Source organism: Durio zibethinus, chromosome 26 (assembly GCF_047325235.1).
Source record: "Durio zibethinus cultivar Kanyao isolate XHJ-2024 chromosome 26, ASM4732523v1, whole genome shotgun sequence".
Taxonomy (NCBI): Eukaryota; Viridiplantae; Streptophyta; class Magnoliopsida; order Malvales; family Malvaceae; genus Durio; species Durio zibethinus.
The window spans coordinates 9,859,107-9,998,004 of NC_143187.1; the positions used below are offsets into that span (position 1 = coordinate 9,859,107).

Sequence of the window (138,898 nt, forward strand, 5' to 3'; positions counted from 1 at the left end):
GTGCCAACTCCACATACGAAAGAGGCCATTACTTCAAGTTTGATGAAATGTTTCTTAGATTGGAATATTGATAGGAAACTTTCTTTTATTACAGTAGTAGATAATTGTAGTGTGAATGATGGTGTTATTGAGTTGTTAATTGATAAAATTAGTTATGATGCACTTTTGCTTAATAGGGCTTTTTTTATATGCGTTGTTGTGCACACATCTTACATTTAATTATAAAAGATGGATTAAATGTGATTAGAGATGAAATTGAAAGAATTCGTGATAGTTTCCTTTTTGGGGTGCTACACCAAATAGGTGAAAAAAATTTGAAGAGGCAACGCATCAATTGCGTATTCCAACTTTAAAAAAGTTGTGTGTTGATGTCAAAACATGATGAAACTCTACTTACTTGATGCTTCGAACAGCTTTGTTTTATAAAGATGTTTTTTCTCGTTGTGTGCAATTACATGATGATCCTTTATACAAATATTTGCCAACTAAAAATGATTTGATCATTGCAACTGAGATTTGTGAGAAGTTAAAATTATTTAAAGGGTTTTCTGGCACAAAATATGCTAATGGAAATCTTTATTTTCTTAATATTTACAAAATCATATTGGTATTGAATGAATGGATTATGCATACCAATAGAATTATTTCATGTATGACAATGAGCATGTTAGGCAAATTTGAAAAATATTGAAATGATGTGCATGGTATAATGGGTGTTGCTATAATTTTAGATCCAAGGTATAAAACAGAGTTGTTAGAGTATTACTTTAAAAAAATTATAAAAAAAATATTGAATTTGAAATTAAAAGGATTATGCAAATATGTTAGAATTTGCTTAAGGAGTATGAGGAGAAATTCGTTTTAAAAAGGAAAGAGGACCTTTTATTTCAAGCTTTTCATCCTTAGATGGTGTTGGTGTTACTGAATTGAGAAATTTGAAAGACTATGATGATTTTGCTTTAAGAAAAAAAAATAAAAAAAGAAATCAGAGTTAGATAATTACTTGGATAGAAAAGTCATACTAAAAAAATGGGATTTTGATATATTGAATTGGTGGAAACTAACTAGACCTCAATTTTCGACCTTACTACTTATTGTTAGAGATATTTATACCATACCAATTTTTACTATTGTTTCAGAGTCTACTTTTAGTATTGGAGGGAGGTTGGTGAGTGCGTAATGTAATAGACTTCATCCATCAACTATAGAAGCTTTAACATGTTGTCAAAATTGGTTATATGTTGAAGAAGAAGGTACAATAATACATATTATACAATTTTATTTTTTATTTTAGCATATTGTTAGTTATTATATTTTATTGTTATATATTATTTGTTAATATTTTATTATTTCATTTGTAGGGTTAATTTCATTAGGAGAAAAGTCTTTTTACGAAGATGTTGATGAGAGTGAGACTGAAAAAAAGATAACTAGTTTGGTAAATAATATTACCTTTTTTACTAATTTATTTTTTATATTATGGTTTTTAAATATATTATTTTATGAGATTTATTTATTCATCTTATTATTTTATTTTATAGAACTAGTGTGGTTAAAGGAGAATGAGGATATGAAGCTTAGTGATGATGAAATGATTTGTTGTGGTCTTGAAAGATTTTCACCATGTTGGATATAAGAATGTTCAAACAATTTAACTTTTTATTGTGGTGATTTAAGCTTTTGTTGTTCATCGTGTATCATGTACTATGTTTAAATTTTAGTTAATAACTTAGGTTTGTTTGATGTTTGAATTTTAGTTTACTAAGTTTTATATATTTCATAATTCTATCATCTATGGTTAGAATTTGTGAGTTTTAATTTACTAAGTTTTATGTATTTTACAATTCCATTATTTATGGTGCAAATTTGTGAGATTTTACTAGATAAAAAAAGTTGTATGTACCAAGTTTGAATTTGTGAGTGATTTAGTTAAATTTGTTAATGCTTATAATATATTTAGATTATGATTTGTTAAGTTTTCAGTAAATTTAAATTGGTAATAGATTGAATTCGGATCGGGTTGGATCAGATTTGAGAAAATAATATTCTTAGCGGGTTTGAGGTCAGGTTTTGTAACTAAAACCTTCGAGCAGTGGTGGGTCAGGTATCGAATAAAATTATTAAAGCTTCAAATCGAAGGTGGGGAAAGCAAAAATCTGACCTGCTTTGCCTCGTTGCTAACTCTATTCCTATCCTGATAGAATATATATGAATTGCATATCTAAAGTGCAAACACCAAGGACATTGGTAGCAATTTCATTTTTCCTAATTATGTATCTAGGCATGTTAATTGCATCTATATTAACTTTAATATGCATCCCATCTAAGGCACCCAAATAACCCTTGAATCATTGTCATCTATACTTTGTTAAATTATCCAGTATCGGTTTGGGTTTTTTAAACAACAGTATATGTAGCCTTAAAACAAAATTCAATGTAAAATAGAATTGCATACTAATCATCTTTTCAGATTTAGTTACTTACGCTTCATAATCCTATTTTTTGTATGATGAGCTATGATGTAGAGGAAGCTAATAACTAGTTCTTATATTGACATATGTCTAAATGCTTGTAATCCTTCTTATGTTTTAAGCTAATGACATAATTTTGTAAAAGCTCTCCTATCCATTCTAGTATTATCTACACATTATTTATTGCTTTCAAAAGCCATTGCATTTAAGTTTAACCTTATGATAAGTAGTCTATCATAAAAGGTTTCATCATAAGATAGTTTACATTATTTTTTAACATTTATATGTAATAAAGTCATAATAACAAAATATAACACATGCAACAAAGTTTTCATTTAGTTCAAATGCATCATAAGCAATGTAACAAATTGCATATTCGTTTTTAGTGATAAACCAACCATAACTGTTTAAAAAATAGAATTTCGATAAAGTTGAAACCATAAATGAAAAGCAAATCTTTGCATATGGTATATAGAATCTATTAAACATCAAAAAAGAAAATATAAATCAACAACAACACATTTTTTCTTGAAGAAGCTAAAACAATTAAACCATAAAACACATTTGATATATCAGAAACAAAAATCTAGATCTAAACAGCATCTAAAAATATTTTAAAAAAAGCAAAGATTAGAATGCAATAAATAATGGAAATAAGTAATTAGGTATAAGATAGTATACAAATTATTTTTTGTAAAAAATGAAAATAAACTTAACATGATAAAGATTAAATGAATGATGTTGAAACTAAAGTTGGTTCAAAAAGAAAAGTATTTGTTTTGAGCTGAGATATGTTGAAATAAAAATAAAAAACATTTTAGTTATTGAAACATGATGAAGACATCAATTAAGGCGTTTCTTATTCGATGTATAAAATATAGGTTCTTCTGATTTATGATTAGATATTACAACATTCATATTATTATAATACAATTTTCAAGAAAGAAAACAAACTTTTAATATGCGGCAATTATGATTTTTGTAAGAAGAAATGCCTTAATTAATAACCAATTAAGGATTTTTTTTTCCATTAAAACACTTTAATTGATGGCCACTTGAATATTTATCAAACTGTAATTGAAAATCATTTATGTCATAACACTCGAGATCAAAAGAAAATTTAATATCATACAATTAAGACGTTTCTTCTTTGAAACGCCTTAATTAATCATCAATTAAGACATTTTTTTTCATGAAATGTCTTAATTAATAATTTGTCAATTAAGACGTTTCAAGAAAGAAATGCCTTAGTTGCAATATAAATTTAAAAACAATTAAATTTTTCATAAAAAAGTTAAAACTGAGTTTCAGACTAAACTTTTTAAAAGGGTAATGAATATGTGATCAATTTTTTATTTAGGTCAAATTTAAAAATAAAGTAACTTTACCCCATAGAATCTTAGAATACCATGGGAAGATGTAGCTTTTTATTCTGAAACTTTGAGTATTATTAAAAATTTGATATTTTCCTCATAATCAATTACCCTAAACCAAACGTGATGAACAAATACTCACCATTAAAATTTCGAAAGAAAATTTATGGATTCCTCTGAACCAAAAGCACTCTAAAAGATTGAGGCTGCATTTGGTATATGGCCTCATTTGGTTCGTGAAATAAAATAAAAAATTAATATTTTGTAGGAATAAAAATAATAGAAATAAAATGGAATATGTATTATCAAATTTAGTTTATTAGAATAGAATAAACATTTAGTATTAATATATTTGGTTAGTTTTAAAAAATCAAAAAAATAAGTTCAAAAAATTATTTTGCCTTTATAATTTATTATAAAATTATTAATTAATAAAATTGAATAGTAATTAAAAATAATTTAATATAAAAATCAAATATTAATATTAAATTAATCATATTAAATATTATTTAAATAATATTAATTCCACACTATTAAATGTTAATTTGATAATATTAAATATTTATTAAATATTATTTAAAAATATTTAAATACTTTGAATAATACTAAATATTATTTAATTATATTTTAAATTCAACAAATAATATTGAATATCAGTTAACAAATTTACTATTATTTTAATACTATTTTATTATTGTTTTAATATTCAATATTAATTTAATAATATTTTAGTTTTTAATAATATTTTATTATTTAATTTAATAATATTTTAATATTAATTATTAATAATTTAATATATTATATTATTTTCGTAGTATTTTAATATTATTTTCCATCTTAAATATTTAATTAAAAAAATTCTAATATAGTGTATTGTTTATATATATATATATATATATAGATATATTATTTTAATAATATTTTGATATTATTCAATATTGAATATTAATTTAATATTATTTTATTATGTAAAAAGATTAAATATGAATATAATAATATAATAATATTTTAATATGATTTTAATATTGAATATTAATTTAGTATTATTTTAATATTGAATAATATTTTCATTTTTAAAAATATTTTAATATTTAATAATATTAATTATTAATTTATTAATATTTTAACAATTATTATTATTTTAGTAATTTTTTAATATGAAATATTTATTAAATAATTTAATATATTATACTATTTTCAAAATATTTTAATTTTAATTTTATTATTAAATATTTAATTTAATATTATTTAATTTTATTAAAATTAATATTAATTAATTATATAATTAAATATTGTAATTAATATTATTTAATTAATTATAATAAAATAATCATAATTAATCATAATAATTAGAATTAATTAAATACAAAAGGGTAAAATTGGAATTAATTAAATATATAAGGATAAAATTATCCAATAAATAATATTCTATGGAATTATTATTGTAATTTTTAAAGGAGAGTAGAGAATTGCTATTTATTATTTTTAAAGAATTGACATTCTAAAGAATTATTATTCCTTTGTTTTCTTTTAAATGAACCAAATAACGGAACAAAAAAGGTATAAGGAAAATGGTTAGAATGGAATCCCAATTCCGTCCAACCAAACATGGAGTTATTGTATCAAAAAATATATATGTTATTGAAATTTTAATTAACATTTGACGAATGAAATCTTTCATTTTTTGTAAAGATAAATGTACAGTAAACTTCTTTTTATAAAAATTTTAGTAAAAATTATTTTAAATTTAAATAAAATAATAATGTGATTACCTAAAAAAGAAATTATTTTAAATGGAACTTTTTAAATTTCACCATTTTTTGTCCATAAATAAAAAATAGAAAAATTTATCTCCTAATAGTGTAATTAATTACTCTTACATACATAAAGTAATGATTGATTAAAACTAATCAAACTAATAATTTAAAAACAATAAAAATTATGCAATCCTTAGAAAATTAAAACTATGAGCTTAAAATAATAAATAAAAAGATGACAAAAAAAGTATATGAATATCATATGTGCGATACATATTGCATAAATATTAAGTGAATAACATACAATCATATTATAGATCACATAATTCAAGTTTGGTAATTAATTTTAAATCATAAAATAATGTATAATCATAAAACAATTAATTTTAAAAAGGTTGTACATCATATAACCTATACTGTTAATAATAATAATAATAATAATAATAATAATAATAATAATAATAAATACCGGTTGTCTTAATACTTTTTTACTACTTGATGTGATAATAATTTATTAATTTAATTATAGCATTTTATATGAATTAATTAAATTTATTCAATAATAATATATTATGTAAAATAATATTAATGTCAAACAATAATTTTTAAAAAATATTATTTGTTTGGATACTATTATAATAGTTTTGGAGACAATTAAATGAATCTAAACACAAAAAGAATTATCACCAATTTTTATAATTAGGTACGACTGATTATTTATTAAATTTTATGTTATTAATAAAATATTAAAATTTATTAAAAATATAATTTTAAAGCCTGCGAAACAGTTTAAATTCAATAATTGATTACGCGTAAACGATTAGCATTATACAATATCCATTAAAAATAATACTAATTATATGGTATTCATTAATCTTGACAAAATTATCTTAAATTTTGTATTTAAAAAATAATTTCCTATATTTCCTTTATTTGTGATAATTTTGGTTTTTTCTTTTTTTTTTGTTCCATTTTATTTAAGAAAAATAAATTAAAACATTGTTACTGAAAAAAAAATTTTCATCTAAAGATTTTTTAGACATTGTTACTTGGATTATCTTAAAATCCTATTCTCAAAGACTTGTGTTTATTTTTTAAAAAAATCTAGTGACATGCATGCAATACAAATAATGAAATATTGATACACATATTTTATTTATCTTTTTTTTTTTTGGAAAATTTTGTTTATTTTATTTTTATTTATATAGTATTTATTTTTATTTTTCATATTTTTTAAAAGAAAAAAAAATTTATTATATTGAAAATCTTTTATAAATACTTCAATACAATACTAGTATTAAAAAAAAAATTTTCATCAAAAAATTGTATAAATATTATTACTCAGATTACTTTAAAATCTTAGTATAGGTTAAAAATTTTCTTTTCCTCATTTTTTATTATTTTTTAAAAAATGTTAGAAGTTCAAATTACCAAAAATTTAATTTTCATTTTCATTTTAAAAAATAATAAATATTTATTTTAGAAATTTGAAATTTCACCCATGCATAAATAAAAAATAAACTAAAAAATGAAATGAAGTAAATAAAATAAAATAAAAATACAAAAAAATGAATAAAAATGTGAACCGGTCAACGGCATAAGCTGTTCATTGATCCGATTCAGCGGTTCAGCTCAATCCAGACCGGTTCCGATGTGTAAGAGGGTTGGTGGTTCAGCGATTTGGCCGGTTTACAACCAATTCAGTTAGACCGGTCTAAAGCTGGCAGCAGAGGATTGAACACCGGGTCGGGCGCCAAAACCAGGTTGAATCCACCCGCAGGTCTCCTTTTTATTTTTTATTTTTTAAGTTTATAAAAGTCTTTTTTTTTCTTTTCAATTTTTCCTTCGTTCTCTTTTTAAGAACCAAAAGCCCCATTGCAAAATTCAAGGCCACCCAGAAACCGGGCCTTGAAGCCGGCATCAGGTTAAGCCCAGATTTTACCAACAAGCTGCAGCACCTGGTTAAGCCCAAATTTCACCAATAAGCTTCTTCCAACCTCCTCTTTCACCCTATCTAATTAGATTTCCCAAAACACTAACAGATTTTCCTAGATCTGACTTTGAATCCCACGGCTTCAAATCCCAAAACGGCCTCCACCGTCACTCCAAACTCCTCTTCCTTTTATTATATTTATCATCTAGCTCTAGCCTCTTTCCCTCCTAAAAACCTGGCCACGAATCCCCTTCAAAGCCACGAGACCGAAACCCTCTCTCTTTTCTTTTTTTTTTTTGTTGGCTTTTTGGTGCTGTTTCTCCCCATTCTAGGGGATGTGATCTTTTTTATTGTGTGTGACTTTTCTTTTTTTTTTTTTGTTTTGGTTGTTAGGCGAAGCGGGTGCTTGACTGGGGTTCTTTTGGTGGCTCAAAGGGGGTTTTTTGGTTGGGGAAGTAGGTTTAAGGTTGTTGATGGATGGTGGGTGTTGGGCGAATTAGATGGTTAAGAGGGTCGGTGATGGAGATGAGTTTTTGGTGCTTGGCTGGGGTGCGACAGAATGTTTTGGCATTGTTTTTGTTCAGATGGAAAATGGTTCAGGTTGAATTGGGATTTGGCAATGCTTGGTGCAAATTGGCTGTGATGGGTTTGGGTGTTAGGCCAGAGCTCTCTCCTTTGAAAATTGGCTTCCTTCCTCATCTGTGATTGGCTCATTTTTGTAAAGTAGATCTGGGATGAAAATCCCAGATTTTCAATAATTCAAATCCCTATTTTCGTTCGGCAGAGTGGCTGGTAGCTTGATTTCAACTGACACCCTCTGCTGTGTTGAAAAAAAAGATGACTTCCTGAGAAGGGATGGGGACATTTAATGTTTGTGTTGTTTTTCATCTCTAGTAGCCGAACGAAAAAGAAAAATGGATGTTTGGCCAACATTTAATGCCGGGATCCAATTTGATTTTTTTTAATCTTCATTATTTTCAGACAAAATTAAGTAATCAATCCATTTAAGTTTAAATTATTACTTAATTTGATTTTTTTAATCTTCATTATTTTGAAATTATTTAAATTTTGATTCAATTTAAGTTTGATTGTCTATCTTACAAAATAAATTTAAGAGTGCAATTTGATTTATTTAAATTCATACTTACTCATTAATAAATTTCATAAAAATGAACTTATAAAAAATCCTAAATGTTTTTTTCGTCATCACTTGCCATCTAAATTTGGATTTTAAAAATTTAAAGGTATAATTCAATGTACTAAACATTATTTATGTCAAAAGTTATACTGTAACATAGTAAATTTTTTTACATTTAAAATTATCAAAAATTGAATATTAATTAAAAAAATTAAGGGTTTTATAATTGATATAATTAAATAATTTTAAAAATAAAAGCAATGTAATCTCAAATATGAATACTCGTGATTTATTTATTTAAATGAGTCAAGTTCAATTTGAGTTTAATGAAAATTTAAATAAGCTTAAAATAAAAAGGCACTCCAATATTATTATTCTTATTATTGCTAGTATTTTTTTTGGGTACTCTGTATTTCTCTTTACCCAAAAAAAAATAGAAAATTAAAACCCCAATTGCATTTAGCTAAACCCTAGAGAGCCACCGCCTGAACTCATTAAACCCAAAAAAAGAAAAAAAAGCAGCCCCAAGTTTTCATGGCTCATCGACGGTGCCTCCAATCACTGGCCCGCCACGCCACGGCTCTCATTTCTCTTAAAAAGACGCCGCCTCTCTCCACTGTAGAAGTCCTAACCCAAAAACCAAATCAGGCAATAACCATTTCCAATTTGAAACCCTCATTTTTTGCCCTCTGGCCCCACTTTCGTCACTTTTCGTCCAGCAAAAGCGATGACAGCGAGAACGAAGTGGAAATGGAAGATTCCAGCGATGGAGACGTAGAGAACGACGAGGCGGCCTCGGATTTGGATAAGAATTACTCGCCTGAGGAGAAGGAAGCGGAGGCCTCGGCTATTGGGTACAAAATAGTGGGCCCGCTCCAGCAGTCCGACCGGGTATTCAAAGAGTATGAGCCAGTTTTCGCGGTGGTTCAGGTATTCATTTGTTGGTTTCGGTTTATTTCGTTTTGTTTTTGTTTTTAATCGAAAAATTGGAACATTAATTAATTAAATTTTATTTTTTAAAAAGATTGGATCGCATCAGTTTAAGGTAAGCAATAGGGATTCTATTTTCACGGAGAGGTTGAAATTCTGCGAAGTCAATGACAAGGTAATTTGTAGTTTCTTTGTGTTGCTTTTTGAAAATTTATAGTAACTGGATTTTGATTACACCTTTTTATTGTCTATTGATGCATTTTTTGGAGGATTTTAATGGTTCGATGACTTTTCCGCAAATGATTTATATATATCTATCATTATTATTTTGCTGTTTATCAAGCTAATACATTGAAGATTCTTTTCTAATTGAATTATGAGGAAGTATTTTGTCGAAGATAATCTTACTTATGGCATCGTACAGCTGATTTTGTTGAGTGAATTCCCTTTGTCTTATTTGTCAGCTGATGATGATTCTGAGTTTGAGTTTTTACTCATTTATACATAGTTTCTTGCATTAAAAGAAATTATCAACTTGTCAACTGCAATGGGTTAGTGTTGCATACTAGTTTTTTTCAAGTAGCAAAGTTGCTAGATTTTTTAATTGAACCTGCTTTGTGTTAATGACGTTTATCTCGTATAATTTTGGAAGAAGAGTTATTTCCAAGAAATCTTAAAGAGGGTTAGAGAGAAATATCAAATAGGTTGATACCTCTAGAAGTGAATGGATGATAGAGGGTGCAATTTTGTAAATGTTCGTTATCATTTCTTTATCATCATATTTATGTAAATTGAAGAGAACATTTTATATGAAAATTTTTGCTTAATGGTACAGAATGAGAGGTTGGTAAGAAGTTATCATCTTTATGAAATCTTTGACTGAATTGGCAGTTTTCATTGTCTCCCTACCTCCGGTGTCAGAAGTGATACTATTTGCCCTGAATTCTATTAGCCTCTAACAATTTGATTTTTTGTCGTATGTTTTGTGAAAAACTAAGTGCACTTATCAGTGTTTGTCTCTCTTCTTTTTTCCTATTTAATTGAATCCTCATTTTTCTATGGCTGTACATTGCAGTTGATATTGAACAAGGTTCTCTTGCTGGGCTCACCTACGCAAACAATTGTCGGTAGACCTATACTCCCAGATGCTTCTGTTCATGCTGTTGTGGAGGAGCATGTAAGCTTCACTCCGATCATTCTCTCACTGCACTCAATATTGCATTTTTAGTGACATCATGTTATCTAAAGTGCAAAAAACTTACTCTTATATGTCCTCGCGAGAAAGATATTTTCCTTTTTATGGGCCAAGAGGGGGGGGGGGGGGGAGAGGAGATAGACAAGTAAAGATATAGGACCACAATTTCAGCAGCCTCATTCTGTTCTGTTGATCATTCGTCTCTATAAACAATAAGCATTAGATGAAGACATGTGACAAACAATAACTGCAAGAGCATTTAATGGTTTAATGGTTGTTTTTTATGATTGACTCTTTAGGTCATGCACCTAAATTTAGTTGTTGTGTTTTATTCTTCTTCTGTTAGGCATTAGATGCCAAGGTGATTATTTTTAAGAAAAAGAGAAGGAAGAATTACCGTCGAACCAAAGGACATCGCCAGGTCTGTCAAGGACCATTTTGTCCTAACAATTGTAATTTGTTTGACCTGACTTCATTGGTGTTAATACTTCTTTATTGTTGTTGTCATGTTTCAGGAACTGACTAAGTTGAGAATAACTGATATACAAGGAATTGAAAAACCAGAAATCAAAACCGATGGGAAGCCATTAAAGGCAGCTGTTAGGAAGCCAGAGAAGATTGCTGCCCCTGCTTGAGAGGGATTTTCTCCCCATGTCTTTGTTTTGCGAATAATGGCTGCTCATGTTTCGAATCTCGAGGTTATACGATCTTTATACTAGTGGTGATTGTACTCACCTTCTTGATTTGCTCTATGTACATTTTGGATGTCCTGTGAAGCATTGGATTTGTTCGCCTTTGCTTTTCTGCACCGAGTGAGAAAAGAAACATGCCCCATGCTAAATTTTTGTGCTATTGTATTTCTTGTTCCTTTATTTGTAGTAATTAGCCAGTTCACTAACTTTTAATCGACACAATTTTTCGTTCCCGACTAATGATTAATTATTTCGAAGAGTTTTTTGCTTCTTTGAATCTTTTGGATTTACTTGAAACTGGGATATCAAAACATGAATTTATTTGACTTCTAACAAAAAAAGAATTCTATGAAGTACATTTGATTTCATAGCTTTCCAGCATTGAGAGCTGAGATTTACTCATAACGGGAACGTATATCTTTTGGAATTGCAAGGCAGACCAGTCATTTGCAATTACAGTTGTCAAATGGATTGGGTGAACCGTAGCACATACGATTCAAGATGGTGTGGATAGTGTTTGATATGGTCCATTGTTAAATAATTGAGTTGGATTAAAAACGATATATTTATGTGTCATGTTAGTCTTAAAGATTTTAAGCTCACAATTTTTACAATACGGTCCGTTAATATCAATACGTGACACGAGGATAAACATGGTAAGATACATAAATTCAAATGGTATATTAGTTAACACAATACGATACATAAATGCAAATAAGTTTTATTCATTTTTTTAACCTAATGATAAAATTATATTTGCTTTTGATATTGTGGTGATAATTTATAAAAATAAAATGATATTAAATAAATTTACTTAAATTATTGTTAGATGAACTTTTTATTTTGAATATAAATTTATGATATCTCACTTTTTATAAAAAGAAAACTTTTCATAAAAGCTACACTACTAATAAATTAATACTTATCGAAAAATAAACTATTAAAAGTTAAAAATAATTGTCACTTAATTTAATAGTAATAAAAGTAAAAATAGCTAAAATATATGGATCAAAATAAGAGTAGATACTTTTGAAATGTGCATATTACTTAAATATTGATTAAATAAAAAAGTCTGAACATAAGACAACACATACTGTAAATTGAATTTATCAAACATTGAAAATAAAAAAATAGAATAAGAGTCTTACATCTTATAATTTTTTTTGTATATTTAAAATATTAGTATTATAAATTTTAATATTTTTATTGATGGACTCTAGTATCTTTTTTTTTTTTTTTTGGATGTAAGCATTTTGCCAAATCACATAAATTATGTGTTATTTTATTTTATTTTATTTTTATTTATCTTATATTTTCTTTTTAATAATAGATGATGGATAACAAAATTTTTAAAAATAATAAAAAATAATAAATATATATTAATAAATTATGCTTGATACAACTCGACACAAAAAATAATCCCATGTCTGGCCCGACACAATGGTCTATTAACATGTGGGCTAACATTAGTACGACCAATTTGACACTTCAATTTGTAATGATACAATAAATCATGACTTACCTTGCATAGCAAGATGAGCCTTTGGCCCAATAGTTTTTGCTAGCAGATTGAACTATTGCCCAATAATTTTTCTGTTAGTAGATTGGGCTGTAGTTAAGATTCCTTCGATTTAAGGGCAAAAGCAGCTAGTAAAGAAGGCCGAAAAAATGAAAAAGAAAAAAAAAATCTTCTGCTAAAAAGCCCATGCTGTCAGGCCGGGTGCTGGGTCTAAATTCTATCAACAAAAAGCAGCATATCAACATGTAACGTAGAACTAAATGAACACTACTATTATAAAAAGAAAGAAAGATTAAAGAAAAGCGACATATCACATAAGATACCCAGTCCATGCCGCTGCTGCACCATAGAATAAAAGTCTGAACCATAGTAGTGGTTTATTTATGACAAAATAAAATATTTTAGTTCGTTAATGATGTTTCACAATTCTTATTGGCCATTAGTTGCTTGTTTTTGAGGGGCCTTTAGATATACTGAAGTTACGCTAAACATTATCAGGAGCAACAGTTCTCTGTGTAAAGCTTGGATAAGCTCTCATAAAGAGATTCTTTTTGATAAGGCAAATGGGGCAGGTGAAAAAGGTGAAGTTGATACAAAGAATTGAAAAGAATAAAATCACTCTTTTACCAATTAATTAGCGTTTAAATTTCTGTATTTATGTTCTACTCCTTTTTAGGATGACCTAACAAGAATTACAGTTCCATCCTAGTTACAGGTTTCCTTGGAAAGATCTACCTTAACTCCATTGTATTATTTCCTGTCTACTGAGCTTCTATGAAGGCTGAAAGAAAAATTACTTTTGCACTCTCTTTCTGTCATGCCTTGAATGAAAATTCATTAGATTTTTGGAGTTCATACAAGGTTAAAAGGATTGCTGGTTTTTTCTTCAAATAATGTTTTTTGGGTGTGAAGTGATAATGATGTATCACTTATACTTGAGAGGGTTTGGGACAAAAACAAAAAAAGAACATGCTTGGAACTTGAAGTTCAGCAAGTGTTTTGGGTAATTTAAAACTGTTTTGAAACATATGTATGGATAGAGACAATGACATAGCTTCCTGTCTCCATCATCCATAGTTGCCTCCATTGATTTTGAAAGAGTGGAGCAAGTTAATGGAACCAGACAACAACTGCATTCACATCCCTTTATGTGGTTGACTCCAGTTTTTTATTAGGATCATGAAAATCTTCACTTTCGCCAAATTCTCCAAAGCTAGTCCATTTCCTCTTTTGCTTGTTCTATTTTATCATTTTTTGGGGTGGGAAAATTTGTATTCTCACCCTGATTGTTTAAGACTCCATGACCCTCAAAACCGTCTAGGTTCAAAATCTGTGGTGCATTCCTGGTGTATGCTATAGACTTAGAATCCACTGCCCAAGTTTATATCATGCATGAAATAAATTATTGTATTTGTTTTCTCTCTCTCTCTCTCTCTCTCTCTCTATCTTGAATGAAAAAAATTATTGTATTTGCTTTCTCTCTCTCTCCCTCTCTACCTTTCAGTTCCCTAATGAGAGCAAGAACAATCTACAGTTGAAAATGCCAAGTAAATCAATAGATATGAAGAGATGATCGAAGATGATAATGCCTATAGACAGCTGGAACTTCTTGACAGGCCTAATAGGGAATGGCCCCAACACTTCCACCTTTATGGATTTTCTTTTCTTTTCTCCTGTTGTACTCCAATTGAAAGTCTAATCCTAATTTCTATGTTTTTTCTTTATTAGTGGTTGCAGGTGGCCATGGCATTTAATTTGTAATTTTTTGAGTGAAATCCCCTTCCATAAAACAAAGTGCCTCTAAGTGGCAACCCCTTTCTTTGCCAATTGCCTCCTATTATTCTACAAATTAATATATAAATAAAGACTTGGCATTGTCTAAAAGCACTTTGAGGTGTGTTCCCACTGCTCCCACTTTAGTTTAAATATGATTATGTTAATGGAATTCGTTGTCACAATAGTTACTCCACTTCATCACATTCTTGAACAGTTCTTGACCCTATGTAAATCTTCATTCCATTCATTCATTCATAATTATTACTAATTTAATTATTTATTTTCGGCTAATTTCTTTAATTTTACTTGGTTCATATAAATCATGGTAAGTAAATTCCAGCATCCTACTAATATTTTTAACATTTTAATTATATATTTTCCTCCTTTTAATTTTGATACAATAGATATTTTTTCCCTTATGAAATATACATATATTTTAAACCATTTTGCTGAAAATGCATAATGGGACTAAAAATGGTGGAGATTCAATCATTTCTATTAAAATATTTGAACCAGAAAGAGCAGTCAATCTTGTTTGTTGATCCCTTATATATATATATATATATATATATATATATATATATATATATATTGCTCCTATGAAATCTAAGTTCAATTTCTGGTCGGCTTTTTTTTCATGATTTTATTATTTGTTTAAACATACATAGCAATAAAAAAACTTGATTGTGGACATATATACGTGCTTTCCCTAGAAAGAGCAGTATTGTTTGAATTAATAATAACGCTGAGTTAAATAATCCACCATGTTTTCTGAGTTTCGTTGTGAGTTCCACAGCACCATAATCAAATCAGTGGTGGATGGTGAAAAAGAAAATGTGGTTGATTTGCAAGTTAGGTTTCCTCGAATGTTGGCCAACCTTGGTCAGCATGTTCTTGGCATTACTCAAAAGTGGATTTCCTCTCTCTCGTCTGTCTTTTTTTCCCCTAGGAGAAGAAGGATTTTCTCCATTTCAATATGCAATTCATGATGAATCCACTTCCTTTAGTTCATTGAAATACATAATAACTAATTCATATTCATGAATGCACACACATTAGCAGTAAAAGCAGAGAAGAGGATTTGGTATCTTTTCTTCTTCTTTTTTTAATAGGAAGTTACAGTTTAAAATAAAAAAAAAAAAAAGATTACAGATTGAGATTCGAACTTTACATCTATTGAATGTAATCTCTTAAGGTGTATTTTAATAAAGTACTTGAAAGAAAGATTTCATTTCAATCAAGGTTCCCTCAAAAGTACAAAAAATTTACTTGTTTAAATAAAAATAAAAAAAGATTTTCAAAATTTAAGTGGAATTTTAAACCTAAATAAATGGTTTTTTAAAATTCTTCCAAATCCTCCATTTTTTTACACTGCAGTGGCCCAATATAAATTACAAAACCAAAAATAAATAAACATTATTTTATTTAACTCTAATGTATATTTATTTTTTATATTATTAATAATTATATATTTTTAAAATCTAATGATAATCGTATTACATATTTTATTTATGCATATATATATTTTATCTTTATTGTCATTATTCTTCTTTTATAATTATTTTTTATCTCATTAAATTTTAATAAATTAAATTTTTTAAAGAAATATTTATCCAAATAAAATAATTATAAATGTTAGTATTTTGAAATGATGCATTTAAAACGCCTTCATTTTAAATTTTTTTTCAAAATTTTAAAATTCTTCACCCAAACACACTAATAAAAATAATTGTAATAAATCAACTGAGTTGAATTTTGATTTGAATTTGATATCTTTTTCATATTTGCTTCTGGTTCTTTTACAAGGTGCAGGCTTTGGTAATTGCTAGTAAGAACTCTGGACAAGTTCGGTAATGATGAGTAGCAATAGCACCTAAAACTAAATCCTTTTATTCCTCAAAAAGTCCTTTTTTGGAAAGAAATTAGGCTCAAAGTCCTTTAAGCTGAATTTCAGGTCTTTTCTTAAAGCAGTATTTAGCTTTTATACATAAACGGTTGTCGTGCCTCTAAGAGCTGATGCAATTAAGAGTTATGATCTAGCTAGCTAGCTTATATGCTGTAATTGTTACAGTTTAAAATATAATGCATTTTGTATTGAATAAAAAATTTTAATTATTGATAAATAAAATTAAATTTTGTATTAATTTTATTTAAATATAAATAATTATTATATGATAAATGCTCATAACTATTTAGTATAAATATATTATTATTAATAAAAATCATAATTATAAAAAATATCATAATCATTTAAATAAAAATTTATATCTGTTCATTCATCATAAATAAATTTTTTAATATAACCATTTTCACTATTTTTTATTGGAGAATTTAAGGTTTTATTATATTTTAAAAACATAATTACCTTTAAAAAAATATTTTTTACGCCTCAAAGCTAAAATTTTTTTATTATTTTTATTCTCTTATTTATTTTTTTTAACAATTTAAAGATAATTATGAAATTTTTATTTCACATTAAGAAGATACAAGGAAATTAATTGGCAAAGTTGACAAAATTGATTTTTGAAACAAATAAGAAAAACTTCAATTATCCAAATAGTTTTTTGGTGAAATAAAATACAATATAAGTTTTTTGTTATTATCTTTTTAGTTTTTATATTCTGTTAAACAATTGATAATTAATAATTCATAAGAGACTTTGAGTCTCATTGAAATTTTCTTTTTTTATTTACTATTCTTTTAATTTTTTGATTCTTAATTAAAATATTTAATTTATAATTTATGATTTTATAGTATGTTATATGTGGATTTTCTTAATGTTGGCATTGAATGGACATAGGTATAAAATGGACATAGAATACTTGCTAGCTTTGGTTATGAATATTTTATAACCTTGTTATATTTTGGTAAAACCATGGTTATCAAATTAAAATGATAAAATTATTGAGAATTATTTTAAGGCATAAAAAAATTGTGAATTCATAAATATTTTCAAAAAAGAAGCAAGTATATATATTCTTATCATAAAATCATATTTTATGGTCCTTATTCTGTGATTGTATTTTATGGACATGGGAATAATGCATGATTCATATTATTTGATTTATGTAATATTATTTTAACAAGAAATAAACATATTATTTACGATAATTTCAATTCAATTAGATAAATTGTATAATTATTTGTAACTAGTTAAAATGTTTGTATTTGTTAGGCGAAACAATTTCATGTATTTTATAATTTGGACACAAAATTTATAGTATTATGTGGTTGTATATGAAACTTTAACTATTTCTAATGACATAAACCGGGGTGATATGACTTTGTTGTTTATGATCAAATAATTTTTAAGTATCCAAGAATTAGAAGGAAAGTCTTAAAAGGAGACTATAGAAAGCATGAGTTTACTAAGTTTAAGAGTGATTATGTTTGAAATCATACTTATTGATGCATACTCTCGTATTGAGTTAAAACAAAAGTTTTGGAATTTTTATGAAAAAGAAATATTAAGATATAAAATATTTACTAGCTATATTTCACTAAGGGTGGATTCGAATATTACTACTTAAACAAAAACAACCATCAAATAGTGAAAAGATAAATAAAATGACAACTTAATTAAGTATATATGATATCTTGATTATTGAATAGGACATTCTTTAATAAAAGAATGCAAATTTGCACATGGTGAAAGTGATAAGAATCAAAAGAAATAAAAATTACTACCATAATGTTATAAGATTTTAGTATAATTTTATGAGCAAATTACTCAAGCTAATAAATTTAGTACAACTTATTAAAGTAAAATTATAAAAGGTCCTTAAATATCTTAAAAGGACTAAAATTATTTGGTTTTATTTATTAAGTTTATCCAATCGTACTAGAAGAATAATTATATTAAAATAGATAAAAGTGTAGAAATATAATTGTTGAATTTTTATATTAATAAATATAGAGTTGTGGCCATAACCAATTTCATCTATTTATTAAAACGACAAAAATGACACAATAATATCAGAGCATATAAATAATATGTAAAATAAAAAGTTTGGACATATTAGCATGAAGTGATTATATTAGAGATTCAATATCAAATAAAGATAATTACCATAAAAAAAAATTAAATTTCAAGATATTTTATTAGTAGTACTATAAGTAGAATAGATTTAAACCCTTATTATTAGACACCAATAATGGGAACCTAATTTTGAATTAGTAACATTTAATTACAAAGTTTAATGAGTAAAAATAAGTTATTGTTATGTGATTGTTATACACTAATAAAATCCATTCAAAATTTAGAAACTAGTGTGATTAATTACGTGAAGAAGATGAGTTTTTTATATTCTTAATGGAGTTTATTATTTAAATATTCAAAGACATAATGAAAACTCTACCTATATAAACATATAAGTAGTGCCGCTTCAACAAAAAAAATTAAGATTTTTCTTATAAATGTTTATAAATAGAACAACCATATGATCATAATAGTGCTAAAACAGTTATAAACCTCTGACAAAATAATAAATAAATATTAGGTATGTTATATTTTCAATTCTAACACTAGGAGTTAAGGTTTAATCTATGAACATCATCAATTTCGTTAGAATTCTAAGATATAAAAGCCAATTGAAAGTTTAAATTATGAGATTTTTTTTGTATTCATAATATTTATTTATATAAAAGGTTAAAGATTAAGCATTAATATTTCAAACTAGTGAGAGATTATTGGTAGTTTATAATATGGTGAATCTTTTATAAGATAAAAAGATTTAATTATTGATGAATAAAATTAATTTTTGTATTAATTTTATTCATATTTTAAATAATTATATTTGAACATAAACAATTATCATATGACAAATTGTTATAATTATTTGAATATAAATAGGTTATTATTCATAAAGGTCATTATTATACAAAAAATCATAACCGTTTGAATAAAAATTTATGTCTGATCATTAATTATAAATAACTCTTTCATTATAACTATTTTTACTATTTTTTATTAGAGATTTAAAGCTTTATTGTATTCGAGAGGTATAATTATCTTTAAAAATATATATTCTTCATGACTTAAAGTCAAAATATTTTTTTATTATTTTTATTCTCTTTTTTATTTTTTTTAACAGCAATATGATTCAAATTTCAGGAAATTTTGATCCCAATCTTTTGTATGACAAATGCTTGATTCCATTAGATGGTGTTTCAGTCAAGGGTCCCCATTCAACATCCCTTGATCCTTATATATCTTGAGAAGATCTTCGCGGTGAACATATATTTCATGAATTGCAACAAACATCTTAAGCTATGAAAGGATGACAGAGAAATCAAGATTAATGAATCTGAAAATGAAGAATCAAAATATACTTGCACGCTCTTGTATGCCTGCTAGCACCAGCAAATATCAAAGTTTCTATGAAAATAACATTTTGGTGCTGAATAACCTCTTTAAGTTTAGATTTGCCTCCTTCCAAGTGGAGGAACAACCAATTCTATAGTCGGCTGCATGAATTAAAACCATCCGTTGGAAGTGGAAGTAAAGTTGACTAAATAATGTTGATGCAATTTGACCTATGAAAAGAAATATTTAGGAGACATGATGAGCATCATTTCAAACAGCACTAGTACTTGGATATTATTGATAAAAGGTTAGGTATTAATATTTTGTCAGTCTATAACTTTCCAATCCAAGTTTGTGAGCCAATAGAGAGTGATTCTTCCACCATATTTGTCTTTCTTTGACAAATCTTCCAGGTCCAAAATCATCAGCTATTAACCACTTACTTGAAAACTGAAAGAGGAAGAAATGTAAAAGGAATGATCTTGTGAATATTCCGCCTGCTGTTCGCCAGTGGAATCCTTGTGCCGTACTAAAGCTTTTAAATTGTCAAAAAGCAACAATTTAAAAAAGTAAAACATGACGACAGTTAAAATGAGACAATTAGATTTGTATTATTTGGTCGTAACTAGTCCAATATTTGTGTTGCTCTGAGCATGCAATCCACTATGATCAATAATTCAGGTGACAAAATGTGTGTGTTTACATATGCATAAGACGGAGGAAAGAAAGAAAGGAAAAACCAATTTTTATCCTCAAGCCTTAAAAAAAAAAGATTAAGTTCTTTGGTTGGTCAGGGAATAAGTTCTCGCAGATTTGGTTTCGCCTTGCAGCCTTGAGAACGCAATGCCACTGACCATAGCTGGCTTTTCTGGATTAGAGGTAGCGGTAACTTCTGATATTTAAGAATTGAATGAGCCCTTAGTTGGAATTATTCAAAAGCTTGTATGGCAAATTGCGGGTACAAGCTCTGATAAATCCTCCAGCATTGCTCATTTACAGTAGCTTCTAAGGGCATTTAGTATATATCAGTTGAGTTCCAGATTCATTTATGAGCTTCAGATCATGCTTGGGCTTGGCCACGGCGAAATCATGCACAATTCAGCAATCTAGCTTGCTAACTTGACACTTGAACTAGCTTTTTTAAAGATCTCTTTCTTTTGCTGACACTCGTCCCAATCAAAAATATCTGTCAAGTATGGTCCCTTGTGATTATTAGAGGATCAAGAGGAATTTTGGATTGCATTTCAGGCCGGCCTACAAAGTGCAACAAACAAGAACTGAAAATTTGTTGTCCACCTAAAAAGAGAAAAAGAATTTATATAAAATATAGTAATGGAAAGAAACTATGATAATTTGAAGTGGAAAAGACAATTAGGAACTAGTCATTTTCAGCAAAATACATTTTTATTGTTATTTTTGCCTTTCCAACTAGACAATATAGTTAGTGCTTAAATCATTTCTCTCTAAAAAGTTTATTCCTACAAAAAGAACAAAGCTATTATTGCCCTTTCATTTTGGTTTATGGCTATTAGCAGAACAAACCCAATTGACTTCGCATCTGCTATTGGCCGCCAGTTTTGTCAAATGCATCATATACCCGATAAAAGAAAAGATTTCAAGATGTGGCTTTGTTTTCCTCTAAATAAACCTGCAACACTACTACTGTTTACTTATTTGTGTACTGATATAGTATAACAAAGGTATGGTCTGAGTGACCACAGTTTGTCAAACTACGTATGTTATAACTTATTTTCAACAATGTAAAATGGGTGATAAACTGAACTACCAAAGAATCTCCCTTGGACTAAGTAGCAGTTTTTCAGGCAAAAAGGATCTCTAACAAGCACTTGTTGAATCAAGCTAATTGTCATTTCGGTGCAGATTATCTATTTCAGGGCAATATCAAAGCACACAAGAAAATTTTATTGATTTTGATTGGATTTAATTCAACAGGATTAAACTTCTCTCTGCATGGCTTTCTAGCATCAATTTTCAGGTTTTTTGTCACTTCTTCATGAAAAGACAGATATGGCAATTTTGCCTTGCTTGATCCATGCAAGAATAATATGATGTGTACACATATACATGATTATATTGAAATCTTAATATCTAAGCATAGATCAGAATCACTGTCCCAAAACATAAAAGAAGAATCTCTCAATCAAATGACATAAGCACATAGCTATTATAAAAACATTTTTCACTACTTAAATTGAAGGCCGGTGGCAACAAAATAAACTTAATTATAAATTCTGACATGATGTTTCAATACCAAAAGCAGATTAAAGCGTATACGAAGTGCATTTCTTTTTTTTTTTTGCAGCAATGAATGTAATTGTTCTGCTTTTTTATTAGTGCTATAGAATCTTGTTAGTGACACTATATGCCCAGCATATTCTTATGCTATAATTGTACTAATGCGTATGATAAAAAGAAATATGAAATATATTTCTTGATTAAGCAAATACATGCATACCACCCAACTTCTTAGTGGAATGATTAAAAAATGAATTGTCATATTTTATAAGATTTAAGTTTGAGTTGAAGCAATTTTAACCCACTTTTAATATAAAAGCTAAAAAACAAACAAATGCACATCAATAACCACAACCTTAAATCCGCATAATTTCTTTGGTCAGAAAAAATCCCCATAATTTCTAGAGAAAAAAAAATCAAAATTTCACTGCTTTTAATGTTGTCTCACACATGGAAGAAAAAATAGGTTTAATTCCTCGTTTATGTGGGTTTGACTGTGAGAAGAGAAAAAATAAAAGGGGCAACGAGGTTTTATGGATACTAAGTTTCGTTATCAGTATAATTTAGATACCGTGTATATTCTTTTCTGTAAGCATTCCATAAATATGAATACAAATCCAATATTTTCCTATGTGAAACCAAAGCACCCAAAAAGATCACTCTAGCAACTCCCATACAAATCCAATATTTTCCCATGTGAAACCAAAGCACCCAAAAAGATCACTCTAGCAACTCCCTCTGTCAACGTTCAAACAGCTCTTTCCAACAAAAACCCAAGACTCGCATGCGAGAGAGAAAGAGAAAGGACCTGTTCTTCTTTGTTACTGTACTACAATGTTTTCAAGCTTTGTTAATGGCGTCGCGATTGTCGGGATTCTGGTAGGAACCCTACCTCTCTGAATTTCCGGTCCTCTTTTTCCTCTGTTTATATTGTTTGGACCTGTGGAAGAGAAAGAAACAGCAAGAATACAACGTCGGAGAGAAAATTATGAGTCGTTTTCTGGGTTGAGTTGGTTGGATCAGTTTATACGTACAGTTTCTGATTGGTCGCTTTACTTTCGTTTGGATTTATGGCTCTACTCGTATGTAGAAGCGGCAAATGGTAAACTTTTTTTTTTTTCGGTTTTTCTTTCCTTTGTAATGTTAACTCTTCCACTCTTCTGTTTCTTTGATTTTTTATCTTTTTCTCGAAGCATGAAAATCTCGTATAATTTTCTTTTCAGAATTGGAATTTTATTTATGGAATTCGAGGTTGTTCTTGTTCATGTTTACGTGCCTATTATGAAAAAAATTTTAAAAATAAGTTTATGGTTAATAAAATTTGCTTGTCTCTTATATTCTTAAATCTAGCTTTTTGTGTTGTGTTAAGATAAGCACCTTTATTTTTTCATGGAAAGAAAAGATGTGACTGTTAGAACTGCATTTTGCTGTTTTTACAATTCCTTTATGTTAAAGAATCTTAGGAGATATTGCTGGATGTTGCTGTTGTGCAGGTTTCGTGGAAATGTTAAATGGCTTAGTGAAGCACTATTGAGTTTCAGCAGGGAACAGCCATAGTTCTGACAGATTTCTTCAAGACATTATTTGATAGGCAGCATTCCACAGACAGCAAATAACAAGCTATTATTTCTGTTGGCTTGGTTGAACGTGGCTGATCTTTGTCCAATTTAATCGAACTCTTCATGAGACTGATCTGTTGTGTTGGAGGGAAAAAACAGAAACTTCAGCTTTACTCTGGGGCATATCTCCTTTGGCATCATAGCTCTTTTTAGAAGCAAACAATTCTTTTAGATTTTAGATACATATTTATTTGTGAAGTTTCAACTCTGCTGGGCAAATCTCCTTTGGCAAAAATTCCTACAATTTCCTTTGGTCGGGTGAATTTCTTAGGGAAGGTGTTTATTATCATCTTTTGCAGCTCTTTCTAGAGGGATCTCCTTTCATACAAGGAACTTCACTCTGACCTTCAAATAAGATACCTGGCAAGTTTACCCCCTTGTTACTTCTGTGGGAAATCTCCTTTGGAAGTTTCCTCCAGTGTAAACTTCAGTCCCATTTGGGCAAATCTCCTTTGGCATTTGGAGTCATTCGTTGGCTCCTTCGTCCCTTTAGGGCAAATCTCCTTTGGCATTAGAATCAAAATATCCTCTTCAGGATATTTTACTCACTATCTGTTTCAAACGGTTGAATCAACTGGAAGATACATATTCCACTATTCATAACAGATAAGTATAGTCATATCATTGGCTGTGTCCTCTTTAGATCTACTGAGAATTGAGAGCCTAAGATTGAGACTGGCATATCTTGGTTGCTACAGTTTGTTCAGACAGGAGTGAAATTACTGGTATGCCTTTGTGTTCCTCCCTTTTTCTATTTTGTTATAGCATTTGTATAGAAAAAAGAGACAGAAGTATAGATTAACAACTAACTGTTCAGTTGCAGTAATTAAGTGAAACACTTGATGATTGGTTTCATATTGCCATATATGTTTTAAAACTAAAGCTTCCATACATTTTCAGGTGCATACACGATCTTTTTTTTATATTTACTGTGTAGTAAAGATCCTGCTCTTAAGGTAGCAAAGTTTTGAAAGCAAAAGTTGCACCAGAAACTATAGTTTTTAGTTGCATCAGAAACTATAGTTTTTATTAGTGAGGTCACAATCTTGCCTGAAAGTCCTAAACTGCATTCTTTTTCTTGTTGCAAAAATATAACTTCTTCATATTTTATTTATGTTGAACTAAATTTAATATATATCTTCTCATAGGTGCTGAAAAATGGATGTGCTCCTCACTGATTCTGATTGGGAAAGTTTTAGTGAAAGTGGCACTAGCGAGGAACAGGAAGAAATTGAATTTCTGTATGGCGGCCAGGCTTGTACCATACTATCAAGTCTGCAGGAAAGTATTGGAAAAATTGATGACTTCCTCTCATTTGAGAGGGGATTCCGTCATGGGGACATTGTGCGCTTTGTAACAGACCCATGTGGACAGATGGGTAGAATAACCAAAATTAATATGTTTGTGGATCTTGAGAATGTTCATGGGAAAATCATAAAAAATATAAATTCAAAACAACTTTTGAAGATCCACTCCATTTCAGTTGGGGATTATGTGATTAATGCAACTTGGATTGGAAGGGTGGATAAAGTAGTTGACTGTGTCTCTGTTGTCTTTGATGATGGGTCTAAGTGTGAGGTCATTGCTATGGATAACAAGAAGCTTCTGCCTGTTTCTCCCAACATAATCGATGACTCACAATTTCCATATCATCCAGGACAGAGAGTACAGGTTGTGCCTTCAAATGTTTCTAGATCAACTAGATGGTTATGTGGTACCTGGAGGGAAAATCAGGATGAAGGCACTGTTTCTGGTGTAGATGCAGGTTTTGTCTATGTTGATTGGATTTCCTCTTCTTGCTTCGGTGGAGATTTGAGTGCCTCTCCTCCCTCTTGTTTGCAGGAGGCAAAGGACTTGACTTTGTTGTCATGTTTTCCTCATGCAAATTGGCAGCTTGGTGACTGGTGTATGCTTTCTTTTGCTGACCGCAAGGGGACTAATGAAGAGTTTCTGCATGCATCAACTCATGATATAATTAAAGGTAACTGGAAACTAGAAAAAGGATTTAAAAGAGGAAACCAGGATTCTAGATTGGAGGAGATCTTTGTTATTATCAAGACAAGGACCAAGGTTGATGTTGTGTGGCAGGATGGTACCTGCAGTTTGGGACTAGATTCACAGACTTTACTTCCTGTTGGCATTGCAAATGCACACGAATTTTGGCCTCATCAATTTGTCCTGGAAAAGGGAAATAGTGGCAATAGTCAAAGATGGGGTGTGGTGTGTAGCATGGATGCAAAAGAATTAACAGTTAAGGTACAGTGGAGAAATATGGCTGTGAATCAAGTAAATGGTTTTTCCCAGGAGGGGGTGGAGGAAACTGTTAGTGCTTATGAACTTGTTGAGCACCCTGACTACTCCTACTGTTATGGGGATATTGTGTTTAAGGTGGTTCAGAACCAGTTTGATGATCAACCTGATGAAGGTCATGTAATCTCAGAAAATGGTTTTGGCACAGAAGTTGTTTCAAAAGGCAAAAACTTGAATTTGGGTAGGAACAAGTATCCCAGTACATGTTGTCTATCCTGTATCGGCATTGTCATTGGTTTTAAAGACGGTGATGTGGAGGTGAAATGGGCTTCTGGTATTCCAACAAAGGTTTGAATCTTATTCATTCTTATTCCATGATACAAGTCATATGCATGTGAATTTGAATTAAGTTAATACTCCTAGGTTCTGGATTTAAATGCGGTTTGAGTTTAGCATTACATCCTTCAACAGAATCCATGAACTTGTAGCACTCATTTTTGGTTGACTATATTCCGTCTTTAGCTCGTCTATTAGCAGTCACAGATCTACCATCCTTTGAATTTATCATTAAACTTTGTCACAGGTTGCACCGTATGAAATTTACCATTTTGATAAATATGAAGACCCAGCCACAACTACTGCTCTCGATGAAGAAAATACCGAGGTTTTCAATCAAGAGGTGTTTGTGCATGAGACACAGTCTGATAGCCACAAAGGAAAGGTAAATCCAACTTTCTCTCCCTCTTTCTCGTTTGTATTTTTTGAGCACAAGTTTTCTGTCAATCTATATGTTCACATCTGGCTGTTTGCAGATGCACACCCAAATTTATGTCGAAATGATACTTTTAATATTAGAAAAAAGGTTATGGGGTGGGGAGGGGGTTCCAATAGCCTGTTGAAATCAACCAAAAGCCTGTGATTAAATTAGTCAAAATTCTTTGCAAAATATGCATGGAAAATGTAGAAAACTTATGAGGCTCATGCCCCTGAATGGTTAAAGAAATATAGAGTACCAGTTAGGACTTTTACTACGTAAGATACTTACAGTTTTCGTGAGATTTTGGTTTGATTGCCGATAACTTGCATGGAACTTGAATCATCATAGCAGCCTTGTAAACCCAAACTCTTATGAGGGCCAGTGAATCATGTCTTAAAATGAAACCACTTTTAAACTTCAGGAGTTTGACAACATGAAAAATCTTGTATTATGTGCCTCACTAAACTAAATAATGACTGTGATTCTATTCTCAGGAGTTGCTGAATTTTGATGGTGCTGATGAAATTGGCGAAAAATTCTCATGGGCGCCTACTTCCTTCTTCCGTCCTCAAGCTGCTATTGGATTTTTCTCCAGCATTGCTGCTAGTATCCTTGGATCCCTTGGTTCCAGATTACTGTTAAACCAAGAGTCATCTGGTCATAATTCTCATGATGCAAAAGAAAATGGCATTCTCTTTGAGAAAGAAGTGTTGAAAACTTGCAATCACTGGGCTGAGCAAGATCTGAGTGAATTGCCGATATTTGAAACAACAAACATAAAGCAGGATGTCAAAGAGATTGAAGAAAACAAAGGTAGTATGATGCCAAGGCCCGGTGAGACTTCAGATCAATTTAGGCAGTTTGATATGGATAGTGATTGCTCAGATCACCGCTTTCTTGGTGAAAGCAAGGTGTTGGCTGTCTCTCAGGTTAAAAACATGAGTTAATTGACTCTTAAAACTTACCATTTGAGTTGTTTAAACAGTCCAGATCATCATTTTAGTTTTTATCCCTGTTCCCACTTCTAGGTGAAAAGAAGTTGGATCAAGAAGGTTCAGCAAGAATGGAGTATTCTAGAGAAAAACCTTCCTGGTTAGCACTTTGTCTTACTCTTTATAATGATTTTATGTGTTACATGTATTGATGCATAGGTATTCGTTCTGTTGGATATGCTTATTCAACACTTAAATTTTAGAGCCAGTTACTTGCTATTTTTTCATGAGACTATTTTTGACCTAAGCAGAAACTATCTATGTCCGTGTATACGAGGAAAGGATGGATCTACTAAGAGCTGCCCTTGTTGGTGCTCCTGGAACACCCTACCATGATGGGCTGTTCTTTTTTGACATTTTTCTTCCTTCAGAGTATCCGTATGAACCACCTGTAAGTTATACTTCTAGCCTTGCTACTAATTATAGAATTGGCTTGAATAAGTAGTTGCTGCTTTTGGAATGCGTAACTCTATAATGCCAAGAGAATACTGACCTCTTTGATTCCTATCTCTTCATATACAATAAAGTTTTTATGCCTATTTGAATTTTTGATAACTGTATGTAAGGTTCCCTTTTAAGAAAAAGGATGGTCCCTGCACAAACTGATATCTGAATAAATTACAAGTTTTCATGTAAATCGTGAAAATGTTAATATATGTAAACAAATTCTCATGAAGTTTATGTTTGTCAAAATTTTGCAGTTGGTGCACTACCATTCACAGGGCCTCCGCCTCAATCCCAACTTGTATGAATCAGGGAAGGTTTGCTTAAGCCTTCTAAATACATGGACAGGTTCAGACACGGAGGTCTGGAATCCTGGAAAATCCACAATTCTTCAAGTTCTTCTATCCTTCCAGGCTCTTGTGCTTAATGAGAAACCTTATTTCAATGAGGCTGGATATGATAAACAGTTAGGAAGAGCTGAGGGGGAGACAAACTCAGTGAGCTACAATGAAAATGCTTTCCTTGTAACCTGCCAGTCTATGCTTTATATAATCCGCAAGCCACCCAAGGTAAAATTTCACTATTTAAACATCTTCCAGCTCCATCATTTGCATTTGTAGAAGTAATGGAGTTATGATAATTAGCTTTGAATATCACTTAAATGTTACATGAAATACTGATGCCATCTCTTGACTGATGAGTTTGAAAAATATTCTTTTGGAGTACTAATTGGTGCTAAAATGTTTATGTTTTTCCCTTTCAGAAAATGAAAAAAAATCCATTACTTTTCCCTTGCTATTTTGTAGCTTTCATGACTTAAGAAAACAATAGTCTATTTTCTTTGATACCATAGGTTTTCATATTGGCTTCGATCTCATTATATGTGTTAATATCAGATGAATCCACTCGAGTGGACTGACATGGAATGCCCAGAATCAATGTATTTTCCAAACAGTTCTAAAACATATTAAACCTTGGCAATGAATTGAAACTTAAAATGAATATGAAAATGCCACTCGTGTCTAAACTAGTTTTGGTTAAACCTTCAAATTGTTTACACTAATGTTTATTGCTCTGCTGGTGCAGCATTTTGAGGCACTTGTCAAGGAGCACTTTAGTCGACGTGCCGAAATTATTCTCTCGGCTTGCAATGCATACATGGAAGGTGTGCCTGTAGGATTTGCTCTTGAAAGTGGTGGAAATGGGCATGATGTAAACTTTAAAGGAAGTTCAACTGGCTTCAAAATCATGCTCGCTAAGCTTTACCCAAAGCTTGTGGAGGCATTTTCAGATCAGGGAATTGATTGCAGCCAATTCCGTGGGCTGGAGAAGTGAATTTGCTGCTGAGGCGATAGTGAACACAAGTGTACATCACCAAAATTGCTATCGTGTGAATAGCTTTGTATAATATTCCTCACCAGATTTCAAAAACAAAAGTCAGAACAAAGATTCCTCTAAGGAAAGCTCCGTATCATATCGGGGTGTGCTTTGCTGAAAGATTGCAATGTTTTCCTCTTGTCTATTACAGTCGGAAACCATTGTTAACAGGCTTGTGCTATGATTGTACGAAACTATTGTTTGCAGACAATTAAGATTGTGAAATAAGAAGTAATGGTTGGATTGGTGTGTTTTATGTGTCTGGCAATATTCTTTTGGAGTTTCCTCGGCACCTATTACGTATCAATTCTAATTGCTGATGTCGGACAAAACCTTTTCTAGATCATGCATTTGCTATGTCCTGTCGTGTTGATACTTGAAAGGATTAGAAAGACAAGCAATTTTATGTTGTCGTAGACAATAAAGGTCCCTCGGTGGGGGTGTGGCTGTGGGCACGTTTTTGTTGGCAGAGCCAACAGGCTGGCCATCAAGGGAGTTCCATAGTCAACATCATGTCCTATTATTTTGATTTCTTCTAATATTAATGGTGGTGGTGTGTAGCTAAACCAAACTTTCTAGAATTTTGTCATTAAACCTTGTGCTTTGTACATCAAATTAAATTCTATTTCTAGTTCCAACTATGGTAATTAACCATTAACTTATTAGTCGTGCTAATAATATCTTGGCAAACGTGCCCTTAAATACAGACACCTTTCAATACCTGACTGACACAGCTTCTTCTCTTCCCCGTTCTGAGGCATTTCCATTTCCAAACCACCCAGCAATGAAGCCGCCAAAACCTCCTCTCTCTCCTCCTCTTTTCTACCCAAAAAGCCTTTCCACAACACATAATTTCCCTCCAAGTCCCGGCCTCTTCTTCTTCACCTTCTTTTTCCTCCTTCAAATCCCTAAAACAACCTCTCTGATCCCTTCCCAAACCCCACCCGATTACTCCAAACACTGCAACGACGTCGTGCCAGAATCCCCAGTGGAGCCCACCGCTTTCTTTTCCAGCCCCACCTCCGCTAACCCCCTCGACTTTAAAATCGGTTATTTCACCGGCGGAGACTCCATTTTCTTCCAATCGAACCCGGCCACCTCCGATATGCCCAAATCCGCTGCTTTTTACGCTCAGTTTTCTCACAACACCCTCTATGATAATAAAACCCAAATTTATAAAATTCAAGGAAAGCTCGGTTTACAAATTCCCAGATCATTTTCCGTTTCTTATTCTAATGACGGTCACTTAAACCCTCGCCGTGGATTGCGCCGGAAGTTTCGGATCAGGGGACCGAGAATTCCAGTGATCGGAAGAGGAATGCCTAGTTTTTCCCTTAGTGGGTATTGGTCGGAATCGACTCGGAGGCTTTGTATGGTTGGATCAGGGATAAGTAACGGAAATGCAGGTAAATTTAAGACTTTTAATGTTGTTCTTAAGCTTAATTATTCGACTAATTTTAATGTTTTCGGAAGTTTAATCTCTGGGGTTTTGGAAAGTTTAGATTTTGAACATAGGTCAAGTTATTTTGAGCCAGTTTCCTTATTAGGAGTGAGGAGGAATGTTGGGAATTATCAGTTTAGTTTGGTTGAGAATGGAAAGGGAAGTTCTTGCTTAAGTGGGGTTGAGGGTGAGGGAGAGAATTTGGCTATTAGCGAAGCGAATGGAGGAGTTTGTTCAGTGATTGTTGAACGTACGATGAAGTTTGAGTTGGATTATGGGAAGGATTGTGATAAAGTTGGTTGTAGTTTCGTTATTAAGGATGTTAACTATAGTCCCAGTTTCATGTTCTTTAGAAAGATTAAATGTGTGGATGAAGGGAAAATGCAGATTTTGTTGGGGTTTTCGAACTACAGCAGAATCCGTACTTCTTTCCCTTTTGATCCTAATACAACATTGATCGGTGAAGGGGCATGGGATGAGAAGAAGAATAGGGTATGTGGTGTTGCTTGTCGAGTTTTGAATTTCAGGAATTCTTTGACTAGAGCATCTGTTGGCGACTGTTCTATTAAGTTTAGCTTGAGATACCCCAAGGTTTTGTCACTGAGAAATAGGGATTCACTTGTGGGGAAAATTTGGAGTGATAAAAGCGAGGATGATCCAAGTTACTTCGAGAAGGTTAAGTTCAGGAGTGTTTGGGAAGTATCACCTGGGTTAAAGGGTGTACCGGGCTTAAAATATGAGTATACAGAGGTTGATGGTGCTAGAAGATCTTGTGCGAATAAGAATATTGCTAAACACAAGGGAAAGACATATCCTGATGGCAACTCAATGGGCATGAGCTTTGAAATGTCGGTGATAGATGGTAAAGGAGAATCTGCATGGGGTAATGTGAATCCTCTGTTTGTGGGTGATCAGCCTTATGGTCTTTTGCCTGTATCAACTGAGTCAGCAGTTCATTTGAACAATAATGAGAGCAGGCTATTAAATATCAGCTATGAGATTAGCTACACATATCATTCAAGTAATGCTCCTTCTTTGTCCAGAGAAGTTGAAATTTCTGCTGAGGGAATATACAATAGACATTATGGTATTCTGTGCATGGTAGGATGTAAACATGTAAGAAACTATAATCAAAATTTGATAAAAGATGATTCACTGGACTGTGACATTGTGGTTACTGTACAATTTTCTCCAATAAATTCTGCAGAAAAATATCGTGTTAAGGGCACTATTGAAAGCACACGGACCAAGTCAGACCCTCTTTATTTTGGACCCATTAGTTTGTCTTCCAAATCATTCTATACTGAACAGGCTAAAGAATCCATTTGGAGAATGGATCTGGAGATTACCATGGTTCTGATTTCCAATACACTTGCATGTGTTTTTGTTGGATTGCAGCTTTTTTATGTGAAGAAACACCCAGAAGTGCTTCCTTTCATTTCTGTATTGATGCTCATTGTTCTTACCCTGGGGTACATGATTCCTCTGTTGTTGAACTTTGAGGCAATGTTTGTAACAAACCATAATCAACAGAATGCTTTTCTTGAGAGTGGTGGATGGCTTGAAGTAAATGAAATAATAGTGAGGGCAGTAACAATGGTTGCTTTCCTTTTGCAGTTTCGTCTTCTCCAGCTCACTTGGTCTGGAAGACAAGGTGATGAAAGCCAAAAGGGCTTATGGGATGCAGAGAAAAAGGTTTTATACATATCACTACCTTTATATGTAAGTGGTGGGTTGATTGCTTGGTTTGTGCACCAATGGAAGAATTCCCACCACAGCCCATTTCTACAACCACACCAGAAAGGTCTTCAAATGATCCCAGTCCAGCAGCATTTCTACCAGCTACGTTCTTTCTGGAGTGACCTTAAATCTTATGGTGGTTTGGTCCTTGATGGGTTTTTGCTTCCGCAGGTAGTGTTCAACATATTGTCTATATCAAATGAAAAGGCTCTTGCTACTTCATTTTACATTGGAAGCACCTTGGTCCGCTTGTTGCCTCATGCATATGATCTTTACAGAGCTCACAGTTCTTCAGGCTATCTTGATTTATCATATATATATGCAAACCATAAGATGGATTTTTATTCTACTGCTTGGGATATCATTATACCTTGTGCTGGAATGCTCTTTGCTATCGTCATTTTCTTGCAGCAGCGATTTGGCGGTCAGTTTATTCTACCGAAACGGTTTAGAAAGGATGCTGTATATGAAAAAGTGTGTGTAGATAACAGTGAGGAATTGCAAGGGGAATCAGTTCAGAAAAACTTTTATAGCTTATGATACTGTGATAGTGGAAAACTTTTTTCGGAATCAAATATAATTTTACACTTTTTAATCATCGTGTTCAATAGCTATGGGCTTATGTCCCATGTTCCTCTTGTATTCTTTTGCTTCCTGGTTTTGATACGTTGCTTCTAAAATTTGTGGAATCCAAGTTATGAAGGTGAAGGAGTGATAATGAAATATATGTCAAAATCAATATCTTTTGCATACGGTCAAATTTTCGCAAAGCTGATTCGTATGTCGTGAAGCTTTCTATTCGTGAAAGGACCAACAAAATCTCTGCAACAAGTCTTATTTTAACTGTTCCGCGAGCACATAGCTTGGAGCCTTGAATTTGCATGGAAGAATGTCAAAATCTTTATGAACTCAAACTCTTTACATGAAATAATACTGTATAAAATTTGTATCTTCATTTGACTTTTTTTCCCCCGATTACAATTGAACAAGGTCAGTAGGAAAGGTAAGATTAGAATATTGAATCGTAGTCCTCAGCTGCAAGGGTAATGACCACTTATCCTTCACTTGACACCAAAGCAGGAGTGAGAAGATTATTGCATGATTTGTGCAATTTCATTACTTTAGATCCAATCAAACTTCAAGCTCCTCTTTTTTCAGTAATGCCAATTGAATTTCCAGTCAGCAATTTTGCTTATCTCAAAAGCAGCCAAGGGCCCAAGAGACAGCTCAGAGTTCATAATTAGAAAATACTTCACAGCTCTGCACAACCACAGAATAAAATGGAGCTAATCAGATGAACAGAGAATAAACAAAAAAAAAAAAAGAAGGAAGATACATGCAAAACAAAAGCCAAAAAGAAAGCATCCACAGCAACAGACCCTTGTGTGTTAAATGAAAATATTTCAAAATGAAAGACAACTTTCTTTAGGAGGATAAGCCTCTTGATCTGGGAGTGAAAGAAAGTGATTAATCAACTCCCTTGTGCATCATGGAAATCTAACCTGTTCTGATGAGGAATTTTCTCAAAATTTTTCACAAAATGTGTCCTTCCTTGCGTAGAGAATAGAAAATTAATACACAATTTTGCTCGTCAATTACCTTTCAGATGCAATAGTAGCTATCTTGCATGCCATAGAAATCAGTTAAACACTGTATGTCATCTCATGCTCTTCAAATGCTGACAAGGCATCCTTATGATAGTGTTAAAAATGCCATTCCTGATTTCTCAAACATTCAATTATGCATAAATGTCAAATCAGCATTTTGCATTTGTCAAATTGTCATGGATGCTGGTGAATCTACATCTTGCGGGTTGTTAAACAATCCTGATTTCCAAAGAACTATTCAAACACGGTCTTGGATAAAAAAGAGAATCGCACAATGCCTAGATAACAAGCAAAGTCCATCACCAATAGTCTTGACAAGAACATGAGCCATCTTTAAAATGATGGAAACGAAGCCTATCTCGAATGTTAATCTCTCTATTAGAAACAACTGAGATATGTTTGATTGCTGTATGACAATCCTCACACATTCGAAGGTTCTTAACAATCCTGATAGCCACACCAGGGCTGGTTTTTAATAGCCCAAATGCTATTGCAAGCTTCTCACTGTGGTATCTGAGGGCATGTTCCTTCTCCTCTTCTTCCACTTCATGCATCACAGATTCGGAAGCTGGTACATAGCCAGCTTCCCTGCACCTACTCATCAACTCATCCAAATACAGATAAATTTCATTTGTCTCAGGATGGGACTTGTCACCCATGCTAAACAAATAAATCTTCTGATCAACATCTATGGTGCTATAGCCAACTTCTTTCTTCAAACGATTTCTTATCATTATGTTTCTGACCTTTTCCACTCTGTCCATCCTACCTGCCAATGCATATATATTTGAAAGCATTACATAATGGCCTGGATTTTCTGGCTGAATACTTAAAAGATGCTCTGCCACTTCAACTCCAAGATCAAAATCCTTATGCATCTTGCAAGCCCCAAGCATTGCAGTCCAGACTGCTGGAGCTGGCTCTTTAGATACCATGTCTCTGATAAATTGATACGCTTCATTCAAGTGTCCAGCACGCCCAAGCATATCCACCATACAAACCTGATGTTCCACTGATGGCTCCAATCCGTACTCCTGCCTCATGCTGGCAAATATCTGGCGCCCTTCACTAACAAGCCCTGCATGAGCACAAGCTGATAAGATGGCAACAAATGTAACGTTATTGGGTCGTGGACCAAGAACCCTCATTTCACTAAAGAGCTCAATTGCTTGGCTACCATGACCATGCATTCCATACCCCGAAATCATAGCAGTCCAAGCAACAATATTCTTTTCCTCCACTGAATCAAAAACTTCCCTTGCTTTGCTTACATTTCCACACCTCGAATACATATTAATCAATGCCGTACCAAGCACCACATTCAGATCAAAACAGTTTCTAACAATATACTCATGCACCCAACAGCCTAAACCAACTGCACCTAACTGAGCACAAGCTGATAACAAACTAACAAATGTTGTGGAATCCGGCTTAACTCCCAAATCTTGCATCAAATAAAACAATGCAATTGCTTCCTTGCCAAATCCATTCTGCTCGTATCCCGAAATCATTGAATTCCAAGCTACTACTGTTTTCTCAGGCATTTTATCAAAAACTTTACGGGCAATCCACAACTGACCCCATTTTGCATAGAAGCTCACAAGAGCAGCTTGAACATACGAATCCAAACCGTACCCACAAATCAAAACATGACAATGAATAGTCTCACCGGTATTAAAAGTCCTTAAATCAGCAGAAGATTTAATAACGGCCGAGAATGTGTAATTTGTAGATGAAATATTGGCTAATATCATCCGGCGATAGTAGAGAAGGGATTCTTGAGGGAAATTGAATTTAGAGGTTAATGTAATTAGAGAATGGAACAGAAAGGTATCTGGTTCCGGAATGGAAAGGAAAAGACGACGAGTGTAGGTAATGGGTGAAGTGGCGGCATAAGCAAAAGAGAGGAGTTTGGTGATGAGGGATCGGCTACGACCCAAGCCGGTGATGACGATTCGTGCGTGTACTTGTTGAAGAGGTTTGAGACGTGGGCCTGCTTGGAGAATTGCGTGGTAGATCGGTGAATGCGAGGATGCCGGTTGATGAAGTTGTTTGGCTTCCATGGAAATTTACCATGAATAGAGAGAAAACGGGAGAATAAGAGGGAATTTAGAGCATTAAATCAAAGCCTCTGTTATGAATTTCAGTGAAAGCAGCTGAAACGAATCGTTTTGCTATTTACGGGTCAAAAATGCAATTTCCTTCCTTTTTTCATATCTTCGTTTTTTTCTCAGTATGGTAGTTTTGAAAATGTTTGAGTTAAAAAAAAAAAAAACCAAAAACTTTGATTTTGGAAGCAAAGGATGGCCTAAATCGAATCAAACATGAGCTCACTACAATTTGATTTGGACAACAAGTGAACTCAGAGAAACCTTTTACTAGAATCAACCAGGTTAAGTCAAAAGTGAAAACAATGAGCCTTTGCTCTACTCGTCAAGAGTCTGTCATTATTATGGAACTGTGTCTGATATATGTTCTTGTGAACTGTCACAGCAAAATAGTTTGTCTCTTTTCTCACTATTAACAGCTATCACTTCAAGCAGTTTCAGGAAATATAAACGTGATCGCTATACATGTGGGCGGTCATATTCAAAGACTGGAGCATTGCTTCTCCTCTTTTGTTGAATTTAAATGTGGATATACCACCATTATTCACATCAACTGACCGAAACCTGAGGCATAAAGAGAAGGGTTAGAGCAAAACTAGAGCAGGAAAACAGCACTAATGTCCTACGATGTTTCTTGAGGAATCATTTATGAACCACAGGTGGTAAGGATCCCCGATGCATATTCTTTTACTCTGGTTACAGTAGCAGCAGACAATTTGAATTCGACAAGATGGCCAAGAGCACGTTGGGAAGAAGTGAAAATAATAAGTATACTACAAGAGATATAGTTTTCATGGTAAGATTAGAAAGGATATGGGGAAAAAGGGTGGAGTTGAGACATAAGATGGTGTTCACCAGGTTCGAAGAAATGAATCATAAACTGCTGCGGCTTACAAATTTAATTCTTATACAGTATCATGTAAGTTTGTAATAATAATCTAAAGATCCTTGCCATGGTAGTTGTAATAATGTTCAGAGAACATTACATACCTCTCAGGGGCTAGCCCTAAGGCTGTGCAGATCAGTGCCCTTAACATTGATTTGTGAGTGACAACTAGAAAATTTTCTCCCTGATGAACGATAAAGATTCTTATTCATCAATCAAATTAATTTGCAATGCAAGAGAAGGTAAAAATTTAAAAGAGAAAGAACACACAGGTGTGAGCAAGATTTCTCTCCAAGCCTCTCTAGCAGTTGCCCATAATTTCCGAACAGGGTAGACACCTTTCACGTAGAAATTCGCAGGATCCTCTCTCCATGTTACATACTCCTTTGGATATATCACCCTAGCATCCACTGCCTCCAATTTCTGAATATAATTTAGTCTAATACATGCAAAACTAAATAAATAATAAAATAGTATTTATTCTAAAGCAGAATGAGCTAATTGAGTTAACTGTGTTACATAACCAGCTATTGAGAAATAGACAACTTCTAAATAGGCCAAGTCAGTTTTGTACTTAGACAAGTTATAAACAAGTGAACAATTTACAGAATCAAATCACGGTTAATTCAGGCAGTTATATATATGAACAGACCATTTTTCATGCCTTCAAGGAAAAAAAGGTGGGCCTCCTTCAGTGAATCAAGGAAAACCAATGGCTCTTCTCTCCCTTTCCATAACGCTTCAGCAGTGGTCTGCATTGAAGAAAGATGGTTTAAAACCAAAGAGAATCCTATACATCCAACCTTAAAAATTTAACGCATCGGTGGTCATACCTTAGCGCGGGATATTGGACTCGAAAAACATTGATCAAAGTGCATATTTGCAAGGGCTTGCCTACATCTCTCAGCTTGCTTCACTCCAGTTTCTGTTAGAACAGATAAGTTTGAGCTTCCCTGCAACACAAACAGTAACAAAGTTAGCAGTTCATAATTCATGGAATTCTGAGACACATGGAAGAACTAGCTTCCTAAATGTTCATAATAACAGTGAATTGGAAACTCCTTAAAATTTAATGTTAATCCGTCAGATTCAAAGTCCTAATATTGACGTAAAGAACCTCCAGTTCTCGCATTAATATCTTAGACCCACACAAACAAGATCTTGTAACAGAAAATAACTAACAAGAGCAGAAGGCAACAAACCTGAACTCTGCCCTCTTCATTCCAAGAGCTGAGGCCATGCCTTACAAGTGTTACCATCTTTGAGGTCGATAAGGACTTACGAGTAAGTGATGTGGTAGCTCTTTCAAAGTCATAAGCAGAACCAGTCAGGGAATGATCACTTTCAAGTTTATCTGTCATATAAGCACAATGAAAATCAACTTTTAAGTTGCAAATAACATACAGAAGTAATTCATAAAAGCTGCATCAGTAGTAATAATAATAATGTGATATTTAATGACAGATAGTCAGGTCCATTATTGTGACACTCCAATCTCCTGTTGAGAGATTCTGAGAATCTATTTGATATATAAATAAAAGTTTAAACCCATAAGACGATTTTTATAAGATAAAATCGTGAAAATTTTGGATCAAAACGGATAATACTTCACAGATTTGATGCGAATCTCTACAAATGATATCAAAGCGATTACCAATTAGACAAGAACTAAGTGTTATACTGTAAGAGCCACTTTAAAAATCCTATGAGAATTAAGTGTTATATGGTGAGAGCTACTTCTAAAATCTCAACGTCTAATGTAATATTATAATCTGTACATATTTTATGTTAAGTTTGATAGGAACGTAAAGCTTTAATGAAAGAAATTCATAATACTCTAATTTTAAATTGGGCAATTCTACTATGATATATAAATAAAAGATTAAATCTAAATTTATAATGCTTTTTGTAAGATAAATTCATGAGATCGTGAGATCTCATAGGTTAAGTGTAAATCTCTACAATTACGTGGTATAATCAAAGTCATATAAAAAACTAACTTATTGGCCTTTGTTTCTTTGCAAATTAAGCAAAATCAATTTAAAGAAAAACTCCTGCAAGAGAACTCCTTATGAACAGTAGCTATTATTTCCACGAGAAAATGGAATATATCCAATCAAGACAAGTTGGGTAACTTTACAGGACAGGGCACTCACAAACTATTCTCTTCTAGCAGCTTCAATTTCAAACTTACAAAGGATTCTTGTCATCTTTTCAATCAATCACCATGTAATATCGGATCAAAAGTTCAAAAAGGGGAAATGAAAATGGAGAAAACATAGAACTTACCAACAGTGATAGGCAAATCTGCACTTGAACTCGAGCATCGAATTCTATGAGTAGAACGACAACGATCATAGTACTTACTAGCTCTTTTAGTATTATTGGAGGTTAAATTTGAAAACAAAGGGATGGTTAAGGACAGAGCTTCATAAACCATCTTGTTGAAAGATGGGGCGAAAAGATTTTGGTTTTATGCTTCTTTGCTATACATTTGGCCCTATGGAAACTAGCTGGTGGGTTTTCAGGAGTTAATAGCGTGGTGAAAGTGCATAAAGGATTTTGTACCATCAAATCTTTGATCCTCTGGAGTTAGGGACTGCAATCTAGTTTGAATGGTGGGGGTTTGTTTTCCTGAGATGAGCATTCTGGGTAAGTGATTCTTGTCCTGATGTTATTCTGATATCTGATACTTTTAAGATTCAGTTATGCCGTTTAGGTGATGTAACTTTCCTTTTGTCTTTTGTCATGTTTCCTGTTGCCTTATCATTACAAGTTATGTTCGGTAAATCACGCTGATAAAATTAAAGTTTCTGTGTTGGACAATGGATCATGGTTTGCTCCATTCCAATTTAGACTCGCAAAAGTTTAAGCCCATTAGGCCATTACGAAGTTTCCGAGCTGAATTTTAGAAATGGGTTGGCATCCATTGCAGATTAAATTGTCTTAGAATTACACATTCGTTTTACAAAATCGAGACAAAAGTAAGAAACAGTCCCTAAAAAAAGGAACGGATCTAGAAGCAACAGAACATGGCAGAAACGCTTAAACCCCATACTAGGATCTGTCTGCATAAGATTTTGCTGGAAATAAGGGACTGAGAACAGCATGAAGAGAAAAAAGATTGAGCACCAAGTAAACTATTGCTGCAACAAAACCGGCTATAAGGGCTCCAGTGACATGGTCGCAGAATTTTGGAACTTGTCCGCAAATGGGCAGCCAACCTGCATGACTGTTCCCTTTCTTACCTATCTGAGCTATTGCCAAGGCAGCTGAGATGCTCGAGGTTATTAGCATTGCTATGACCACATCTAGGATCACAATCAGGCGCCAAACTAAACTCTTTGAAGAGAGGAATAGAACTATAAGGCTGTAGCCGGTTGCAATTGCCTCAGCAATCACATAATACCTATGCCAAACATTTAACAACCAAGAAATATTAGGAAACTGATGATTAATATCTCAACAACCCCTTAGCAAAACTGTAAAATAAAAAATAAATATATGGAGAGAGTGAAAGAAGATGGTGAACATGAATCTTACTTGAATGTGGGGGAGTTGCTATATTTTGCTGAGAATTTTATGTTCAAAACGTCGGCAGAGTCATGGCTAGTAACCATGACAACTGTTGCAGAAAGAGTTGCACCCAAGGCTAGAAGCCTTAGGAGAATGGTGATGATTTTCCTAGTATTTGCCATGAAGATTGTCTTCGATTACTCAAGTGATAGGAGGGAATTCGGATAATTCTCTTGAAAAGCTTAAATGAAAACCATTTAATTGGACCTGACAAGTGGGGGAAAAAATAGATGCAGGTTCAGACAGATATAGGTGGTGATGCACTAGCTAGTTTCCTTAACATATATTTCAAGAGGAAAACAATGATTTGGTAACCTGCCAAAGCATGAGATTTATATGTATGTGACGAAATCAAAAAGAAGGAACTTAAAAACTATTGGGCAAAATTGCAGTTTCTTCAATTCTAAATGTACAAATTAAGACTACAAGCTTTAGAGTTGATTGCACGGATAAGCTTCCAGGGCATTTGCTCGATAGCGGAATTTGTTCAACTACCTCTCTGGAAGATGTCTTCCAGGGCCTAGTTTTTGTGTCGAGGTGGGCCTTAGCCTTCAATTAAGTTTATCTTCGGCTTATGTGGTAACTCGTAGCTCTTTGGCTAGATGGGCCGAGTAGATGGCGATAGGTGATATAGCAAACTTTATTTTCTCTAAAGCTCACTAATTTTCTTTAAAACATGTGTATTAACAATATTAGAATCATTCCACATTGGAAATTGAGTGCGGAACATGTTTAGAAACAAGGATGGCCCTAGGAGGATTGAAATTTTATTTTTGTCCATTTGGCCATGACCATCAATGCCTTTGTTTATTTACTCATAATTTTTATTTTATTTTACATATGATATTGAATTACATAATAAAAGATAGTTCTCTTTCAATCAGTAATCTTATCTCTCATTTATTCCAATGAAAAAATTTTAATTTCATAAATTCCATTCTTTTATTTTTAGAATTTGAATTCTTATAAAATGAAATGGTATCAAGTCACATTATTTTGATTTATGTAAAAATATTTTGTCATTTTGTTTAATATTGAAGTTATATTTTTTCATAAATCACAAATATATTGTCTTCAAATTGAAAGTTTGAAGTATTATATTGAATTTTCCAAGGCCTTTGATTGAGCAGAAAACTATTTTCTTTCGTTTCGTTTCGTTTTTCTGTTCTTTTGGACAGGGAAGATTTCATGTATAGGGCTTAAAATGGACCTACTTTCACACGAAGCCCTGTTTCTCATTTAATCCAATCTATATTTATATCTATACTATATATCTATATCTATATTTATACTATATATGAAAATAATCCCTTTAAGGGATTTCATGCCAACATGTGTCACTTATTTTTTGTCTAGTTTTTTAGTTTAACAACATTAAAAAAATAAAGCATGAAAAAAATCTATAATCATACTAATATATATTCTTATAGATTAATGTTATATTTGATACATAAAATTACTAATATAATAAAATGATAATCATCTTATTTTATATTTGGCTTGTGTCTAAAGAAAAAGATAAGATTATAAAAAAAATTAATATCTTCTTGACATAAGATTATTCAATCTTTTCAAAGTGAAGATGATTATTTTTAATCAATGAGATTAAATATATATGTCTTATTATACTTTTAAAAATTACACCAATAATTTAAATTATATAAATTTTTAAGATCGATAATTTTGATCACTAAATAAATTATCATTTTTTAATATTTACATATATCAAATACAAGATAACATAATATTATTTAATCTAATACTAATTATATTATAATTTTATGCTCCAAATACCTCTTAAAAAAATTACGTATAAATATTAGCTCGAGTGGTACAGAGAATATATTCCTTTATTTGTTGATTGGGTTGAAAGATGTACTAGACAAAACTCAGTAACTGTTTTTGCTAAAAAATATTCATAACGGATGAATGTTTGACACTTGTCTATATCATTTAAATTGGGTTTTTGGATTTGAGTTTTTAGCTGTATATAAGGTATTTAATATATGAGATTTCCAAATTATTTTATTGGATTGAATAAGTAACAATGATCTTTCTTAATCATACTTGGGTCTTTTTTTATATTCCATTCCAGCCAACTATGCCAATTTTCTCCCTTAATTAATAGAACAAAAAATTTGATTAGGTCTAAATAAGGTTGATGATTTATAGTAATGTTCAAGGATCAAGTAATATATATTTTTCTCAAAATAAAATAATTAATTTTTTAATTGTTTCATTTTATGATAATATTATTTTTTGTATTAGATGCTTTTTTTTTCATTGCTTTCCAAAATTCAAATAGTTATTTGACTTTTTAGTTTATTACTCATATATTTTTACATAAGTAGAGATCAACTTACATCAATTTAAAATTACAAAGGTTTACACATTTTTATAATCATTAATTTCAACAAATCTAAATAATGAAAAAGACAGAAAGAGAAAAAATAATTTAATCTCATACTTTAAATCTATTGAAATTAATTGTAAGAAAAAAGTTAATACAATATTTTTTTCACATATATATAAATAAATAGATTTTTAGTCATCAACTTTTATTAAAAATTTCACAATTACATATAAATTTGATTATAGCACCCAACGCGAAACGAGATTGCTAACTAATGTGTGTGTATATACATCATATCATTGGATCCAATCTAATCCATCTGGGTCACTCGTAATAGTTTCGTTAGTCGTTTTCTATAAAAATCTATCTACAAATAAAAAGATCATCGCATTCTTTTATCATTTTTTATTGCAATAACTCAATTCACTCACGTTTCTCTCACTTTAAGTTCGGGTTTTACTTCCAAATTTTTCCTCCAAGCAAGAAAACCCAATGCCAAACACTACCTTAAAAAAATCTAGCTATGGAAAACGATGGCAAATATGGTCCGCAACTAATCAATGATGAATAGATAAAGAGATCACATAAAAAAGATTTATGGGTGATTATCTTCGCTTACTTTGAAGAAAAAGGTTTGGTGCATCAATAGCTCGTTCAATGAGTTTATCCAAAACAAGATGTAAGAAATCATCGATGAATCGACAAAGATCAAGATCAGGCCTGAGTCACAGCATCATCCTAGTCACCAGTATTGACATTGCTAGTTATTTTTTGGCATTTTCTTTTTGAAAAAGGTAAAAAATTTTATTTTAGTAAATTTTTTTATTTCTAGTCGGAGTTTAATTGTAGGTTACTTGCTTTTTTAAAAGTATCTTTAAAAAAACGTAAAATACACAAATAGTCACTCAATTTTTAAGGTCTTTTTAAAATTGTCTCTTAAATATTAATTTTTTTTAATTTAATTACTTAAATTTAAAAAAATATTTTTTTTTATTACTCAATCATTAATGACTAATGGCGACGTGTTAACATGGAAATGCTACGTCATTTGTTAGATGCCATGTGATATTGTTACTTCTTCTAACAAGTTATTTGACAATGTTGACTTGATATTATAAAATTAAAAAAATAAATCAATTTTAGTCATTTAACTTTTTAAGAATTTCTATTTTGTTCGCTAAATTTTAAAAACTTACAATTTAATCAGTAACTAATAAGTCTTCAAATTTTATAAAAAATATAAATAAGTAATTGATATTTTTATTGCATAGAATTAAATTATAAATTTTTTATTTTATTGTAACTATACCATTTAAATTTAAAAAATTAAAGAATATTATCCCCTTGCAAAAATTACTAAAATAATGTTCCTTAACATGTTTTTCATTCAGCTCATCCATATAAACTCAATTAAGTATTTCATATTTCATAGTGTCAAGATTTAGTTTTAATTTCATGTAATAAAATATTAAAAGAAATTTAGATAACAAAATAAAATTATTTATTTATTAAATTTCACAAATCGTTCATGATTAAATGTTATAAAGTTATGTTGAAGGTGATATCTAAACATTAATAATTTCACAAACATTGATGATCAAAATGTAAAAATTTAAGATTTTTACTTGAATTTATTTGGATTAAGTGGACAACAAATATTTGAAATAATAACATTTTAATAAATTTGGCAATTGATTAATATTCTTTTATTTTTCTAATTTAAATGGTAAAATTATAATAAAATAAAAGTTCATAATTTAGTTTCATACAATAAAAATGTTAAATGTTTATTTCTATTTTTTATAAAATTCAAGGACTTATTTAAGTATTATTCCAATATACTTCAATAGGTAACATAAATAATAAAATAATTTATTATATTAAATTTTATAAAAGTTGGCGATCAACTCGTTATAAATTCACAATGATGATGAGCCATTGACAGTGAAAACTGAAATATTAATAAATTTTATATTTCATAATATTATGGTTTTAATTACAATAAATTTATATTATCTATTTTTTTTATATTTTATTGCTTGAAATTAAAATTATGAATTTTTATTGTAATTAGAATCTTTACATTATGAATCAAAAAATACTTACTTGAATTTATTTATATGGACTGAATCATAAATATTTGAAATAATACTATTTTAATAATTTTAACTATAGGATAATATTTATCTATTTTTTAAATTTAAATAATATAACTACACTAAAATAAAAAAAAAAATCCATAATTGAGAGATGCTTGCAATAATCTCCACATAATTAAGAGTCAAATTCTTGTGTTTATAGTGGAGATACTATATTATGTATGTTATTTATTTGATTTGATGTTGTAGTCCTATCGTGAACTAGAATGTTGTATCTACCTATCTTATATTGTTAATCTTGAATTTTTATGGATACTTTCACCAAATTTTGGAAAAGATAAGGAAAAATGTACAGTTATACTTATTATTACTACTTGCTTTTCTTGTGTGTTTTTAATGGAATTTTTTTTTCTTTACAAGGACTAAAGCAAAAGAAGTTTTTGAGCTTTCTTTAATTTTTGAAAATTGAAAAGTAGCTAATATGTAGAGCTGTACAAAAATCGATTTTGATCGAAAAAATGGATCAAAAATCGATCTATAAGTTAAATTGATTTTGATTTTTTCAATTATATACATTAAATTAGTTTGGATTTTGATTAAATCAATTTAGGTAGTCGATTTTTGGTTTTAAGATTATGAATCGAATTGACAGAAAAAATTGATTAAATATTATTAAAATTTCGGTTATTACTCACTGACTTAAACTTTATAAAGCTTATATGTTGCTCATTGATGTTATTTAATACATAAACTTACTGTGTATTATGTATTGCTGACTAATTTAGAGCTTGAGACTAAATTTACTATTTATGAAGTTTGTGTTTATGAAATTTGTGTTTAGATTTTATGAAGCTTGTGTTTATAAACTATATTTGAGGGCGTTTGGTTAGGGAAATCCACATATTTTTCCTTGGAATCTTATTGTTGGGATTTAATTCCAACGTTTGGTTTAGGATAATTTGATTTTGGAGAAAACTGACAGGTTTTCAATAGTACCCAAAGTTTCAAAATAAAAAACTACATCTCTCTGTGGTATTCTAAGATTTCGAGGAGAAAAGTAACATTATTTTCAAATTTGACTTAACTAAAAAATTATGAAATAATTGTTACCATTTTGAAAATCATATATGAAAATAAATGCAAGTCAATTGTAAGTTTTTGTTGGTAAAAAATTTTATTTATATACGGTGTTTCGCATGAAAAACGCCTTTAATAATCCCTTACAAAAAATTAAATAGGGCTATTCAAGATTTTTTTAACCAAAAATGTCTTCAATAATCCCCAAAATTTTTTATGAAAAGATTATTAAAGGCGTTTTTTGATATAAACACTTTGAATAACTTTCATTAAATTTTTTGTAAGAGATTATTCAACGTGTTTTTTGCCAAAATCGCCTTGAATAATCCCCTATCTTTTTTTTTTTTGAATTATTCAAGGCATTTTTAGCTAAAAACGCATGAAATAATCTCTTACAAAAAATTTGATGGGGTTATTCAAGACGTTTCTAATAAAAAACGTCTTCAATAATCCACTTCAACTTTTATAAGGTGATTATTCAATGCATTTTTGTCAAAAATACATTGAATAATCCCTTTTAATTTTTTATTAGAGATTATTCAAGATATTTTTGCCCAAAAAAATCTTGAATAATCCCTTACAAAAAATTTAATGAAATTATTCAAGACGTTTTTAATTAAAAACACCTTGAATAATTCCTTACAAAAAAATTTAATTGGGTTATTCAAAACATTTCTGGCCAAAATACCTTTAATAATCCACTTTAATTTTATGAGGTGATTATTCAAGACGTTTTTACCAAAATTACCTTGAATAATCCCTTTTAATTTTTTATTAGAGATTATTCAATGCGTTTTTACTCAAAAAATACCTTGAATAATCCCTTATAAAAAAATTTAATAAGATTATTGAAGGCGTTTCTGACCAAAAATACCTTTAATAATCCCTTTCAATTTTTATAAAATAATTATTGAAGGTATTTCTGATCAAAAACATCTTGAATAATTCTTAAATCCTAGACCTTAAACTCATAAAAATTTAAGATGATTATTCAATGCGTTTTCTGGGCAAAAAGTCTTTGAATATCCTCTTAAATTTTTATGAGTTTAAGGTTTAGGATTTATGATTTAAAAATTATTCAAGACATTTGTTACCAGAAACACATTCAATAACCCTTTTCAATTTTTTGTAAGAGATTATTGAAGGTATTTTCTGGATAAAAATACCTTGAATAATCTCTTTAGATTTTTATGAGTTTAGGGTTTAGGATTTAAAAACTATTCAAAGCATTTTTTACCACAAACCCCTTCAATAATCCTTTCATAAAAATTAAATGAGATTATTTAAAGCGTTTTTTTATCACAAACACCTTGAATAACCCCATTAAATTTTTTATAAGGATTATTTAAGGTGTTAACTAACAAAAAAGCTTTGAATAATCTCCTTTAATTAAAAATTAGATTATTTAAATTATCATCGTATATGTCATATTAAAGAGATTATAATAATTATTCAAAATTTAATATATGTGAATTCTCCTCAACCAAATAAGTGAATTTGATTATAAGATGCTCTGACAATGGAAGAAAACCCCGAATATTGTATTTTCTCAATGATCACACTTTTCTTCGAAATCACGATTTCATGAACCAAATGCTCTCGAAAGTTGAATATAAGAAATAAGAAACCAAAACCGATTATACCAAAAAAATCGATCAAAACTGACAAGATTAAATCAATTTGATTTTTTTGATTTTTTATTACTATTCGATCGATTCGATTTTATCTATAGATTAAATTAAATAAATCAATTTTAAGATTTTTCGAACCGAACTAACCGATTGTTCAGTCCTATTAATTTGGGCTTACCTAGCCCAACAAAGTGCCCAAGACAATAATCTTTTTAAAGGAATAGGACAACTAAAAGTTTGTTGGAAACAATTATTTCACATTTATGAAATCAATTCCATTTTATTATTAACACTAGATAGAAGCTGAACTTCGTTGTGAGAGTAAATAAAATTATATATTAATTTAAATATTAAATAATGAATAAAATAAAAAAAATTGATTTCAAGATATAAAGCTTATTTATTGTACCAATCTCTTCATAATATCTTAAATAGGATTGACAATAATTTTAACACACCTATTCAGTGACATACTAAAACTTATGTCAATTGATTGTAAAGTACCAATTAATATATATATATATATATGAAAGCTTAACTTAAATAAATGAAAGTTCTTAGAACATGAGCCACATTGTCTTGAAGTGACCAAAGAATAAAATAAATTAGATATAAAAACAAACATAAAGCAAAAAGAACATGGATAAAACAAGAAGATAACTATCAATTTTGAATATCGATGAATGCAAATCTTTAAGTCACTTTCATAAGGAGCAAGTCCCATAGGATAAAGCACAATAAATGAAGTTTACTTAAAAAGTAGTAAAAGATTTAAAATTTAACATACGCTAGTTTGTAAGCAGTTCTATTTAAGAAGAAAAATATTTAACATCAAATACGTAAGCAAGGTGGACAACTATCAAGGATACTCAAAACATAATGCGAATACCTGATTATTTGCAGATAAGATGTTAGATTGTTAGCATTTTATGTAATCTACTTTTAATTATAAAACAATCATGAAATAAAATCAGGAACACAATGGGTAAGATTTGAATGTAAGATAAAGAATACAAAACCATGTTGCAACAGTTCAGGACAGATTATGTGCAAAATATGTACTCTGTCTTGTTATAAAGGAACAAAATATTAGAAGTGAGAACACAACTTACTTGATCACAAACAGTAATAATCATAGAATGAATGTTATTAGCTTGCCTTATCGCTATGCCTTTCATACGAGAACTTGTTTATCCAAAAAGCAAGTTTATTTCCAAATAATATCATCAATACCAATTCACCATCAGCACCATACGTCTTAACTGGGGAATTTTTTATGAAACACAATGAATTTGAAACTTTCAATTGAATCTTTTAAAGTCATGTAGCAAACATTAAAAAAAAATGTATTTAGGGAGATGAGATTGTCTAGCTATTTTAGTTTATTAGATTGTATGATTGTCAAGTGTGTGCCTCATCAGTTGTGTTAGCCTTGAATTGATCTTTATTTTGAAATGACAAAACATTAAAGATAAATAAATTTGGTCAAAATTTTAAAAAAGATTTATTTAGTACATATTCTTAAGTTTTATATTTTGGTACTAAATAAATAATATGATTTTTAAAGTTTAAACAAACCTTTCTTAGTTTTATATTTCTCAAACCAAATATAACTTTAAAGATTATTTATTTGAGCTTAAATGAAAGTCCAATTTTTGTTTTTAAAGTGAATTTATTTATTTTGGACTTAATACAAATTTGATAATATTGGTTTTGAGAAATAGATTAACTTAAGAAAGCTATTTTACAATAACAAAGTTTTCCAACATTGAACTTGTTTTATTTTTTTTGTGTTAATTCACAAAGTTTTAATATTTAAATTTTATATGGTTGGAAAGCTCTTTGAGTCTACTTTCTAATGATCAAACAAAATTAAAATGTAAATTTTCTCAGAAAAGATTTTAAATTTTTACTAGACACTCTATAGTTGTCAAAAAAACTGCACAAAGGGTAAATTTAAAAATTCACTATAATTCGTACTCAATGAATTAGGTGATGAATTTTATATGGATAGAAAGCCCTTTAAGTCTAGTTTTTAAATCTTCAAACGATTTATAATTTGGATTTATATAACTAAAGATATAATCAAATTAGTAAGTAGAGTGTAAAACAGGAGACTACCATTCAGCATAGACAGGATCGATTACCTCTAGAAGGGATCGATTGCTTTTCAAACAGAATGCTTCCAGGACTGAAAATCCAAAAAAGGGATCGATCCCCCCATATAGGGGATCGATCACCCCATTGACCAATCGATCCCCTACAAAAAGGGATCGATCAATTAGGCTGTTTTCATGTGAAAGTGAAAAATGGTTCCAAACATGAACCAATTGATCCCTCAAGCAAGGGATCGATCGGTTCTAGGCTCAAGCACACCAACGGTTACTTTTTCATGATTCTAACGGGTATTTCTTCACTCCAACCTTCTCTAATGGCTACTTCTTCAATTTCTCTATAAATTAGGCACTCCAACACATCAAGATGATTGATGAATCAAGAGAGCAAGAGCCAATAAGTCATATTTTCATTCTCTCAAAGAATCAAGAGTTTTTAGAGTTTCAAAGTCTATATCTTTGTATTTATTGTATCCAAATTATATTTGTTGTTTATTCGTCATTTTTTTGTACTTAAACTTAGCAAACACTTAGCCTTAGAGAGGTTGTTCAATTGTTTGCAAAATTACCTTCAATATACAATGGTAGAAGAGAACAAGAGGTGAGGTATCATTTTGATATTGTAAGGGTAGAAGTTACTATCTAAGCCTTGAACAAAAGATAGAGATTTAGTACAAGATAGGCTTGTATCTTGTAACAAATTTTCTTCAATTAGTGGATTGAAACTTTGGTGTGAACAACCAAGAAAAATGACGTAAGTGGCTTGTGGAAAAAGACCGAACCTTAAATCATTGTGTTTGATTTCTTTATTCCTATCTCCTTACAATTTATTGTTGTTTATATTTGATTTTAGGTTTATTGATTGTTATTGTTAGCATTATATTTTTATCAAAAATGCTTATTGTTTTAATTTTCATTCAATTATATTGAAATCATTTGTTTAGAAATCATTTGAAGAAATCCAATTCACCCCCCTCTTTTGGATCACCATCTCACCTATAAAGCTAACAAGTTGTTACCTAATGAAAATAAACACTATTAGCTCAAGTGTAGGTTAAGGGGGAGATAAAAAATTGAAAAATTAAAAAATCGATTCGAAACCGTAATGTTCGATTTGTTCGGATCAATTTTTTTTCTTATTCAGTTTGGATCAAATTCAAATATAGAATATATAGATTAGATTTAAATCGAATTTCAGATCGAAAGGTGAAAAATTAAAAAAAAAGTTGAATTATATATTTTTCTTAAGTTTTATATATAATTTAAATTTTTATAAAATAAAAATGATAATTTTATATTAAAATAATACATAAAAATTAAAAATTAAAAACCAATAAACCAAACCAAATTGATAAAATTCAGTTCGATTGGATTTGGATTGAATAAAGATTCAGTTCAAATTCGGATTAAATTTTAAATTTTCATAATATTATACAATACAATATTCAAAAAATTTGAACCGAATCCGATCCAAACCGAACCATTACCACCCCTAGTGTAAGTAATAATTCAAAAAAGGGTGAAATGAATTTTCTCCAAATTCTTTCTCAAAAATATATTTCAATAAATTGAATGAAAAATTAAATTCAATATATTCTTTGATGAAAATATGATGCAATAAACAACAATTAATGTATCTTAAAGCAAATATCAACAACAATGAAAGTAAGGAATCTAGGGATAGAGAAATAAAACTTAAAGATTTATAGAGGTTTGGTCATTCTACAAAGGCACCTACGTCATCTCCCTTAACTTCTAGCCAAGATCAATCCATTAAATAAATTAAATTCAAATCCATATCTTTTTCAAGGCTTAAGATAGCAACCTCTCATTTCCTATCTTTTTAGGCTAAGATATCAACCTCTAATTTCTTACCTTTCAAGGATAAAGTACCAACCATTAATCTCACCAAATGAGTTTTCACAAAAACTCTTAAAATATTCAATAAGATATCTCACATTTTGATTATAAAATAGCTCAAATGTTTTACAAATTAAGAATACTTCTCTAAAGTTAAGTATTTGCTTAATAAAATACAAGAAATGATGACTAAACAATAAAGATAACTTGGATACAATAAATATAAAAGATATAAACTTTCAGTTTTAAAACTTTTGATTTCTTGAAAGATATGAATATAGGCTTGTTAGTACTTGCTCTCTTGTTTCATCAACTTTTTTGATATGTTAGGATGCCTTGTTTATAGAGAAAATAAGTTTGTAGCCCGTTAGGGATTGATTGAAAGAGAAAATACTTGTTGACCATTTGAAAAACTAGCCATTTGAAACATTCTACACAAGGCCTAATTGATTGGGTAATGGGCCTAATCAATCCTATACCTTACCCAATCAACCTTTTTTTGTAGGGGATCGATCATTTTCAGTAGTTTTTCAACTTCGTTGCTTTTTAGATAAAAAATTGATCTAACTTGTCAAAAAGAGAATCAATCCTATTTTATAAACCTTTGACCAAATCGATCTTGTATGCTGAGAGATCGATTGATTTTGTTAAAAATCAAATTCAAAAGTTTTTTGGGTAAAAATCAGATCAATCTTATGCAAAAGGGGATCAATCATGTCCATTGAAGGGATCAATCCCTTCTGCATAAAATATTTTTAAACTATGGAAAGAAGTTAGCTTGTGCTCTAAAACAATTTTGCACTTGATAAAACACTTAAAAATATTTTTTCAAGTTCTAGCAAATTAAGCATCACTTTGATAAACATATTATGTATTTAGTATAACAATAATAAAATTTAAGAATAAGTAATAAACAAATCTATTTACAAAAATATAATCAAATTTATTTAATTTAATATATTATTATTTTAAAATAAAGATTAATTTAAAACTAACAAACACATCAGGTATTAAAAGTATAAACACATATTTTCTTAATAGAAGAAAAGGTAAAGAAAGTACTTTATTTGTTTTTATTTGAGCAATTGGTTCGTCAACTGCTACTTTATCACCGGGTTATGCACTAAAAAATTCATATACATGCACAATCGAGGACTTGCAAACATGAAAATGAATGTTTATTGAAGGGCTGAAATTACAGTAGTGGAACTCTTCAAGAATGATGCCAAAGTGCCACCAATAATTGACTCACTTATAAAAAGGACAACAGATCAACCAGACCCCCCTCATCACAAGTAAATTATGAAAGTTAATTTTTTTTGTTTAACATAATAATTACATAAAAAGGATTGCATGTTTGTCTTCAAGCAGACACCTGTTACTCATCCCTATGTACTTTTTGTAAGTGAAAATTGAAAAATGCACTAAAAATGCCAGAAAGATGGAAATGCAAGTCTAGTACCATAAAAGTCCAACTCCAACTCATTATACAACTAAATTACAGTCAAAACTTTCATATTATTGCTTTCACACTTTTCCAGAGACAGATTTTAAAAGAAAATTTGAACTAAAACTATTTTCTTCTTTTGACATATTGCCTCCATTAACATCTATTGGGCACCCTTTTGGAAGGCCTAACTACTAAGTGCAAGACAGGTTTGACAACTGTTAGATGTTAATGGCTTATTCCAAATAAAATGGTCATCAAATGAACGATTATAATGCACATGAATTAAAGTCTTACAAAAACCAGAAAGACATACCCATGTATTTATATCCATTTTAAAAAAATAAGATAAAAAATGCTAATAAACCTTTGGCCAAATAAATATCATAAAAGAAATTAATCAATATCATACCATCTTCAAAATAGAAAGCCTTGCACGACTTTTGCATGATAGTCTCTGACTGAATGCTAGAAATGAAATCCCTATATCTAAGAAAAGCTGTCAGGGGAAAGAAGAGCTAAGGAGCAGCAAGCTGAGTTAAAGAAATAAAAAAAAAAATCATAAGCATTGAATTTCCTTTTCTAATTGACCTAACTGATCTAGTTCCTGGATAAACAAAAATGAGTTAAATAGAATTCAAAAGCTAATCAAAAACCCAATTTAGTATAAACTGAAGCAAGTGGAATCGTTGGGAGTGGGTTACTCTGGACTGAAGAGGATTGAACTGGAGCAAGAGAAATGTAAGGATTCGATTCAACTGGCATGGTGGCAGCAGCGCCACAAGAGATCGGTGCTGGGCCTAGATTGGGCTGTGATTGGAAGCCATGGAAACTTCAAACTTCATAAAAACTAGAAAAAAGAAAAACAATTCAATTAAAAAAATTGAACCAAAAAAATATACCCAAATGCATGCAAAGAAAGCCAAAAAAATGAAAAGAAATTCCATATGAAATTCTTCAATCAAAAATTTAAAATCAAATAAAATGAAACCATAAAGAATTAAAAATAAAAACAGAAGACAAATGGGGAAAAAAAAAGGCTGAATGGCGTAAATGATGGAACAAAGAAGAAAATAAAGAAAAATGAAGGCAGGACTACCGACAGTGTGCTGGTAGCGGTGGACAGCAATGAGCAGCGAACCGCTGGAAAAACAATTTTATGCTCATATATATGTTTTAAGCCTAAAATTATCATTCAAATTATTTTTTAAAACAATGATGATCTTTGCCCACAATAGACGATGGAGATTGTTTTTATATAATGTTATAGATTTTAAAGAGTAATTTGTGAGTTTTAATTGAGAAAATCAAAAATTAATTTAAAATTATAATGTTCATTTTCATTGAATTTTAAATAAAAATTTTAAAATTTTAAAAAATCAAATCGAAATAAATTATATATTCTTATTAATTTTTATATATTTTTAAAATATTTATAAAATAAAATAATTATTTTATATTTAATTTTATTTAAATATATTTAAATAATATATAAAAACTAAAAAAATTTAAAATTTAAAAATCATAAATCAAATTAAATCAATAAAATTAAATTCAAATCAAATTAAATTATATAAAATTTTTGATTTGATTTAAATAAAATTTAAAAAATGCATAATCATGTACATTATAAAAAGATAAATGAATATGATCTAATTCAAATTGTTACCAACCTTTTTTGTTAGGGGTTTTTTTTTTTTTTTTTAAAATGTGGAATACGTGTTTTTGGTTCGTCATAAATCCGCTTGGGTCCAAGTTGAGGACTGTCATAAATCCGAACCGTGCCGTTAGTGTTTTTGCGTCTTCCTCTATAAACCAACTCTTTTCAGTGATTCATCTGCGGAGAGAAACATATAGCAAAATAGCAAATGGATAACACAGAAGCTGAGGCAAAGCAGCCCAAGGGAGATCAACAACAAGGAGATGAAGAAGAGGGGCCGCCGCCAGGATGGCAATCTATTCCTCCTCAAGCTTCTGCTCCGCAACAGCCGCTGCACCTGTCATCTGGTCGGTCATCTAAACGTGTTTATTCATAAATAATTATCCATTACTATTAATTTGATCTTGTTTATTTTATCATTAATCTTACTATTGCCTTAAAATTTGTATGGCTTGATTTTTTTTATCATTAATCTTACTATTGCCTTGCTTTCGATTTTTAGCCTATTTCATGGAGAAAACCACTTTCACTTTTTCTATATTGCCTCGAAATTGATAAATTTGGGAATTGAGTTGGGATTTTAACTAGTACCTTCGTTTCCATCTCACCCACCTTAGCTTCATGTGAAAATTCATTGTTGTTGATGGCGTTTTGGGTACGAGTGAGTTGGATGATGATTTAGAGGGTGAGCTGAGAATAACATGTACCTGCATGAGGAAATTACGGTGAAAAGGTGTGAGGTTAATTTTTGGGGATGCGCTCTGATGTTGAAATCAAGAAAGTGTCTAAGATTTCATAGAGGAAAATAACAAGTTGCAGAGAATGTGAAGAAAGCTTAGGAAGAAGGGTTCAGAATACCATAACTGAACCTCTTTTTTATCTTATAAATGAGATAATGGGCAGTGATGTGATCAGAGTTGTTAACAGATGATGAGAAATTCATGTGGAGCTTGCAAAAGAGCCACATGGATGAGCGTAAGCTGCATCTAATGATCTCAGGCCAGCGTGAATTGCATTTAGTGATCTCAAGAAAATTAGAAGCTAGTTGATCCGTTATGAAGTGATACATTGATGGGACATTAGTGGTGATAGTTGGGCGAGGCTTTCCATGAGCAAAGTAGTGGAGGCGAGCTCATGTTGTGACGAGGAGTCTAGATGTCAATTCACTTTAGTGATGATATAGTAGTTGGGCGTATGCTGACATATTGAGCGTGTAAGTTGGCCTTATTGACTGAGTGAGTTTATGTATAACAATTGTCAAATGAGAAACTACAGATTTTCAGCTAGTATTAGGTTGAATTTTGGTTTTTTTGTCCTACCACTGGATGTTTCTCCAATTATGACAACAAAAAGGGTTACAACTAGAGTAAACTCTTTGGCTGAAAGGGCTGATCTTGACCTATAATTATATTTTTTGTAATGTTTTCTTGAATTCTTTTCTTCTATTTGCCTGGACAATTTCGTGGCATTTCATTGTTTTTTTTCTTTTTTTCTTTTTTTTTTTTTTAACTTTGCTTGTTTGCCCATTTGGATGCAGAAATGGCTCAAATGGTTTGTGGTTCGTGCCGCCAACTGCTTTCATATCCACGAGGAACCTTGCTAGCTAAATGTTCATGCTGTGAAACTGTCAACTTTGTACTTGAAGGTTCTGATGCTCCAACTCAAACATATAATTGGTCTCTCCCAAGAGCAGTAATAAAGCTTTCTGTTGGATGTTTCCTCTGTTTTTCTATCCTTTATCACCATTGTTTCAAAACAACTTCCATGTTCTTGTTCTCATTACTGATATTACCTCAAATCATAGTTGTTAAAAGTCTTGGACCTTTCACATTGACAAGTGTATGCATTCTAGTTTTAGATGATTTATCACTTTTGTGATTTGTTGGTAGAATGTATCGTCAATCATCTGATTAACCTATCCTGCATTTTCAGCTCATCAGGTTGGAGTGGTTAAGTGTGACAGTTGTACAGTGTTGCTGATGTACCCCTATGGAGCTCCATCAGTAAAGTGTTCCTCTTGCCATTTTGTGACAGAAATTGGGGTATGTGATTTTCTTTTTTTTTTTTCTTCTTGCAATTTTATGTTGACTTGCTTGCTTCAACATGTTTGCACATACCAGATTGTTATTGTTGCAGTCTTTTTTTCCTGTGATATAGCGGCAAGATCAGTAAACTGATTATGTTGATGCATGCTTCATGTGTAGGAACACAATAGACGCCCTCCGTGGTCTGTTCAACAGGGGCAACCGACCCCTCCCAACGTTGTTCATTAAACTGCCAATACATGTCTAGTCTGTTGATCCTTGACTACCTTTTTCTTATCTGATGTTTAGTTGAATTATCAATGTATAGAAATTAATACAGTATTTTGTCCTAATGAAACTTACAATCTTTTTGGATGTATTATCTGTTTCTTCCTCCCTCTCTTGTCATGAGGTTTGAACTTCAATTTCTACCAATGCAATTCATCAACATATCTTTTTTATTATTATTACTAGTAAGTGATGCATTAAAACTCAAAAGAATTCAGAGAAATCATTTTTGACAAATTGCATGTGAGGTTGATGCTTGCCAGCGCAGACGGGGATAAAACTTAGGCAATGAATTGAAGCGACAAATTCTTGTTCTTGACATGCTTTATGGTAGAAGAGTCTCAAACGCTGAATGTCTCTACAATAGTTGGAGTGGCAAAGACTTTTAAACCAAGAATTGAACATAGGAATAAAATTCAAATTCTAGGAGCAATATTTATCCTTTACTTACCAAGCCACGGGTGTCTTGAGGCATCTGAGCATCAGCAAACGAGAAAAAACATACAATCAGAATGTTAGGAGGTATTTCCCAACGGAGGTGAACAATGCATTCAGAATTTCAGAAGATTCAATGGTACACGAATTTCAGATAACAAAATTTTCCGAGTTTTTGGATGCCATAAAGCCTAAGCTACAAATTTAAAGGATGAAAAGGATATCTCAAAAAGATGTGGCTGACCCGTCTGTCTACTAAAGCAAATCTTCAATCTTCAGGTGGGAAGTCTTCATCTGAGCCATTGTCCAGAAAAGTGCCAAGAGTTTTCCTCAAAATGCTGAAAGTTCTGTCATCCTTATTGCAGAATGTAAAATTGGTATAATTACAGCTCCTCAAGTCATAAAAAGGGCATATTCAACTACTGGGTTTTCATTTTTTAGTTACCTGTTTCTTTTTCTTCAAGGACTCCTCCAACTGAACAATTTTATCAGCACAGAATTTCTCCTGCTCAGATATTAAGCTCTTCTCTCTCTTCCCTAATACCAAACCAATATCAACTTATTAGAATCACGTTTCAATAAAACAGAGAACAGAATTTGTTGCTTTATTGCTCACTCAATTGATCATATCGCACAAACAGCCTTTCTTTGTCTTCCTCAAATCTGGAAATAGTATCTGTGGAACAGCATTGACAATTAGAACATAATCAAAAGTCTCCATCCACAGAGAAATATAGTTTTTTAGTAGTATCGATTTAAAATTCTTTGTTTTTAAGATCGTAAGCTGAAATTCTGAAAGTTTAATCTAAGTCAATTATGGTTATTATTTATCACTTGATGAAAGAAATAAATTGCTTTATTTTTCATAAAATGTCTCATTTAAATATTTAATGCTGAAGGCAAAAATGCTTAGAAGAGTAAAGAGTTATATCAGTACCAACAAGCTCAGGCATGAATGATATACAACAATTTGAAGATCTATCTACTATAGGAACAAGTCGTGGGCTATTTCAGAATTCACATACTAGTCCCAACAGCTAGAAAAATCAGATCAATTTTGAAATAGAGGAACTTCATTTACTCTACCAAAATTTAAAACATAGCAATCATACATAAAGCATAACAAGCAAATTAGCTACTAACAAATGAACAAATAAATAATCATACATAAAGCATAACAAGCAAATTAGCTAGTAACAAATGATCAAATAAATATGTACAGGTCAATTCCACTAAATACCCTTTCTGGTTATTTTAATGAATCTTCAGGCTTTACGTTATGTAGCACAAAGAAGTAGGACAACACTAGTTTGAGGCTTTGAGCATGTTTGTCATATCAGCAGCATTAAAATAGATTAAATATTTTATGTCTGAGGATACTGGCAAACAAAAGATACAAAGCATTGCAACATATTCTGATAGTAATTCATCGAAAACTACCTTTCAAGGCCTGCAGATGGGCAACTTTTTCTTTGCAGAATTTCTCATAAACCTCTTGGAACTTTGCAGTCTCATCCTTCAAGCAGTTTTCACACTGCAAACAAAGCAATCACATTAGCATTTCAAGCTTTTAAACCATTTATTAAATCCAAATAACAAATTCACCTCTTTTGAGCTCTTTGAAAGTGCCTTGGCAAAAGTTTGTCTACAGTAAAAAGAAACAAATCAACAACAATAAATTAGTATACTTACATTAGAAATGTGCTTTAAAATTTGTTTCAAGGTTGGATTATACCTTTCCTTCTCAAATTTTGACTTCAATTCATCAAGCTTAGACCTTATCTCAGCAGCCACACTGTAACCGCAACATTCAAGTAAGAGATTAAATAATAGCAGAAACTGGTGAGAATTGTAAAAAGGAAACCAAAAAAAAAAAAAACTAAAAGAATGTTTGAAAAAACAAATGTATGTAACGGTTTTATTATTTCATTTTCTTCAAAATAAAATTAGTTATGTGAAGAAGAGATCTAATAGACTAATTGCAAGGACGAATTCATAAAATCCTTTGCGAAAGCGTAATGATCTTCACGTATCAGCAATCTATAAAAGGAATTTATAGCAAACAATAACACGATATATCGTTAATTCAAATCTAAATACAGTAAAAATTGAGAAACAAGATCAAATTAACAAATTACTTATGAAACTCATATAAATTCTTCGAAGTTATGGAAGCTGATCGACCAAAATTATACTTTAATTCAAAAAAAAATCCTTACTAAATAGGAAAAGCGAGAAAAACAACTTCATCTTGGAATTAACGGATGAGATAGTGAAGAAACCGCCAAACAATCACAGCTCTTACGTAAAATTTTCATTTATTATAAAAAATTCAAATCGAAATCGTTATATTAAAAAATAACAAATCAAAATTTATATTACCTAGAAATCGTGTCTTCGTTCTTCTTTTGACCATCTTTCTGCGCTTTCTCTTTGATAAGTTGCAGCGCCGACATAATCCCTTTGAGATCGCTGCAATTTCCACCAAATTTTCCTCAATAAACAAAATATTCTACAAAAAAAAAAAAAAAAAAAACACACACACACACACACAGAAAACCTATAACAATTGTTGAGAAGAATGACCTGGAAAGATCAGGATCGAAATCATCAACCAGTCGGGTTTTCGGATCCGATTTGACGAACAAGGACTCCGATCCGCGCTTTTTGGTTCTGGCTTTGGTTGTCGACATTGTTTTTTCTTTTTGGTAAATTTTGGAGTATAAAATCGAGAAAAGGCTAGCGAGTGAGGTTTTTTTTATGTGTGAGAGACAGTAGAGTTTTTTTAATTTCGCTCAGTTCTGGAAAATGAAGAGATTTTGGCCGTTCGTAAACAAGAAATGGCGTTTTTGTTGCGCGCTCAATTGGCGCTCTTTTTCTCTTATTTCAAATATTCAAATTAGCTTATGTATCATTTCAAGAACATAAATTTATTTCCAATTGAATTAAAGATATTTTTAATTTCTAATTTACATCATGTTGAATTTGCAATCTCCACAAATCTGACCAACAAGCATGGCTAATATTAATACTAGTATAATATCATTATATTTTTACTTCATAATTTTAGTATCTTTTAGCATATTTTACATTTAAATTATATATAATTCCTTATATAGATATAAATTTAATTTAATAAATAGATTTAATAATATTTAATTTAGAGTTTTAAATAACATTTAATAATTAGATAATTAAAATAAAATTCTTTTTTTATGTATTTATACATATTATTATATAAATTATACGCTATAAGTAAAAAAAAAAAACAAATGAATATTTTTCCATAGTAGCCTAGTATATAATTAACCTTTGTTTAACATTATTGTTGACAATAATTTTTTCGTTCGAATGCTAATTTTATCCGAATGCAACATTAAACAATAAAAAAATTTTGGCTTTTCAATTTAAGATTTTCGTTTTCTAACTCAAACCAAAATGCTCAAGCTATTTTTGTGATGAAAAATTTTATTTGGAATAAAAAATTACTTTATTATTCTTATCTTTCTAATATTTTATTTTTATTTTTTAGATATCTCAATTACTCGCAATACCTTTTCACAATAATATTAAATACTTAAAAAAATTTTATTATATTTTTTTTCATCATACCTTTTAAATGCAGTTTTTTTAACCGTAATAACAATGTTAAACTTGTTGGGAATATTGACTCAAATCCCATAAGAGATTTGTTTGAGATTTGTTAGAGATTTGTTTGAGATTTGTCAGATATTGCTTGATGGACAAGAAGACTTGTAAAAGAAGAATTCCAAGAGAAAGAAGATTCTTAATAGGTAAGTTTGACTTGCAAGAGAAGAATTCTAAAAGGAAATGGATTCTTAATGGGCAAGTTTGTATGGTTATAAATAGGTGAAGTCTCTACAGGGTTAGGTATGAGAAAAAGATGTAAGAGAGTTGTAGGGTTTTGTGGGATAGACACCCCATAGGAGTATTGGGGCTCTACATCTTATGAGTGTGTATATTTGTTTGTGAGTGGACTAGAAGAGACTGAGAGGGTCCACATAGGTATGATGTATGGGAACATATGGGTATGTGTTTGGTTGTGTTGAAAGGGTGCACAAGGGTTTGGGTTTGTGTTTGTTTAGGTTGAGAATACTTCATAGGACTAGAGAAAATTGAGAGTGTCTTATGAGTATTGATTGTTGAGTGAAGTTGATGATTTGATGTATGTTTGTAATTCTCTACAACTAGTGGATCTTTTTTCTCATCCGTGGATGTAGGTCAGTTGGACCGAACCACGTTAAATTATTCTCTTGTGTGTTTGATTTATTGTTTGATTTCGCTTCCGCTGGTGTGATTGGATTAGGGGCTTTTAGCCCAACAAAACTAATCTTTAAGTATTTAGTACAATAAATTTTAATGAATTTTAAAAATTATATTGAGAAATAATTTATAATTTATATAAAACTTGTAATGCCTTTATTTTTGACAAAGAACTCAGAATATATAATTGCTTAAGATATTATTTTACTGTTTTTTGTGGAAATCATTAATAATACATAGCATATGATACAACTAGCCTAATCGAACCAATTAATTAAATTTATAGAAAGTATAAAAAAACCCTTAAAAAAACTTCATAGTTTATATGTTAAAAGAAAATCTCACTTGTTAATAAATTTATATCGATTAAAATATTAAAAGAGTTCTTAAATTTTATTATTTTATTTAGATAAATTCATTTTTTTATTATACTAAAATAAATTTTTATTCTTTAATTTATATCTAAATATGTCATTATTTCTAATAAAATATTAATTTAGATACAAATTAAAATATAAAGATTAATTTAAATACAAATTAAAGTTTAAGCGTTTATTGGAATGCAAAGTAAATATTAAAAAGTTTATTTAAGTGTAATAAAACTATATAAATTTATTTAAATAAAATGATAAATTTCTTAATTTTTTATTATTTTAACCATTCAGATTCCTTAATATATATAGTCAAATACAATGTTATGAAACTTAAATTATTGATACTTACTTGTCATAAATCGGATTTAAATTAATTTAATTAATTCTTACTTTATTCACATTAATTACGTTTACTTAATTTGTAGTAACTACCAGCATCTGCCAACTCATTCCACTGCAAATTAAAAATAAATGCAATAATTTGATCTTAAAATAAAATAATCTTTTCCTTCACAACTTGATTAAGTGGTTTAAGGAGCTTTATGAGAATACAAAAGTCTTGATTTCGATCCAAAATTTTTTTTATTTTTTTATTATAAAAGTTATGCCCTCTTCTAAATAAAAAAAATATATATTTTTCTCACGTAAATAATTTTTTGTCTAAAAAAAGGTGTTGGTATATATTGAGTAAAAAAATTTTAAGTGTGGGTTGGGACCTCACACGCTTTTCATTTTTGAACACAAGATCTTGATATTTTCTTCAACGTATTAAACTTGATATATATCTAATTTATGAAAGTTTCACGACAGAAGTAGGGATGGCATCGGGTCGGGTTCGGGCGGATTTTGCTCGCCCCGAACCCGACCTGATTTTATGCTCATCAAATTCGACTCCGACCCGACCCGAATTATTTTAATACTCGACTCCGACCCGACTCGATAATATGTAAATCGTACCCAATCCGATCCGACCTAAAATTAATAAAATATTATTTTTTAAATATAAATATTTAAAAATATCATTATATAAATATATATATAAATAATTAATTAATTAATTAATTAAAAAATAATTTTTTAATAATGTCTGGTCGGGTAGGGTCGGATTTTAGGTATACCCGAACCCCACCCGACCCAAGCTATTACCTAAATTTATCCGACTTGACTCCGATCCGAAACTCAAAATTCAAAAAAAAAAAACCCGACCCTATAAAATCGGATCGGACCGAAACCCATCGGGGATGGGCTTGATTGCCGTCCCTAGACAGAAGCAAAGGTTCTGGTCGGATTAATGAGTACGTACTTCCAGTGAGAACCACAAAGGCAAGCGTAAATGAAAGTCGGACAGTCCAAGTTAAATACTCCTCCGATGAATTATGATCTTCGAGGATTCGATGGTCCCGGAGATCCTCGACAGCAATATTAATTTAAGTTGTTGGAGACCATAGCTCTGTTGACCGTGTGCGTTGAGCTTGAAAATCAACCCCAAACGGTCGCCCCTGATCATTCATCTGGATGGTCAGCTTGCGGTCCTTGAATTGGATCTTTACCGCTTCAGCTTCATTGAAAATGGTAATCCATAGTTTACAATAATAAACTTGGAAAAATCTGACTCTTTGAACGTGTTTCTCAGCTTTGAAATTTGCTATGATCAGCTAAATGTTGTTTGAAAATTGGATTATTGGGTAAAAGGTTACACCACATGTATTACCTCATCTCTATTGGACAAGTGTTAAAGTACAGCATCTAGAAACCCCCCCCCCAGATGTCCAGTGTCCAGATATGTACTAACCTGGAACCATCCTCTTTGGAAATTTTAATTAAAACAAAAATAAAAACAAAATCCAAAAAAAATAATGTAAAAGGACAAACGACAAGAGTAACACTTTAACATAAAAAATGATACAAAGAGCTGCTTCTTTTTCATTTCTCGACAATCAATCAGCAAAAGGACAATTTTTGGTGGCAAAAGTTATAGAAAAAGTTTTTTAAATGAAATTTATAAAATTTTTTATTAAAAATAATTAAATTAAAATTAAAAAAAATTAAAATTGATAAATTAAAATTTTTTATTATATAAATTAAATATGTAAAATTTAAAAAAATTAATAAATATATATTTTTAATAAAATATTAATAAAATTTTTACTGTTAAATAAGTTTTGATTAAATTTAAATTATAAACAAAATTTTTAATTTTTGTATTAAATTTTATTAATTTATTGATTTAAAATTTTTATTAAATTATATTTTAAAATTCATAAATTTTCATGTAAAATTTTCACGCTTTCCTCGCCCTCAACATTAAATTTTTCAAACAAGGAAACGACATGATAGAATCAATAATCGGATGAAGGCATGTAAATTAAAATATTAAAATGTTATATTATGAGAAAAAAATGTGGACATGAACAAAATCTCAGTTTAATCAAAGACTTAATTAAATATTAAAAATAAAACTGAAAATGAATGTGGAAAATAGTCGCACAAAAATGAAAACAAGTTGGTCTCGACTTTGACAAACAGACGAATCAGCATTTAGCACCTTCTCCATGCTGTCTTCTAGAGGGGATAAATCTTCCCATGTTTTTATTGCATAAAGAAAATCAAGATCTGGATCGTCCAATTTACCTGAGTAGCCTCACGGACGCCTAATCCATTCTTCAACTTGGTTAATCAAATTCTGGTCAAACAGGTGAATAGCACCGATTTTTCTATTGTGAAATTATTTTTATATTCTCTATGCGGATTTTTTTGCTAATTTTTTGTTTGACAACACCTTCCTTCTAGAAATGCACAGCAACGCGAGATAATCGGGGAAAAAAATGATAATGCAAATGTTTAAAGTTTTCAAAAAGTTTGATTATATTCTAGTAAGATTAGACTTCTATATTTAGTAGTGGCCAATAAAAAAGACTTCTATTTTTAGCATTTAATTTAATTTTTAAAATTTTTTTATCTTTGAAAAAAATTAAAAATATATATTTTCAAATACTATATGATAATGCTCTAAAAAGTGATGAATTATTTTATGAGGTTAAAACTATAAATATAAAATCATATAGTCTATTTAATTACTTTTTCAGTTTCAAATTATTTAGACGATATTATTTTTCACGAAATTTAAAAATTTTGATTTTAATATATTTAATATTAAAATTAAAATTTTTTTTATAAAATTAAATTTTCATGACTTTTAATATCAAAAATTAAAAAAATCATAAAATATATTTTTAAAATATAAAAAAGTAAGAGTTTTAGATATTTAAAAAAAAAATAATTTGAGATATCCACAAAAATTGAACAAAAAAAATTAAACAGAGAAAATTTTTTTAATTAATTTTTTTAAACGATCCATTTAATTATTCAACCCCATCTCTTATGATCTATCCTCCACAGAACTCGAAAAGGAATATCAATAGTAATGGAATACAGTTTTGGAATGGTAAAATATTTGAATGCATAAATAATTTTTCTCCTAAATTTGGAGGTGTAATGTTAAGAAAATATAGACAATACTCAAACAGGTCTTCAAAATTTGTTTTCAAAAATAAAAATTAGTTCTCAATTTTTTCTTATATGAAATTAAACCTATAAATTTAATTTAATTTAATTTAATTATACCCATCAAAATATTAAAAATAACTAATTAAATAAATAAATTCAATTCTCATAATTATTTATTGTATTCTCTAAAATATTTGCCATTCAATTCATTAAAATTAATTTGAGTAAGCATATTTTGTAAATGACATCATTAATTAAAATCTTTTTAACAAAAAATTAGATATTATATAATATCAATGCTTGAATTATAATAAAAACAAACTTTTTATTATTTTAATGTCATGTAATATAATATTAATAATTTAATGATTTGTTTATTTAAATTAATCTCTAAAAATATGTAAATGAATTGGATTTGAACCATTCTCCCACAAGAAAATCAATGAGAACAATCGTGAAAAGGTCCAAGGGGACATTCATTCGTCATGTGAATATGTCATGGAATAATAATAATAAAAAAAACAAAGTAATCGTGTAGAATTAGATATTCTACTCTTCTAGTGACTAATAAACGACAAAGTATGTTGAAGGAAAAAAAAAAAAGTTGAGCAAAAAAATTAAACGACAAAGTTTGATGAACAAAGGAGACAAATCACAAATCTAGAAGGTTTAAGATTCTTCAATTCAAAAATTGAGAAGTTTACCATCTGAATATTTTCAAGTACTAGCAGTATTTTTTTTTATTCCAGGAATAATACCATTAAAGTGGATAATTTATACTTTATTACAATCACTTGGTCAAGCCAACAACAGAATGAACATATTTTTTAATATAAAAAAAATTCTTAGTGTGAAAAATAAAAGAATGAGTTAGAATTGTGTTGAAAATTTAATTTTATTTGTTGAATGTCGTCCTTGAAAATGATTATATAAATTGATTGAATTAAATCTCTAATTAAATCTATTAAAAAAATAAACATATTCGAATATACTTGTATAATAGAATTTTTTTTTTTATGAAAATAATGTACTAGTTTGTAGTGATATATGTATATAGAGAAAAGATAATGAGCAATATAAAAATTGTAAAATTTTCATAATTAATGAGCTCTATGAAAAATGTAAAACCTTCATATCTCTAACCAATGACAATTCAAACATCCATAAAGGCAAATTAGACAATTATAGCTATCGAACTTATGTATAAAATTTTTTTTTGTTATAACAAAAGGATAAAATTTTAGTACAAATAAAAAAAAAATTATAATTCGAAATCAAATTTTTGATATCCGCTCAAACATCTTAGTTACTAAACTAAAGGCTTGGAAACTTGTGTATAGATTAAATCATTTTTAGCTTTCTCAAAATCGCAAGTAGGAGCATAACAATAAAGTAATATATCAAATTGTGAACGCTAAAAAATTTTAATATAAAAAATTAGTATTTTTTATTAAAATTCAAAATAGAAAATGATTGATTTATACAATAATTTTTACAAATTGTGAATGCTAAAAAATTTTAATATAAAAAATTAGTATTTTTTATTAAAATTCAAAATTGAAAATGATTGATTTATACAATAATTTTAAAAAATGATCGTTTAATAAATTTATTATTTAAATATACTACTAACAATTTTTTTACTATTATATTTGGTTTTTTATAAAAATAATATTTTAAGTAAAATAAACGAATAATTAATAAAAATAATATCACATGCATTTAAAAGTTTATAGTAGTTAAAGGTGTATTCAGATGCCACTAAACTTCTAGTGGAGGCATGGTTGCTATGAAAAATTGTGACCAACCGCGTTATATATTCATTTGGATATTGAAGCTCTGGCACGGTTGGGGACTGTTATTCTCGTTTGCGCATTAAAGGCTTTGGGTGTAATGAGAATGACACTCTTTCTTTATTTTCCTTTTATATGTTTTTCATTTTTTTTCTTTCATTTTATATTATAAAGATAAAAATGTTTTTATAATTCAATTTTTATTTTTCTTCATTTCCATTTTTATTTAAAAATTATGATATATTTTTTTAAAATTTAATATAATAAATAAATTTTATTAATAATAAAATAAATAAAATTTATTATGTAATAAACTTTTAATTTATTAATTATTTATTAACAAAACTATTATCTTTCATAAAAATATTTTAATGGTATTTTTAATTAATTTTTAATTTTATGAATATTAAAATTTAAAATTTTACTTACATATAATTTTTAATCTAATACTTTTAATAATAATTTTTTTTTACAATTTACTTCATATCATCGTTGTATTATTTAAATACATATTCTCATAATTTATTTTAACATCACCGCTTTAACAATAAATTTCATGTTATTATAATTTTTAATATTACAAAAAACAATTTACCACCATTCCAAATCGACCCTAAATATTTGAATGCTGTACGGAAAATTAATTCTGTTTTCTATCTCATAAAGCTTACGTAGGTTTAAATGGGAAAGTCAAAACTGAAAAAAAATGTCATTAGCCGTGTAGAATTACACTGACAAAGGCTTGCCAACGTTCACCACGTGGCAAATCCACGTAGGACCGATTCACTTCGTCTTTCTGACGGACCAGAAATTGTTTTTTCATTCTTATTTTAATGAGAAATATGGAGAAAATTGAAGACAAGAAAAAAAAATTGTAGAAACATTAAAAAACTATTAAAAAAAATTATACTGTACAATGCAGTCGGATTCCTCTATAAAAGGGGCCTCGTCGATAGACGCGTTCTCCCGTTCCATTATCAGATCTCTTTCTCCTGCATCAATTCATAATCCATTCTCTCTTTTTTTTTCCCCCATAAAACAGCCATTGAATTGAAGCTGAGTGGAGTCTTTCTTTTAAAAAAAAAAAAACTCAGAGTTTGTCGGATTTTCGGCTCTTTTGTAGGTACGTTAATGGTTTTTTGGTTGCCTACCCCGGCCTTTATTGTTTAATTTTATTTTCTCGTTTCGATTAATGAAAAGATCTCCGTGTTTGTATCTTCTGATTGAGTAAGCTTTGGGTTTTTCTTTTTTGGAACTAGGATTGAAGTGTAGAAAAAATTGCCTCTTTTCTTTAATTTTTCAGGAAAGGTTTGTTTCATTTTATCCAGAAACAAGTTAGAAATATGAAAGAATTGCTAGCTAAAATCCCTTGGAAAATAGCTCAAGATTTACCCTTTCATTTCGCAGAAATAAGAATCGATAGACTAATAAAACCGTGCTTTTTGATAGGCGCCTTTGATTAAAACAATTCTGCAGAAATATGAAATTACAAACTCAATGTTTTAATTTCATAAAACTTATATTTAATTTAGTAACAAGAAAAAAAATTATCTTCAAACGAGTTGCTGTATGTTGGGTATCCATGGCCCATCGACGATGGAGGGGTCTGTTGGTGGTGGCTGCTTGGAAGCTTCGTATTTTGTTTGAAGAGTTGAACAAGTTAATAGTTTGATGGGTTTCAAAGTTTCACGTTTCACCTAATTTCACCCTAACAAAGTTAAACATAAAACGACGCAGGTTGTTGATTGTGCTTCACTTGAACTCACGAATGTTGTCTCAAATGTTTAAAGTTTTGTCACAAGTGGGCAGTGGGGTCAAAATGGTAATTGGGTTTGCAGCTGGGTTAATGGGGGGAGTTTGTGGCAATTAGTGTGATGGGAAACCCCAAATAGGACAACTAGGTGTCGAAGTGAATCGGCTAAAAGAATAAAAATACCGGTAGCAAAGGCCAAATTTACGGTGGGATTGAGAATACTTGGTTACTCTATCAAAAGCCATGAGTAGAATAGTAAACTTTTTGACCCTTTCCCTTAATTACCTTTTTTTTTTGGTAGTTTTAAGTCATTTTCAATGTGCTATTAAGGCCTAAAATTTTTGCATATGTGGAGTTTTTTATGTTTTTATACTTCAACAAAGGCTTGGAATTTGGTGAAAATTGAAGGGTTTAACGGCACTGTTAAATGTTGGACTTAAAGCATTTAAAATGGAAAATAAAGTGTCAAAGCATTCGAATTGAATTCCCTAAGCCACCCTGTCAAGCTAGTTATTAGTGCATCCTATAGGTTACTTTTTTTCAGGCCAGAAGAAGAAATAGCTGGTAAGTGGTTGGAAATATGACTAGTAGGGAAGAAATGGAAATTGAAGAAAAGTTCAAACAAAACCTGAGAAAGAAATTTTACTGAAATAACATTAGGACTGAATACAAGTTGTGGGTCTCTTAAATTTGCTGTCTTTTTAATCCATTTGATAGAGGGGTACAAAAACTTTTGGCCCTTTTGGTAAGAAAATGTGAATCAAGTTATGCGGTGGGGTCTTATCTGTTTTGTGCTTTTCCTAATTTTGGTCCTTCACACGTCTTCTGCATATATAGTTGCTTGCAAAGTTGCTAGTTTTTTATACTAGTGCACCATAATTATAGTCATTTGTCTGCTTCTAGACTTGTTGCCTTCTTCTTTCTCGGTTTTCTAGTTGTTAGATTGTTGCTTGTTGGGCATTTATCAGATATTTGGGATTTCTATGTGCTGATCCTGTTTCATTTTCTTGTCTCAGAGGTCAAGAGTGTTCTAGTGGTTAAATCTGAGTTTTTAGAGCTGATACATGGCATTTGAGCAGTATTATGCTCAGGAATGGAAGACTGTCCCCAGTGCTTCAACATCTGAGAATTTGAATGGTAGCTTTGACTGCAATATCTGCTTAGACTTTGCACATGAGCCCATCGTCACTCTTTGCGGCCACCTCTATTGCTGGCCCTGCATCTATAAGTGGCTTCATGTCCAGAGTGCCTCCCTTGCCTCACATGAGCACCCACAATGTCCAGTTTGCAAAGCTGATATATCCCACACAACCATGGTGCCCCTTTATGGCCGGGGCCAATCTGAATCTGAGCTCCGATGCAAGGCACTTTATAGCGGTATGGTGATACCCCCTAGACCACCGGCTTGTGGTACCCAAGCTCTTTTATCAACCACATCCCCGAATGGTCAGCAGCTTCCTTATCGTAATCCTTATCAAAATCAGAATTATAACCCCCATACTTACTATGAAGAAGATTCATCCTCACCATTGCTTAACCTTGGAGGCACCACGGTGACTGGATTTCATCATCCAATGATCGGGATGTTTGGAGAGATGGTATATGCAAGGGTGTTTGGAAATTCAGAAAGCTTATATGCTTATCCAAACTCATATTCCCTAACTGGAAGTGGTAGCCCCAGGTTGAGAAGGCATGAGATGCAGGCTGACAGGTCACTAAACAGAATTTCAATTTTCCTCTTCTGTTGTTTCCTTTTGTGCCTTATTGTATTTTGAGCTTCTCATCGACCTTTCTGTATACTTTGTAAAGAACGAGGATGTAAACTTATGGCATAGCCGTAGAGGTAGATGAGATCATATTATGTGATATATAATAGCATATTTTATCTGAAATTGATATACCATTTTCGTCCAATCTGCACTGGAAACTCCACAAACAATGCCTAGATGACATTTTTATTGGAACTATTTCGTAACCCCAAAATAAAAGAGAATGAAGAAAGAAAAACAATGATTATTTCATTTTAATATGAGACAGGATGTCTTTGTTAATGAAGTAACTGCTTCCCCTACCAAGCTTTGAATGAATATCATATTTGAAAATATATTTGTCAACACCAGCCATTTCAGGTTGATGAGCAACTTGGCTGTACCAATTCCGTTCAATTTGCAACTTGTATGTAGGGTTGTTGCCTTGTTGGTAATTAAGGCATTTGTCTCACTCAAGAAATAAAGACCAAAGAAATGAAAATGAAAAACAAGAAAAACACCCTGCCAACCTTTTCAACAACCCTGCATCTGTCTTTTTTTTTTAATGAGTATTTCCATTTTTTTCCTGCTAATTCTCAATCTTGAACAAGCATACCTTTGAAACTTCGAGATGAATTGTAGTTATTAGATGGAAGAAGAACAATTTAAGATTGCTTTTAATAATAAAGCAGTAATACATAGCCATTGGCATTAGACAGGTTAAGCCCATGGACCCCCTAATTTGTGTCACTCTCAAGTTTCTGCAATAATTCTTAATTATTAACGTCTAATCAACTCTCGAAGTAAAACAAAATAATTAACGAGGCAACAATAAATGGTTTCAGATTACGGTAGGCTGAGGCTTATATAAATCAATGCTCATTTAATTAGGTTCAAGTTGTTAATTAGTCTTATTAAAATTAATGCTAGGTTATGGCTCATAAAAATTAAAACCCCATTTAGTCTTCTAGTTTGTCAAGTTGTTAAGTTGTCCCTATTGTTCATCCAAAACTAAGAAGTGTCCACTAATTAAGAGTTTGATCTCTCAACCACTCTTTCTTTCTACTCATCATCTCTTATTATTTAGTTGCAATGAAGGCCAAAAAAGTCACCATCTAATACATTATGTTTTAACTTGTTCACATTTGAGTGATAAAATCAGTTTATCTAGAATAAAATTTAAATGCAGTAAATTCATACGAGAAATGCACATTTAAAATCACTTGAGATGGATTTAAGTTCAAGTGCGAAGACACTCTTTACCATATTGCAAAAAATAAAAAATAAAAAAAATCAAGAACAGCTTGATCACCCTGACTAATTTCAAACCCACATTTAACTTTTTTCTACTAAAAGAGAGCAGATTGGGTGGCCACTGTCAATGTGTCTCCCATTATAGTTGAATATTTTCTTCTGAACCATCTAAAATGGTGCTGCTTTTGTAATTTTTTTTTTTTATCTGCTTTCATTAATGAAACTTTTTTTATCGACCAAAGGTCTAACCACAAGTCAAATTTTGCTCACTTTGATGCTCAGTTTCAACTAATTCTCACCATAATTTTCGAATCCTCTTTATCACATTAAATCTTTCTCTTTACATCACAATTTTTGGATTGCAATTATGTCGTTGAAATTAATAATAAAGAGCACCTACAATGAAGAACTGACACTAAAAAACAGGACATGATAAAAGCTAACAACAATATTATATGGGATTCGTGGCTCAATTCCCATCTTCCAATGTGTTTGTATTTGATTTGGTTAATGCAAACTCAACCAAACTTTTCAAAGAATTGTTTTTTTTGACTTTGTTTCTTTCATCATCTCCCACTCCCACTCCCACTCCTTCACCAACCAAATTCCCAACCATTAGCTTTTTTAATTCTCAAAAAAAAAAAAAAGTTATAGCTTTTCTATGAACTTACAAATATAAATATAAGTAAAAATTAAAATTAAAACTAAAATTACAATAAAGTATTATATTATCTATATAAAAAATTATTGAATTAATCAAATAAACAAATAAATCTGCTAATCAATTAATTAAATAAATTTAACATAATCCACAAGTAATAAACTTAAACCTAAAAGAACATTTTAGGTGCCGTGAGACTAATTAATACTTCTAAATTTGTTTTTATCCATTCGGAAAGGCTTCAATTAACTATAGTTAAGGTGGGACAAGATTAGCACTTCAAAATCAACTTCGATTGAAATTGCTGTTATCAATTGGACAAAAGGAAAAAAAAAGTGTGATTCTTAACCATGCTTGAAGATGGGAAAATATATAATTATTTTTTTACTTAAAATTATTAAAAATTAATAATTTATCAATCTATTAATATATCACACGATTATTAATAAAAAATATAATTATTTAATATACAACAAAATAAAAAAATTTTAATTAAAAAAATTTACAATTAAAAAAAAAAACTCACATGATCAATTTAGTTGATAAGGCAAGGAATTTATTTTCTCTATTGATCAAGATTTGATTCGTATGAAACTCATGTAACAAATAAAATTTCTAATGTATCATATCAATTTATAATAAATCACTCGTTGATTGAGAAAATTAAGCATTAATATGACATGAGAACACCCTAACTTTATTAAAAGAATATGTAAGTTCCTCAAAGGAAAGGTTAGAAGTACCAATCAAAGCGTCTTTTTAATTGCTTGCTGAAGTATGATATCTATCCCACTTTCATTTTTATTCATTCATAACATTATACTTTTCAGACGCCAACAAAAAAAAAAAAAAAAAAAAACATGTCTGGATAGCTGAAAGAGAAAACAAGGATCTGAAAAATCTAGAGATTAGACAAAAACATGTGCTGGTCTTGGTGGCTGGAAAAATAACTAAAACCAATATTGGTTTTATGGAGGTTACTTTCATAGGCTCGGCTGACAAGACCCTTTTTCATATGTTGAATTAGAAAGACTTTCCAATTAACCAAATGAAAAGGGCAAAGGCGGGCCCAAAAGCAATAAAGCCTGCCGGCACTTCTGTTAGGATTTGGATCTCTTTTGTTAACTTGGTTTTTTATGATGAAATTTCATCATTTTCTTCTAACGCAAGCCAAGCATGTTGTTGTTCCAAATTAACATCTTTTCATGTTTAAATCATGAAAAGATGTGAACTTTATGTTTGGTGTTTTACTAAGAGAAAAAAGAGTGAAAAGAAAAGCTAAAGAGAATAACTATTTCTTCTTCTGGAAAATTAATAATTTTTTCACATTTTTACACTTACATATCAATATATCTTTCATAAACAAAAAAAATGAAAATAATTGTTTCACTTTCTTTGATATATCCTTTCCTCTCATTTTCTTTTCCTTGTTATAGATGGAAAGAAGACAAATATATAGGCTTGAGCTGACCAAAATAAAAGTTAGAATGAATTGATCTTAGGTAAGTTTAGCAAAGCTCAACTTTAGCCCATTTTCAAAAGGGGAGAGAAATAAGGAATTCTAGCCTAATCAGCTTGGGAATAAAGTAAAACAAAATTAATGAAATGTCTGGCTATTACATGATGGAATGCTCAAGTTTAATATTCAAATAAAGTACTCCTAGCCTAGGATAAATGACAATAAGTTTAAATAAAGTAACAATGAAATTATATGAAAAGGTTTACTTGTATTGATAGAGGCATATACATTTATACAAAAGCAAAACCTTTTAATAAAGGAAATAAAATTAACTCATAAAATAAATATTTACGAACTAGATTCAAGGATGAGATTGATAGCATGATTCATAGACGAGATTAAATTTATGATGATTGTAGAAATATGATTTATGAATAAGATGAACTTCTTGATTCTTGTCTATTATGCCCCTACAAGATTGTGTTTCTATCAAAAACACAAATTTTAGATCAAAGAAAGAAAAATTTGGACTTGGGTAAAGGCTTTGTAAGTAAATTAACAAGTTGATTATGGGTAGAAACATGAGCAACATGAAGCAAACTAGAAGTAACCTTTTCCTAGACAAAATTATAATCAAGTGCAAGATGCTTCATACGAGAGTGAAAAACAGGATCTGCACAAAAATAGGTAACACCAATATTATCACAAAGAAGTCGATGTGGCTTCAAAAAAGGTATATTTAATTCATTAAGAAGATTGGTGAGCCACATAATTTCAATAGCGGCTGAAGCTACAGATCGATATTTCGTTTTTGTAGAGGAACGAGCTACAGTATGTTGTTTCTTGGAACACCAAGAGATTAGATTGTCACCAAGAAAGATAATATATGCCGATATGAAATTATAATCATCTCGATTACTAGCCTAATCAGAATTAGAGTATGCTATAAGAGGCAAGGAAGGTGAACACCATAGAGAAAAACCATAATTGATCATGTGCTTCAAGTAGCGAATAAGGCATTTGGTTGTTGTCTAATGAAGTTGAGTTAGAGAATGCATAAATTGAACCAATTTGTTAACAACATAGGCAACATCAGAGCGTGAAAGACAAAAATATTGCATGCTACCAATGGGACTTCTATATTGAGTGGCATCAATTTTTAATGAACCATCATTAATAAAAAGTCACGATGAAAAACTAAGAGGTGTTACAAATTCCTTGATTCCTTCCATGTGAAAACGTTCAATAAGATCCCGAATGTATTTATATTGAGATAGGAAAAGTTCATTAGGTGTTGGAATAACTTTAACGTTAAGAAAATAATTAATATGACCAAGATCCTTAATGGAAAACTAGTTGGAAAAAGCAACAAAACTTGGTGAATGAACTTTAAGGAATTTTATATAATTAACAAATCATTCACATAGACTAGAAAATAAATAAAGATGGATTTGTCAGTGTAGATAAAAAAAGAGAGTTTGAGCAAGAGAGCACAAAGCTAAGAGAAAGAATAAAATTCTTGATAGCAATAAACCAAGCTTGAGGTGCTTGTTCAAGCCATAAAGGGATTTTTGTAGACAATATAGATGATTTGGTCAAGATGGATCTATAAAGCAAAGAGGCTGCATCATAAAGACTTATTTATCAAGATGCCAATGAAGAAATGCATTGTTAACATCAAATTGGTTGACAACTCAACCATGAAAGATGGCAATGAAAAGAACCATTTGGATAGTTGTTGGCTTTATAACAAGACTAAATGTTTTAGTATAATCTAGTCGAAGGTGTTGATGAAAGCCTTTGGTAACTAAATGAGATTTATTTCTTGTAATACTACTATCAATATTTCATTTAATCCAAAAAACCCATTTACAACTAACAACATTCTGATGATGCTCACGAAGGACTAGTTCCCATGTTTTATTTTGAGTGAGAGCACGAAGTTCATTACACATGACTTCTCTTCACTTTTTTCTTTTTAAGTGTTTATTTAGTGGTTGTGGGTTCAAGGGTTGGAGATATGGGATGTTAGTGGCAGTAAGGGTGAAAAGTATATTAGGCTTGAAAATGTAGATAAAAAAAGAGAGTTTGAGCAAGAGAGCACAAAATCATGTCAATTAGTGAGAGAAACTTTGAATCCTACAAAAGCATGTTTCGAAATTGTATGAACTCTCATAGTGGACCACTAATAGACATTATTCTTGCTCCACTCTGAGCGAGAGGTGCCCCCATAAAGAGATCCCCACACAAAAAAATGATGTAAATATTCAATATAGGATTGTAAAATGAGGAAACAGAAACTAAATTTTATTTAATAAAAGGAACACAGAGTACATTTGAGAAAGAAAAAGAATGGGAGAGAGTTGAAAGAGTAAAGTTGCCAGTACGTGTAATGCACAATCCTGTACCATCACCTATAACAATATCATCAGGTCCTTCATAAGGTTAACGAAGAGATAAGTTATTGAAATATGAAGTAACATGATTGGAGGTGCCAAAATTTAAAAGCCAAGTTAAGGAAGAATTATTGGTTGTTGTGATTGGATTTGTAATGGGCGAATCCTTTGAAGAAAAGAATAAATTTCTTTTAGTGTAGCATTATTTGGTAGTATGACCTTTTTTCTCACAAAATTGACAAATCATTGTAGAATTTTTGTTCATGTTGTTATTTTTGAATTTGGTAGAGTTGTAGTTGTTATCTTGATTGTTGTTGAAATTTAATGAACATTACCCTTGAAATCCCTTGCTGTTTTAAAATTTTTTTCTTATCACTATTGTGTTGGTTTTTATTTTTAGAGAATTGAACAAAATTTGTAGTAAGATTATCAAGATTTTCGAAAGTATGAAGTTCCTTACAATTAAGAAAAGCTTCATATTCAACTAGTTTATCATGAAGCTCATCAACATTGATCACCATGTCTTGAGCTTGAATAGTAATAAAAAGTTCTTTGAACTCTAACCTTAAGCCATTAAGGGTGTGAGTACTAAGATATCGATTTGGAACTAGTTCTCCAATAAGAGCCAACTCATCAACAATATCACAGATCGTAACAAGATAATCAGCAACATGTTGTGTGCCTCAATTGATAAAGGTAAATTGCTCTGTAATCCCATAGTTCTAGATGAAGAGGGATTAGCATAAAGTTTTGCAAGACAATTCCAAGCATCAGCAGAAGTTTGACAAGATCTTACCACTAGAATAACATTTGTGGTTAATGACCCTATAATACCAAGAAGCAAAAGCTTATCTTGTCTCATCTAGAATGTAAATTCTGGGTTTGAGACTTTCTTGTCATCAACTGTAATTTTTGTAAGAGGACAAAGTTTGGTTCCATCAATAAAACCAAATAGATCATACCCAAAAAAAAAGAGTATCCAATTGGGTTTTCCAAGAGTAGTAGTTTGAAGGACTTATGGGAAGTTGTGTAGCAACATTTATAGCAATTAGTTTAGATTGATTGCAAGGTGTATTGGTGATGGTTTGATTGAGGGAGGAAGTAGCTATGCTTTCTTCTACTATGATTGATTTGTAATAAAAGGAACAAGTAGTTTGGATGAGAAAAAATAGGCTAAGGATAAAAGATGAAGAAACTTGTGAGAGCCAATGATAACTCTGATACAGTAAAGCAACAATGAAATTGTATGAAAAGGCTCACTTCTATTGATAGAGGTATATACATTTATACAAGAGAAAAACCTTCTTACAAAGAAAATAAAATTAACTCATAAAATAAATATATGCAAGCATGATTCAAGGATGAAATTGAGAGAATGATTCATGGATGAGATTGAATCTTTGATGATTGTAGAAGCATGATTTATGGATGAGATGAACCCCTTGATTCTTGACTATTACTAAAGCTTAGCAGTTGGCTGGTTTTGGGAATTGGAATCCGAATGATTGATTTCAAAGCTATAATAGAGGCACATGATTTGATAAATGCCTCAACAAATAGAGTTGTTCTTCATTCTTTTATGTCCAACTATAATTCAACTGATATCTTCATAATTGATGGAAAGTAAATATCCACTCTTTTTTCATTCTAAATGTTCTTCATTCCCCACGAAAAAGCCTTTCTTTTAAGAAAATGCAAAAATTATAACTTCTACCAATATGCTATAACCAACTTTAGAGAAAAACCCTTCAACCTTGAGTTTATTTATTAGCTCATCAGCTTGTTCAATATCTCATTTCCCTTCCAAATATTCCAAAAAGGTGGCGAAGTTTCTTAGCTAGGCTTTCTTCCAGGATGAGACACCACTTCATTGCTTCCATGAATCCATTGCCTTTGGAATTTGATTATCTTCAAGAAACCCATTTGCCAAAGAGCACCATCCAAGAACGAAAATTGTAGCCCGTTTAGCTTGTGCATGGCCATGAGTGATTCATGCTTTCTTAGAAGACCATTCTTGCAAAATTATGCCTCGATTAGTAATTTAGGAATACAGAAATCATAGCACGGCTTTCTGGATTCCCACTCCTCAAAAATCTTAATTAGTCTCAGCCAGCACCTTCGACTTCATCATGCTTCAAAAGTGCACTTATCATCTATAGCTCTATACGTACCCCTCGTTATAGATTGTTCCCATTTCCTTGCAAAGATTCCAGATACCTTAGATCTCATCCTTTTCACCAATTTCTGCATAAAATTTGAGGAGGATATTAAAAGTTAGCGGTCTTTCGTATTTTTTCAGCATTGCTTTGCCTTGACATTTAAGTACCCTTATGCTGCAACAGCAAAAGTCAGCCAATCAAGAACTGTTTAGAGACCGGTTTCCATCTTTTCCACGATCTTATTATTCCCTTTACATCGTAAACAGCTGCATATGCAGATAGGTGGGTGCTGCTAAAGGCTAAAAGTATATTTGTTTTAATTAAGGAATCGCCTTCTCTTCCATTTCAAGTGGTAAGGGCATCTAATTCCGAATAATTTATACAATGTTAAAAGCTTCATTCTGGCGAAGACTGAAGTAGAAGGGCTTAGCAAAATCAGGTTTAAAGTTTGAACTTTAAAATCAAATTTATAGTGTTGCTGCCCAGGATCGAACTGGGGACCTTCAGTGTGTAAGACTGACGTGATAACCACTACACCACAGCAACAGTTTGGTATTAATTTCGATGAAATTTTATTCTTAAATTATTTCAGTACACTTCACCTAAGACACCCACTTACAACAATGATTATTGATTAGGCAGCAAGTAAAGCATGCTTTTAGTCAACAAGACAGATTTTCTTGTAACTAATTCAAATTATTAAAAGCTATATCTACACAAATGGTATATGTTATGATAATTTCCATGAGATCCAAATTTAGTATTTAAAAAGAAAATCATATTTTTCTAAAATACCATCTTTATTTCATAGTAACGTTCAATTTTTGGGCATTATAGCTGTATCCTAGCCATTGAGGGAGTGATAGAATTAGAAAATCTTGAGGAGGATGACCCTTTACGGCTCTAATCCATAATTAGAAGACAAAAGGAAACAAAAAAAATTAAAGAGTAATAAAAGAAAAAGAAAATTAGATATAGAAGAGAAGTTGTTTATTGCGGGCATGCACTTTGTCTCTACGCTATAGGTAAACACCTAACCTGTATTTAGCAGTGAAGTCTAGTTTGCCACCAACTCTGGGACATTCTATTATCATTTCTTTTCTTCCACTAACCCAAAACTCACACTAATCACTCTCAAATGATCACAATGCTCTTTAATAAGTTTCTTTTTTTTTTTTTATTACAAAGCAGGCGGAAATTAAAGAAAAAAAAAATTGTGTTAGGCATCCAAGGTCCCTAACATTAGAAGAATCAATCTCTTAAAAAAAATGAATCAGTTAAATTTTAACTTCAAATTCATAAGCCCTTAAAGTGATTGGCATAAACAATTAATGATGACATTTTAATCACATGCCACTGCCCTATTTTCAACCTTGCGTCTCTATGTATAATAAAGAAAGTTTTGCCCGACCCTTCGTCAGACTTCACGGCCGTTGTTTGATTTTCAATTTGTCGGGGAGACTGATGTGAAAGCTTCAATGCAGTGCAGCTGGATTCGATGCACCCAAACCCTGATTCTGCATGGTATTTAAGTGAATATTTTGTACGTCAGCAATAATTTTCTGTAAATTTAGACTTCTGGGTTTGTTTTTAATCCCCACCAATTAAAATCTACTACAACTTATAATATGCGTAAGTTTTGACTTCACTAGTTTATCTTTTTTGATAAAATGAACATGAACAAGAGAACATAAAGGAAAAAGAAACTTAATTAGCCCCTAATTATAAGGCAAGGCTGACTTTAAGGTTTCATTTAATTAAATGATCGATGAAAAACCATCACGATTGATACATAAAACACAAATCAATAATATCAGTAATTTTCAAGATAGATATAGTAGTATATACTATATTCAATTGCATGAAAAAGTTTGCACTTTGTCTTGAAATTTCGCAGGGTCTTTGGGAAAAAAAAAATGAAGAATAGTCAAGTTTTGACTAATTGTCCATAACTTTGCTTAGTTTCATTTAGAAGGAAAAAGAGGTGCAACTTGCTAACTTCCCAATACCAAATGCCTGAAACTTCAATCTTTTGTCTAGTTCAACATTGCCTTTCCTTTTCGCTTTTGCCTATTAAGTTAAAATAAACTGTTTGTTATAGAAAAATTTTGTTTATTTGAACCGTGATCCGTGAGAAAGTTGCAATATCTAATTCTAAAACCCAAAAAAGAAAGGAAGAAAAATCCAAAAAAGATCACTAAAGAAAGTATAAGAAAGAGAAAAAGAAACAGAGACCACCTCCCACGGCACTAGTAGTTTCCAAGAGGGTTGCATAAATATACAAGGAACCTGTAGAAATAAGGAAACTATTTGTGGGTAATACCCTGATTAAAACACAAAAGGGAAAAGAAACTTTTCTTTGGGAGATCCTAATCAAGGCATGAGCAAGAATACCACTACTTCAAGCTTGTCTCCGAGGACAAAAGGGCCTGCTCCATTTTTGTCGAAGACTTATGCTTTGTTAGACGAAGGTGAAGAAGAAGAAGAAGAAGAAGAAGAAGGAGGTGCAGAAACTGGAAATGATAGCAAGAAAATTGTTTCATGGAATGCTGAAGGAACAGGGTTCGTGGTATGGTCGCCTGCCGAGTTCTCAGAGCTAACCTTGCCTAGATACTTCAAGCATAACAATTTTTCTAGCTTCATTCGCCAACTAAATACATATGTGAGTTGCTATCTCGCTGTTTGCTACAACATTTTTTTTTTTTGCAGGCCAAATTGTTTTCCATGAACAATATTTTGAATGTGTTTAACGTTTTCATTGAAATAGCCTTTAAACATGCATAAATTGATATGTTTGCATCCCCTGATGAAAATAATAATAATAATAATAATGGAGAAACACCTTGTTATAATTGTTTCCAGCCCTCCCCATGGTTTTTCATAGATTTTATCTGATGAAGCAAAGCCAAGTTTTGCTTCATCTTTCAAGAATGTTAAAATTAAAGAAGTCTTGCTCCTTTTCTGGTACCCTTTATTAGTAGAAAACGAACGGGAAAATCTTTGAATTCCGTTGCCCGGACTTGAACCCGGGTCTCTCGGCACCTTGTGCCCAGGTCTCTCGGGTGAAAGCCGAGTATCCTGACCAATTAGACAACAGATACTTAAAATGGCCTCAGCCCAACTAAAATTCCTTTCTAAATTAGCTGGAGCCTAAAATATATTCTTTGATGAAGTCACATCCGTTAGAGTAGTCATTAATCCGTTAATTTTTTTTGAACTTAAATGACAAGGACAATGGTGTTTGTTGATTCCTTCTACCACCCTTAGTCAAAATAATATTAATACTAGCAAATTTTGGGGTCAAAATTTGGTGGTTTTAATAGATGTCAGAACGATCACACAGAGACATTTTAAAATTATGGTAATCTGAATAGAATTGGATTACTCTTATGTTTATTGGTTCATGAAAATAGTCAAAAGTGGCAGGGCTTTAAGTAAAACATATTGAAAATATTGCCTTCATTACTTCTTATTCTCTGATTTCTGAAAGCTCAATGATGAGACCAAAGCATGGCTTCCATAGGTTTTGCCTAGATAAAATATTATTGGGTTTTGACTCCCAATTTAAATGGTTTGATTTCAAAATTAGATAAAAGAGCTATATAGTAAAATGGGATTGATTCATATATATTGGGATTAAATTTGTTACTAACAAAGAAAATCTGTAGTTAAGGACACTATTGTACATATTTGCATGTTTCATGTCTATAACGCTATAATTTTGAAGCAGGGGTTTAAGAAAACATCATCGAAAAGATGGGAATTCAAGCATGAGAAGTTTCAGAGAGGTTATAAGCATATGCTAGTGGAGATAACACGGAAGAAAACCGAGCCAAGTGTGTTTCCTGCTTTCTTGAAGGCTTCTTCTGATGAAGATCAGATTAATGACAATATTGTTGTGGAAAATAATTGTCAAACATTGATGGAGGAGAACGAGAATCTGAGGAGGGAGAAGGTGGAATTGCAGACCCAAATAGCCCAATTCAAAGCTCTAGAAATTAAGCTGTTGGATTGCGTTGCTCAATACATGGGAAATACTAGTCATAAAGAAAGGAGGTTGTGCTAGCTAGCTAGTTAGGTGGATTTGGTTTCTCTTTCTTCTGTAATTCCTTTTGCCCTTTTTCCTTGTAGCCAAAGGTTATTGCTGGGTGCTTGAGAAAGTGAAAAAAAAAATGGTTTCATTGTAGTCCACGGTCATGGTCATGGAACTTATGAAATACCCTTTGCTTTCCCCACTGCATTTTGTATTAACACATGTCAATTGTCAAATACCAAGCAGCATTTTCTCAAATCCAATTCAATTCTTCATATAAGGCGTACCAATTTACTTTAAAAAGTAAAATAAAATAAAAGAATCTCTCAAAGTAATGGAAACAAAGGGACATAAATATGCTAACTAAGCTCCTATGTGTATGCCATTCAATAATTACAAAAATGTACCAAGGAACATACAAATCAGTAAGTTTAGGTTATGGCAGTCAAGTCTCATTTCGCCTACAAATCGATCATCTTATCTAAACCCATTATTCAAAGAAGGCCCAACGAACCCAAACTTGCTAAACCTCAATTTCTCCTAAAACTCGGAAGGATCTTGCAAAGGCCTCTCACTCCGCCACTCCGGTTTCGTTTTATTTCTCTGCCGAAATCTCCGGCATGACAACCTTGAACAATCTAAAATCATGAAGAACTCCACAAAGCTGCTTTAGAAAAACCTAACCCAAAGTGGGTTTATTAGCAGATTTTATTGTACAAATAGGCTCAACAAAGCCACACTTTGTATTCCAGAATTAGCCCTTTGGGAAGCCCTGACAAAAGCGTCGAGGCTGAGCTTGAAGACTGGCTCAAAAATACCCGGCATGACAACCTTGAACAATCTAAAACCATGAAGAACTCGACAAAGCTGCTTTAGAAAAACCTAACCCAAAGTGGGTTTATTAGCAGATTTTATTGTACAAATAGGCTCAACAAAGCCACACTTTGTATTCCAGAATTAGCCCTTTGGGAAGCCCTGACAAAAGCGTCGAGGCAGAGCTTGAAGACTGGCTCAAAAATGGGAACAGAATTCGAGTCGCTGAGCTTCAACGCATCATTCACGATCGTCGCAAACGAAAGCGCTTCACTCATCCTCATCATTCATTCATCTATACATGTTCTTCCATCTGCTGGCTATAGTTGTCATTCAGACTCATAATGCACTTTCTTTTTGTTAGTTCATGTGCCTCAACGATTGATGTGATTTTTTCTTTTGTTTCAAGATTATTGAACTTGACAATTGCCATCAACGTAAAGCATCACATCTATATTCAACGAAATGCGTCTGGTTTAATACTTGACGACCATTTCAAATATAGTTGCTTATTATAATTGTTAAAATTATCCAATTATAACAATATAATGGGAATTCCATTAAAGATTTATACAATTTTAAATTGTGAGTTATTAACCGTATAAAAATAATCATTTGTACGTGATATATTCTTTTGCTTTTATAGGCATTTTTTCTGAGAAAAGAATCATAAAAACTAAAAATAATCTATAAAGTTGACGGAAATTTTCTCATTTTTATCTATGAAAATATGCCAAAACACAAGGCATAGGATAGGTTTAACCTTTAGGGCTTCGGTACCAATAACAGATTCTTGAATTTATCAAGTTACCAAGGCTCAAAGATACAAAGTACCACGTAATCATAACTCAAAAACATTAGTGGGAGTTTGGTGAAAAACTAAAGCCAGAAGAAAACGTTTTGAAGTATTGTCAATTGACACACGTTCAACTTGGATGACTGAAAAATCTGAAATTAAAGCCAAGGTTTTGTCCCAAAACAAATTGAACCCTACTCAGACAGTGTAGCTTTCAGCTCACCATTGTTGCGCAGCTCCAGCACAATATCACAACCTCCAATAAGCTCACCTTTGTAATAGAGTTGAGGAAAGGTCGGCCAGTTTGAGAAGATTTTCAATCCCTGTCTCACTTCATCATCAGTTAAAATGTCAAACGACCCAAAACTCACACCTTCCTCTCTTAGGGCGTTGACAACTTTAGAGCTGAAACCACATCTCGGAGCATCGGGGTTACCCTTCATGAAGAGCATCACAGGTGAAGATGAAATCAAACTTCTCAGACGGTCCTCTAGAGTCTCTCTCTTAATGATGCCTTTCTCAACTAAAACCCTTTCAAGTTCCCCACTTTTCTGCATCTCTAACAAAATGTCTGATCCACCAATAAGTTCGCCTTTAATATACAATTGGGGGTAACTAGACCAATTTGAAAAAACTTTCAGGCCTTGACGAACTTCATCATCTGATAGTATATCAAAACTCTCAAAATCAACCTTCACTTGTTTAAGGATTTCAACTACCTTGTGGCTGAAACCACACTTGGGCTCTTCAGGCTTTCCCTTCATAAACAGCATAACCGGGCTTGAATGAATCAAGCTTCGCAGCCGAGAATCTAGGTTTGTACTCAATCCAGTGGGTTCTGAGATGCCACCAACTCCCTGTTCAGTCCCCATAATATCAACTCCATGATCTCTGAAAACTTCCTTCAGTTCACCACTCTCATGCATGGCAATTGCTATGTCACACCCACCAAGAAGTTCTCCTTTGCAATAGAGTTGAGGAAATGTTGGCCAGTTAGAGAACTTCTTTAAACCCTCACGAACTTCATTGTCTGATAGAATATCGAAAGTTCCAAATTTGACCCTTTCATCCTTCAAAACATCAACAACTTTTCTGCTAAAACCACACTTGGGTTCCTCAGGGCTTCCTTTCATAAATAGCATTACCGGATGCGAGTTAATCAGCTGCTGCAGTCGCTTTTTAAGTGTGTCACTGAGGCCAAGTTCCACTTGAGTTCCCATCTGGGATGACCCATTTTCCCTTGCCAATTCTTGGACTGTCTCAAGGATAGTGGGTCCGGCAGCCATCCCAAGACTAGCAGGAGCTGCAGCTTCTCCAGTATTAATTGACCCAGCAACCTTAGCAACTTTGTTGGCCAGACTGGATGGATCTGCACCCTCCAATTTATCAACAACCTTACCATCCTGACGGAAACAATGGAATACAAATGGATTCAGTATGGTAACAACTTTAGACATCACAGGAAGGAATTAATTATTTTAAAACTGCAGAAATAACATCAAAAAGTACAAGAAAGAGAAGTAGCATAACAACTAGTTTATGGGCTGTCTGCAAAATTTTCAGAGACATTCACAACAGGGAAAGATACTAAACATGGTAACTATCAGTTAAAACACAAGACAAATGATAGCAAGCTCATACTATGAGAAAATGTAACTAGTAAAATGGAATACTGATCAGAATGAACCTAGCAGCATGAAAATAAAACTTAAAGAAAATAATCAAAGCCCAATATTACAAGAAGAGAGAAGGGGAAGGTTGGATAGGCCAGCTTCAAACAGTCTAACAGGAAAAACTATTGCTTTATTGAAGGTAGTAGAGAGAGGTCAAAGGCAAATTTACTTAAATGGCTAACAAGCCAAGTAGTCTAAAACTTCCCGTACTGGCAAGACGAGCTTAGAGTGCATGCTACATGCCTTGAACGCCTTCTCCACCATTCACTCATCCCCCTTACAATTTCACATCCAACCTTCCTTGTTTCCATTTATGACAAGCAACAGAGTAAAAATAATCATAAATTTTCTTTCCATGGTCACTAGCCCTAAATGATCTAGCTACCTATAGAAAGTCTTTGTCAGCACCAAATGCAACACTTGTAACCAAGAAATCTCCAGTGTAAGAACAAGCAGCTAATAAAAATTGCCCCACCTATCAATTTGCAATATTTCACAAAAAAGTTTCCCCCTTTTTTTCTGCAAACTAGTCCAGGGCATTTTAATAAATTAAACCAGCTCCTGTGCTAGCATGTGCACATCCAAAAAACGGCAACTACCAAGTCTGGGATCAAACAAGTATACATGGGCAGCCTTAAGAAATCACCTTTTACCCTCTATTACCTACGTTTGGAACGGCCAAAAAAAAGAGAACAGTAATATTCAATCATTATAAATCCACACCACAGCACAAACTCTAAGGCTACTCATCTCTATCTGTATAAACTCAGCAAAATTCAAAAGAATAGGAATTGCCTACTTATTCAAAAATTATAACAAAAAAAAAAGAAAACTTTTAAAAGCGATTACCTCTTAAAAGTTGTTTGAAACAAATTTAATCCTACCATTTACAGGACAGGGATAAAAAACAAAGATTCCCATCAAAAGGTTTACCTTTAAGAAGACAAAATAAGGCACAGCAGAAACAGAGTATTCCTCAGATATCTCAGATAGTTCTTCAGCTTCTACCTGCAAAATAATCCGTACCCATGATTCAAATAATAAAGTTTTAATTAAAAAAACTAAAAACCAATAAAAAAATTTAAAATTTAATCTCTAAAAAAAAGAATTTGAATGTTTGAGGGGAAGAGAAGAAGAACCCTAAGGAAGTGGGAATTGGGGAAATCGGTGGAGAGATGGGAAAAGACATGGTCCATGTGCTTGGAAGCCTCACACCAGGAAGCCCAGAAGTGAAGGATAACCGGCTCGCCACTCTGCCGCAGGCCATCAAGCTCACCCTTCGACTTCACATCTTTTACTGAACCACTTCCTCCCATTATTTGATATTGGATTCTTCTTCTCCGCTTCAAACAGAAATACAGAAGAGAAAGGGAAAGGCCTAAAGAGTGATAAAAAAATTCCACTTTTTTAAGTTTTTTTTTTTTTTATGCTTTTTATCTCACACCACTCGAATAAGTTGCAAACCTAGAACCCTCTTTTTTTCTTTTTCGCAAATCTTTTGTAACGCCTTTAAACGGAGGATCATAGACTGCCCGTTTTTTTTCAAAACCATTAAATGATCAATCACCGTTGCTTTGGCCATTTGATTAATCTTTGTTCTTTAGGATCCCACGGACACCGTTAGTATGACACGTCAGCACAATAATTTTGGATTTTGGGCTTAACCAAAAATCCAATGATGTGATGCCCAATCCCCAAGATAATGATTTCAAAAATATAGTTTACAAAAAAATATATATTCAGGGTTTTTCTTTTTTCTTTTTTTTTTTACAAAAAAAAAAATTATCTTAATATGATTTTTTTTTTTCATACAATTGATTATATGTGAGTTCAAAATTATGAAATATAAAACTTATTGTTGTTTAGAAATGATTTATTCTTCCGATACATGCACAATCTTGAATAAATATTATGTGCTCTACTTTTAATTATTTTAGTTTATTCTATATCTATTTTAATATCTTAAAAAAGCTTTTAAACTACATTTTCACACTATTAAAACAAAATAAAAAAACCCATTGTAACACAGTTTTTAATGACCATAAGTTATTTTCAATTCCATTACATTACAAGAATGCCAAAAATTGCAATTACAAAATAGAAAAACAATTTCCAGAAAAGAATAACTCAAACAGCAACAACTTTCACATTTTAAGCAGAGTTTTTCAAACAATGGCTATTAATTAGCTTGAAGTTCAATGATTTAAGAGAAACCAACTTGATTGATTCCCATGATGCACGCTATTTTTTGGCAAAACTCAATCTTTTGGGGTTGATATTATCCAACCGAATCAATACCACTCCAGAAGTTTCTCCTTCACTCCAATCAATTGATTCCTTCTCCAATAGCTTTATAACCTGCAGCATAACAATTACATCATATTCAAAACAACGAGCGTTAAAGCCAAGGTAAACTCAGTTACAAAGTCTTTACCAATCGTCTACGACTGCCTTTTGAGGAATCTTCTTCATTTGTCTCAACAATGACCTTTAGGTACTTGAATGCTGATTGAAAACAAAACCAGTGAGTAAAAACAGCATGGTTCTCAGGACTGATATCAAATCGGGAGAATGGTTACTTACATGGAATGCCGGCTAGTGAGGATAGATGACACTTCAAAAGATGTATTGCCTCCTTCGCGCCATGATCGTGCAAGTCAAGCAACATTTCTTCCTCTGCTTCCGAGTTCCTGATAAACACAATCAGGATGAGGATGAGAGAGAGAGAGAGAGAGAGAGAGAATGAGAAAAGTCCACAAACACTTTAAAGATAAAGAAGCTAACCTAGTTTCAAAAATCTTTTGATTGGATTCTTCATCTGCTTTGCGACCCTTTTCACGAAAAAATTGTCCCTGCCACACCAAAGACATTCATAAGTGGAGTCATTAGGAAAACTTTCTTTCATTCAGTTGGTTTACAACTCTATATCCTCTTTATCCATAAGGAACCAGGAAGAATAGGTCAATTTAAATTATATCTCAGAAGCAAAATGTATATACAGAACATGCATATACTTAATTTTGTAGCTGAATGTTTTACCTCTTCTAGAAGTCTGTTTGCTAGATCTTGATCTCCCTTAGCAAAAGCATCAACAGCCTGACAAGGAACACATAGCAGTTACTTAGCACACAAAAGGGATTGATATGATATAAATTGCATCAGACGTTTGAGAATAGTGTCAACATGCAAAAATGGACTGCCATTTTATAACCACAAGACTTACAGCTTTATAATATTCCTTCATTATGCCCCTATATTCCTTCACAGCTCTTCGAAGAACCTGGAAACTGTCTTCTTCACCTTCATCTGCAAGTAAGCATAGAATCAAGATGAATTCAAATTTACATATAAAAAAAGAACCCATGACATGGTGGACATAAATGTGCAAACAATAGCAGCAAATTTGCAGCCAGCCACAACTGTTTCCCACCGGTGGGGATTTATGCTAGAGCAAACCATTTAGCTTATGAATAATTATTAGAGATGTATTATAAATGCCCACTAACAGATGCAGTGAAGAATGTTGTGGAAAGGTAAAAGACAGATGAAAATAGTCAACGGTTCGATTCGAATCAAATTCGGTTAAGTTTTTTTGGATATTGTATAACATTATGAAAATTTAAAATCCGAACCAAACCTTCATTCGATCCAAACTAAACCGAATCGAATTTCACCACGGTTTGGTTTACCGATTTTTAATTTTTAATTTTTTTAATTTTATATATTATTTTAATATAAAATTGTAATATATTTAAGTAGATTTTGATATAATTTTTTTATTTTATAAAAATTTAAAAAATATATAAAAACTAATAAAAATATATAATTCGATTCGGTACGGTTTTTTTCTGACTTTTCACATTTCGATTCGAAATCCGATCCGAACTGAACCGAACCGAATACTACAGTTTCAAATCGATTTTCGGATTTCTCTATTTTTTTTCTCACCCCTACCTAAAAGCATATTACACTACACTTAGTTACATAAACTTACAAGTGAAATGGACAGGAGCACATACCATCTTTTTTATCTTCTTGTGAGTGAACTCTATCAACCTTCTGCTCAGCAGTGTAATCAATTGGAGGTCCTTCCACAAGTTCTCCTAATGCAATAGGCCTTTTTGCTGACCTCATCCTTCTTCTAGAAAATTCATCAAATCTCTCAGGACCATTAAACAAAGCAGTCAAGACTTCCTTTTGGATATCATTTCTGTCCCTTTGCTGTCTTCCTCCACCATTTGCACTCAAAACTCTGTTCCTGATAGCGAGTAAAGTGCAGAGATAATACATCAGGAATTGTAAAATGTGGACATTGCATTTCCCTTTCAAAAGAAAGCCTAACTAGTAATTAATAGAAGAAATTATTCATGAAACAATTCTCTCCCTATTTCTCTCTGTTGATAAAAGTAAACTATTGAACCAAAAAAAAAAGAAACAAACAATATAAACTCAACAAGAATTCATACAAACTTACTTTTCTTGTGAAGGTCCCTCTGCCCTTGGATGCATATCATTAGTCTGTAAAAATGAACAGAGCAACAGAAGAAGATAGTCAATCCTGAAGATTATAAGAATATAAAAATATCTCCATCATACATGGCAAGCGTAATACATACAACTTTAATTACAGACATTGCATGATATCTGACAATACAAGTTGAATGATTAAGAAACATTGTTGCCATGAGTTCATTACCAATTCTTTTCCCTTTAAAAAAATTACACAATTTTGTAGTGTTTGTTTGTCAATGAAAAAGTCATGAAGATAAAGCTTGGTAAAACTTTGTCCGTGTAAAGCACTCAATATTTCATTCATGAAAACTGTTCAGATTTTTTTCCTTTTTAAATGAGACTGCCAACCATCAACTTCACCTCATTTCCTAACCTATCATAATTGATAGTTTGCATGATGAATAATTTGATTTTTTAATGCACAAAACCAAACAGCTGCTTATAATTAACAAGATATTCATTTTGAAGCAGAAAGAAAAGCAAGAAAAAGACATGCATCATCACTTTTATTTTAATTTCAAAAACAACATGTACAATTATACTGGCAAGTAGCCACTGGGTTTATGCACTTGATCATTAGACTAACCTTTTTACTGGACTCACCAAGAAATTTGCTCTCTTTGTCCAAACTCACAGCTGACTGGTCAAGAAGCTTCTCCATGCTCTTATAAGTCAAGAGAGAAGGAAAGGAATAGTCATCAGTTCCAACAAGTTTATACATACCATACTAGATAGAGAAAATGACATTCACAACTATAAGAAAACTTTAAAGCTATCTCATTCCTTGATGTGAAAAAGCAATTAAAAGGCTAGTGAACAGTAAATTAACCCAATAGAAACTTCATTTCCCTAATAGTGCATGATACTTTGCACTAACAAAGCTTAGGAAGTGCACATTTGTTGAATATGAATGATGGATCCTCTAAATTGAGAATAGTATCCACACCTTTTGCATGTCGTATCCACAGCTATCTGCACAATAAAAAATAAAAAATAAAAAATAAAAAACCTGATTAGTGGTCAGATATGATCATGTATGTATGCTGATGTGCACACGTAATATTGACTCAAATTCGATTAACAGTGATATAGACATCAAATGACCTTACAAGTACCAAACAAGAGCTGTACAAACCAAATTGAATTTAAAGAGGCTATTTCATTTTAGTTGATTTTTATGAAATTGAAAGAACTTTCTTTTGGTAAATAATATGTTGAAAATGCAAAATGGCAGCCATGTGAAGCTATAATAACCAACTTCAGATAACAATAAAACAAAAAAAAATTAACTTAAAATTAGGGATCAGCTAAGATGGCGATGATTAACAGTTGGTTTACCAAGAACTTGTCTAATCACATCCCTATCCAGTCGAAATCCCTCTCCGAGCATTTTGAAAAGAAAATCTTCCATATCCTTGTGCAAATGATCTTCCTTTAGAGAACTGGATTTAAGTCCTTCCCCCCAAAGTCCAGACATTGGAACCTCCTGCGAGTCCACCTTCAAAGGTTTGGTTCCTGGGTAGGAACCATTAGCCAAGGGTACAGACTTCATATACCCCTTTCCTAACATGCTTGAAACAGTGCCTCCTGAAACCGGTCTCACTTTTTGCTTTGGAGCTCTTAAATCTCCATTTGCTTGACAATAATTCTGGGAATTATTACCACAGGATGATTCCAACGTTTCATCATTTTTCACCTCATCATTAGATGCATCAGCAGCAACTGAAGAGGTGCTTCCCTGCATTTCATACAGAATTTCACCAGCCAAATCTGCATTCTGGCCCGCCTCACAGTAAGCAGAAGCAATATCTTTGAGAGAAAATGCAGAACCAAATGCATCAAGCAAACTGTTCAATGCCTTCTCCTCATCACATTGCAATCCATTTAAACCAGACACCTCCATTTCTAATATTACTTCAAAAAAAAAAGAGGGGAAACGTAAGAAATGATTCAATTTACAATTTAGGCTGCAAAGCAAAGACGATTTAAATATTTAAACAAGCAAATAAAGAATTACTATTGAAAAAATAATGATATATCCATGATCAACATTAAAACATTATTCAAAAGATGAATCACATGTCTCACATCATTACAGAAATGCAAAGCCAAAAAGGAACATAGACTTCAACAAACATAAGATTATTAGCAAAATAAAAAAATTAATCTGTTCAAAGAAGAATCATCAGAAAAGTAAAATCAAAACATAGAAAAGAAGAAAGCATAGAGCAAAAAATACCCATTTAAATAGGGGAAAAATCCAAGTTAATTGCATTAATTAGCCATATAATACCAAGATTATCATATCATAAGCCGCCACAACTTTTGATTCTGCCACTGTACTTTTTGTTAGTACAATCACCAAAACTGCATGCAAGAAAGACTCCACCTTCGGAATATAAAGCAAAGTCCTTTATTTTTCATGGTAACATTTCAATGCCCAAACTTTCAAAAACAACAAGTATCAAATCAAACTATTCTTGATTAAGAATTAAGCAACCAAATCTAAAAAACCATAACTAGAATCGAAAATGTCATAGCAAGTACTGATGAGGATTTCAAATAGTACCGTGTTTGGCAGCACAGAACCGGATTTAAACAAAGAACCCATTTCAGAAAAACCAAAAAATATATATTTTAAGTTCAATTCAAAACCGTTATTCAACAAAAGGATGAAAAAAAGAAAAGAAGATGAGACAAAAGAGAGAGTTTTGAAGAACTTACCAAAAGGTTTTGAGAGAGGGTTTTGGAGGAAGCAAGTTGAAATTCTGATGAAGTTTGGAGGATTATTTATAGAGAAATATAAAATATATAAAGATTTAAAGCAAAAAAAAAAAACAAAGAAACAAATAAAGCAAAAGGCCAAAAGGATTTTGGCGCTCAATGGCTTGGCTGCACAGTCAGATTTGATTCTCCTCTGAGAATGTGTGAGTATTAAGTATTAGTAATTAGTTTTTTTTTTAATTTTTATTAGTTTTTAAATTTCAAAATTTCTTTTTCAGGCTTCCTTTCATTTTATTTAAATTTTCAACTACTCCTTTTGCAAGTTGCTGAAATTGTCCAGAAACTTCGATCTTCTGGCATGTGGGTCCCAAAGGGTATTTTCGTCTTTCAATTTTTTATCATTTCAATGATAAAGGTTTTGGGTTTTTTTTTTTTTTTCTCCTTCCTGAGCAAGTCCTTGAAATTCGCTACTAAAGTACAAACAGATTCTCAAACAAGTTAGATAAATGAATATATTGTCTTGATTTTTGTTTTTTTATCACTTTCCAAAAGTCAAAAACACTAATCTTAAATTCAAAAGCAAGTACTATGACTTTTCTTTTTAGTTTATCAAATTATATTTATTGAAATTTTTGTGTAATTAATTAAATCAAAATTATTAATTTTAATAAGTGTTTATAATTATCCTTTATATAAAAAAAATCTTAATTTAGAGATAAAAAAACAAATACTAAAATTTAAATTTTACACTTATTGAATGAGATTATTTTAAAATAATTGTATGAATAAATTTAATTAAATTTTAAATTTTTATAATTTTTATTATTTATTAATTAAATCCTTTTAACTTTTTAGCGAAGGAGATGTCAATTGTTTGATATTCAAAAGTAGCTTAATGGTACATTTGGGGACAAAGCACAAACTTCAAGTTTAAACTTCTCGAGTGTTTATTTGATTTTGAGAAAAGATATGAAGAAAAAAAGTAGTTCAACAATGTTCTTGCTTGTTGGGTTCCACTTCCATTGTCTGTCAATTTGATAGGCACAAATGTCCTTTACCCAATATACAAATATAAATGGTTTATAGCACAAATGCAAGTGATTATAATTGTTATATTAATGAAAAGTTAAGAAGTTTTGATTAAAATAAAATAATAATAAAATAAAATAGTTTGCTTAATCAATTGGGAGTGGAATTTGGAATCCTCCTTTTGATAATTAACAAGCAAAAATAGACAAGGTGATTGAGTAAATTATAATTGCAAAAGGTCACGCACTTGGGACCCAACTAAATTAGTCAAAGGACAGATGATGAGCCTACATATAAAGCAATCAAACTAAAAAATTTACAACGTTTAGCGAAGTTGATTGAAAAGTGTTTGTTTATTAAGATGGATGGCCACTTTGGTTAATCAAGAAAGGGAGAAAGGCCATGGAGAAATCGTGACCCTCCCCCCAAAATGACCATCTAAACTGAGATTTTGGTTCAATATCTTTAATTAATCGATTACTCATTGGTGAACAATGGTTCAAGTTTTTAATTGGAACAATGCTGTATATACATAAAAAAAATCTACAAATAAACATATACATAACTGTTTTGATTTGATACGTTTTGATCAATCGAACTGATACTTGCATGATTTGTACGAAATATACTGTTCACACAAGCAACATGAATTGATATATCTAACTTGAAAATTTGTTGATCACAAATTTTATGCCCTTTTTCCCCCTTGTTTCTGAAACAAACCATGCAAAACTTAAAACTTCAATGTATAAAGCCTTAGCATGGAGCAAAACTAAAACTACATAGGTTTAATTTTCTCTGAAAGATGGCAGCGGCAAATTGAGTTTGCGTAACCTTATTACTTTCACTATGTTTGGGGATGTGCTATGCTAACAGGGTCGGTCTATCCATGGACAAGGAAGCAAAAGTTGACTTAAACCAGGGTAATAATAACAGCGATTACATGCATGAAGTTGGCACTACTTCTTCGTCCTCTGACTGTCGTGATGTTGATATCGTTGGTGGAAGCGAATACTCTGATAGCAACCCTGGCTGTGCCCCCGACGACAACGACAACGACGACGAAGACGATGACGATAAAGATGCTGTCGATATCATTGGTGGATGCGAGCTTATCTGTCCTTGCCTTAACCGAGGGTCTGGTACTGCTACAATCGGTGAACTCAAACAAAGGATTAAGGAAACTTGAAGCCAATGGTTTAGGAGAAACAAATCCAATGAATATGCATGGCATGGCAACAGGATCTGGGTAGATATAGAAACCAGATGTTGTCCTGCGGCACAAAAAAAGTAGATATTTATAAATTATAAGCAGCCAGCTTGATATATAATTTTAAAGTCCAATCTGCTGTTATTTTTATATGAATAAAAACTTTTAAATTAAACTTTGGTTGCAAATGCATCAATTTAACGAATTTATCAAATTAAATTAAAGTATATACTAAGAATTTATCAAATTAACGGATCTACCGCTGTATTAATTTTATATTGGTTGTTACTTTTTGTGTTGATTTTATGGGACTAATATTGAAATTTAATTATCATCATAGTCAAATAATAAATTAAATGAAGTTTCATGTGCAAGCTTGAATTGTTTTGAGGGTAAAAGGGTACGTAGAAAATTGTTAAAGTGGAATCAAAGTGAAAATTATACAGGGTTTTCGTGATTATGATCCTTCTGTCACTCTGAATTGTTTGGATGTTTAACATTTTAGTTTTACAAAAAAGATGACACATGAGATAAAAAAAAAGTTGTAAATGTTTCCATTTAAACCTCATATTTAAATATCATTTTTAAAGTAATTACATAAATTAATTAAATCAAACTCTGAGTTTAATAATTAACTTTGTTAATAGTTAAATTTTGTTAAATTTTCCATTAATTGTTTTATTTCCATGATAAATGAAGTAACTCGATTTGCCAACATAAAAGAAGCAAAGCTCAGCAACTGATCATTATTAATAAGAACATAAACAGTGCCCCAGAATCCAGACTAGGTTAAATTACTCAGCTTCACCACATTGAAAACAAAGACACACTTGTCATGTTTTTTTTTCCTTGTTTGTTCTGATCAGCACAAGGGATGATTAAATCCCTTTCATTCTCCCTCTACGACGGTGATATCTGCCCAATTTGCAGCGCTACCAGTGCGCGGAATGCTAGGGAGTCTTGTGAACAAGTCCACCTGAAAAATTACTCCACAAATTTTCCCATCATCATCTTCGCCAGCAATTGCTTTTACCTTGTGAAGTGGATGATCAAAGCTTATAAGACCATTCACATTCATAAAAATGCAGCCTGTAAAATCAACCATGTAAAAATGCAAAGGAAAAAAAAACAACTTTTAATATACATAATGACCTTGAAAGACAAGCTATAATTACCTGGAGGAAAAGGTGCACAGGATTTTCCACAAGCCTCTTGTATGGGGTTCGGATCATCTGACAAAACCAGGGAGCCATCTCCAGCCATTCCCCATTTAAGTTCAACGCTTCCTTCGCGGTCCTAATTAACATTGTTAACAACCAAAGACATTTGCTGAGAAACTAGATAAAGTTTTATATGACTCGAGAAAATTAGTTTAAGCCATATCTAGCTCACCCTGGCCACGAATAGGGTACCAGATTTAGCATCAAAAACAATGAAAGCAAATTTTCCTTCTAGATCTTTAATGACTTGATCTGGTGGATATGGAGCTCGGTCTCTCAGGACCTTGTAAGCTTCAACCACAACCATGGCTTCTGTAGCTCGTCTAGACAGGCCATAATGTCGTCTGAGTTCGGAAATGTTCCCAAGAATCCCAATAAAAATGCAGAAGATGTCATCCATAACAACCGTGGACCTGTCAGTACAATATTCCGAGATCATCAAACAATGAAAATCCTAAATTTGTTATATGGAAATAGATATTCTTGCAGAAATCTATAATTTTGAGAATGTTATTCACTTGGAAGTTAGAATAAGATCAGAGATATTAACCAATAGTAATGACTTGTGAAAGCTCTGAAGTCTGAACCTTATTACAATCCAAGTTTCCATTTCTTGGTTACCCTTGTTAGTTCATTATTAACAAAATAACTATACTAATAATAATTTTAATTTAAAAGCTTGTTTTAATATCTTAACCGCCGGACCTGGTAAGTCCATTTACTCTGTAATCTACATTTAGGTGCATTATAATAGAAACTGATTCCAATTTATGTGCTTGATTGATCTGATGCAAAAGGATCGTACAGATGACACAATAATAAAAAGAGCCGAAGTAAGTATAAAAAGTGAAACATTCCATACATGATCTTTATTCCCAGCCAAAATTAATCGAGGAAAGAAAACAAGATCATAATTCAGCTCATAAACATCACGAAGGTGGAAATAATTTGAATACCTTGGATGCAAAGGACTCTCAGCTTCATGTGGCGAAGCCACGAAGTTCCCATTTGAAAGGTGGTACAAGGTTGAATCCGGCCACAATAACCGGAAAGCCTCCAAGATTTCTTCCCAAGTTCTCTTACCCTCAAAATCTAAGCCAACTGAAGGAAGCCCAAGCTCCTGTGGTGGATTACCTATTGCTTTCTCGAAAACCGCCAACATGTTTGCAGCAAAATCCCAGTGTTCTGGCCAATGCTTATTGCTTATACTAGTGCTGAGGTTGATGCATATCCTTGGCACCCTAAATGGAGCCGAGGCTTAGTGCATGCTTATCTCTAATTGTTCTTTGTAACTGAAAGAATAACTGACGTTCACTAGCTTACAGAAAAGGATTACGTTTGGGATTGTGCATGTGGCAGCTCAAAGCCTTTGGTTGGGTCTAACGTGTAGTCTGAAATCTGAAGATAAGACATGGCTTGCATGCAGGTATGGTGCCAAAATTTTTGGTTTCTTCTTCAGGTGGGCTTACAAGTCACATTACGCATTCCAAAAAAACAGAAATGATGGATTATTCAGAAAAATTCGAACTGGACAGCTAGATTGATTGATGATGAATGCAAGCTAGCATTGCTATTGCTACGACTTTACTACGGGGCTGCAACTTAACCGAAGGGATACAATTGAATCAAAATTGCCAACAAAAAAATCACTTAAATTTAACTGCATGCGTGTATACAAATCTATACTGAATATGAACTCGAGTAAAAGGAAAATGATTGTCCTTCACTTGATGTAAGCAACTGTACATCCATAATTCATTGGATTTTCCTGTTCATACTTAATCACACGTGGATGATTTCTTAATATTTCCAGTGCTCGCTCCTTAATGACGCCAGTGCCCATGCCATGCACAACAAAGACAACTGAATTTGATCCTCTTGCAGAGATGGCCATGTCAAGGTGGTGTGCAGCCTCTTCCACTCGCATACCACGGAGATCTACAGTGTTTTTTGATGTCCGAATTAATGGGCTATATGCAATTGCATCACTGTTTGTAGCATCTGAATTACTCAGGAACTCTCTGCTCCGTTCTCCCTATAGCAAAGATGATCAGAATCAGAGCCATTAAATTCAATTCCAAGACAAGCAGAAGATGACAAACTTCAGTCATACATTAAACAATCCCAACAATCATTTGAGAATAGTAGGCTAGGTTGAAAAGTATGATTGAATATCTCTGCTGACTACTGGCCAACTTGATTGCATCAACTTGATCTAGTTGAGTCTTTTTGTGCAGTAACGTGCACAAGTATGATAGAAGCTGCGGGTTATTTGTCTGTAAAAGTTTCAGAAGTCATTCAAAAAAGGGTAACAAAAACATGGTTGAACCCGTACATTTTTTAATGCAACTTATACAAGGAGTTTCACCAGAAAAGATGGGTGAAAACCAATATTTCTAGTTTCATGTAAGTATGATATCCAGTAGGAGCAGAAGATACACAAGGAAAATTAGACTAGTGAATAAACTTTTTCCTCAGATAAAGAACAGGAATAGGGATGCAGATTGGCTTTTCTCAGGAGGAACATAGGGTAAGGGGGAGGACAAGCTTAACAAATATTCATGAGGGGGGGGGGGGGGGCAAAGTCTGCCCTAGTAATTAATCAAATTGCAGAGAACATCAAGCTGGGAAAGCCTTTGGCCCAAAACTCCCCATTACTCAACTCAGTTCTTCTTATAAAGGTCCTTCACCAAAATCTCGGCATGGTATCCATCCAGATAAAAGAACTAAAATAAAACGCAAACAAACAACAAAGCAAAATGTCCAAGAAAGCAATCTTTATTATCCACCTGTCTTTTCAAACTCCGCCTAGGGCTGATTGTGTCATTTCTTTTGCCACTTGAAATAGGTCTAACATTGCTCCTTTCAACACGGACCCTAATTTTACCATATTGGACTAATACGGTGTTGTCATCCTCAGATGGTTCAACAACAGTAGCAATTTTGTTTCCTAGTCTCTTCACTTGGACTTTCTCACCAGTCTGAGGTAGATATGAACTTGCATCTCTTTCGGTAATAGAGAAACAATCACCAGGGTGGTGAGCTTTTACAATGGAGTTAATTGCAGATTCAAATTTCCTAATCAACGAATTAAACTCATCAGAATCAGCAGTTCTGAGCTGATTCTCAAACTCCTGTATCACAGTGTCAATTTGAGATTTTGCAGCATTTAATTCTTGCTGAACTTTTCGGATTTCCTTTGCCCTGAGAGCTATCTCACGCTCTTCAAGATTCTCTGCCTCACCCCTAACCTTCATTATTAGAATCAAGGAGAAGAAAGAAACAAAATTATTCAATAAGTAAAGACAAAAAAATTCTAGTCTCAAGAAAAAAAAAAGGGAAAAAAGACAGAAGTTAAGCTCTCCTATGTGCTATAGCTTACCAATAGGACAAAGGTTGACTTTTAATAACTAATAAACACCTAACATCACTTATTTTCCTGTGCTTATTTATAACAAAGAACAAGTGACAACAAAAAATTAGAATCATGTTGCAACAAGTTGGAATTTCTAAAATCATACCTCATAATAAAGTTCCATAATTTCTGCATGTAGAGATTCAGCCCTCTTGAACTGAGTTTCCAACCTCCTCCTTTCCTCCATCAGTGATTGATATAGCACACCTTTGCGCTCCTGCTGCTTTTCTGGCTTTAGACATTCCACCCACATCTTTGCACGTTCAATTATACTTCTATCAAAACCAATTGATTTAGCAATAGTCAATGCATTTGAATCACCAGTGCTACCCCAGAGAATCCGGTAGGTAGGTTGTAAGGTCTCCAGAGAAAATTCCATGGCTGCATTCTCATACCGAGAGTCCTTATCTTTAAGGAGACTTAAATCCGCATAATGCGTTGTTACAACAGCTAAGTTAACACAATTTTTGACATACTGCAAGATACTGGTAGATAAAGCCACACCTTCTGAAGGATCAGTTCCACTCCCAATTTCATCAATGAGGATAAGTGATTCTTTTGAGGCTACTTCCAAGATACCACAAATTCGAGACATATGCCCACTAAATGTTGAAAGACTTTGTTCCAAAGACTTCAGTCATAAAAGAAGAGTCAGAACAAAAGCAGATAAAGAAATGAGAAATTATCACTCATAGAAAAGGTAAAGCACTACCTGGCTATCCCCAATATCTGCAAGAACAAGATCAAACCATGGAAGTCTTGGCTGCTTCTTAGCAGGCAAATACATGCCAGCCTTTGACATAATAGATGCCAGCCCCAAAGTTTTCATAGAAGCAGTTTTACCCCCGGTATTGGGCCCTGAGATAACAACCACCCTTGTTCCACATTGAACTTTGATATCTATAGGAACAGGAAAGCTGGATTTACCATTTGAAGACTTTACAGCAGGCATACCACCACTTTTCTCATCCAATACAGATGGATCTGCAGAGTTGGATGCAATGAAATCTGTGAAATTTCTAAGAAAAGACCCAAGCAGAAGTGGATGCTGTATTCCTTCAATATCTATTGACAAGGCATTATCTGCTCCATAGGAAACTAACACTTCAGATTCCTTTGAACTTAAAATCGGACAGGCACCATTCACCCACTTAGCATATGCAGCTCTAGCAAAAGCAAGATCAACTTCTAGAAGTCTATCCAACAAATACTTTATCTCAGCTTCTGATTCTGCTACTTCAGATGTAAGCAGGCTCAGGATAGCCATTTCCTCAGCTTTTTCAGAATTTGAAAGCTTTACTTCCATGTTATTCAACTCAACTGCTTCTTTGGGCTCCATAAAGTATGTTGCACCAGAACTACTAACATTTAGAACCACACCATCTGGAAGCAAATATTTATGGGAAGCCCTGACACCCACACACATCCTTGATCGACGCTTGGTTATCCAAGGTCTGTCGATACCTCCAGCCTGAAATACATTAACTGATACTTCTTTCAACAGAGACTCCAGATTTTCCATGTTCCTCTTCCTTTCAGCCCTAATAAGATCCAATTCTTCACTAGCTCTATCAAGAATCGTTGAAAGATTGCAGTCTATGCAAAATCCTATCTTTTGCTCTAACTCCATCTGGAAATAGCAACCCTTAAGTATTTCAAGTAATGGAGGGTACCTAGCACAAAATCAATAATATCAATGAAATTCTAAAAAAATAAATTCAACTTTCGTGCAGGCAGGTTATATATTTTGTCATAAACAGGAAATAAGCAGTGCACTCTAATGTCTATAGTACCTTGAATATGATTTTCTTTTCAGACCCTTAGAAAGACAAGATAATCCATGTTATCATATGACACATGACTCTCGGCTCTCCAAATTGTATTAAGCAAAAATGAAGACCTTTTCACAGATGCTTCAGATAGAATTGCTTACACCAAAATGATTGTAAAGTAAGGTCTTCAAAGTCAGAAGTGCCTATAATAGAAAAATAAAATACTTAATAGACCTCTGTTATGATCAAAAGGTTGAATTCTTATAGGAAAAAAATCAAGTTATTGACCTATTCAAAGAATCAAAACATTCATCATATATGGTTACACTGAACTTTTCTTTCTATCAGTGATAAGCATCTGGTATAAGATCATTTCATTTTACTTGAAGTTTGAACAATTATAACTAATCAACTATCAGACACGAAAACAACTACGAAAACATTTAGACATATTGTTCCTCAGTTTATATATGTAAATTTTATAGTAACCCAATGTAAGTGAATCACATACACTAAAACCAATTTGAAAACTCAAAACTCTAACCACTTCTAAAATATAACCATTGCAAACTATTACTAAATTTTTTTTTAATGAACATTAAATTCACGCCAAAAATGCAACAGAAAACATCATGAATGCCGAAATTGAAAAAAGAAGAAATTCATGTACCTCTCTAAAGAATCTCCTTGGGCGACCGCTGTCAACTTCTCCGAGACGGCCCTGGCGGCGCCAAGCATCCTTCGAACTCTGCAAAGCTCCCTTACGGTTAGCATCTGCCCTGAAACCGCAGAGTGGAGGATTCCTGAGACGTCTTCGATGGCCGAGAGATCCAACGGTTGTGATTTCAAGGCCTCCATGGCGTGCAAAGCGGCGGTGGTTTGGTCGAGAAGCTTCTGGGACTCTTCGTGGGATTGACCTACGGGAATTGCGGCGGTTTTCGTGAGGGAGAGGGCCATAGATGTAGATGTGAAGGAAGAAAGGTAATTGCATAAGGAATGCCATTCTAAGGTTTTAAGGGTTTCGCTTTGGAGGGCGGCAGCAAGTTTGGATGACTTGGCCAGCGAGCTGATGAGTTTAGGTTTGAAGGGTCTCGTTGAGAGAGAGTAGCGGCGGTGACGCTGGCGGTGCTGATGGGACAGAAATGGTGGGATTCGAAGGGAAAGAACGTTAGCGGAGAGTTGCATGAAGATTATTCAAAGTAAATTTCAGTTGAATGGGCTTTTCCTTATCCGTTTCTGTTTTTTAAACCCAAACGGACGCATAAGTTTTTCTACATTAATAATTTTTTAATTTTACAAATGTAATTAAGAAATTATCACATATTTTATTTTTAAAATTTTTTTATTACATCTTAAAAAATGTCCCACTTTTTTTTGTTTTTTTAATTTGTTAGAATACTACAAGCACGAATGGTGGCAAGACAAAGGACGATTGATGGTTCTCACTTCTCATTGATTGCTTGTTGTGATGTTTACGAAATCCAGTAATCTTCCCCATTTCTATGCTGCGAGGATTAGAGCACCAGTGTCAGCAGAAGCATGATTCCCTTCCTTGTACACGAGGTTCCCTCTTACAAAAGTCGCCAACACTTTTCCAGATATATAGGGCATCCAGATACATGCTGGATTTTTCACATACATAGGATGATCAGCATTGAGGTCAAATTCCACTTCAGGCTCCCAGATGACAATGTCCGCACGATCTCCACATTCTTCCTTCATAATACATCAAAAAAGAATCAATGGAAGTGAATATGAAAAGATGATTCAAGATATTGACCTTCAAATGCTGTCTGGCAAGCTTCGCAGGCCTTTCACTCTACCATAAAGCTAAATGCTCCAATGTTACTCCAAATTTTCGCATGTCACAGGAAGAACAAACCACAGATGTCTCAATAGATTGTCATTGATCAGTTCACACCCGGTAAGAATATATAATGATTGAAGAGAGAATGTGAGTAAATGACAAAATAGGTGTATGAAAGATGGTAAGAAGGGCCATATAAGCAAGTCTATTCATGTTGTCAACCGCTTAATTTTGGTTGCTAAATTCTTTTTCCTACACTTTTAGTTCATTATTACAGTATCAAGTTCTGGTTTATTGTCAATCCATCATGTAGATAACTATGTTGACCAAACTAAAAGTACTAAATATCTTTTCCGAAAAGTGAAACTGCATAACAACATGTAGCAGATCAAAGTGGTTTCACCAAATTTCAACCTTCAATCCAGAAAGATAATATTGAGGGTTATGGTAATTTACAGGCCAAACTTGTTTGAAATTTAGACTGTAATATTCATAAATTAGTGCTACTAAAGATGGTAGTTAAATTTTATATATACAGAAGAAAGTAAACAGTTACTTCAGATAATTTTTCTGAAAATGGAAAATCACCAACCTGTACAGATGATATGCCACCCCAAGCCCTCAAAAAGTTACCATTATTCAGGAGTTTAAGTTCTGGGACTGTTAGTGAATGATCAGAGCTTAGCATATCAATATGTCCTTCCTGGAACAGAATAGAAAATAGAGAAGCAAAATGTTTGAAGAAACTAGAACTATGATAGCTGCTAACACCCTAAAAGTTAATGGTAATACCATTAAAGCATTCCATAATTTTTCTTTATTGGCTGCATCACAGATAGGTGGAGCACACTTGAAATGAGTATCTCTATCTGGAATCTCTTCCGATGAAAGCGCTAAATAAATGAGGGCCAGTCTCAACAGTTATGCTGTCACCACTCCATTTTGCTTCCTGTCAACAATACAGAAATGCCTTCATAAAAAGGTATTCCTTGCTCTTCCTGGAAATAAAAAAAAGGGGGGTGGGGAAAAGAATCTAGGAAGGCCCTGACCACAGGATTAAAATACAGTTTAAAGCAGATAAACCATCAAATTTATCCATTCATATTAGAAGTGCAATTTCATAAATGTCCACAAGTAGTCATTTATTGGCAACTAAAATGGTAGAAAGGAGAATGAAAATTTGTGCGATGATCAAGCAAGGGCATTCTATCAGAGAGACTGAATCGTATAAGATACCTTTGTAAGAACTAAGGAAGAACCAACATCAGACAAATTAACAACATGAAGATGAGCACCTTTTGATGGACCACCGATCCTCGTGTCCTTTGTGACAGTCAAAAGTTCTCTAATAGCTGCCTCCTCCCTGGATGGGAAATAAAGGAGTAAACTAACTATATAAAGAAATACAAGCCAATGACTTAAAAATTGTGCAAAGCATGGATAGAACAACTGAGAACCTCAATTAAATTATTTAAACATGCCCCTTCCCAAAGAATAAAATAAAAGAAAATTCAACTTACCAAGAAGGTGGCCTTGTCTTAAGATAAGTTGAATATGATCAAGGATCATCATCATCATCTTCAACCTGCAAGTGGCTTTCAACATCTTGTTGAATCTCTGAATATACAAGTAAAGGTCTTCTGTATTTGGCCAATACAGATAGCCCTGCCTAAAGCAGCAAATTGCTATGATTTTCAGCAGATGGCCTAAACATTACCAATGTTTCAAAAACTGATTTAAGTGACAAAAGAACTTCATCAAAAGACTTCATTATTTGTGCATTATTACAAGACTAAAGAAAATTGAAAAGAAGTGAACAGAAATGCAAAAGTGCTCTGTTTCAAAAGGAAGACAAGCTTTACCATCTGTTGAGTTCAATTCAAGTATCAGATACAAACCTTAATATGACTGGCATCTGTCATAAGAAAGTCATTGATCCCTGAAGGGCACATAAAAGACTGCAAAGCAAGAACATAAAAAGTTGTAAAATAAAGTTTCAATGTAACAAAAGACTAACTCCGTGTATTACAGAATATCACCCCCCCATCTTTCTTTGGGGAAAATGGGGTGGAGAAAAGAAGGGTGTTAAGTTCTAATGGAGTTAATGAGTTCTCAACTCACATATTGACAATATGTTAGGCACATTATGTCCAGGATCAGAAGTAGTATCACTGACTGGGGATTACTTAAGTTCACAGATAACATCAAGATTATTCTTACAATAATACTGATGGCATAAGTATCTCAGAAAATACAAAGACCCAGCCTTCAAAAGAGAATAGATACTATGTTCTATGTAAATGATGTGAAGATGAATCATTAACAGCCTCGTTAGATGCTTATCCTCAAACCAAGGACACCAGCATCTAAGAGAGCTTCTAGAGCCGTTGCATTGAATGCATTTTCAGGAACTAGACCTCCCCAAAAGCCTGGTAATGGTATATTTGTGAGACTTAGAGTCTTTGAAATAGTGATTTCTTAAGGTATAGTTCATGGAACATACCAACATCAACATAAGTACTCTTCTCCGCAGCCTTAATGTGTCCATAAAAAAAAAAATGAAATGTTCAAATAGATGATATGTAGCATATCCTGATATCCATTATCTTGTCACTTTTATGTATGATTACTAGGCATACCTTGAGTTTCAAGGTTTCTGTTGGAAGGAGAGCTATTTAAAGGCATGTCAATCAATGTTGTAATGCCACCTATAGATATGCAGCAGTAGAAATAGTTAAGGTGTGCATACCGTGCGGCAGACCAAAAAAAAGGTATTCCATTTAACACGATTCAAAAGGACTAACAATACATGAACATATTTGTTAACATGAAGGAAAATGAGGAAGAAAACCAGATTTGGCTGAACAACCAACCATAAACATTTTAATTAATGACTACAGGTAAAAATAAGTAGCAAAAAACCCACTACCGAAAACTGTAATGTTTGCTTATGGAGAAGATGAATTAATAATTTATACTTTGTATTTATCACTGACAGAAACATCTGTTAGTACAAGTTCATTATACTTTATACATGCAAAGCAAGATACTTGCGGCAGTTGCTTTAGTCCCTGAAGGAAATCCCTCCCATTCAGCTCTCCATGGATCATCTAGATGTGCATGCCTACCCTGGACATAATTGTAAGCACCTTTTAAAGCAAGTACACCTAATTGTAAGCACCTTTTAAAAAAATGTACATTTTTCTTTTGATCATATCAACTTTCATGCTCTTGCAGTTATCCATCTCAATCACTGCTTAGAATTTAAGTAGATATTTACTTCTGGGGAAATGAACAAATTGTGAGTGCGTTATTAAGGAGCATGAATGACAAGGAATCAAGATTTAATATCTTACACATCAATCAAGCCATTGCCGTAATCAACTACTTGTTTTGTTTAGATTTTCCATTCCAATCGTTGTCCTTAACTATGGATATGATATTCCCTCCCTTTACCTCAACTGTCCATTTTATGCATTCTGAAAAGAAACAAAATGATTAGTATAAGTACAGTGCAGAGATCTTGGTCAAGATTGAGGTGTAGCATTATTGTAATAATGATGATAATGCCACCAACATAATTAAAGATTTCCATGTTTCCTCTTGCAATACTTCTTACTCTATTCGAATTCAGTTGCTTTACATACCTGCACCAGAAAGAATCCCTTCTGGTGTCACAATGCGCTTGCTTGCAATCCAATAGTGACTGTAAGGAAGAAGACTGCAATTCCTTTGAGATGGCTGCCAAATGTAAAATCACAATTTCCTATTTATCCAATTGATCAATTGACAACATTAAAACCATGATCTACAAGTACAAACTGCCTTAAACAAACCCGTAAAACTTCAGCTGAAATAATTCCATAAAGCAAAACAAAACCATAGGATCAGTTCAGAGTTATTAAGAATGAAATTTCATCAAAATAATTTAGTTTCCAGTTTCTAAGTCAATAAATGGTTCAAAAGAAAAACAAGCAAACAATCAAACAAACTAAAGAAACTGAGAATTGAAACTAGGAATTCCCCAAAATCTCAGATACTTGGGCGCAGAAATCGAGTAGACTCTACATAGCGCCGAAACCAGATAACATCTAAAGAAATAAAGAAAACTGAAATATTACATTTAATCTATTCATTTTCTCAGTCGTCGCCAACAAAAGTCAGCTCACTGATGAATTATGAATGTCAAACAAAAGCCGAAAATAAAATTATATATTTACAGAAATGCTTAACATTTAATAATTAGACTGTAATGAAAAGAAACCTTGGAAGAATCTTGAATGTAGAAAAGGAAAAGAAAAGAAACGAACAGCGACAACAGAAGTAAGAGACTCCATTGCAGCAATTCCCCATCTCTCCCGCTCTCACTTTCTCTCTATTGTTGTTAATAATAAAGAAAAAAAAAAAAGAACCAATGAGATTTTCACGCACACGTGTAATTTCATAAACTTCGAAATGACAGAAAACAGCTGTCACCCCTTAGTGGAAAATGCAACGCTGACCGCCAATTGCGTAGTTACATCTGGATACGTGATGAAATATCATATATATTATGTTTACACGTGAGTATCTATCTATATTCATGAATAGTAAAGTACATTTACCAATAGATAATTAGGTTCATTAATATTAATGACAGATTTTAACATTCAATTTTGAAGATATTAACTGAAATTATATATATTTTCATTTGTTATGTTTCTTGAATTTTTGTGAGTGTAAAAAATGAATACATGTTCAACGAATCAACATTGATATACTTATTTTTAAAATTTTTTTATATGTTTAGATTGCCAGATTTTCATACTCACATTTATTTTTATATGTCAAATATAGGTACTTCCAAGAAAAATTAAAAATTAAAAAAATTAACATAGTTCATTTGGGTTTTATTAAATAGAAAAAATTAAAACAATTGCAAAGATATAATAAAATAAATTCAATCAACTAAAAAAATACACTTTTGGTACTTGAATGAAAACTTGAAATCTTGTTTGAAAAAGTTAAAAAGCTCATTTTTTTTTTTTAATTTACATTTATATGATTGAATATTTATGATAAGTCTATTACTTTTAAAGTTTATGAATGATGATTTGTTATATAATAATTAATAGATAAATAATAATATAATTTTATTTTTTAATTATAATACATAAAATTAAATTAAAAATAATAAAATAAAATTAATAAATAACAATTTTAAAGTGAGACAATGTAATTTAATATAAATATATAATTAATAATTAATAAGATATTGTATATACTATAAGGTAATTTTCAAAATTTTGAGGGGACTAAGGCCCTCACAAGCTCTAAGGACAATTCACCGTTCATTGATATTATAGATTAAGTTCATGAATATTGAATATGTGAAATTAGATTCAAATTTTAAATGATATAAAATATAAAATATATGTATTTATAATTAATTGAATTCATAAATATTATAGATTTATGAATGTCAAATAAAGCTGATATGACAATAACGCATGCTAAAATATAAGAGATTTTAACAGCAATAAAAAAGAATAGTAAAAACAATAAATGTTGACCTAAAAATTTTAAGATAACCGATGGGATTCTAAAACAAAAACATAGTGTAAAATAGAAGTCAAAGTCAGCTTATCAAATGTTATTTTTAGAGTCATGCAAATGAAAATAATATATTATTATATTATATAATTAATAATTTTAATATTATTTAAAAATTTTTATAAAATACTTTAAAATAAAGTATAACTAAAATGTTAAATTAATAAATATATTTTTATAAGTAAATTAATTTTTATAATATAAATTTTTAAAAAGCATTTAAATTAAAAAATAAAACTAAATCTCTTAGAATGGTGATAAAAGTACCAAAAACATATATTATATAAAATATTAAAAAATTAATAGAAACCACGCAAATTATATTTAAATTTGATACAATTAATATTATTTTGAAAAGATAAAAGTATATGATATAAAATAACTACATTTTGGAGAGAAACAATTTTTAATTCACAAATTAAATGAGCAATATTAACTAAAATTAATTTTAGATGCCACTTAACTTTAGTGATAAATTTTTTTACCCTTTTGGATGAAAATTATATTATTCTCCAATGCAGTGATCTAATTACTCAATAATCTAATATCATTTCACGCAAGATTATGAAGTTGTCACTAAACTTACTAACTTAATCACCATGTATAGGTTTGATTTTTAAAGTGATCAAACCATAAAATACCTCACGTTAATTGGAAAATAATCTTTCAAACATGATGAAACATTTAATTTTAAGAAATTAAAAAAAAAATTGTTTCCAATCTATATATCCTTATATAAAAAGAGTATCGTAAGAGATCTTAGCAAGACGAGTCTTTTTTTTTTTGTTTCATAATGTTGTCTTGTTTTAGTTAGGGTATGGGGTTTCTTTTATTTGGATAAAGGGTTTCTTTTATTTGGATGTTTTGTTGTTTTAGTAAGGCCAGGGAGTTTTTTTTATTGGGAGCATAAAGCATAAGTTTATTGTACTTCTTACAGGTGTTTCTTCTACTTTTTACAAATATCTTATTTACTATTTTATGTTTGACAGTTGTCTTTGACTTCAACAAGTCTATTTAAAGTTGAATTTCAAAGCTCATGTTTATGTGTTTTCATTACTGTTTGAGAGCTGTTACAAAGAATGTAGTCTGTAATTGTTCTTTTTTTTTGTCTTTTCTTATTTTTTTTTCCTTCTGGTGTTTTTTAGTAAAATTTATCGTTGTTTTTTTATTGTTTAATTGAATATGGGTTTTTTTTTTTTTTTTTTAGTTTTCTTGAGATGATTTTGATGTTATACATCTTTTATATTGAATGGGGTTTAGGTTTTGTAGTTATCGAGGTTGCATGTTATCTTGAATTTTTTTTTGAATAATTTCTCTTTACATGTATTGATATTGGATTAAATTTTATTGTTTTTTTGTTTTTGGGTTTTCATTGCTATTTCAGAGTTTCCTTTTGTGTTTTTAGGTAAAATCTACCGTTGTTTTTTTGTTGTTTAATTGAATGTGGTTTTTTTCTTTTTTCTTAACATGATTTTCATGTTATATATTTTTATATTGAATGGGTTTTATGATTTATAGGATTGTATGTTCTTATGAATGCATTTTTTCTTTTAATAACTTCTCTTTGCATGTTCTGATTATAAAAAAAGGTTGAAATTTGGAACCTAAAAAAGAAAATTCTAATAGATAAAAATCCATATACCATAAAAAAATCAAAGCTATTCATTTTTTTTAACATTAGTTTATATATTTTTTCAAATGAAATGGTGAAATGGGAGAAGATAACATATTTAGGCATTGCTATCTGTATCGTTTTGGCGATTTATAACCTATCAAAAGGTCATCTTTAATCATGAAGCACCTTCTTCTGTAAGCTTAAATTCTTTTTGTTTAATTTTATTTTTTAAAAATACTATTCTTATTTGTATAGCTATGTTTGCATTTTTTTTCATAACTGATTGTTGGGTGCCATATGTTGTGTGAATGTTTGCAGCATGCCCGTATCTTCACATTGGCAATAAAGAGTTCATATGGGGTCTGTTATCCTAAGGGAGTGTTTGGTTCAAGAAAATCCATAACATTTTTTTTTGAATCTTAACGTTGGATATTTGATTCCAACATTTGATTTAAGGTAATCTGATTCTAGAGAAATCTAACATATTTCCAACAGTACCTAAAGTCATGGAATCAAAAACCTACCTCTTCTTGTAGTATTATAAGATTTCGATGAAGAAAGTAGCATTATTTTTTAATTTTGATTTGATATAAAAATTATAAAATAGTCGTTACCATTTTGAAAAGTATGTTTAAAAATGAATGCAAGTCAATTGTAGATTTATATTGGTAACAAATTTTGTTTATATATAGTGTTTGGATTGAAAAATATTTTCAATAATCCCTTATAAAAAATTAAATTGTGTTATTCTAAGCGTTTCTGATCAAAAACACCTTGAATAATCCTCAATAATTTTTTGTAAAAGGATTATTGAAGGTATTTTTTGTCAGAAATAGCTTGAATAACCTCTGTTAAATTTTTTGTAAGGGATTATTCAAGATTTTTTTTATTAAAAATGACTTCAATAATCCCCAACCCTTTTTTTTAGGATTAATCGATGCATTTTTGCCTAAAAATGCCTTAAATAATCTCTAAAACAAAAAATTTAATGAGAATTATTCAAGGCGTTTCTAGTCAAAAATGCCTTCAATAATCTATTTTAATTTTTATGAGATAATTATTCAATGTGTTTTTGGGCAAAAACTATAATCTCTTTAGAAAAATAATTATAATTTTTTATTTTTATAAAAGGATTATTGAAAGTGTTTTTGGTCAACCAAACAATGAATTTGAAAAAAAAAAAAAAAACCATGGGTATCATATTTTTTCGAAAATCACACTTTAGAATCTACAATTTTGCGAACAAAATGCCTTTTAATTGTTATGTATTTCAATTTATTTACATTCAATTTGAATGTTACTTTTGGTATTTAGGTTTTGCTGTTTAGGTTCTATTGGGTCTTTCCATGGCAATTAATAATATAACTGGATTTTCTTTTCTTTTTCCCCCATTTGGTTAAAAGTCTAGGAATGAAACGAATTCTAGACAATTGTAGAGAATTTATGTTCTATTCAGAACCAAAACCAAATGGAATTCTATCGGCTTTGGTTATTTGAAAATAAATTCTATTGCTTTTTTTAGCATCCAAAACATTTAGGTAATTTATATGGAGACTTAAAAGTCGCCAACTCATAGTGATGTTTTGCACATTAAATAATATGAAAATATGTTAACTGCCACCAATTATGGTTGTCTTTTTTTAACAAAACCTTTAAGAAACTTTAAAAGACACGTGTGTAAAACCTGACAAATTTCTTGGAAATATCACTGGTGTTATGAGTATATCACTGATAGAAGACATCCCATTTGAGTTAAAGTAGTATCCATCCATCACTTTTTGCTCTAGAAGTAACATTTTAATAACTTTTCTATACTCTCTTTTTAACAGGATAAGCTTGGTTCATTTTGTAAAAATGCTAAGGATTGTGCAATTGTACAATTGTTCTGGATTCCATTAGAAGGAAAGATCTAGATGATTATTCAACAAGAGACATTCTCTTTGATGACCCATTTTCAATTGAAATCACAAAGCTTATAGCTAGTTATCTTGAAGATGCTAACAATAAGGTACTATTTCATAAACTTGTCATTAAATCTATAGTTACATAAGCCATTATTACTATGAATTCTTTTTTTTTTTAATTGATTGAATTGCAATATTATATTTTACTTAGAGATAACTTTAATATAATTTAAATATGAAGGTTTAATTATTCTAAAACCAAGTTTTTCATATGATTGAATTAAAAGGTATTAAGGTGGTTTCTTTCAAACTAAATTATACTATGGACTCTGTTTAAGGTATCTTAAATTTCACCAAAGATGTTGACATGTTAACCCATTTTGATGAATGGCAACATTTTTCGAATGATGATGATGATGATTATGAAGCTCAAGATCAATGGCCTTTTGAGTTACATCATGCACATGTAGTTTCAGCTGTAGACGTTATACATGTCAATGATTTGCTATTTGATTATTAATTGATATTATAATTGGATGAATCCATATACCTTTTGAACACATGTTCTTATAAGCAATTGGAAGACACAAACTTCTTTTACTTTCAATAAGTAGGTTGTTAGGAATTACTTGTTAAGAATTAGTCTGATTTACAGTTGCTTTAAGAAAGCTTTTAACTTTCTTTTAAATTATTACTTTATGTTAATTGCATATATTACTTTAATTTCTAATTCAATCAAATATTAATTCAATAAAATACTATAAATTAATATAAGAAACCGAGCAAAGCCGAACTCTGATTACTACTTAGGAAAAATTAGTAACGAAACAAAATATTATAATCAAAATGTGTATTAAAACAATTTTCATTACCCAAATCCCATCTTTTTCATTAAAACATTTAAAAAATAAGGGAGAATATTTGTATTAAGTATTAGATTTTTAATTGTAATAATCAAAATTTAATTATGAACAATCTCAATTAAAAAAATAATAAAGATATTCCATTTGGTAGGAAAAGGAAAAGAAAGATAAAAAATAACTAAAAGCATAATTGCTCCAAAATTAAAAAATATGGTTAAATGTATAAATCTACTAATTTTATCTACATTACCCTTTTTTTTATTACCAATAAATAAAAGTGTTCATAATTCGTTTTAATTGAATTAATCAACTGAATCGATTTAATTCGGTTAATCAATTGAACATCGAATTAACTTCGATCAGTTATTGAAAAAGATTTTGAAAATTTTTTGATTTTTGATTAATTTGATTTTCGAACCGAATTAACCAAAATTTTAACTAAAATATTATAAAACCTATACAAAAAACAAAAAAGTATGAAACTATCTATTTCATTTCAAATTATAAGAGTTTTTAACTTAATATTTGGGTATCTAAATATTTATATTGGATGATTTTATTTAATTTATTTCATATATGAAAAAATAAAAAATAAAAATTTAAAATATAATTTAACTTAATGTATTTTATTATTTAGTTAAGCAAAAAATTAACTGAATTAACCGAATTAATTTCAATTGATTAATTTTTAAAATTAAAATAATATAATTAAATTAATTTGATTTTGAGTAGTTCAATTCAAAATAAATTGAACTGACCAAATGAACATCTCTACCAATAAAAAAAATTATGTATGTTCAATTTTAACTCATTTATTCTCTTATTTTCTCTTTATTCATGTGAAATATAATGTTGATCTCCATTTGATCTTGGCATATCATGCATCAAATACATTTCCCTTTGAAACTTTAGTGTATCTCTAAAACTTATTGCCAATGTTATCCTTAGTCATTGTAGTTGCCATATTCAATGTTCATATTCCATTTTATTTTTATCTTATTCTAAAAGGTGTTATATGGTAAAAGTAAACACTAAGCAACACAATATTAATTGATCGTAGTTGAAACATATCTTTCATGTAATGGGTAAAATTTAAATGAAGTTTTTTAAATAATGTTTGAGAATTTTTTAAAAAATAATTTAATAAAATTTTTAATAAAAGATCCAATTTGATAAATTAATAAAATTTAATATGAAAATTAATAATATGTAAAAAATTATTAAAATATTATTTATAATTTAAATTTGACCTGTACGTATTTTAAAATTTTTACTAAAAGTACCTATCTAAAATATATCAAAATTTATTATTTTTTAAAATTTTATACATTTGATTTATGTAATAGTAAGATCTTTCAATTTGTTTGTTTTTATTTTCAATTTTAATTTTAATTTAATTGTTTTTAATATGAAATTTCACAAACTTCACCTATAGAATTTTATCTAAATCTTTTCTATATGTAAAAATAATTTTAATATGATTATGTTATATATAAAAACAAAAACATACCCATTTTATTTTCAAAATATGTACTTTAATGTTACAATGTTCAAGCATATTTATTTACTTTTATACTAGGACATGTTTCTTTTAATTTCAAAAACAAATTAAAAATTATTAATAAAAATATAATTATACTTCAACAACAACATAATTTATCAATAGAGTATTGAATTTTTAATTTCAATAATAAAAAATAACAATTTTAAGTTAAAAAAATGCAGTTATACACTTTATATTTTTACTTTTACATTTAAATGAAATATTTTTATTTTTGTTTGCTAGTATTACTCAACTAATTACCAAACGGAGGCAAAAATAGTTGTAACAAAAAGACTACTATTTTTTTCTATTCCAATGGCCTGTCGAGGAACTTGACTGAAATTTATTTTAATACATCTTATATATTAATTTTAGTCATTTAGGTGATGAGTGTCGCTCAATAAATTTTTTTTCATTTTTTTAAAAAATTTATGTATGGTCCATTTGATTTTTATTAAAAAACTTTTTTCTTATGATTTTTTAAAAATTAGATAGTTTTATTGTTCTCTTTTTTTGTGATTTTTTTATTAAATAAAATTTGTAAAAAAAAATAATAAATATAAAAAAGAATAAAATAATTTGTATCTAATAAATTTTAATTCATTATAATTCAATATATATGTGTTTTTTTAAATTCGAGATCAAATTGAGTTTTTTTTAAAATAGAAGTCCAGGCAAATGTGGTTTAGGGTGTTTCTCGCCTACTAAAGTATATATAAAATAAAATATTTATTATTTATTTTAATTTTATATTATAAGTATTATATTAATAAAATTATTTTTTAATATCATAATTTAATAAAAATATTATGTTTATAATAATTAAAATGTAATTTATATTAAAATTTTTTATAAATATTATATTGATCATTATTGCTATCTTTAATTCGAATTAAATATGAGTTATAAATTTATGTGTTGGGTTAGACATAAAAAATAATAATTCAATGTCAGATTAAATTATTAAAAATACGCATCAAAATTGGAAAGAACGTAGAACCTGCTCAAACTTGATCTACTGCTATCTTCACATACAAGTATCTATATGATACCCTTACTTGACCTTTTTTTTTTTTTTTTTTTTTTGCTTAGGTTTTATTTTGGTTTTGGCTTCTTTTATTTTTTTAATTATCTATTTTAGTTTTTTTTTTTTTTTTGTTTTAAAAGATAAACAAACAATTGAAGTGTCAATAACACCTCTATTTGATTTTTTAAAAAATTTTTATTTGTTTCTCTTTTTTATTTTTTTAATAAAATAAATTTTATAAGAAATTGGGTCTATAAAGGTAATAATAATAAAATAATTTATACTATTAGTTGATCTAATAACAATGATTATTTTAAAATTAAAATCGGATTAATACGAGACGATTTTTTATTTTTAAAAAGTCAAGGTTGAATTGAAAACATGTTTAGGATGTTATACCTATATATATATGTATCATATTAATAAAATTATTATTTGATATATTAATTTAATAAAATATTAATAAATTTATTATATAATTAAAATCAAATTGTATTAAAAAATAATATTTTCATAAACATTATGCTATTAAATTTATTTATTTTTTGTCAAATCAAATTAAATACGAATTATATATGTATAAAATCAAATATCAAATATAATAATTTAAAACTAAGACAAATATAAATTCATTTTTATCTCGATTTATTGTCATCTTTAAATGAAGGTGCTTACATGATTTTCTATTTGGTTTTTTTTTTCTTGGACATTTCTTCTTTTAATATTTGGTTTACAATTGTTTATTTTAATATTTTTAATTATAGTTGTAAAGATAATTTTTAAAAAGTATATATGAATTTAATTTATTATATAAATTATGAAAAATAAAATACATACATTATTTATAATTAATTAATAAATATTTATTGATCATTATTTTTATTAAAAATTATAAATAAAACTAAACTTACTGATTTATTAAATTAATCCTGATATTATTAATTAGAAATAAAAAATTTAGACCCAAATAAAACACGGCCACGTTGCTCATAAAAATGAAAACTTCTGCTTTTGGCGAGGACAGAAGCCATAGAAGGTGACGTCGAGCCCTGCTAATCGTTAACCTTAAACATCATAGTCGTTGCCACGAACCAACGAGGGAATCGAGGCGTTCTTATTACAAAGAAAATCCCACGGTAGGCCCAACCAAAAATGCAGGGGTCGTCCTGAACCCAACAAAAAGGATAAGAACTCGAATTACTAAATTACCCTTCTATAACCTGACAGAAACCCCCAAGCTCAAAGCCAAGTTCCAATTTCGTCCGCCGGAGAGGCAGCTTTTGGAAAGAGGAAAGCAAGCAAGGTAAAGGAAGACAAAAATGATACCTCAGCAATGGGCTTCCCCATGTGGAAATCAATGCACTCACAAATACGCTACTCTCATGCAAATTCCTTGTATACTTTCTTTTTCCTTGTTTCCCTTTTATTTTGATTTAATTTACTTTCTCCCTGCTTTAAACTGTACGATACTTTCAATATCTATTTAATAGATCTTAGAATTTGGGTTGAACTGATTGCATTTGAATTTCTTGCCTCAAGGTCAACTTTCCATTTAATTCATTATATTTTTGTATTTCTTGGTGTTTTATTGCTTTGTAGGGATTGAGAGGATTTCTTCAAATGATTTTTAAATTTACTCTATGCATGTTGCTAAATTTGGTTTTTAATTAATAATAATTTGAGCTATAAATTACTTTGTTTACTTAATCAGTTGATTACAAGACTAATTTGGGATTTTCTTCATTTTAATTTCCACCTATTTTTGAATTATGAACAATGATTGATTTATTGGAGAAATATACTTGGATTGATTGTGTGTCTGCTATCCATTGACTCTACTAACCATGGCGAGTTCTTGCAGGGAGAGTGTTTTGCAAAAAAGGGTGTGACGCGGATGGGGAGACATGGGAAGAATGTAAGCAGTTTTGTTTCTATGTTGCATATAATTTATAAACCGTTTCCAAGGAAAAGTTGTGTGGTACATTGAATCTGATATAGTTTAATCAAATTGCCAAACATCAGTGTTTTGAAGTTCATTGTTTGGCTTTACAGTGCTTAATTCATATTTGCAAGGAATTAATCTCACCGAGGATCTGACTAAGGCATGAGTTCTGGTTACAATTTGAGCTTCATTTGTTTTGATAAGAAAAATGAGGCAACTTATAACGAAGAATGGGCAACATTCTTATCAGTGATTCTTGAGAATAACGGTTCATTATTGATTAACGTATCAAGCATTCAATTCTCTACAGATTATTTACTTTAGAAAGATTTCATCAATTGGAAGAGTTCTTTAACCAACCTTAACGGATATAGTGTTATACTAATATACAGTGGTAAGGCAACATATCATTTGCAGCTGATTATATCTTAAATTGCTAAGATTATGGGCTTTTCAGGTTTATCTGAGTGCAATGAGATATGCTATAAGGATCCTGTATTAAAGGACCAGCAGTGGAGTGCTTACATTGATCGCTCTCCTGGAGCTGCCAATTATTCTGAGGTATTTTATCCGTTGGCCACTCTTTACCCCATTTTTATTCTTGTAATGACCCTAGATTTTGTCATTTACTTCGAGCTTATCATGTCAAATATGGTTGAACTGCTTTTTACAGTCATTGGATTGTTATGAGCTGGTTTTTATGTCTCCTCTTTACGAGTTACTTCTTTGAAAGAATGAGAGCTGTTATTTATGAACTTCTGAAAGTCCACTGTTATGCAAATTTAGTTGATTTATGTTTTCTATAGAAATCTAAAGTGCAGTTCTCTAGGAAAAGTTTATAGCAGTTTTTAAGTTTGGTGTTCTCTACTTCTGTTATTCAGAGATGATTTTTTGCACTGGGTTGCAATTGATTGTTAGTGTAGACAGGTTGAGGCACAACAAACTAAGTCTTTATGTGTATCAAGGGTAATCTTCTCCCTTGGATGCTTTTTAGGCGCTCTGCAGTTGATAACCAGTGATGCTGCTTGATTATGTTTGAAATGTTCTTGGAGGTGCAATGAATTCAAACAAAATGTGGGATGCATACTTGAATTTAGTGTTCAAAAGAGGAAATTCTATTACAATGACATTTCCCTATAGCGCCCCAAGGTACTGTTTCTGTGCTTGGTGATGTCAGCTCCACTTCTTGTCTTGCTTCTAGACTTCATAAAACATGGTATGCTTTAGCTGTTTGTGAGCTTCTTGTAGGAAGATGAGTACCATAGTCACACGGAAGCTTCTTGAAAGGTGGCTTGTTCTATTATCCTGATTATACTTTGCCTAATAAGGCACTTCCAAAGAATTAAATTTGTAATGGTTTGCACAATGTTGAGGCATCAAACTAAAGGTGCAAGGTGCTTTGGTAACATTAGTACTTCATATCATGTGCTTTGGAGTTTGTTAGTCAAACATCTCATAATTCAAAGCATAAGGATGTATACACAGTGCAATTGGGTAAATGGTAGGAATTTTACCAAGAAAAGAATGATAAGAATGTCTAAGTCTAATACGGAATAATGAAAGAAAGCATAATTTTTGGTCAAATATACTATTAAATTCATTTTTCTTCCTTTTCTGCACACAGGAATGCTTCCATGCTTGTGTAGCTGGCTGTGGTTATAAGGTTGGTTTGACCTCACGAATTTGAAGGACTAGTCATTCGCTTTCTTCACCTATGTTTTATTGGCAATTTGATGTTTCTTTATATACTGCAGTTCGATATGTGTAAAGAGAAAGTCGATCAAGTCAGACCAAATAGACCATTACCACCCAAGCCTCCTCCAGTGAAGAAACCACCAAACCCACCTGCCACTAAACCTGATGAACCTGCTGAAGATATACCAAGTACGTCAGCATAGAAGAGGTGAAACATAAAATATGATTAAGTTATACCTCAATAATCTTACTAGCTGAATAGCCTGCGAGTTGATTCATCATGTTGCTGACATGCTAATATTGATTTGATATAGTCTTGGCCTCTCGGGCTGTTTTGGTGAAGAAGCATATTTTTTTCTTCTGTAATTTGTCCCTTGTCTCCTTAGTTAACCTTCAAATCAACTTCTAATTTTCTGGATCTCTGCTAACTGAGATGTGAATGCGATTTATCATTCCATTTTTGTTAATCATGACACATGGAAGCTTGCTGAGATTTGATGATTTGGGTATTTCATATCGTTAATGAAACTTCAGAATGTTTGCTTTGAAGTTTTGATTGGAAACTACTCAGAGCCATGGCATTTGCAGCATTTGATTGTGGTTGATCTTTGTGAATGAAATTTTGGGTACAGAACAGATTGCAGGAGATCGAGTCCCTCTGATTGGACAAGGAAAGTTCTTTGTTCGCCGAGTTGATATACTCATCAAATCAGTCGTTGTTCCATGAAATCTTTGGGATATTTGAAAGGTTTCCAGAATAAAAGTAAGGAGGTTGGGAGCCCTATTGGCTGGCTTATTGCCCAGTCGCAACCTCTACTGACAACGTTTTGGAGTAATAATCTGGCCTTTGGTGGTGAGTGATGACTGACTGACTGCTGACAAACTCAATTGGGAATGTGAACTCGCCCAAGCCTTCCCGTAAAACGCAACAAGTTTAGAATATATTTTTTAAAAAGTTATTGAAGGAATATGTTTGGGAACTTGAAAATAAACAATAATTAGTCGGTCCAATAGGCTTTGTAGGCCCACTATTTGGGACTTTAAACCACAGTATATCCAGCCCAACCTTGTTGTCACGTTTCCGTCTTTTGCAATAAGAAAAAGAAAAAAAAAAAAAAAAGGCCCTCTGAATTCAGAAGGATGCGCGGTCCCTGCCAACACGTCGCATAAAGCTTTACCCCGTAGCTTGGTCATGCTGATGCAGAGAAATAAGCAACCATTATAATTTTCATTTATCAAAGCTGGATTGGAGCTCTAGTTTCATCGTACATGCTGACGAAAACCAAAAAATCTAAAGAAAAAAAAAGTAAAGAAAAATGCCTCAGGTGAAGATTATCGCGAAGAATTTCATGGACATGGTGGCTTCATTGCCTGCTATTAAGCTCGACATACTTTATCATAATCAATTCATTTGCGAAGCCATTCTCAGGTCTTCCTTTCTTTCTTTTTTTTTTTTTTTTTAAATTGTTATTTAAAAAAAAAAACTATCTATTGATCGAATGCATTTGTTTATGGAGCAGGTCGATGCCGCCTCTGGCGAAGAAAAACGTGTTACAAATGTTATACATTGATGTTCCGATGACATCCAAGTCGTTGCAGGAGTGGGTGCTTGCCGATGGATCCTCTAAGCACCAAGTTGCGATCGATCGGTTGATTCAATTAAGAGTATTGGAAGTAATCGATAGGTAAGCAACTGTAAATTATTTGTCGTCTTATTTACTTAGTTTTATCTAATCTTTCTTTTCAAAATCAAATAGCTACGCCACCATAATGATCGAGAGGAAGTACAGATCATCTTAAGCTTTGTGAAAACCGTGTTTCTTTTGGTTGTATGTGCTAATTGAATTAGTCGGTCTTCTCTTTTTTTTGCCAGGAAGAAGGAAACCACTTACAAGTTAAACCCCACATTTCAGACTAATCTCCGGAAACATTTGATATATGGGTATTTTTTTTAATTTATATGGTTTTCGTTTGCAGTAGTCAAAATTAAAGGGACTAAAACTTTGCCCTTTGTTACCGCCAGTTCTATCACTCATGTAGTTGATTGTTTTTTTTGTCATTAGATTCCTTGGGATGTGTTGTCGTCGTCGTAGTATATAAAGAAATATTGTTTTGCAGTGGGATTTTGTCTAGAGAACCAATGCCTTCAAATGTTGTTGCTAGACTCCCAACCTTGGAGGAACTTGATGCTTATGCACATGAGCAATGGGAGGTGTGAATTTCACCTATTTATTTTGATTGCTTTATTGGCAGAATTTATGTCACCCATCTGTTTCTAAGGAATTTGTGTTTTTGATGGTATGTATGTGATGTAGAATGATGCAATTACTTTTGCAATTTGCTGAATTGTTTAGGTTTATTGTTTGAGCTGCTTCTTACTTCTTCAGTTTTGTTAAGCAGTGTTTCTTGCTGCAACTTATAAGTTCAGGACAAGCTGAAAGATCGTCAAGCTTCAGCTCTTCCATGATGAGAATTTTTCAGCGTGGTCTGCTACGTCAGAGGTGGTATTTCTTGCCTTGCACTTAAGCTTCATTTCTTTTATGCATTAGATAACGAGGGTTCCATATCTCACGTTTTGTTTCATGCTGTTTATATGTCTGTTTTTACAGAGACAAAGAAGCTCCGAGGTTAACTGAGAGTGGTTTCCAGTTCTTGGTGTGCATCATATAAACCATGGTCCTTCTGCATTTCTCTCTTTGGTTGACTGTTGCCTAAAATTACTTCCCATCTGTAATTTACAGCTGATGGATACAAACGCTCAGCTTTGGTATATTATCAGAGAATATATCTCCAATTCAGAGGTATAGTTCATGGTATCTTTTTGGTGTTTTCCTTGGAAATTGTTTGTTACATATATTGTGCTGTTAAGTACTTGGATGTGGGAAATTGGAATGGATTTATTGTCAAATTTTTATTCGCATTGACTTTTCTGTTCAGAACTTCGATTCAGTTTTTTTTTTTTTTGATACATAGAACTTTGATTCATTTTTATCAGTATGTATTTCCTCTTAAATGGGAATGTACCCTAGGGTGTGCGTATGTGCAAGAATGCTAGAGCTTGTATATACATGTGTGCTTGTGTATACCATTGTGCATGAGGTGTTTATATATGGGTCATGATAGCTACTTTTAATGCAAGGAAAAAATTATTTCTGGCCCTTGCCTATATAGATCTATCGTTGTGTATGTGTTTGTGGATGGGTGGATCCAGTTTATTGACCATTTCAATGAAGGAAAAATAAAGGTGGTCCCTAGTCTTTTTTACATGAAATTAAGGTCATTGATGCAACTTTTGTTCTGTCATTTTATAGTAAATATTTTTATCTTATGCTAAGACTTTCAACAGGAGCAAGGTGTAGACCAAGCTGATTTAATTGCATTTTTGCTAGAACTTAGTTTTCATACAACTGGTGAGGTACGCCCTATTAATTTATAACTTTTCTCTTCATGCATATTTCATAGAAAAGTTCTATTCATGCATATTTGTTCAAGAACTTAGTTGTCTTTTGTTATTTGCATAGAAGCTTACCCCCTTTTGGTAATGCTTTTTTTCGACTTTCCTTGAGCTTCTTTGATGTGGCATTTTCTGGTCTAATTTGCTAAATTTGCTTTGTCTTGTCATAGGCATATAATTTAAATACTCTGGCGGATGACCAGGAGGCTATGATCAAGGACCTTGCAGACTTGGGATTGGTCAAACTTCAGCAGGTTCTCCTAATTAAGGCTATTCTTCTTACAGGAATACATGGACTATCTTTTAAAAGCAATGCTTTAAGATGGTTCTGAGGTATTTTCATATGTTCAGGGAAGGAGAGAGAGGTGGTTTATACCTACTAAATTAGCCACAAATCTTTCAGTGAGCTTAACAGATTCATCATCAAGGAAACAGGTATGGCTAAACAAGTGACTTGTGTGAATACATAGTTTCTGATTATATTAGCTGTTGTCTGGGCTTTCTGTAGTTGTGTTACTCTTACTCATGCAGTTCTTTTGCTATATTTCGCCTCAGGGATTTGTTGTTGTGGAAACAAACTTTAGGATGTATGCATACTCGTCATCTAAGTTACACTGTGAAATTTTACGTCTATTTTCAAGGTATAAGGTGATGAATCCTTGATTATTGTTCAGTTAGAAAATGCTGTATCGGTTGCTTTATGGAAGATCCAAATTGTATTTATATAGAATAATAACAAAACAATCTTCAAACAATGAGCAAAGTGATTAATTATCTGCTAAATTTTTTTGGAAAAATGGTCTTTCCTTAGGATAACTTTTGAATATCATTTTCAAGAGTGATTTTGAGTAAAAGATGATAAAAGTGTAGTAATAAATTTGTAAGTAAATGATGGAGCTGTTAGTGCTTGATTCAAAACTTAGCTGATTAATATTTCTCTTTTCTGATTCAAGTTCTCCACTCTATTTATTCACTCAATAATGCCCAAAGGCTCTTCATTTCACCTATAATCTGCTGATTGCCATTTATAACCAACCACTTTTACCTGCTTGTTCTAGGATTCTAATATTTATTACTCCTATACTCACTGTTGATTTCTTGACTAAATAATAATGTGCTCACGTTCGTAGGGTAGAGTATCAACTTCCAAACCTCATAGTTGGCGCAATAACAAAAGAAAGCCTGTACAATGCTTTTGAAAATGGAATTACAGCTGAGCAGGTTAGTATCCATTTCTAGTTGCTTTTTTATGTCCCAATTTGCAGGATCTGGACATGCAAGAAATCACACCATAAAATCTGAAATCATCCAATGTAGCCTGAGCAGCTTTGTTTGCTTTGTGTAACCCCTGAATACAGATAATTACGTTCCTCCAGCAGAATGCACATCCTCGAGTTGCTGAGAAACTACCATCTGTACCCGAAAATGTCACAGATCAGGTTAAATAGTTAATCTGCTTAAAATTTTGGCACTATCATGTGATCAACTCATTTGAACCTATACATCCTGACTTCCAGGGAAGCATATTGAGCATGCCATTTTCTGTAAGAGAGTAGATTACAATAGGGACGATCTTGTTATTTCTCACTTTCTAATTTTGATAAGCACTCTTTGTTGCAGATAAGATTGTGGGAAACTGATTTAAATAGAGTTGAGATGACCCCTGCTCATTTTTATGATGAATTTCCTTCGAGGGTAATCTCAAACATCTTGGTTTGAGTGATATTCTGAATATTTTGTGATCATATTTTGGAGTTCATGCCTTCTATTGGACAGGACGTCTTTGAGTCTGCTTCTGACTTTGCTCGAGTGCATGGTGGTTTATTATGGGAGGATGCTAAAAAAATGCAAATGGCTGTCAACGCAGAGATTCATATGCTTATGCGAGAGCATCTTCGCGGAAACAAGTAGAGATTGTATATCATCCAATCTCCTGATAATGCACACTGAACGAGATCGTTCAAAGTTTTGCTAGCGAGATGGCTGCTAGGAATCTTCACTTGCAGTGTGGGTTGTAATTGAAATTCCATTTGGTTGGAAGCTGTCAACCTGAATCTGTCTTGGTATGAATAAGATAGGGGCAGAGGAACAACTATTTCTTAACTGAAATCCAAGGCTGACAGGCCCCATTCTTTGTCACTGAAGCCAGAGGTAGGGGAAGCACCCTGTATTTATTTGTGGAGATTTTGACAAAATCACCTGCCGATATATACTTAACTGTGTCATATATCGAAATCAATATATAGTAGAATAAAAATCAAAGCAATATTTCTCAGTTTTCTGCTTTTTATTTTCGCTTTAATTTTATTCTTATAATATTAAATATATCAAGTAAACAGTAACACCTCCCAATTTTGGAATAGAGCATGATAATTGTAACAACGGGCACAACTACAAACAAGATATGAGCATGTCATTAGAGTTGAAATTTTGAGTTTGCAAGTTTGAGAGAGTTTGGGTGTGTAATGTTATCTTTAGTCAAGTAATGTAGTAGGGTAAAGAAGATTAAAGATATATTAAGAACTAAAAAAAAAAGAAAAAAGGAAAACTCAACGAAAAATATTAGGAGATTAATTGCCTACCAATTTATTATGAGGAAATTAATTGATCAAAAGTGCCAGTCTTGTAAAAAAAATCTACAAAGTTTGTTGCTGCCCAGGATCGAACTGGGGACCTTTAGTGTGTAAGACTAACGTGATAACCACTACACCACAGCAACCTTGGATGTGCGAGGGTGGATTAAATTGACTCTTCAGTTTTTTTTAGAACACAGGAAATCAAAATGGAAACTTGCGTCATTATTTGCTGGTATGGAAAGATGTAAAGCCAAGCAACAAGAAAACAGACAGATAGTTTCCGAGAAATTTCCTCCTTCAATCATTCCATTTGACAATGGCATTCATTATTTTCACCTGTTCCTGTGGAAATTTAAAATTTATGTACCATACCCTTTTACTCAGGCAATTAAAATCCCACACATTTGGATATAATAAATAAACAAGTGTAGCTTCTGGATATTTTTTATAAAGTTAGATTAGCAAAATTTTCACCTTATAACTCAACAGCCAGACAGCATAAATTTTTCTAAAGAAACTTGATGGTGCATCAAACTGTTCATCTTAAAATTTTTCTATGTGAGGAATGAGCACACAAACAAGAGAAAAACAATAAAAATGTCACTGTTTCTTTGATTGTAAACCACTGCCACACCTTCTTCTCCTTGTCCGATATTCAAAGGTCTATAGTGTCCAAGATCCCAAGAAGCTACTTGTTAATCTTGAGATTATCCTGGTTATCAGAAAAATCGGCTTGGGGGGTTCTTCTCATAATGGCAAGAACTATAAAATCTTGCATGCAATCAATCCTGAAAGGTGTGAATTTGATAATGGCAATGGTGGGGGTTGCTATGATTTTATATGGTTTTTGGATGGTAAGAGTTTGGCAGAGAGACATGGGAGGTTCATCATTTGATGACTTTAACTCTACTGCTCCATGGTGATTGAGTTGAGCTCTTTTATGAGTTTTAACAAAGTTTGTTCTTGCGCATATGTTTCTGCTAATTTCACCCGCTATTTGAGTCTTTTTTATTTTAGGAGAAAGTTACAATTCTCACTAGCATTGGTTATAAAAGTGCAGGTTTATATACACTTTTCTGGGCACAGGCGTCACCTTATGCTGCCTAACATGCCTAGGTCATACTGCTGCAGACAGCGCGAATGGTTTTTGCCTTTTCTGTGTATCCTTTTTCATTGCGTTTTCATTCTAATGCTTTATTCGAGTTCAAGAAATTCTTTACTAATGCCTGTTCCCATTCTTCAGAAGTCTAAGTAAGAAGCATTACTTCCTTTTTGAATATGTAAACGGTACAAATCTAGTGCCAGCCAAGCAATACTTGTTGTCCTTAAATGGAAGCAGTATATGGTGATCATCTCTGTGCTTCTCCTGGTAGAGACTGGAATTGCAGCTGATATACTTTTAAATTCTGACTGGGAGAAGGTTTGTGAATTTCCTTATCTGCTTCACTTAGTCTCTCTTGCGTCTGATTTCTTGTCACTGATCAGGATTTACCTGAAGATCCAACGGGGAGGTTCCATAATTTCAAAGAATTTGTGCAATCTAACATTGACATCTTCAAATGGATTGGCCTGCTTATCATCTTAGGACAGGTAAACTCATTAGTGGTAGATCTTGTTAAACATCTACTTTGCTTTCCTCTTTTAAGAATTATGATGACTTGACCAAACTTTACTACTTCAAAACCGAAAATGAGAAGAAGAATGAATATTTATGAATTTAGATCTTTGAAAGAAATCATCATGAAGGATATTGTTAAGTTCCGAAACTATGTTATGTTCAGCTGGTTGTTTTTCCCTTCCCTTCCCTCCGTAGGGACTTTCGGTACTATTAGCCATGGCCCTCAGAGCCCTTGGCCCCAATCAATGCTCCATCTATGATAGTGATGAAGAATTCCCTCCAACCAGGCTTCCCCTCATAAATAACCATGCTCAACAACCTGGTTATGTCATTGGAGATTATCCCTTTACTAACAAGAATGAAGCTTGGAATGTAAGAATTCTTTCCAACTGCCTTTTTCCCTGGTGAAAATACGACATTTTTATTTACTTCTGTTGGTCTCTTCTGATGTTATTGATTGATCATAAACAGACGAATAAGTGAAAAGGGTAGCAGCAATTTTCTGTATCATTCGCAAGACATCAGAAAAGCAGAACACACCATGCAAGCACAACCAAGTTAGGGGCAGCCTAGGACCTTATACCAGCAAGATATAGTATCAATTACCCAATGTTTTGTATGTATCTATATCCTTCTTATTAATGATCTATATATGATCTGTACTATTTACGCTTAGAACATGATTTAACTGGCCACTGTATAATTATATAGTAATTTATTACGCTATTCTTGATGAATTTTAAGTTATGAGAGTGTCTTGAATAACGCAAGAGAAAAAACCAATAACAACAAAGCCTGTCTCAAATGTCCAAAGATATACGAGTGAAAAAAAAATTGATCTTTGAATGATTAATCAAAGAATAACTAACTCCATCGTCTAAAACTAAATGATATTCCTCAAGAATGTTACAAACAAAAACAAGATTAGGATAAGAAATGTAGTAATCCCAGATTGAAACCAAGAAGGGGGGACAAGAAAAAGACAGCGAATGGGGAAACTCCGATTCAGATTTTTTTTTTGAGAGCTTCTTCTTCATTCGGCTAAATGGCCCAACACTCGGATCCATAATATACATCTAAATAACTGGCTCCAAGATTTATATGATTCCAATTCCTAATAATATTCTGGAGCAATCTCCTTTACCTTATCCAGTCAAAAGATTTAGGGGACCATAGTAAGAATACGTCTCCTGATCAGGCTTGAGTACAAATGTTCAGAGATGGAAATGGACCCCCAACAAATGTTGAAAGGATCAAACAAGCAAAAGATTTCCAGCCCCAAAAATAAACTAAGGTCGCATCAAGAGCAATCTGCATAAATAAGTTGATAAACTCCCAATAACCAGGGGGCTTTGGTTTGATAAATAGAGGGTGGAGCGCATAGAAGAAGTGTTGGAAGATGACCCAAATGACTTTCGAGACAACATTAATCAAAAGATGGGCTTCGGTGTAGCTTGGGACATCCGTGTCCATGCCATCTACCCCTTGGAAACGATGATGCTCAAGGTGATACTTCAGGAAAGTGACAGCCATGGGCACATCTATAGGGAGGTTAGCAAAAATCCCAAGCCAACGGTTGTAGACAGGAGTGGAGAAGGAAAGATTGTGGCTGAACTCATGGATGGCCAAGAAGAGGTTGTGGTTGAGGAATTAACCAAAAAAATAGGCAATTGCCAACATCTTCAGCCAGCCAGCATCATGGAGGGTAGTAGCGGTCCATAGCCAAAGCAAAACAAACGTACTAATCTGCAATGCCAAAGTTTCAAGAAGATGAGTATTGCACACATTTCTTTATATTCATTAACACAATTCACTTCAAATGGATCTATCATTTGAAAGTTCTTTATCAGAAAAAACCAGCAATAGAGGGAAAAGAATAAGAATAAAACCAAAAAAAAAAGAGATGGGTTTGGTAAAAAGTTGATGGTGACTTCAACTAGGTGATGTGAACCACAATCTCAAAGACCAAAGCTAGTTGAAAGACAAAAATGAAAATTTCGAAGCATCAATGATTAAAAAAAAAAAAACCATGGAATCAAATCGCTTGAAGAGCCTAATTCCAAACAATGTGACTTGAAAGTTACAACTTTCTTTTAATCCCAAAAAAGAGAAAGAAAAAAAAAGAAAAGAAAAGACCCAGATTCCATTTAGCTAAATAACAAAACAGAGAAAAAATAGATAAAAGATCAAAAGGTTTTATCCAGTGGCATTACCCCAGATCTAAAAGCAGTGAAACAAACAAATTGAAGATTGAGAAGAAAAAGAAAAGAAGTGACGGGATACCTCAAGGAAAGCAAAGTGATAAGGGCCAAAGAGTACTTTAATTTGAGGTACTGAGAGAGGATCTGACGTCTCTTTGAAGCATGAGGCTCATCTATAGATGACCACAAAAGGCCATTTGCCATTACTACTCCTCCTTTCACTTCGTCTCGCTTTTTCCCCCCTCTCCCCATTTCTTTCGCCCTCTCTACCAACCGTTTATTTACCTTTTCTCTTCTTATCCTATCTCCTTTCCAGAGATTTGTCTTTTTTGGCTGCCTCGTTCTTTAGAATGATTGTGCCCTTTTTTTTTTTTACAAAAACCGTCATAAGTTTGATGCATAAAAAAAAAAGAAAAAAAGAGAAGATACTTTAGTTGCTAATTTTTCAGTCACTAAAAATTTAGATGCGTTTTCCATATGGACGGCGTTTCACAAACCAAGAAGCGTTAACAGTGGCAGAGGTGACACAAGGGCCCACTTTTTAGAGTTTGCTTTTGCCATAAAAAAGTAAGAGGTGTAGACTACATCATTATGCTCAAACCTCAGCAACAGAACAAACGATCGTGTAATCACTTCGACAAAAGAACTTGAAGCCGCAAGCACAAAACAAAAAACGACGTATATCCCATAATTATTATACTATAATTAATCAATTCCAATTCTGAAATTCATATTTATAAACAATGAATCTTTAAATACTTTTTGTTATGATTAAAAAATTACACATATATTAAAAAATTATAATAAAAAGATTTGTATGCGAAAACAAATACGTGATAAAAGAGGTAGTAAAATGCAGATAAGACAGAAAATAATTTGGAAAGGATTTTTATCATCAAACTTTAGGCTATACAATGCATATACAAATGTACTCAATACAATTTATAGGCTCCTAAGATGAACTACCTCAACTTCACCACCAGCCCACAATAACTCGGGCAGGGTTTTTCTTCTGGTGAGAAGTGGGAAGAGAGCACTGCAGTACTGGCTGACCTAAATTTGCCAAATCGAGTGATTTGGTCGTTATGTAATCAAAAGATAAAACGAGCGGAAAATACTGAGATCACAGAGAAGATATTTTAGAATGTACTTATCACCTTAGGTGGGAATCGTAAGTATCAAAAATGGTATCAGGAACAATCAGTGGCAACTTATCTATATACATGAAAAGCCTTCTAAGATTCTCCCTCGTCACTGTGGCCATGTCAATTATATCCCTGCTGTCTGTATATATCCAGAGATCCCCAGAGTTAACTCTCTTAAGACTATCACGGCAGAAGGGGCAGGACTGCGACCTTGACCGCCTGCAATTCATTGCAACGGATCCTTATTATCACCAAAAACCATCTACTGTCGTCCATGGGCAATATTGTAAAAGAAAATAAAAAATCCAAGAATTGGGGGAATAGGAAACTAGCACTTATACTATACCCATGATTTTATGACTAGCACTTAGGACATATCATGATGTTAAGACAACCTGCTGATACCCTATCCATTGACCATCTCTGAACACCAGATAAGTTGACAAAAAGTTTCAGGATTATAACAGATAACAAGAGACACCATTGCAAAGTTATTACGGATAAGATTACTGGATACCTTATTACAAGCAGCAATACTTTTCAGTTCCACTTTCAGTTTTTCAGAACTTTGATCATACCAAAAAAGGCAACAACCAACAAGTATTGTAGATAATCAGGAAGCTATATGATGCAAACCGAGAATCAACCTAGAACATTTACAGGGTTATTGCTCCAGAACGCTATCCAAGTTAGATTCGTCAATGCTCCCTTATATTTAAAGGGAATGAAAAATCATCTTTAAAAACTCAGACCAGTCAGTAATCCCTGTCTAGTTGAACTACTTATGTGATAAACCAATTTGCCCAACCCGAGACACCTTACTGAAGTGATGACTTCAACAGTTTCTAAAACCTAATGATTCCTAGATAGAGGATACAGAAAAGCATTTAGATTCAACAGTTTCTAAAACCTGATGATTCCTAGATGGAGGATACAGAAAAGCGTTTAGATATGAAGTTTGAAAACAAGTATGATGTTGAAGTCAAGACACTAGATAGAAGGAAAAAAAAAAAAAAAAAGCAACTGGATCATCTGGATTGACATGTATGGTTCCCTCTTACAAAGATTAAAGAAAACACAAACTTCTTCATTTTAAATGCTGCATCATCATAAGCTTTAGCAATAAGCATCAAAGATTCAATTCCATCATACTTTAAATAGCATTTGAAGCAACATATCTACCTGGCACTTCAATTTTACTTTATTCCAAATTCTCTCCTTTTAATCTCCTTCACTCCATGGGCTCCATTCACAAGACACATATATCAAGCAAGGTTATGAAGGAAAAACAACAAAACAATCAAGATCCTAGAGAGGTCATTATTGTCTATGCCATATATTAGTAGGAAGTTGGGACTGTAGTCCTACCAACTCTTGGGACGTCAAAACAGGAGAACTTTCGAGGATGTTTGCATGATTGATGATATGACAAAAATCATATAAAAATATAAGAAGCAAAAGAGAGAGGGATAAGGGAATGCAGGGTAGGGGAGAGGAAGAATACCATTCACGGTAACATTTCAAGCACATAGCATGATTGCAGTTTGGTAGCACAATTTTACTGTTCATCTCCATGCATATTCCACATTCTTCTTCTCTTTCAAAATCAACATCATTAAGCTGCATACACTCTTCATCTTCTCTTCTTCGGTACCTTTCCATGCACACTACTTTCTGTTTTTTATCTTCAGTATCAGTGACACCCCTCTGAAGTTGCAGTAAAGAGGGATAGATAACAGCTGAACACAGTAGGAATTCAGAGGCATTAGGATAACTCAAGGTAAGAACTACATTCCATAAGTGCACCAAAACACTCAGATTGAGAAAGATACCGTAGAACTCTCTTATGCTGGCTTTCCTTTCATGTGTAGACATGGTGGTAGTTCCATCCACATAAACCTGCAGAATGTGATACAATGATGAAATCAGCTAACTTTCATGATTACGATATGAGTTAAACACAAAGTAACAAAATATAACCTTGTAAATTAGTATTCTTAACAGCCCAAGGGCTCCAGCAAGGTGACAGTCAGTCCACTGCACCAAAAATAAGAACAGGTGCGCAGCTGGACTGTATGACATTCTCATTTGAAGGCATGCACCATCATACTCCCTTGGAAAATCTGAAGCCCTGCACTTTGCATTGCATGATGGGCATGGGCATTCAAGCAGAATGAGAAATACATAATAATGATATTAAGCAAATTAGGTCAAAATATATTGACGAAAATGCACTGCTGCAAAGCAGAATTACACAGAATGAGCAACAACTATAGTTTCTTCTAGCAGTTCACTTCTATCCAAGGGTTCATGTTCAAAACAACTAATTGTAGAACAACTGTATTAGCTACTTTTAGGACCCCTGTTTCAGCAACCACAAAAAAATGTATAACTTATCTTCTAGCTGGCTAAGATTTCCGGTGTTTATCCCAGAAGAAGGTTTAAATATATATAAAAAAAAAAAAAAAGAAATCTCAGGAATTTAACAATAGTACTACTAAATTATTCAAGTTACAAGCAATTTACACCGATTCTAAGGATCAGTTTATCAGCCTAAAAGGCATAAACGATAGCATAAATGTATATGTATAAGAATCAATACACTCTATTAATGCATTTATTGAGCTGGGGCCAGTAATTGATGATTTAACCCTGATGCTTATATTATAGCGTTGAAAAGATGAAAAACAATACTGAAAGCTGTACAATAAAGTGGAACCCATTCGCCACGTGAAGTTAATGGGAAAAATCTATCAAGATAACGAAAATGTCCCACAAAAAGATGCAATCTTGCAATCTCTGAAAAGAATTATTTCACTCTTGCAGTACTCTAACATTTCCAAAACAAAGTTTATATACAAAAATGTCACTCAGAATTAAGAAAATTACTAGCATCTATTTGGGAAAAAAAAATTGTCAGTAGAAGACACTGAACTCAACCTACTATAACCAGAAATATTAAATGCATTACTGACTAAAATAAGCTGAAAGAAATAACTTCGGCTAAAAGGGGACAGACTGAATAAAAGCTAGCATCTCCCCTCTCTCAAAAAAGAAAAAGTGATCTTCAGGAACTAAAAAAAAAGTTTAACACCACCCAGATTTGTTTTCCTTAGAAAGTGGGCAAAGAATCAAATATGGAGGGGGTGAAAATCAAATGCCTTCGCTAAGAGCAGTTGAAGATAAAGAAATTTATGCTTAAGGCTTTTTTAAAAGAAAAATACTTGAAAGTCAAAATGAAAGAAACAATTTTTACAGGAAACCGATGATAACATTTTGCTGGGCAAGTAAAATATAATTCACAATCATGATCTGAGAACCAATGTTTTAAATTTTTGGGGAAAAAAAAGCTTCAAACTTTGTGGACAGTAGCATTCATTTCAAGCAGAAACGAGAGCAAAGACAAACAAAAAAAAACAAAACAAAAACAAAAACCCAAACCACAAAAAAAAAGGAGAAAAAAACCCAGAATTTTGTTTTTTAAACAAAAAGAAAACTTACAGAGTATTAGCATGTTGGATATCAGCTTCAAGCACTTTAAGAGAGTCCTTGAAAGACTTTCGCATAGAGCCTATGTACATCTCCTCCCACCCCAAACAAAACAAAAAAGAAAAAAAACCCCAAATTCTGATCAATCCTCCCCCAATAATCAACCCCAAAAAAAACCCTAATTTCCTTCTCCAAAACTAGTTTTGTTGACAGTCTCTGCTCTCTCTCTCACTCAGAGAGAATGTCTCTCCTCTCTCTCTCTTTTGGTGGGTGGTTCAGTCTTGGTGGCGGTGACAGTGACTTCAATTCTCATCTTCAAAATGAAGGCAAGAGTGCTAAAACTCGACACGTGGATTAACATCTGTCGTGGATTGTCAAAAAAACAATTAAATTAAAATATATAAATGATTAATGGGACCCTTTAAAAAAAAGATGCATAAAATAATTAATTCGAGAGAGTCCGTGACGCGCCCTTATCCGATATGAAAATGCCCACCAAATCTTATCGTTTACTAATATCTAATCATGTAATTTCGTGAACGTTTGGATTTTTTTTTTTCTTCATTGTGGGGAGGTTTTGTCTGCCACCATTACTTTCACCTTTGCTTTTTGATAGGGTCCAAGAGATTTCTGTGCTTTATTATAATTTAACATTTAGTTTTTACTATATAATTTATATAAATTTAATTTTCATATTATTTTAATTTAATCATTACTTTTTAAAATTTTTAATTAAAATTTATTGATGTGATCATTAATTTTATTGATATAATGTTGATTTTATTAACATAATATTAATTTTATTAATTTGATAATTCAAATGAATAAACTTAATGTACATAATTCATATATTCATACAAAATTTAAAGTTTTATTCTCGTATAAGTTAAATTTAATAATATTTATTCAATTATTAATAAAAATATTTTTTTTACTTTCTCAAAAATTTGATTTTAATTTTTTTAAAATTTAATAGTTCAAATATTTTAGAATTTTTCCATATTTTAAAAAATATTAAATTTAATTTTTAAAATATTTTAAATTAAAAAGACATGTTTTTGGAAATTTTTAAAATAAAATTTTATTTAAAAAAATTAATAATTCAATTTTTAGAAAAAATTTTGAATTTTTAAAAATACTAAATTTACTTTTTTCAATAAGTTAATTTTTTACAATAAAATTCAATTTTTTTTAACTTTTTTATTATTTTGAAATTTTAATATTTTATTTAATCAAATATTTAATTTTTTTCTTTTTAAGCTTTTAATTTTTATAAAAAAATTTTATTTTCTATTTTTTATGATATTTATAAATTTTCTAAATTTTTTAACATTTAAATGAATAAATAAATAAATTTTAAAGAAAACATGTTAGAATTTGTTTTCTTTTTGGTTTATTTGAGATGAAAGAATATAAAAATTTAAGGTAAGACAGAGCAATAATGAAGTATGAAAAACTTCTATTTTCAATTTACTCTTTACTAAATAACATAAAAAAATATGTAAAATTTTTTTAAAATTTATAAACTCTTTTTAAAAATACAAAATACAAAAAATAAAATATAAAATATTTATTAAAAATAAAATTATAAAATATAGAAAATTTTATAAAAAATTTAAAACGTTAAAAATATTAAAATTAAATATTTTGTTTAAATAAAATGTTAAAAATTGAAAAAAATACATAAACTTTTAAAAAATGAAATTTAAAAAAATTGAACCGTTGACAAATTTAAATTTAATATTTTTAAAATTTTTAAAATTTTAAAAAAATTTCAAAAATATTGAATTTTTAAAAAATAAAATCATATTTAAAAATTTTTTAAATTTTATTTTAAAAAAATTAAATTTAATATTTTAAAAATATGAAAAAACTTTAAAAATTTCAAAATATTGATTTTTATAAAAATTAAAATCTGATTTTTTTTTTTTAAAGTAAAAAGAAAATTATGATTTTTGTTAGTAATTGGATTAGTTTTATCAAATTTAAGTTGAATGAATATGAGATTTTTATAAAATTATATTCAAGAGATTAAAGTTTAAATTTCGTGTGAATATATTGATTATTCGCATAATTTAATAATTAATTTCATTCATTCAAATTATCACATGCAAAATCAATGTTATGTCAACAAAATCGGTGCCATAATCATCAAATCAATAGCCACATTAGTATTTTTAATTGCAAAAATTTGACAAAATTAGTAATCAGACTAAAAATATTAAATCAAAATAGTGAGAATATTAAATTTGTATGAATTACTATACAAAGATTATATTTTAAATTTTGACAGAATATAGAAACCTCTAATATAATTTAACCTTCTGATAACATCTTTTGCTTTTTTTTTTATTATTTTCAAAATTGCATAATTTTGAGCTAACATTTATGATTATAATAGCTTTAAGTAAAATTTAAAAAATACAAAATTTAACTTTATATGATTTTTAAATATCATCGTGGTTGAAAATTTATATGAAACTATATAAGAAATGATAATTCTTAGATTGTATACTAAATTAGGGCTACTGAAACCATTGGCAATGTGATTAGTCCTCCATCAGAAGAATGAAAAGTAGTGCTTTTCTAAAGTTTGTTATAAATATTTGCTAGAATGGTCTAGCGTTGAAAGGTTTGTGGCTGCTCCATCCTTCATGTTGGATCATTCATGAACCTTTCGTTTTTCATTTTGTTTTTGTTTTTTTTTTTTTTTTTCAGTGAGTAATGAGTTTTCATAATCAACTTTGCTACCATAATTTGCTTGGCAAAAAGTCATGCCCGTTATTGCTTGCAAATACTTTTGGAGTTAAAGACAAATTAGTCGCCCCTTGTTTTTTAATTTTAGTATTACCTCTTTAGGTAATGTTTAGTATATAAAATAATAAATAAATTAGTATAATAATTATTTTATATTATATTTAGTTTGAATTTAATTGAATGGAATAGATTTATAAGAATGATTATTATCTTTTTCGTTTAGGATAATTTAATCTTACAAAAATGAAAATAATTATTTTTAATTCATGAGATTGAATTTATATTTTTTATTATATTCTTAAAAATTATATTAATAATTTAAATTATATAAACTTTACAAAAATAAATTTGACTAATAAATAAATTATCTTATTTTAATCATTATACATATCAAATATAAGCAAAGATGATATTATTTAATTTAATATTATTTATAATATCATCTTATCTTATCTTATTATAATTTTATATAACAAACATAATTTAATATATAAAAAATGTGTGATTAAATTAGGCTTTTGGTTGGGCCCCAACGCAAATAATAATAATAATAATAAAATCAAGTATAATAAATAAAAAAATTTAGAGATCAAATTAAATCAGTGCAAATCAGATTAAGACTTTCAAAATATTACTTAAATATACTTTTTATTGGGATTAATAATATATTTGGACCAACTATAAATGTAGTTTCTTCAGTTTTGGCATATGATTAATAATAACTAATTACAAATATCTTTTTCATTATTTTTTATTTAAATGATAATAATAATAATAACAATAGATATATAATAACTACTAATAATTTTGTTATTAACTTTTGGTATGAAAATTGTGACATAATTTTTTTTTTTTTTTTTTGCGTTATGTTTAAGTGATTTTTCAATGATTGTGAAATTAAATGTTTTTTTTTTTATAATAATTAATTTTTACTGTCATTTGTATATTTTTTATT

At 31.2% G+C, this 138,898-nt stretch overlaps 18 protein-coding genes, 2 long non-coding RNA genes, 2 other non-coding genes and 2 pseudogenes across 35 annotated transcripts; 9 read left to right on the plus strand and 15 right to left on the minus strand.

Annotated features, from left to right (window-relative positions):
* Positions 1-9,051: 9,051 nt before the first annotated feature.
* LOC111318744 (large ribosomal subunit protein bL21m-like) lies at positions 9,052-11,758 on the plus strand. Of its 2 annotated transcripts, XM_089755786.1 has the most exons (5): positions 9,052-9,602; positions 9,697-9,777; positions 10,678-10,779; positions 11,144-11,218; positions 11,313-11,758. In XM_089755786.1, the coding sequence occupies exons 1-5, from the start codon at positions 9,207-9,209 to the stop codon at positions 11,430-11,432; spliced, it is 774 nt and encodes a 257-aa protein (XP_089611912.1). In that variant the 5' UTR covers positions 9,052-9,206; the 3' UTR covers positions 11,433-11,758. The 2 variants fall into 2 exon arrangements, with proteins under 2 accessions (XP_089611912.1, XP_089611913.1); XM_089755787.1 differs by lacking the exon at positions 11,144-11,218 and having other exon boundaries at positions 9,081-9,602; positions 11,313-11,567.
* Positions 11,759-22,975: 11,217 nt separating this feature from the next.
* PHO2 (phosphate 2) lies at positions 22,976-30,038 on the plus strand. The gene is made up of 9 exons (XM_022860144.2): positions 22,976-23,447; positions 23,839-24,689; positions 25,113-26,562; positions 26,798-26,935; positions 27,466-27,900; positions 28,000-28,063; positions 28,215-28,354; positions 28,665-28,976; positions 29,494-30,038. Exons 3-9 carry the CDS (start codon positions 25,123-25,125, stop codon positions 29,740-29,742), a joined length of 2,778 nt encoding a protein of 925 aa, XP_022715879.2. The 5' UTR covers positions 22,976-23,447; positions 23,839-24,689; positions 25,113-25,122; the 3' UTR covers positions 29,743-30,038.
* Positions 30,039-30,175: 137 nt separating this feature from the next.
* Positions 30,176-33,560, plus strand: LOC111275048 (DUF2921 family protein, putative (DUF2921)). Its single transcript, XM_022860142.2, has one exon. The coding sequence runs from the start codon at positions 30,569-30,571 to the stop codon at positions 33,503-33,505; it is 2,937 nt and encodes a 978-aa protein (XP_022715877.1). The 5' UTR covers positions 30,176-30,568; the 3' UTR covers positions 33,506-33,560.
* Positions 33,561-33,888: 328 nt separating this feature from the next.
* On the minus strand, positions 33,889-34,584 carry LOC149511329 (uncharacterized). Its single transcript, XR_016334342.1, has 2 exons — positions 34,468-34,584; positions 33,889-34,225 (listed from the first exon to the last, which is right to left on the minus strand). It is a non-coding gene; the product is annotated as an uncharacterized LOC149511329 (long non-coding RNA).
* Positions 34,585-34,795: 211 nt separating this feature from the next.
* On the minus strand, positions 34,796-36,817 carry LOC111275050 (Pentatricopeptide repeat (PPR) superfamily protein). The gene has a single exon (XM_022860146.2). It carries the CDS (start codon positions 36,633-36,635, stop codon positions 34,872-34,874), a length of 1,764 nt encoding a protein of 587 aa, XP_022715881.1. The 5' UTR covers positions 36,636-36,817; the 3' UTR covers positions 34,796-34,871.
* Positions 36,818-36,977: 160 nt separating this feature from the next.
* LOC111275051 (putative 2-carboxy-D-arabinitol-1-phosphatase) lies at positions 36,978-40,199 on the minus strand. The gene is made up of 7 exons (XM_022860147.2): positions 39,856-40,199; positions 38,769-38,920; positions 38,400-38,519; positions 38,219-38,318; positions 37,837-37,976; positions 37,671-37,750; positions 36,978-37,244 (listed from the first exon to the last, which is right to left on the minus strand). Exons 1-7 carry the CDS (start codon positions 40,004-40,006, stop codon positions 37,118-37,120), a joined length of 870 nt encoding a protein of 289 aa, XP_022715882.2. The 5' UTR covers positions 40,007-40,199; the 3' UTR covers positions 36,978-37,117.
* A 140-nt stretch (positions 40,200-40,339) lies between these two features.
* Positions 40,340-41,573, minus strand: LOC111275052 (CASP-like protein 1C1). The gene is made up of 2 exons (XM_022860148.2): positions 41,110-41,573; positions 40,340-40,975 (listed from the first exon to the last, which is right to left on the minus strand). Exons 1-2 carry the CDS (start codon positions 41,262-41,264, stop codon positions 40,624-40,626), a joined length of 507 nt encoding a protein of 168 aa, XP_022715883.1. The 5' UTR covers positions 41,265-41,573; the 3' UTR covers positions 40,340-40,623.
* A 12,518-nt stretch (positions 41,574-54,091) lies between these two features.
* On the minus strand, positions 54,092-54,992 carry LOC149511330 (uncharacterized). Its single transcript, XR_016334259.1, has 2 exons — positions 54,827-54,992; positions 54,092-54,573 (listed from the first exon to the last, which is right to left on the minus strand). It is a non-coding gene; the product is annotated as an uncharacterized LOC149511330 (long non-coding RNA).
* A 454-nt stretch (positions 54,993-55,446) lies between these two features.
* On the plus strand, positions 55,447-57,786 carry LOL2 (lsd one like 2). 3 transcript variants are annotated; one of them, XR_016334292.1, is made up of 4 exons: positions 55,450-55,730; positions 56,921-57,075; positions 57,316-57,425; positions 57,588-57,786. XR_016334292.1 is itself a non-coding variant. In XM_022921619.2 (4 exons), exons 1-4 carry the CDS (start codon positions 55,592-55,594, stop codon positions 57,654-57,656), a joined length of 426 nt encoding a protein of 141 aa, XP_022777354.1. In that variant the 5' UTR covers positions 55,460-55,591; the 3' UTR covers positions 57,657-57,786. The 3 variants fall into 3 exon arrangements, 2 of the variants coding, with proteins under 2 accessions (XP_022777355.1, XP_022777354.1); XM_022921619.2 differs by having other exon boundaries at positions 55,460-55,730; positions 56,921-57,028; XM_022921620.2 differs by lacking the exon at positions 57,588-57,786 and having other exon boundaries at positions 55,447-55,730; positions 57,316-57,426.
* A 65-nt stretch (positions 57,787-57,851) lies between these two features.
* LOC111275053 (DNA ligase-like protein) lies at positions 57,852-60,948 on the minus strand. The gene is made up of 8 exons (XM_022860149.2): positions 60,717-60,948; positions 60,513-60,602; positions 59,866-59,925; positions 59,736-59,775; positions 59,571-59,664; positions 58,747-58,806; positions 58,576-58,667; positions 57,852-58,485 (listed from the first exon to the last, which is right to left on the minus strand). Exons 1-8 carry the CDS (start codon positions 60,821-60,823, stop codon positions 58,399-58,401), a joined length of 630 nt encoding a protein of 209 aa, XP_022715884.2. The 5' UTR covers positions 60,824-60,948; the 3' UTR covers positions 57,852-58,398.
* An 8,121-nt stretch (positions 60,949-69,069) lies between these two features.
* On the plus strand, positions 69,070-71,733 carry LOC111318747 (E3 ubiquitin-protein ligase RMA1H1-like). The gene is made up of 2 exons (XM_022921621.2): positions 69,070-69,211; positions 70,858-71,733. The coding sequence occupies exon 2, from the start codon at positions 70,906-70,908 to the stop codon at positions 71,614-71,616; it is 711 nt and encodes a 236-aa protein (XP_022777356.2). The 5' UTR covers positions 69,070-69,211; positions 70,858-70,905; the 3' UTR covers positions 71,617-71,733.
* Positions 71,734-79,991: 8,258 nt separating this feature from the next.
* Positions 79,992-80,064, minus strand: TRNAV-UAC (transfer RNA valine (anticodon UAC)). The gene has a single exon. It is a non-coding gene; the product is annotated as a tRNA-Val (tRNA).
* Positions 80,065-81,789: 1,725 nt separating this feature from the next.
* On the plus strand, positions 81,790-83,750 carry LOC111318748 (heat stress transcription factor A-6b-like). The gene is made up of 2 exons (XM_022921622.2): positions 81,790-82,180; positions 83,249-83,750. The coding sequence occupies exons 1-2, from the start codon at positions 81,899-81,901 to the stop codon at positions 83,582-83,584; spliced, it is 618 nt and encodes a 205-aa protein (XP_022777357.1). The 5' UTR covers positions 81,790-81,898; the 3' UTR covers positions 83,585-83,750.
* A 1,386-nt stretch (positions 83,751-85,136) lies between these two features.
* LOC111275054 (monothiol glutaredoxin-S17-like) lies at positions 85,137-88,306 on the minus strand. The gene is made up of 3 exons (XM_022860150.2): positions 87,973-88,306; positions 87,767-87,841; positions 85,137-86,563 (listed from the first exon to the last, which is right to left on the minus strand). Exons 1-3 carry the CDS (start codon positions 88,147-88,149, stop codon positions 85,355-85,357), a joined length of 1,461 nt encoding a protein of 486 aa, XP_022715885.1. The 5' UTR covers positions 88,150-88,306; the 3' UTR covers positions 85,137-85,354.
* Positions 87,767-94,247, minus strand: LOC111275056 (putative nuclear RNA export factor SDE5). Of its 2 annotated transcripts, XM_089755054.1 has the most exons (13): positions 94,070-94,247; positions 92,684-93,259; positions 92,292-92,317; positions 91,932-92,009; positions 91,308-91,351; positions 90,853-91,091; positions 90,057-90,139; positions 89,873-89,929; positions 89,618-89,685; positions 89,417-89,523; positions 89,268-89,338; positions 89,052-89,191; positions 87,767-87,841 (listed from the first exon to the last, which is right to left on the minus strand). In XM_089755054.1, the coding sequence occupies exons 2-12, from the start codon at positions 93,246-93,248 to the stop codon at positions 89,075-89,077; spliced, it is 1,455 nt and encodes a 484-aa protein (XP_089611180.1). In that variant the 5' UTR covers positions 93,249-93,259; positions 94,070-94,247; the 3' UTR covers positions 87,767-87,841; positions 89,052-89,074. The 2 variants fall into 2 exon arrangements, with proteins under 2 accessions (XP_089611180.1, XP_022715887.1); XM_022860152.2 differs by lacking the exon at positions 87,767-87,841 and having other exon boundaries at positions 88,836-89,191.
* A 2,750-nt stretch (positions 94,248-96,997) lies between these two features.
* LOC111275058 (stem-specific protein TSJT1-like) lies at positions 96,998-99,035 on the minus strand. Its single transcript, XM_022860157.2, has 4 exons — positions 98,485-99,035; positions 97,701-97,941; positions 97,484-97,604; positions 96,998-97,397 (listed from the first exon to the last, which is right to left on the minus strand). Exons 1-4 carry the CDS (start codon positions 98,688-98,690, stop codon positions 97,198-97,200), a joined length of 768 nt encoding a protein of 255 aa, XP_022715892.2. The 5' UTR covers positions 98,691-99,035; the 3' UTR covers positions 96,998-97,197.
* A 124-nt stretch (positions 99,036-99,159) lies between these two features.
* On the minus strand, positions 99,160-105,104 carry LOC111275057 (DNA mismatch repair protein MutS, type 2). 4 transcript variants are annotated; one of them, XM_089755090.1, is made up of 6 exons: positions 104,162-105,100; positions 103,386-103,843; positions 101,656-102,616; positions 101,050-101,574; positions 100,318-100,779; positions 99,160-99,563 (listed from the first exon to the last, which is right to left on the minus strand). In XM_089755090.1, the coding sequence occupies exons 2-6, from the start codon at positions 103,670-103,672 to the stop codon at positions 99,252-99,254; spliced, it is 2,547 nt and encodes an 848-aa protein (XP_089611216.1). In that variant the 5' UTR covers positions 103,673-103,843; positions 104,162-105,100; the 3' UTR covers positions 99,160-99,251. The 4 variants fall into 4 exon arrangements, with proteins under 4 accessions (XP_089611216.1, XP_089611219.1, XP_022715888.2 ...); XM_089755093.1 differs by lacking the exon at positions 100,318-100,779 and having other exon boundaries at positions 103,386-103,951; positions 104,162-105,104; XM_022860153.2 differs by lacking the exon at positions 104,162-105,100 and having other exon boundaries at positions 103,386-103,951.
* On the minus strand, positions 104,021-108,923 carry LOC111274243 (allantoinase-like; annotated as a pseudogene). Its single transcript, XR_016333992.1, has 13 exons — positions 108,833-108,923; positions 108,170-108,263; positions 107,879-107,983; positions 107,573-107,646; positions 107,153-107,230; positions 107,026-107,056; positions 106,868-106,951; positions 106,421-106,482; positions 106,043-106,191; positions 105,759-105,885; positions 105,315-105,471; positions 105,115-105,225; positions 104,021-104,431 (listed from the first exon to the last, which is right to left on the minus strand). The product of XR_016333992.1 is annotated as an allantoinase-like (transcript).
* Positions 108,924-118,127: 9,204 nt separating this feature from the next.
* LOC111284062 (uncharacterized) lies at positions 118,128-121,131 on the plus strand. 3 transcript variants are annotated; one of them, XR_016334105.1, is made up of 6 exons: positions 118,244-118,461; positions 118,928-118,981; positions 119,466-119,569; positions 119,936-120,157; positions 120,633-120,671; positions 120,763-120,863. XR_016334105.1 is itself a non-coding variant. In XM_022860158.2 (5 exons), exons 1-5 carry the CDS (start codon positions 118,386-118,388, stop codon positions 120,904-120,906), a joined length of 417 nt encoding a protein of 138 aa, XP_022715893.2. In that variant the 5' UTR covers positions 118,128-118,385; the 3' UTR covers positions 120,907-121,131. The 3 variants fall into 3 exon arrangements, 2 of the variants coding, with proteins under 2 accessions (XP_022715893.2, XP_089611378.1); XM_022860158.2 differs by lacking the exon at positions 119,936-120,157 and having other exon boundaries at positions 118,128-118,461; positions 120,763-121,131; XM_089755252.1 differs by lacking the exons at positions 120,633-120,671; positions 120,763-120,863 and having other exon boundaries at positions 119,936-120,172.
* Positions 121,132-121,335: 204 nt separating this feature from the next.
* Positions 121,336-126,432, plus strand: LOC111284065 (general transcription and DNA repair factor IIH subunit TFB2-like). 2 transcript variants are annotated; one of them, XM_022872804.2, is made up of 15 exons: positions 121,336-122,132; positions 122,224-122,388; positions 122,577-122,645; positions 122,822-122,915; positions 123,104-123,204; positions 123,313-123,358; positions 123,445-123,504; positions 124,050-124,118; positions 124,328-124,411; positions 124,509-124,592; positions 124,713-124,798; positions 125,288-125,378; positions 125,516-125,596; positions 125,778-125,852; positions 125,934-126,432. In XM_022872804.2, the coding sequence occupies exons 1-15, from the start codon at positions 122,020-122,022 to the stop codon at positions 126,066-126,068; spliced, it is 1,353 nt and encodes a 450-aa protein (XP_022728539.2). In that variant the 5' UTR covers positions 121,336-122,019; the 3' UTR covers positions 126,069-126,432. The 2 variants fall into 2 exon arrangements, with proteins under 2 accessions (XP_022728539.2, XP_022728540.2); XM_022872805.2 differs by lacking the exon at positions 124,050-124,118.
* A 371-nt stretch (positions 126,433-126,803) lies between these two features.
* On the minus strand, positions 126,804-126,876 carry TRNAV-UAC (transfer RNA valine (anticodon UAC)). The gene has a single exon. It is a non-coding gene; the product is annotated as a tRNA-Val (tRNA).
* A 202-nt stretch (positions 126,877-127,078) lies between these two features.
* Positions 127,079-129,088, plus strand: LOC111284066 (tetraspanin-19-like). Its single transcript, XM_022921623.2, has 6 exons — positions 127,079-127,652; positions 127,794-127,893; positions 128,073-128,153; positions 128,219-128,323; positions 128,547-128,723; positions 128,823-129,088. The coding sequence occupies exons 1-6, from the start codon at positions 127,486-127,488 to the stop codon at positions 128,832-128,834; spliced, it is 642 nt and encodes a 213-aa protein (XP_022777358.2). The 5' UTR covers positions 127,079-127,485; the 3' UTR covers positions 128,835-129,088.
* A 63-nt stretch (positions 129,089-129,151) lies between these two features.
* LOC111284063 (sphingolipid delta(4)-desaturase DES1-like) lies at positions 129,152-131,299 on the minus strand (annotated as a pseudogene). Its single transcript, XR_016334117.1, has 2 exons — positions 130,635-131,299; positions 129,152-130,097 (listed from the first exon to the last, which is right to left on the minus strand). The product of XR_016334117.1 is annotated as a sphingolipid delta(4)-desaturase DES1-like (transcript).
* Positions 131,300-131,424: 125 nt separating this feature from the next.
* On the minus strand, positions 131,425-135,485 carry LOC111275061 (E3 ubiquitin-protein ligase AIRP2-like). 2 transcript variants are annotated; one of them, XM_022860162.2, is made up of 5 exons: positions 135,199-135,485; positions 133,678-133,828; positions 133,530-133,596; positions 133,202-133,436; positions 131,425-131,916 (listed from the first exon to the last, which is right to left on the minus strand). In XM_022860162.2, the coding sequence occupies exons 1-5, from the start codon at positions 135,276-135,278 to the stop codon at positions 131,706-131,708; spliced, it is 744 nt and encodes a 247-aa protein (XP_022715897.1). In that variant the 5' UTR covers positions 135,279-135,485; the 3' UTR covers positions 131,425-131,705. The 2 variants fall into 2 exon arrangements, with proteins under 2 accessions (XP_022715897.1, XP_022715898.1); XM_022860163.2 differs by having other exon boundaries at positions 133,678-133,833.
* Between the last annotated feature and the right edge of the window lie 3,413 nt (positions 135,486-138,898).

Excerpts from the sequence above, each read along its gene's own strand:
- LOC111275050 (XM_022860146.2), bottom strand. The coding sequence starts at position 36,635 with ATGGAAGCCAAACAACTTCATCAACCGGCATCCTCGCATTCACCGATC.
- LOC111275061 (XM_022860162.2), bottom strand. The coding sequence starts at position 135,278 with ATGTACATAGGCTCTATGCGAAAGTCTTTCAAGGACTCTCTTAAAGTG. Across the intron at positions 133,829-135,198 it reads ATCCAACATGCTAATACTCT|GGCTTCAGATTTTCCAAGGG; the intron begins GTAAGTTTTCTT and ends TGCAAAGTGCAG. Across the intron at positions 133,597-133,677 it reads TAAGAATACTAATTTACAAG|GTTTATGTGGATGGAACTAC; the intron begins GTTATATTTTGT and ends CACATTCTGCAG.
- LOC111284062 (XM_022860158.2), top strand. The coding sequence starts at position 118,386 with ATGATACCTCAGCAATGGGCTTCCCCATGTGGAAATCAATGCACTCAC. Across the intron at positions 118,982-119,465 it reads TGGGGAGACATGGGAAGAAT|GTTTATCTGAGTGCAATGAG; the intron begins GTAAGCAGTTTT and ends TGGGCTTTTCAG. Across the intron at positions 120,672-120,762 it reads TAGCTGGCTGTGGTTATAAG|TTCGATATGTGTAAAGAGAA; the intron begins GTTGGTTTGACC and ends TATATACTGCAG.
- LOC111275051 (XM_022860147.2), bottom strand. The coding sequence starts at position 40,006 with ATGGTTTATGAAGCTCTGTCCTTAACCATCCCTTTGTTTTCAAATTTA. Across the intron at positions 38,921-39,855 it reads AGATTTGCCTATCACTGTTG|ATAAACTTGAAAGTGATCAT; the intron begins GTAAGTTCTATG and ends CTTATATGACAG. Across the intron at positions 37,751-37,836 it reads GAGAAATCTTGCTCACACCT|GGAGAAAATTTTCTAGTTGT; the intron begins GTGTGTTCTTTC and ends ATCGTTCATCAG.
- LOC111284066 (XM_022921623.2), top strand. The coding sequence starts at position 127,486 with ATGGCAAGAACTATAAAATCTTGCATGCAATCAATCCTGAAAGGTGTG. Across the intron at positions 128,154-128,218 it reads TAAATTCTGACTGGGAGAAG|GATTTACCTGAAGATCCAAC; the intron begins GTTTGTGAATTT and ends GTCACTGATCAG. Across the intron at positions 128,324-128,546 it reads TGCTTATCATCTTAGGACAG|GGACTTTCGGTACTATTAGC; the intron begins GTAAACTCATTA and ends TTCCCTCCGTAG.
- LOC111275057 (XM_022860153.2), bottom strand. The coding sequence starts at position 103,900 with ATGCAACTCTCCGCTAACGTTCTTTCCCTTCGAATCCCACCATTTCTG. Across the intron at positions 102,617-103,385 it reads CAAGGAGATTCTTTAGAGAG|GTACCCTCCATTACTTGAAA; the intron begins GTACATGAATTT and ends ATTTTGTGCTAG. Across the intron at positions 99,564-100,317 it reads GGCGGAGTTTGAAAAGACAG|GGAGAACGGAGCAGAGAGTT; the intron begins GTGGATAATAAA and ends TCTTTGCTATAG.
- PHO2 (XM_022860144.2), top strand. The coding sequence starts at position 25,123 with ATGGATGTGCTCCTCACTGATTCTGATTGGGAAAGTTTTAGTGAAAGT. Across the intron at positions 26,936-27,465 it reads CTGATAGCCACAAAGGAAAG|GAGTTGCTGAATTTTGATGG; the intron begins GTAAATCCAACT and ends TTCTATTCTCAG. Across the intron at positions 28,064-28,214 it reads TCTAGAGAAAAACCTTCCTG|AAACTATCTATGTCCGTGTA; the intron begins GTTAGCACTTTG and ends TGACCTAAGCAG.
- LOC111275056 (XM_089755054.1), bottom strand. The coding sequence starts at position 93,248 with ATGGAGGTGTCTGGTTTAAATGGATTGCAATGTGATGAGGAGAAGGCA. Across the intron at positions 91,092-91,307 it reads GAGGGACCTTCACAAGAAAA|GAACAGAGTTTTGAGTGCAA; the intron begins GTAAGTTTGTAT and ends ACTCGCTATCAG. Across the intron at positions 89,339-89,416 it reads CTCACTAGCCGGCATTCCAT|CATTCAAGTACCTAAAGGTC; the intron begins GTAAGTAACCAT and ends GTTTTCAATCAG.
- LOC111318747 (XM_022921621.2), top strand. The coding sequence starts at position 70,906 with ATGGCATTTGAGCAGTATTATGCTCAGGAATGGAAGACTGTCCCCAGT.
- LOL2 (XM_022921619.2), top strand. The coding sequence starts at position 55,592 with ATGGATAACACAGAAGCTGAGGCAAAGCAGCCCAAGGGAGATCAACAA. Across the intron at positions 55,731-56,920 it reads GCCGCTGCACCTGTCATCTG|AAATGGCTCAAATGGTTTGT; the intron begins GTCGGTCATCTA and ends ATTTGGATGCAG. Across the intron at positions 57,426-57,587 it reads ATTTTGTGACAGAAATTGGG|GAACACAATAGACGCCCTCC; the intron begins GTATGTGATTTT and ends CTTCATGTGTAG.
- LOC111318744 (XM_089755786.1), top strand. The coding sequence starts at position 9,207 with ATGGCTCATCGACGGTGCCTCCAATCACTGGCCCGCCACGCCACGGCT. Across the intron at positions 9,778-10,677 it reads TCTGCGAAGTCAATGACAAG|TTGATATTGAACAAGGTTCT; the intron begins GTAATTTGTAGT and ends TGTACATTGCAG. Across the intron at positions 10,780-11,143 it reads ATGCTGTTGTGGAGGAGCAT|GCATTAGATGCCAAGGTGAT; the intron begins GTAAGCTTCACT and ends TTCTTCTGTTAG.
- LOC111318748 (XM_022921622.2), top strand. The coding sequence starts at position 81,899 with ATGAGCAAGAATACCACTACTTCAAGCTTGTCTCCGAGGACAAAAGGG. Across the intron at positions 82,181-83,248 it reads TTCGCCAACTAAATACATAT|GGGTTTAAGAAAACATCATC; the intron begins GTGAGTTGCTAT and ends ATTTTGAAGCAG.
- LOC111275052 (XM_022860148.2), bottom strand. The coding sequence starts at position 41,264 with ATGGCAAATACTAGGAAAATCATCACCATTCTCCTAAGGCTTCTAGCC. Across the intron at positions 40,976-41,109 it reads AGCAACTCCCCCACATTCAA|GTATTATGTGATTGCTGAGG; the intron begins GTAAGATTCATG and ends TGTTTGGCATAG.
- LOC111275053 (XM_022860149.2), bottom strand. The coding sequence starts at position 60,823 with ATGTCGACAACCAAAGCCAGAACCAAAAAGCGCGGATCGGAGTCCTTG. Across the intron at positions 60,603-60,716 it reads TTCGATCCTGATCTTTCCAG|CGATCTCAAAGGGATTATGT; the intron begins GTCATTCTTCTC and ends TGGAAATTGCAG. Across the intron at positions 58,807-59,570 it reads CCATCTGCAGGCCTTGAAAG|ATACTATTTCCAGATTTGAG; the intron begins GTAGTTTTCGAT and ends GCTGTTCCACAG.
- LOC111275048 (XM_022860142.2), top strand. The coding sequence starts at position 30,569 with ATGAAGCCGCCAAAACCTCCTCTCTCTCCTCCTCTTTTCTACCCAAAA.
- LOC111284065 (XM_022872804.2), top strand. The coding sequence starts at position 122,020 with ATGCCTCAGGTGAAGATTATCGCGAAGAATTTCATGGACATGGTGGCT. Across the intron at positions 122,133-122,223 it reads ATTTGCGAAGCCATTCTCAG|GTCGATGCCGCCTCTGGCGA; the intron begins GTCTTCCTTTCT and ends TTTATGGAGCAG. Across the intron at positions 125,379-125,515 it reads ATGGAATTACAGCTGAGCAG|ATAATTACGTTCCTCCAGCA; the intron begins GTTAGTATCCAT and ends CCCTGAATACAG.
- LOC111275054 (XM_022860150.2), bottom strand. The coding sequence starts at position 88,149 with ATGGGAGGAAGTGGTTCAGTAAAAGATGTGAAGTCGAAGGGTGAGCTT. Across the intron at positions 87,842-87,972 it reads CCAATTCCCACTTCCTTAGG|GTAGAAGCTGAAGAACTATC; the intron begins GTTCTTCTTCTC and ends ATTATTTTGCAG. Across the intron at positions 86,564-87,766 it reads CTTATTTTGTCTTCTTAAAG|GATGGTAAGGTTGTTGATAA; the intron begins GTAAACCTTTTG and ends TGTTTCCGTCAG.
- LOC111275058 (XM_022860157.2), bottom strand. The coding sequence starts at position 98,690 with ATGTTGGCGGTTTTCGAGAAAGCAATAGGTAATCCACCACAGGAGCTT. Across the intron at positions 97,942-98,484 it reads GAGAGTCCTTTGCATCCAAG|GTCCACGGTTGTTATGGATG; the intron begins GTATTCAAATTA and ends TTGTACTGACAG. Across the intron at positions 97,605-97,700 it reads GTACCCTATTCGTGGCCAGG|GACCGCGAAGGAAGCGTTGA; the intron begins GTGAGCTAGATA and ends AATGTTAATTAG.